The sequence below is a fragment of the Rana temporaria genome, chromosome 13 (assembly GCF_905171775.1).
Source record: "Rana temporaria chromosome 13, aRanTem1.1, whole genome shotgun sequence".
Classification (NCBI taxonomy): domain Eukaryota; kingdom Metazoa; phylum Chordata; class Amphibia; order Anura; family Ranidae; genus Rana; species Rana temporaria.
The window spans coordinates 118,470,105-118,582,604 of NC_053501.1; the positions used below are offsets into that span (position 1 = coordinate 118,470,105).

At 45.7% G+C, this 112,500-nt stretch overlaps 6 protein-coding genes and 1 long non-coding RNA gene across 10 annotated transcripts in view; 5 read left to right on the top strand and 2 right to left on the bottom strand.

Annotated features, from left to right (window-relative positions):
- Positions 1-12,315, top strand: part of LOC120920142 (nuclear receptor ROR-gamma-like) — a 13,500-nt gene extending 1,185 nt beyond the window's left edge. Inside the window, exons 2-9 of the mRNA XM_040332056.1 lie at positions 587-728; positions 2,675-3,115; positions 5,132-5,253; positions 6,721-6,853; positions 7,882-7,989; positions 9,325-9,435; positions 9,549-9,658; positions 12,131-12,315. Of these exons, the coding sequence (XP_040187990.1) occupies positions 587-728; positions 2,675-3,115; positions 5,132-5,253; positions 6,721-6,853; positions 7,882-7,989; positions 9,325-9,435; positions 9,549-9,658; positions 12,131-12,277 (1,314 nt within the window). The 3' untranslated portion in view covers positions 12,278-12,315. The remainder of the gene's footprint in view (positions 1-586; positions 729-2,674; positions 3,116-5,131; positions 5,254-6,720; positions 6,854-7,881; positions 7,990-9,324; positions 9,436-9,548; positions 9,659-12,130) is intronic.
- A 19,848-nt stretch (positions 12,316-32,163) lies between these two features.
- Positions 32,164-39,817, top strand: LOC120920392 (leucine-rich repeat and immunoglobulin-like domain containing-NOGO receptor-interacting protein 4). The gene is made up of 2 exons (XM_040332451.1): positions 32,164-32,398; positions 37,221-39,817. The coding sequence occupies exon 2, from the start codon at positions 37,295-37,297 to the stop codon at positions 39,197-39,199; it is 1,905 nt and encodes a 634-aa protein (XP_040188385.1). The 5' UTR covers positions 32,164-32,398; positions 37,221-37,294; the 3' UTR covers positions 39,200-39,817.
- A 14,134-nt stretch (positions 39,818-53,951) lies between these two features.
- On the top strand, positions 53,952-69,216 carry LOC120920390 (cyclic AMP-responsive element-binding protein 3-like protein 4). 4 transcript variants are annotated; one of them, XM_040332443.1, is made up of 10 exons: positions 53,952-54,857; positions 57,672-57,873; positions 62,257-62,521; positions 64,014-64,147; positions 64,225-65,580; positions 65,643-65,749; positions 65,833-65,901; positions 65,976-66,060; positions 66,147-66,246; positions 68,415-69,216. In XM_040332443.1, the coding sequence occupies exons 2-10, from the start codon at positions 57,703-57,705 to the stop codon at positions 68,711-68,713; spliced, it is 2,586 nt and encodes an 861-aa protein (XP_040188377.1). In that variant the 5' UTR covers positions 53,952-54,857; positions 57,672-57,702; the 3' UTR covers positions 68,714-69,216. The 4 variants fall into 4 exon arrangements, with proteins under 4 accessions (XP_040188377.1, XP_040188379.1, XP_040188380.1 ...); XM_040332445.1 differs by having other exon boundaries at positions 64,225-65,202; XM_040332446.1 differs by having other exon boundaries at positions 64,225-64,311.
- A 1,913-nt stretch (positions 69,217-71,129) lies between these two features.
- On the top strand, positions 71,130-73,795 carry LOC120920413 (cocaine- and amphetamine-regulated transcript protein-like). Its single transcript, XM_040332500.1, has 3 exons — positions 71,130-71,330; positions 71,735-71,815; positions 73,579-73,795. The coding sequence occupies exons 1-3, from the start codon at positions 71,169-71,171 to the stop codon at positions 73,684-73,686; spliced, it is 351 nt and encodes a 116-aa protein (XP_040188434.1). The 5' UTR covers positions 71,130-71,168; the 3' UTR covers positions 73,687-73,795.
- A 9,770-nt stretch (positions 73,796-83,565) lies between these two features.
- Positions 83,566-85,442, top strand: LOC120920416. Its single transcript, XR_005744713.1, has 2 exons — positions 83,566-83,701; positions 84,975-85,442. It is a non-coding gene; the product is annotated as an uncharacterized LOC120920416 (long non-coding RNA).
- A 2,023-nt stretch (positions 85,443-87,465) lies between these two features.
- On the bottom strand, positions 87,466-90,772 carry LOC120920411 (protein JTB-like). Its single transcript, XM_040332498.1, has 5 exons — positions 90,607-90,772; positions 89,043-89,092; positions 88,877-88,959; positions 88,600-88,679; positions 87,466-88,042 (listed from the first exon to the last, which is right to left on the bottom strand). Exons 1-5 carry the CDS (start codon positions 90,657-90,659, stop codon positions 87,886-87,888), a joined length of 423 nt encoding a protein of 140 aa, XP_040188432.1. The 5' UTR covers positions 90,660-90,772; the 3' UTR covers positions 87,466-87,885.
- Positions 90,773-94,100: 3,328 nt separating this feature from the next.
- Positions 94,101-109,005, bottom strand: RAB13 (RAB13, member RAS oncogene family). The gene is made up of 8 exons (XM_040332487.1): positions 108,834-109,005; positions 101,863-101,923; positions 98,824-98,884; positions 96,777-96,854; positions 96,397-96,486; positions 95,735-95,800; positions 95,516-95,566; positions 94,101-95,425 (listed from the first exon to the last, which is right to left on the bottom strand). The coding sequence occupies exons 1-8, from the start codon at positions 108,955-108,957 to the stop codon at positions 95,351-95,353; spliced, it is 606 nt and encodes a 201-aa protein (XP_040188421.1). The 5' UTR covers positions 108,958-109,005; the 3' UTR covers positions 94,101-95,350.
- Between the last annotated feature and the right edge of the window lie 3,495 nt (positions 109,006-112,500).

Below are 112,500 nucleotides of genomic sequence, written 5' to 3' on the forward strand. Positions count from 1 at the left end.
GAAAGAGAGAATATTTAGAGGGGAGAGAGAATAGAGAGATGGAGAGAGAATATAGAGAGGGGAGTGAGATAGAGAGAGATAGACAGAAGAGAGAGAGAGAGAGAGAGAGAGAGAGAGAGAGAGAGAGAGAGAGAGAGAGAGAGAGACACACACAGAGAATAGAGAGAGGGGAGAGAAAGAGGGGAGAGGAGAGAAAGAGAGGAAAGAGAGAGGGGGAGAGAAAGGGGAGAGGAGAGAAAGGGAGAGGGAGGGGAGAGAGAAAGGGGGAGATGAGTGAATTCCGCTTGAGCTACTGAACTATGTAGATCAAAGCTGGTAAGGAGAGGAGAACTTCCCTTGCTGGTTAGATGGAGAAGACTATAATGTCCATAGACAGCATTTCATATTTATGTGACTTGAATATTTTTTATTTTGTAGTCCCGACCATAAAAAATATAAATAAAAAAGATATAAAATGATAAATAGAAACGATGGTTGATGGTCTTCAGACGGACAGTTGATGGGGAAGTTGGGGGTTGGGTAGAACACAAATGTCGGTGACGAAGTTTCGGCTTCTTCTCACATCTCTCCCGTAATGTCCCGGCAGGGGTTCTTCCGGAGGAGCCAGCAGGGGAAGCCGATCTATTCCTGCAGTCAGCAACAGAGCTGCCAGATCGATCGATCCAACAGGAACCGGTGCCAGCACTGCCGCCTGCAGAAGTGCCTGTCCCTGGGCATGTCACGGGATGGTAAGACGGAGACAAATAACATTTTCACTGGATCTCCACTTTAAAGCCCAACTGCAGCCTAAAGAGTTCATTTTTCTTTGGATAGACCCAGGAATGGTCAAAGTTTTTTTTTTTTTTTGTCACCTGTCTCCACATTTGGAAAAGTTTCTGCTCACTTCCTGTTGGGACAGGAAGTGATGGTAAAATATCTTCAATGGGGACACAGACAAAAATAATGGCCCTTTCTTTACTAGAATGGGGAAGGGTTAGAACTTCTGACTATTGTCACAGAGGTCCACTAGGGGTCACTAGATGGCACAGCATAGCCTGGGGCGCTCTTGAAGTCACAAGGCTTACAGGAGTGCACTGGGGTCACTAGGTGACACAGGATGAGGGGTGTGCTTGGAATCCCGGGTGCATGCCGCATTGGGGTGCATTGAAGTAACTAGAAGACACAGGATGCTCTAGGGTGCACTAAAATCGCAGAGCACACAGGGGTGCATTGGGGTCACAGTATACCCTGGGGTGCACTTCAGCCACAGATCTCAAAGGGGTGCAATGGGGTCACAGAGCACACAGGGGGGGGCACTGGGGTCCCTAGGTGACACAGGATGCTACTGTATGGGGTGCACTGGAGTCACAGAGCACACAGGGGAGCACTGGGGTCACAGAGCACACAGGGGAGCACTGGGGTCACTAGGTGACACAGGATGCTGTGGGGTGCACTAGGGTCACGGTGCACACAGGGGAGCACTGGAGTCACAGAGCACACAAGAGAGCACTGGGGTCACTAGGTGACAGGATGCTACTGTATGGGGTGCACTGGAGTCACAGAGCACACAGGGGAGTACTGGGGTCACAGAGCACACAGGGGAGCACTGGGGTCACTAGGTGACACAGGATGCTGTGGGGTACACTGGAGTCACAGAGCACACAGGGGAGCACTGGGGTCACAGAGCACACAGGGGAGCACTGGGGTCACTAGGTGACACAGGATGCTGTGGGGTACACTGGAGTCACAGAGCACACAGGGGAGCACTGGGGTCACAGAGCACACAAGGGAGCACTGGGGTCACTAGGTGACACAGGATGCTAAGGGGTACACTGGGGTCACAGAGCACACAAGGGAGCACTGGGGTCACAGATCTTACAGGGGTGCACTGGGGTCACTAGGTGACACAGGATGCTGTGGGGTACACTGGAGTCACAGAGCACACAGGGGAGCACTGGGGTCACAGAGCACACAGGGGAGCACTGGGGTCACTAGGTGACACAGGATGCTGTGGGTTACACCGGAGTCACAGAGCGCGCAGAATCCCATTGGGGTCACCTGGTGACACATGTTGCTCAGGGAAGCACTGGAATCACAGAGCACACATCGGCACACTGGGGTCACTGGCTGACACTGGGTGCTTCGTGGGTACACCAAGAGTCATTGGTTACCCAGAGGCTGGCACAGAGGACAGAACGGACATGAGGGTAGAGGTCAGGTGACTTGGTTTAAAGCGTAGGGACGCGTTGCCCAAACGCCAAGCCATGAGTAACTTCACAATTTAAGGCGGGGCAGCGATTAAGAGAGCTGGCCCCTCATTGGTTGTGGTGTCGGCTCTCTGGGTAAAATCCAGAAGTTCTGGTGAATGGAAAAAAGCCTTCAATGATTGGACATCTACCTCACACACTTTAGGCTTGTTGTTTGCTTTTTTCTGTATATGTCTAAGGTGGAGAGTCCGGCAAATTGGGGTCACCGGAGTGTCCTAAGAATAACTGTTCCATCCCATAATAGACTTCTGACCACAAGGAGTATATCATGGAAGGTCTTGTCTGGTGGGCAGAGAGGAGGAACCTCTTGATATAGATTGAAGCGAATTATGATCATGGATGACCCTAGACAAAGATGATGGAGTACTAGGGTTGGGGTTTTAGTATTGGATGCATGGGTAAATAAATGTTCTCAATCTCCATTATAGCCGTAAAATTTGGCCGAATGTCCAAGAAGCAGCACGATATCATCCAGGCCGAGGTAGAGAAACTTCGACTGAGAGAGCAAAGAATGGACGGGTCTACAAATCTACAGAGGACGGAACCTCAGGTGTACCAACCAACGTCAACATCTCCGCAACCCGGTCACACCATCCCGCATTCCCTATGGACCGGCCGGTGGGATACCTCCTGCTCCGCGCGCTCCTGTTCAGCACCCAGAATGCAGTTGCAGAAGGACACCCTTGTCCACCATTCCAACACTCCAGAAAAGACCCATTCAGAAGCCTTCCTTCGAAAAAGCTACCTCCGAGAGCAACAACTTCACCAGGAGCACCCTAGACCAACCGCGTTCCAGGGCGCGGAGACCTATGGCAACGTCATCAGCAGCTGTTTAATTCCAGAGTGCGTCATTTCGGCGACGGAGCTTGGTGAGTCCATCGGAACTGGTTGGAGGTACAATTCAGGCTTCTAAAATGCCATACTTCCTTAAGATTCAGAGATGTTATCCGGGCTAGGGTGACCACATTTCCAAACTGCCATTCAGGGACACCCCCCCCTCCTTCACTAAAGTGGAAACGGAAAAATTCCTCTAAATATCGTGCCTGGGAGGTCCCCTTAGTCTGCCTGTAAAGTGGTGCATGTGTACCATGTATGGAACCTGCTGCAGCAAAAATTTCGAAAGGTAAAAAAAAGTCAAATCACATTTAAATTGCATGCATCCGGCTATTGAAAAAAAAAAGCACAGAAAACATAGTGCCCCCTCGCCCTAGTCCATACCAGACTAGGGTGACCACATCTCCAAATTTCCTTTCAGGGACACACCCCTCCTTCACAAAAATGTGCCAATTTTAAAGGCTTATATGCAAGTAATTGTCAATAATAGGGGTGTGGGGGGTCCGGGTACTGCCTTGGGGGACATGTATCAATGCAAAAAAAAATTCAGGAGCAGTGATTCTAATCATGCTTAAAGTGGAAACAGTAAAAATGAAAAATTCCTCTAAATATCGTGCCTGGGAGGTCCCCTTAGTCTGCCTGTAAAGTGGTGCATGTGTACCATGTATGGAACCTGCTGCAGCAAAAATGAAATTTTGAAAGGGAAAAAAAAGTCAAATCACATTTAAATTGCATGCATCCGGCTATTGAAAAAAAAGACCAAAAAACATAGTGCCCCCTCCCCCTAGTCCATACCAGACTAGGGTGACCACATCTCCAAACTGCCATTCAGGGACACACCCCTCCTTCACAAAAATGTGCCAATTTTAAAGGCTTATATGCAAGTAATTGGCCATAATAGGGGTCTGGGGGGGTCCGGGTACTGCCTTGGGGGACATGTATCAATGCAAAAAAATTTCAGGAGCAGTCTAATTATGCCTAAAGTGCAACAATAAAAAATGAACAATTCCTCTAAATATAGTGCCTGGGGGGTCCCCTTAGTCTGCCTGTAAAGTGGTGCATTTGTACCATGTATGGAGCCTGCTGCAGCAAAAATGAAATTTTTCGAAAAACACAAGTTAAATCACATTTAAATTGCATGCATTCAGCTATTGAAAAAAAAAAGCACAAAAAAACATAGTGACCCCTCCCCCTAGTCCATACCAGACTAGGGTGACCACATCTCCAAACTGCCATTCAGGGACACACCCCTCCTTCACAAAAATGTGCCAATTTTAAAGGCTTATATGCAAGTAATTGGCCATAATAGTGATTCTAATTATGCCTAAAGTGCAACAATAAAAAATGAAAAATTCCTCTAAATATAGTGCCTGGGGGGTCCCCTTAGTCTGCCTGTAAAGTGGTGCATGTGTACCATGTATAGAACCTGCTGCAGCAAAAATGATATTTCGAAAAACACAAGTCAAATCACATGCATCCAGCTATTGAAAAAAAAAAGCACAAAAAACATAGTGACCCCTCCCACTAGCCCATACCAGACCCCTCTGGCTCTGCCCCCTCCCACCCCAAAGCACCTTGTCCCCATTTTACCCTGGCTGGTGGTTGTGGTGGCATGCAGGCAGGGGGATTATCAGAATCTGGAAGCCCCCAAAGAACCCAAAGTCTGGAATGGACTAAGGGAGGGGGACCCCACAGCGTTTATTTTTATTTTTTATTGACAGCTTTTTTTTTTATTATTTAGCTGTTAACGGGGAAGCCCATTGACAGCTGACGACTCATCAGTTGTTAAGGATGTCGGCTTCCCAGCCCCGCTCCTTAACAACCAGCTTTTACGGCGCCCGTCGGCTCATCGGTTGGCTGTGTCAGTTTCATTCCGGGATACTGTATGGTCCTGGATTGAAGGTGCCCGGGACCTGCAAAATGCGGGACTGTCCCGGGCAATCCGGGACACGTGGTCACCCTAGTCATCCCCTTGCTGATCATTTGTATCCTTCACAACCTCTTTGTGGATCATTCATTTTGAAATTTTTGCTTGGTCTTCCGATCCCCAGAGCTTTTGACGCAGAACGTAGTGCTTGCCCACCAGGAAACATGCCAGTTCAGGCAAGAGAACCTCCATATCCTGCGATGGGAAACCTTCTCTACGGCAGAGTTGCAAAGCTTCCATCACAAGGCAAGTAAAAAAATTGAACCTCTTCGTGTGTTTCCTGTCTCCAGAAATGGTAACTGTGACACAACCCACTGTCACTGTGTGTTTTGGGAGGGGGATGTGGGCTGGCCTCCTACCCACAGGCCCAGCCGAGAACGGGAGATTTGGAGGGCTATTTGCCGTCTCCCACCTCCTGGAGAAGATGCCACCTCCAGACATTTTGTGTCCGCGGTCGCCGGGACTGGGTGAACGCGGTATCTGTGGCCAGGCTCGTGGAGTCGTTTCTGGCTACCTAAACCTACTGGCCCTAGGGTGACCACATTTCTGAACTGCTGATCCAGGCTGGGGCCCCCCCCCATCTCAGGCAGTCGGGCGGCTCGGGCCAAGGGCGGGAGGAGGTGACGGGCAGCCGAGCCGTAGATCTAAGCCAGCCAGCACTGCAGAATGCCGCCCTCGCCTTGGAGCGCAGGCAGGGCCGTTTGAAGGAATTTGGGGGCCTCAAGCAAAATGGGGGCCCCCAATCACCCCGCCCCCCCCCTCGCACGCAAAGCCTACGGTAGCGCTTCACAATTTTTTTATGGCCATGTTCTTACTCAGCTCCCCCCAGTCCCTATGTTTTTCTATTCTCACTTCCCCTTCTTCCATGTAGGCTGCCGCTGTAGTGTGGCCGAGCTCCTCTTCCTCCTGTCAGTCCAGTGTTCTATCATTATGGGTCCCCAGTCCCCTATCAGATAGTGCCCGGGCCGGGTACCGTGCGCTACAGGAGATTCAGTTTCATGGGTTCCCGGCCGGACTGAAAGGAAGTGCGCACTCAGTGTGCACTTCCTGTCAGTCCGGCCGGGAACAGGAAACTGAATCTCCTGTACCGTGCGCGATACCTGGTCGGACTGACAGGACTCCGGGAGGCAGGAAGAGGAGCCCGGCCACGCTACAGCCTGGGAAGGGTGATGTTGGGGGCCCCAGGCCAGCTCGGGGCCCCAAGCAATTGTTTGTTTTGCCTGTCCTGTAGCGACAGGCCTGAGCGCCGGGCAGCCTTGCTCCTCTCACCTCGCTCTGAGACTCTGCGAATGTGACGTCACTGGTTGCTGAACGCCAGACTGAGCGGCCCTAGCAATCAGTTTGGCAATTGTCTATTGGGGTGGCTGTGTCCTCATTTCATTCTGGGACACTGTATTGTCCCGGAATGAAGGTGCCCGGGACGCGGGACACAAATGCGAATTGAGGAACAAACCTGGCCAATCCGGGGCACGTGGGCACCCTAATGACAAGGCTAAGGGGAGTGTCACTAACTGTGTTTAAAAGTGTATGTTTTGTCTCGTGATTGAGGGGTTAGGGCTGGTTATGGCGAGTCTGCGGGTGCGTTTGGAGGACGGGAGACACAGGTCTGGTGGAGGTTCCCATAGGGGATATCCCCTATGTGGAGAAATACAAATCTTCAAATTCCTAGATTGTTAACGTGTCCATGTCCTGTGTTTCTCTGTCTTTGTGCAGCCCATGGACCAGATGTGGGAACGCTGTGTGTGCCACGTCACCGATGCCATCCAGTATATTGTGGAGTTTGCCAAACGGCTCAGTGGCTTCATGGACCTGAATCCGAACGACCAGATTGTTCTCCTAAAAGCAGGTAATGGAACTTTCACCATCGTCTTCCAAGTGGCCCTTAAATGCGGTCTCCAAACTGCGGCCCAGGGGCTGGATGTGGCCCTTTGCGTGCCTTTATCCGGCCCGTGGTGTACTATTCCACCTACTGACACCAACAGTGGGGCGTAATTCCTCCCACTAAGACCAGTAACGACGCACTATTCCTCCCACTGACACTGAAGCTCATATTGGGTGTGATCAGGGCAGCCATCACAAATTTTGTGGCCCCTTACACAGCTTTAGGCAGGGCCCCCCTCACTTCTCCTGCCGCAAGATCATAAGCGCGGGGGGGGGGGGTGTTAACGAAAATGTCATCTCTTCTGGGGGGGGGTTGGTGCTGACGAACAAAGTCAAGTCTTCTCTCGTCTCCCCTGCCGCCAGTTTCTAAAGGTGGGGGGTCAGACGAGAAAAAAAAAACGGGGGCGGGCCCCTGCTACGAGTTTCTAAAGGTGGGGGGCCAGACGAGGAAAAAAAATGGTGGGCGGGCCCCTGCCGCCGAGTTGCTAAAGGTGGGGGGGGTCAGATGAAAATAGATAAATAAAAAAAAACGGGGGGATGGGGGCAGGCCCCTGCAGCAAGTTTCTAAAGGTGGGGGGCTAGACGAGGGAAAAAAACGGGGTGGTCCCCTGCCATGAGTTGCTAAAGGTGGGGGGGGGCAGACAAGAAAAAAAATGGGGTGGGGGGTGGGCCCCTGCCGTGAGTTTCTAAAGGTGGGGGGGGGTCAGACACCCCTGACGCTGGGGGGCGGCTAAAGGTGGGGGGCCAGACGAGAAAAAGAAATGGGGGGGCCTGCGGGTTTCTAAAAAAAATGGGGGAGCGGCCGGACCCCTGGGGACCATCGGGCCCCTTACAGGTGTAATGCCTGTACCCCCCTGATGGCGGCCCTGGGTGCGATGGTCAGTTGCCCTTTTGGTACGTCATTTTCTAAACATTCATTGTAGGTCTTGTGACTCTTGTCTCCTATGTGGACCTCACAGAACCTAAGCGGTGTCTCCTTTTGTGGTCTTCTAGGTGCCATGGAGCTTCTCCTTATAAGAATGAGCCGAGCATTTAACTGTTACAACAACACGGTCTACTTCGAAGGCAAATACGCTCAACTGGAACTCTTCCATTCTTTGGGTAAGAGAAAAAAAATAAAATGCCAAAATGCTTTGACATATCTCCGTAGATCTTGATCTGTCTACATAGTATGGCCACCTGCTGATTCAGCAGAATCCACAGACAGCTTAACGCTCCATCAAGACACAGAAGTTAAATCCAACGTTGAATCCATCTCCCTGTTCTGCCTAGTGACAGGACACTGATCCTCTCATCGGGAGCAGCGATCAGTGAGGTTTTGCACGTAGCCACACCCCCTAACAGTTAGGCTTGCTCCCTAGGACACACTTAAACCCTTCCTCGCCCCCTAGTGGTTAACCCCTGGAGTGGTTAAAACTGGAAGCTGGATTGGTTTCTATGCAAAGCTGCACCAGATTTCGCACTCTTTAGTAATGACTTCCTCAGGTAGTTCCAGTTTTAGAAACACAGGAAATGCAAGGAGGGTCAAACCATAAAAAAACTGCACTAACTAGCACAAACTAGAGGAGGGAGGGGGGGGGGGGTGACAATGTAATAGAAAAAGAGTATAAATAAACAAGTAGCTGTGGTTGTGCATCACCACTAGATGGCAGCAGATACACAATATTAACAGTAAAATGCAATACAATGACAATAGCGTAAGCATATACAGTGGAAACTCGGATTACGAGGATAATCTGTTCCAGGAGAACGCTCGTAATCCAAAGTACTTGCATATCAAAGCGAGTTTCCCCATTGAAGTCAATAGAAACGAAAAATATTTAGTTTCCGCATTGACTTCAATGGCATGCAATACCGCATGTGGCCAGAGGCGGGGGGGCGCCGTAGAGCCTTGGGAACGGCCTGAAAGGCCAGAGGACAGTCAGCGAGTCTCTATTCATGAGCTGAACTGTCCTCTGGCCTTTCCGTGCATTTCCGAACGGCCTTGCGACCTTTCTAAACCCTTTTTATACTCCAGGGGAACCCCTTTAATAATTGTATTAAGTTCATTTTCAGGTCTTGGGGAACCCCACTATACTCAATTTATTGGTGGTCAGAACCACCATCCTAAAAAAGGTCATTGCAGTTGGCTGGGCCAAGTGGCCAAGTAGCGTTGACCCAGGAACTGTGCAAGTACCTCGAAATAGAAGGTCAACTTCAGGAGAAACCCAGAAGGTTCCATGGAACCCTGGCTGAGAATGGTTGGTCTACGTCAGGGATCCTCAGACTACGGCCCTCCAGCTGTTGTAGAACTGCACATCCCATGAGGCATTGTAACACACCGACGTGACTAAGCATTATGGGAATTGTAATTCCTGAACAACTGGAGGGCCGTAGTTTGAAGGCCCAACTCTACGGATATAGAACCAAGGTCACACCCCTATGTTCTTCTTGCAGGGTGCATCGATCTCATCAGCACCATGTTTGATTTCTGCCACATCCTAGGAGCTCTCAATCTCTCCGAACATGAAATGGCCTTCTACAGTGCCGTGACGCTGCTGGATCCCAGTAAGTCCAAGTCTTCTTGACCATTAATGAAAACCACTGCCTAGATGTTATATAGATGAGATGAAAATCCTTTTCATTGTCCTTGGAATAAACGAAATGTAATCTTTCCTCAGGCCGGCCCTGGCTACAAGACAAGCAGAAGGTGGAGACCCTTCACAGAAAGCTACAGTTGGCCTTCAGACATCTACTGCGGAGGACCCATCGGGAGGGGATTATGAGCAAGGTGAGGACATTGGAGATCTCTAGGAATCTTAACTCAGGTCTAGAGCTCTGTGAAGGCTTCAGCGGTGTCTATGTAACCTCACAATTAGGTAATTTTTGTTTTCATAACGTTGTTCCGGTGATGTGATTAAGATGGGATGTCCTCTCACCTTCCCCGACTTGGCCATTTCCCCAACTTGGCCATTTCCCCAACTTGGCCATTTCCCCAACTTGGCCATTTCCCCAACTTAGTTGGGGTAGACGGTACACTTTGGTGGGGGTGGGTCAGCCACGCCTCGTGAGCTTTAACCTCTGGGAACCCGCCTTCTGACCTTTGACCTCTGGGGGAGGTCCCTGTTCCAATTCCTGAGGCCTAGCCTTATTCTTCAAGGGTAAACCTGAACCCCTAACCCTTTCTATCTCCAGGATAGGAAGTGAAGAGAATCTCTTCAATAGGGCACACATGGCAGAATAAAAAAAAGTTATGGCTTTAGATATATTTTATTCTAGGCTCAACCCCGTGGTATGTGGTGGTTTACTGGCCTTACATTTTTTTATTTCTTCTATTTACCGTATATAGCGCTGACCTATTCCATAGTGCTGTACAGAGTACCATTTGCAATGATGGAGTGCGGCACATGTGATGTAAATGGGTAGAATCGGTGTCTGTGTTGGCCGTCCAGAGTCGGGACAAGGGGTGGGCAGGAGGGTGAGTGAAGTAAGCTAACAAAGAATAGACTCAGGGTGGTATTGCCAGTGGGGGAGGGGGGCACAGTTTTGGGGAACAATGGTGAAAACGCCCCTTAAATTGGTGGTCAGTAGGAAGAATGCTACCCTTACAGACAGCTAAAAAGATAATTGTTGTCACTTTGACTTTGCTAAGTGGTGATGACCTTCTTAACCTCGGCAGACCCTCTAAAATAATTACAGACAGTTCAAAAGATAATTGGTGTCACGATGTTGACTTTGCCAAGTGGTGATGACCTTCGTAAACCTCAGCAGAACCTCGAAAAATGTTCTATCCTTGGGGAACCCTTACTAAAGCAAGTTTATTGGGGGACAATGGTGACAACGCCCATTGGTGGACAGATAAAAAGATAATTGGTGTCACGATGTTGACTTTGCCAAATGGTGACGACCTTCTTAACCTCAGTAGAAGCTCTAAAACGATTTTCTAGCCTTGGGGAACCCTTACTAAAGCCATTTCATTGGGAGACAATTGTGACAACGCCCATTGGTGGTTAGTAGGAATAATGCAACCCTGATGTTCACTTTGCCAAGTGGTGATGACCTTCTCAACCTCAGAGGAACCCCTAAAAAGACCTAGCCTTGAAGAACCCTTACTAAAGTCAGTTCATTGTCAGTTCAGTGACAACGCCCATTGGTGGTCAGTAGGAATAATGCAACCCTGATGTTCACTTTGCCAAGTGGTGATGACCTTCTCAACCTCAGATGAACCCCTAAAAAAGGTCTATCCTTGAAGAACCCTTACTAAAACCAGTTCATTGGGGAACAATGGTGAAAATGCCCCTTAAATTGGTTGTCAATAGGAAGAATGCTACCCTTACAGACAGCTAAATAGATAATTGGTGTCACAATGTTGACATTGCCAAGTGGTGATGACCTTCGTAACCTCAGCAGAACCTCGAAAATAACTTTCTAGCCTTGGGGAACCCTTACTAAAGCCAGTTCATTGGGGGACAATGGCGACAACGCCCATTGGTGGACAGCTAAAAAGATAATTGGTGTCACAATGTTGACTTTGCCAAGTGGCGATGACCTTCTCAACCTCAGAGGAACCCCTAAAAAAGATCTAGCCTTGAAGAACCCTTACTAAAACCAGTTCATTGGGGAACAATGGTGAAAAAGACCCTTAAATTGGTGGTCAGTAAGAAGAATTCTACCCTTACAGACAGCTAAAAAGATAATTGGTGTCCCAATGTTGACTTTGTCAAGTGGTGATGACCTTCTCAACCTCAGGAGGAACCCCTAAAAAGGTCTAGCTTTGAAAAAACAGTTCATTGGGGGACAATGGTGACAACGCCCATTGGTGGTCAGTAGGAAGAATGCAACCCTGATGTTGGACTTTGCCAAGTGGTGGTGACCCCGAAACTATGGTGGCGCCATCAGATGGAAGGTCAATCAGCCACAGCTCAAGTAACCCCCAGCAACCTAATGGAGGAACCCAAGGGCTCCTTGGAACCCGGTTGAGAAATGCTATATTTGACCATTTATGGGAATTATTCAAGTGATGAGTGCTTGAGACTAGATCCAGGTATATAGTTACATGAACATCTCCACTTCTCTGCCTTGGGCGCTGGATGACCCTGTTCCAGTACTACAGCCGTCGATACCATCTTTTTACAATTTGCACAGACATCTTCTTTATCACGCTGAACTTCTTGCTTTGTCTCCGTATTTACAAACTTTTTCTGGTTTTGGTTGTAGATTTTTCATGTTTTTGCTAATTGTTTGCCGATTGGCCTATTTTCAGCTCCCGCACAAGGAAGGGCTGTCTGGGATTTGCCAGCTTCACCTAGAAAAACTGAACGTCTTCCGACAGATGTACCCGGGCATAGCGTGGGAGAGGTTCCCTCCGCTCTACAAGGAGCTGTTCATCTCCGAACCAGAAAGTTCCTGAGAGGACAATGGACATCTCCTCCTATTCGCCTGTCACCACCATCCCCCCCCCCTCCCGCCATCACCATGTCCCTGGAGGACAGCGTGTCCTGGAGAGGCACCAACGTCGTCCAGGAATCCTCAGAGTGATGTGAAGGCCTTTTCAACTGTCCTCAGGCCACTTCAACCCTACTCAGTAGACATTTGATGTTATAAGAACTTGTAATTGCTAGCATTAAACATTAGAGTTGGAAAGACAAGGCTTTATAGCCTCGTGGACCTTACATGACCTTCTGGTAGGGATTTGGGCAGCAACCCAGAGCATATTCAATGTGTTTATTTTTTAGAACTGTTCACTAATTATCAGTATAAGCCCATTTGCTGTTCATTGCTCTAAATTTCAATCAATTATAAGCCGGTGGAATTTACACTGAAAATACTAAAAATGTGGATGCCCTAGGGGGCTAGTTACCAAAAAAAAAAAAAAAATATGTCCCAAGCATTTGCAACACCCTTTTCGAATAACCCCTGTAATTTGTCTAATATGTTTATTTTCTATGATTGTCAGCTCCATCTAGTGGTCATCATGCAGTATTTTCCTGATTGAGGTTTTCTTAGGATACTACAGCATTATGGCCACTAGATGGAGCTGAAGATCCTAGAGAATTCTTTTTATATTAGACCAGCCTTTCTCAACCGTTTTAACACGAAGGAACACTTGAAATGACTTTCTGGGCTCAGGGAACCCCCTGCAAACAATAACTATATCAAAACTTCACAGTACATTAATGCAAGGACCACAGAGAAGAATACCCCTCTTACAGATGGTTAAAACGATCATTGTTGATACATGTGAGGCAGAAGATGCTCAAGGAACTCCTGGCAACCTTTTGAGAAACCTTAGAGTTCCACGAAATCCTGATGGAGAAAGGTTGTATTAGACCAGTCTTTCTCAACCTTCTCAACCTCAGAGGAACACCTAAAATAATTTCCTATCCTTAGGGAACCCTTACTAAAACCATTTCATTGGGGGACAGTTGTAAAAAACGCACCCTTAAATTGGTGGTCAGTAGGAAGAATGCTACCCCTACAGACAGCTAAAAAGATAATTGGTGTCATGATGTTGACTTTGCCAAGTGGTGATGACCTTCTGAACCTCAAAGGAACCCCTAAAAAGGTCTAGCCTTGAAGAACCCTTACTAAAACCCGTTCATTGGGGACAATGGTGAAAACCCTAAAATTGGTGGTCAATTGTAAGGTACCTGTGATTGGTAGTGTCCGAAGTGGAACTTGTATGCCGAGGATTCAGGCAAAACGTAGTCAGGCAGATTAGGTTGGCAACAAATCAGGCAAAGCGGTACACGATTGAAATCCAGAGAGTGGTCAGGCAGGCAAAGGTCATACACGAGCTGGCGGTGAAGTACAAAATCAGTAGGCTAAAGAGTAGTCAGGGATTCAGGCAGAAGTTCAAGACGATGAACAAGATCACAAGCAGTCAGAACACCCAGGAAGCTAATCCACATAAACGGGCGCTCAGTGATAGCATCACTTCCTATTTATGGGCTGCATTGTTTGAAAATTGTCCACAGCTGGCAGCAGGTGGAGCTAGTGAGTCCAAGGTAATGCTTAACACTGCAAGGACATTCCCAAAAGTCCAGATCTCCTCTGTAGCACAACAGGTAAGGCTGCAGCTGTGGGACCAGGAAGATCCCGGTTCAAATAAGCCCTGGTACATGACATCAATAGGAAGAATGCTACCCTTACAGACAGCTAAAAAGATAATTGGTGTCACGATGTTGACTTTGCCAAGTGGTGATGACCTTCGTAACCTCAGCAGAACCTCAAAAATAATTTTCTAGCCTTGGGGAACCCTTACTAAAGCCAGTTCATCGGGGGACAATGGTGACAACGCCCATTGGTGGACAGCTAAAAAGATAATTGGTGTCACGATGTTGACTTTGCCAAGTGGTGATGACCTTCTCAACCTCAGAGGAACCCCTAAAAAGGTCTAGCCTTGAAGATCCCATACTAAAACCAGTTCATTGGGGGACAATGGTGACAACGCCCATTGGTAGTCAGTAGGAAGAATGCAACCCTGATGTTGACTTTGCCAAGTGGTGATGACCTTCGTAACCTCAGCAGAACCTCAAAATAATTTTCTAGCCTTGGGGAACCCTTACTAAAGCGAGTTCATTGGGGGACAATGGTGACAACGCCCATTGGTGGACAGCTAAAAAGATAATTGGTGTCACAATGTTGACTTTGCCAAGTGGTCACGACCTTCTTAACCTCAGAGGAAGCCCTAAAAAGATCTAGCCTTGAAGAACCCTTACTAAAGTCAGTTCATTGTCAGTTCAGTGACAACGCCCATTGGTGGTCAGTAGGAATAATGCAACCCTGATGTTCACTTTGCCAAGTGGTGATGACCTTCTCAACCTCAGAGGAACCCCTAAAAAGGTCTATCCTTGAAGAACCTTTAATAAAACCAGTTTATTGGGGAACAATGGTGAAAACCCCCCTTAAATTGGTGGTCAGTAGGAAGAATTCTACCCTTACAGACAGCTAAAAAAGATAATGATGATGACTTTGCCAAGTAGTGATGACCTTCTTAACCTCAGCAGAACCTCTGAAATAATTCTAGCCTTGAGGAACCGTTATTAAAGCCAGTTTATTGGGGGACAATGGTGACAATGCCCATTGGTTGTCAGTAGGAAGAATGCAACCCTGATGTTGACTTTGCCAAGTGGTGATGACCTCCGAAATTATGGTGGCACCATCAGATGGAAGGTCAATCAGCCACAGCTCAAGTAACCCCCAACAACCTCTGGAGGAACCCAAGGGCTTCCTGGAACATGGTTGAGAAATGCTGTATTTGACCATTTATGGGAATTATTTAAGGGATGAATGCTTGAGACTAGATCCAGGTATATAAAGTTACATGAACATCTCCACTTCTCTGGTATAAGTTGAGCTTAGCCTTGCCCTCCGCAACTCCCTTAGCCCACTTCTGGTCAAGAAAGGCTGACCAATAGGGGCACTTGGAAAGTAGAAGAGGGTGGGGCCATGTTGTGTATTTTAACTAAAGGTATGTCTATTCTTTATTACAAGCTTTATTTTTATAGTTTTTAAAATATTTATTCAACTCTTTTTGGTATATGAGACAATTGTGAAGCACCTGTAAAGGAGCAAACCAGGTCTCAAAATTGTAGCAAAAAAATGTAAAAAATAATAAAAAAAACACAATAAAAAATTCAAGCTAAAAAGATAATATGAGCTTCAGTAATCACTTTGTGGAACATGTCCCACTCTCCACCTGGTGGGAAAGATCTCTCGATTTTAAACCCTCCAAGTTTACCGTTGTGTTTGTGTTGGTTACCAATCTGGTCATTTGCCCAAAAACCTTCACCCTGATGTTTCTTCGCCCAACATGTGGATGAATAGTAACCATACTTAGATTTAAATTGAACCTTTGCGAAGCCACCACGAATAGTAGATGCCCTTAGAAGGCGATATTGGCAAATCTTTGGATGACCACCATAGTGGAAAACACCTTCAGCAACCTTCCACCCAAACTGGCGGCCCAAGAAGAGATGCAAAACATGATTGGCAATATATTTATATCTAAGTTATCTGATTTTATGAAGCTGTAGGCTCAGCTTTAGAATAAGGATAGCCATCGGCCTCAAACCCTTGGGGCAGCCCATATACGTACAACAGACCCATTACTATCGAAAATAGTCTTGGGATTTGTTTGCCTCAACTAGTAGAGTCCTACAAAGGGGAAAAGCCAGTGGCACTCTGTTAAAAGTCAACGCTTGTGAACCTTTAATGCTTTGGACAAGCAGACCCACAACTGGGCTTAAAATAAAAACTTAAGGGCAGAGCCACGTAGCGCGGCGCATTCTTCCGTCCGGCGTAGCGTATCTCTGATACGCTACGCCGCTGTAACTTACAGTTTTTTTTTGTATCCTGAAAGAATTTCCGCCGTAAGTTACGGCGGCGTAGTGTAACTTAGGCGGCGTGAGGGCGCGCAATTCAAATGTATGTGATGGGAGCGTGTTTTATGTCAATACGTCTTGACCCGACATAAATGACGTTTTTTTTTTAACTGCGCATGCGCCGTCAGTGGGGGTATCCCAGTGCGCATGCTCGAAATTAACCTGCAACTAGCCAATGCTTACGACGTTGACGTCATTCTACGCAAAGCCCTATTCGCGAACGACTTACGCAAACGACGTAACATTTTCAAAATTCGACACGGGAACGACGGCCATACTTAACATAGGATACGCCTCATAGAGCAGGGGTAACTATACGCCGAAAAAAGCCTTACGGAAACTACGTAAAAAAATGCGCCGGACGTACGTTCGTGGATCGCCGTATCTAGCTAATTTGCATACTCAACGCAGAATTCGACGGAAACGCCACCTAGCGGCCAGCGTAAATATGCACCTACGATCCGACGGCGTACTAAGACGTACACCAGTCGGATCTAGCCCAGCTTCAGGCGTATCTTGTTTTGTGGATACAAAATACAGATACGACGGGGCATTTTAAAAATTACGCGGCATATCCATAGATACGCCGGCGTAATTCGTTTGTGGATCTGGCCCTTAATTGTGATCTTTGACTATAAAGCCCAGTTTTTGGGCGAAACGTGTCAGTGGAGAGATCCAAGATGGGGATTCTGTATCTGTTTGGCCAAAAAAAGAAAGTTACACCTGTGGCTTTTTTTTTCTATTTGGATAGTTGGTTGGATGGTACTGGTGGTTAGGGCACAGGTAGGGTGACCACGTGTCTCGGATTTCCAATCCAGGACAACACAGTGTCCCGGAATGAAACTGACACAGCCACCCGATGAGCTTCAGGTGGAAACTGTCTGTTTCCCAGCCCAGGGTGTTCACCCCGCCAAATGCCCTGCATTGCACTGTGCCCAACCAGGGCGCAGTAAAAGCTGGTTGTTAAGGAGCGGGGATGGGAAGCTGACATCCTTAACAACTGAGTGGGCTTCCCCGCTGACAGCTGAATAAAAAAAAAGATGCCCTAGTCCATTCCAGACCCTTTTAGGTCCTTTGGGGGCTTCCAGATTCTGATAATCCCCCTGCCTGCATGCCACCACAACCACCAGCCAGGGTAAGATGGGGACAAGGTGCTTTTGGGTGATGGGGGGGCAGAGCCCGAGACATCTGGTGGTATGGACTAGGAGGAGGGGGCACTATGTTTTTTGTTTTGTGCTTTTTTTTCCAATAGCTGGATGTACGCAAATGCAACCGTGAGTCAACTTAAATGTGATTTGACTTTTTTTCTTTAGAAATTTCATTTTTGCTGCAGCAGGTTCCATACATGGTACACATGAACCACTTTACAGGCAGACTAAGGGGACCCCCCAGGCACTATATTTAGAGGAACTGTTCATTTTTATTGTTGCACTTTAACCACTTCCCGACCGCCGCATGTATATGTACGTCCACAGAATGGCACGTACAGGCAAATGGGCGTACATGTGGGTCCTTGCCTTCTAGCGGGTGGGGCGGTCGGATTCCCTCGGGGAGCGATCCGGGACGACGGCGCGGCTATTCGTTTATAGCCGCTCCGTCGCGATCGCTCCTCGGAGCTGAAGAACGGGGAGAGCCGTATGTAAACACGGCTTCCCCGTGCTTCACTGTGGCGGCTGCATCGATCCAGTCATCCCTTATATAGGGAGACTCGATTGATGACGTCAGTCCTACAGCCACACCCCCCTACAGTTGTAAACACACACTAGGTGAACCCTAACTCCTACAGCGCCCCCTGTGGTTAACTCCCAAACTGAAACTGTCATTTTCACAATAAACAATGCAATTTAAATGCATTTTTTGCTGTGAAAATGACAATGGTCCCAAAAATGTGTCAAAATTGTCCGAAGTGTCCGCCATAATGTCGCAGTCACGAAAAAAATCGCTGATCGCCGCCATTAGTAGTAAAAAAAAAAAAAATTTATAAAAATGCAATAAAACTATAACCTATTTTGTAAACGCTATAAATTTTGCGCAAACCAATCGATAAACGCCTATTGCGATTTTTTTTACCAAAAATATGTAGAAGAATACGTACCGGCCTAAACTGAGGAAAAAAAAAAATTTTATATATGTTTTTGGGGGATATTTATTATAGCAAAAAGTAAAAAATATTGAATTTTTTTCAAAATTGTCGCTCTATTTTAGTTTATAGCGCAAAAAATAAAAACCGCAGAGGTTATCAAATACCACCAAAAGAAAGCTCTATTTGTGGGGAAAAAAGGACGCCAATTTTGTTTGGGAGCCACGTTGCACGACTGCGCAATTGTCTGTTAAAGCGACGCAGTGCCGAATCGCAAAACCTGGCCTGGGCATTTAGCTGCCTAAAGGTCCGGGGCTTAAGTGGTTAAGCATAATTAGAATCACTGCTCCTGAAAATTAAAAAAAAATGTTTTTGCATTGATCCATGTCCCCCAAGGCAGTACCAGGGACCCCCCCATACCCCTATTATGGCCAATTACTTGCCTGTAAGCCTTTAAAATTGGCAATTTTTTGTGAAGGAGGGGGGTGTCCCTGAATAGCAGTTTGGAAATGTGGTCACCCTAGGCACAGGACGAACCCTTGGTTAGCCATGAGAGTGACCCGGTGTACTGGCTTTTAGGTGAAAACATATTTCTTTTGGCAGAGGTCCACCTTTGGAAGCGAGTTAAACGCATTATTTTATTTTTACGAACAAGTTGTACCTGGCTCCTTGACAATAAGCTATATGTACGTATCCTGTTGTGTCTTTTGTATAATAAAACCTATGGCGTGTACATTCTAAAGCACGCAGCATTGACTTCACGCCGGCGCGGAGCTCCGCTCGGTGTCATGTTCCCATAGGACATTGTAAACGTATTGGTGGGAAGTGAGATTGGACTCCTGTTACACTATAAAAGACCGCTGTAACGTTGTAATGTTGACAGTAACGTGACCCTTTTGTAGGCTTGTACCTATGACGGCAAGGCACTTACAACGTACACAAAGCGTTTATCCCGTAATGCTAAATGGGACTCCGGAGCAGTGAAGGTACGAGAGAACGACGTGTTTAGTTGGTACATTAAGCAACTGCAAAAAGTGTCCATTACCCAGCATGCCTTGCTGTTAGGGCCGTTTCCTACACAGAGCTCTTCAAGGAACAACCTTCTATTTTGCCCATTCCCTACTCTACCCTAAACTAAAAAAAAAAACACAAATCATTCCTGTAGAACAGTGGTCCTCAACCTTCTAGTGCCGTGACCCCTTGATAAAATTTCCCAAGTTGTGTGGACCCCTAACAGTAAAATTATTTTCGTAGCGTGGGTTGTCAGCACCCAAGGCAAAACAAGTCATTTACACCCCTAACCCACTTTGTGGTGTCTCGTAGCAGTGACACCTATGCCAACATCAGAAAATAGGGTCTCCTCCAGCCCCTCCACTTCACATTCCTCACCAGTCAGCTGACCTCTAGTCTTTTCCCCCCAGCCTTGCCGTGAACTGAAATTCGAAGAGGCTGAGTGGGCAGCTGTGGGCTCCAGGAACAGCCCAGCTGGGCGTCTACAGGCTCCAGGGATAGCCCTGCTGGGTGGCCGCAAAACGCCTGGCAGAGTGATGCAGGCTTCAGGAACAGCCCAGGATTCGGTGACCCCTGGCAAATCATCATTCGACCCCCGGAGGGATCCCGACCCCCAGGTTGAGAACCACTGCTGTAGAAGTTTTATTGACGTGTTGATACTTAATTCTCACCATAATGGTACCTCCCCTTCACTTCCCATGAGAAGATCCAGACTGAAAACCATTAAAGGCCATTCATGGTTGGTAGTCCTTCATTTGGGTCTTGTGGTTGGTTTAAAGACCCATCTTCATATATTGCCACTACTAAGACCTGTGTTGGTTTAAAGACCCATCTGTAGACAATGCCACTACCAAGACCTGTGCCAGTTTCATGACCCATCTGTAGGCAATGCCACCACCAAAACCTGAGCTGGTTTAAAGACCCATCTGTAGACAATGCCACCACCAAAACCTGATCTGGTTTAAAGACCCAGCAGTAGACAATGCCATCACCAAGACTGGTACTGATTTAAAGAGCCATCTGTGGACAATGTCTCTACCAAGACCTGTGCCAGTTAAAAGACCCAGCAGCAGGCAATGCCATTACCAAGACCTGTGCCAGTTTCAAGACCCATTTGTAGAACACACCACTACCAAGACCAGTGCTGCTTTAAAGACCCATCTGTAGACAATGCCACTACCAAGACATGTGCCAGTTTAAAAAATCATCTGTAAAACATGCCACTGCAAAGATTGCGTCGGATTAAAAACCCATCTGTAGAACATGCCAATACCAAGACCTGTGCCAGTTTTAAAACCTATCTATAGAACACTACGAAGACTTGTGCCGGTTTAAAGACTCAGCAGTAGACAATGCCATTACCAAGACTGGTAGCGGTTTAAAGAGCCATCTGTAGACAATGCCATTACCAAGACTGATAGCGGTTTAAAGAGTCATCTGTAGACAATGCCATTACCAAGACCTGTTTTGGTGTAAAGACCCAGCAGTGGACAATGCCAATACCAAGACCTGTGCCAGTTTCAAGACCCATGTAGACAATGCCACCATGACCTGTGCTGGTTTAAAGACCCATCTGTAGACCACACCACTACCAAGACCTGTGCTAGTTTAAAGACTCAGCAGTAGACAATGCCATTACCAAGACTGGTAGCGGTTTAAAGAGCCATCTGTAGACAATGCCATTACCAAGACCTGTTCTGGTTTAAAGACCCATCTGTAGACAATGCCAATACCAAGACCTGTGCCAGTTTAAAGACCCATCTGTAAAACATGACACTACCAAGACCTGTGCCGGTTTTAAGACCTACCCATAGAACACGTGATGCCACTACCAAGACTTGTGCCGGTTTAAAGACCCAGCAGTAGACAATGCCATTACCAAGACTGGTACAGATTTAAAGAGTCATTGGTGGACAATGTCTCTACCAAGAACTGTGTTGGTTTAAAGACCCAGCAGTAGACAATGCCACTACCAAGACTGGTACCGGTTTAAAGAGCCATCTGTGGACAATGCCTCTATGCCAGTTAAAATACACATCTGTAGAACATGCCACTACCAAGACCTGTGCCGGATTAAAGACCCATCTGTAGACATTGCCACTACAAAGACCAGTGCTGGTTTAAAGACCCAGCAGTGGACAATGCCATTACCAAGACCTGTGCCAGTTTCAAGACCCATGTAGACAATGCCACCATGACCTGTGCTGGTTTAAAGAACCATCTGTAGACCACACCACTACCAAGACCTGTGCTAGTTTAAAGACCCAGTAGTAGACAATGCCATTACCAAGGCTGGTACCGGTTTAAAGAGCCATCTGTGGACAATGCCATCACCAAGACCTTTGGCAGTTTAAAGACCCATCTGTAGACAATGCCACTACCAAGAACTGTTCCGGGTTAAAGACCTATCTATAGAACACGCCACTACCAAGACCTGTGCCGGTTTTACGACCTATCTATAGAACACGCCACTACCAAGACCTGTGCCGGTTTTACGACCTATCCATAGAACACGCCACTACCAAGACCTGTGCCGGCTTAAACACCCATCTGTAGAACACGCCACTACCAAGACCTGTGCCGGTTTTACGACCTATCTATAGAGACTTGTGCCGGATTGAAAACCCATCTGTAGAACACGCCACTACTAAGACTTGTGCCAGTATAAAGACCCATAAGAGGACGATGCCACCACCAAGACCTGTGCCAAACCTTCAACACACTTCCATATTCTAGCAATACAATGACAACACCAGTAAGATACTATAACGCAAAGTATAATAACCAATAAGGAAGCAGAAGATGCCGTTAATGACCAGTCAGAACCAGCGATCGGCAGTAAATGGTCCATACAGGACCACAATGAGTGCCGCATTCACACGGCTTCCTAACATTTGCATAGGCAACACCCATATGTGATGCTGAGCCGCCATGAAAAGGGGTGGACCGGGGACGTCCTCCAGCCAGGAAATGAGGCGGGGCTCTATCTGACTTGCTGCAGCTTCTAACGCACATTGTGAGAAGCTCGCAGTGTGCGGTGAAATCAGAGTAGTACAACTTCAGTCCAGGAGAGGAGCCGGTACAACGGTGCAAGACTGAAGGCAAGGCTGGAGTTCTGCTTTAAATCCCACCTGTGCCAGGTGAGGTACGGGGCAGAGGTGAAGCACACGGGGGGAGGGGGGGGGAGTCGGTCTGCCCCCAGCTGGTCTCCAGGCCTCGGAGAAGCGGTCTCACATGAGTGGATCTCAGCGTGGTCCTCTGCGTTTTCTTCCCCTTTCAGTCAGGGCAGAGGGAATGAAATATTGATGATTTTTTAGGTGTAGCATGTCTGTCTCAGCATGAAGCAGGCTCTCCAGATGTCCGTCACACGCTCCTCCTGGCAGTAGTCACCTTCCTCTAAGGACATAAAACCGCGGCGCCAGGACCGCCGCCGGGGACAGAGCGACCGACGCACAACAAAGTCACATCGAAGAATGGACCCCTCATCCCCCGACGACCTTCCATCCGGAATCCCCAGTACAGGTACCGATACTTTATATTCATATCACACAGAAGGTAACAAAAAGATACAAAAATATATCAAATATACAATGTATAGACTGAAAACGAAAACATATACAAATAATATAAGATAACATATAACATCACCTATAAAATAAAACATATTGTTTATTTATTAAAAATTAAACATATACATTAATATAAAAAAACATGAAATAAAATATAGAATTTAAAACTAAAGCAAATAAAATAATTATATAAGATATCTTAAAATAAACATATAACAACATAATAAACACATACAACTATATATATATAATGAAACCTATAAAAATAATATATAATGAAATATAAAATATACAATGCATATATTGAAAATGAAAACATATATAAATAATATAAGATAACGTAGAATAAACGTATAACATCATATATATATATATATATATATATATATATATATTTTTTTTTATATATATATATATATATATATAAAAAATGAAACCTATAAAACAAATATATAAAATATATAATGGGCTAGATTCAGATAGCCCGCCGTAAGTTTGTGCGGGCGTAGCGTATCTCAGATACGCTACGCCGCCGTAACTTATTGAGGCTGGGGCTGGATTCACAAATAACCTGCACCCTAAGTCTGCCGGCGTAATCGCGCCGAATTCAAATTGTGGAGAGGTGGGCGTGTTTTATGTAAATAAAACATGACCCCACGTAAATGACGTCTCTAACGAACGGCGCATGCGCCGTCCGTGAACGTATCCCAGTGCGCATGCTCGTAATCACGTCGCAAATAGTCAATGCTTTCGACGTGAACGTAATTTACGCTAATCCCTATTCGCGAACGACTTACGCAAACGACGTAAAATTTTACGCAGTCCCGACGTCCATACTTAACATTGGCTATGCCTCATATAGCAGGCATAACCTTACGCCGGAAAAAGCCTTACGTAAACGACGTAAAAAAATCCGCCGGGCGGACGTACGTTTCTGAATCGGCGTATCTACCTCATTTGCATATTCTATGTGGAAATCAGCGGAAGCGCCACCAAGCGGCCATCGTAAATATGCACCCTAAGATACGACGGCGTAGGAGACTTACGCCGCTCATATCTTAGCCTAATTTAAGAGTATCTGGTTTCCAGAATACGCTTAAATTTACGACGGCGTCGATTCAGAGTTACGCCGGCGTATCTACTGATACGCCGGCGTAACTCTCTATGAATCTAGCCCAATGTATATATTAAAAACTAAAACATATACAAATAATATAAGATACCCTATAACAGGGGTGTCAAGCTCAATTTCATGGTGGGCCACATCAGCATTATGATGGCCCTCAAAAGGGCCGGTTGTATCTGTAAGATTAGGTGTCCAGCGCATCCCTTCCCCTTACATTAGATGCCAAGAGCCCCCCCACCATCAGAAGTTGAGTTCCCCACTCTCCCATACATCACAGTGCACCCCCCTTTCCTTATGCTGCTGCTGGGAAGAAGCTGGATGCATTGCTTAAAAGCAGAAAGTAAGGATCTTGAGGAAGACCAGAGGAGGGATGCAGCTGCAGGAGAGGTGCGAGGGCCACATGAAATGGTCTGGAGGGCCGCATTCGGCCTGCGGGCCTTGTGTTTGCCACCTATGCCCTAAAACATCACCTATAAAATAAAACATATAATGTATTTATTTAAAATAAAACATATAAAATAACATGAAATAAAATTTAGAATTTAAAAAATAAAATATATAAGAAAATGATAAAATGTAACAAAGTTTCTGGATGGAGATCCTCTCCTCTACGGACCTTACTTGGCTATTCTTCTCCATAAGAAACATGAAAGAAGCATTTTTTTTCACTGCATGAAGTTCTTTTTACTGTCACTTGACCGATTTATATATTAGAATGTTACACGTATAAAAATAATATATAATAACAAATAATTTATATACTAAAAATTAAACCCATTAAAAAATCATATATAATGACATATAAAATATACAATGCATATATTAAAAAACGAAAACATATACAAATAATATAAGATAACATAAAATAAACATATATCATCACACACAAAAAAGCAACAAAAAAAAAACATATAATTTCTATATTAAAAATTAAACCCATCAAATAAATATATAAAATATACAATGCATATATTAAAAACGAAAACATATACAAATGATATAAGATAACATAACATAATATAAATATATATAAATACATATATATATATATATATATATATATATATATATATATATATATATATATATATATATATATATATATATATATATATATATATATTAAAAAATAAACATATAAATTAATATAAAATGACATATAACATAACATAAAATAACATGAAATAAAATCTAGAATTTAAAACTAAGACATATAAAACAACGATATAAAATATCTTAAAATAAACATATAACACATACAATAACACATTAAATAATACAAATTAAACATATAAAATAACATACAATAAATATACTCTAGTCTATAGCATAACATACATTAAAATATAAAATAAAATATAACATGTATTAAAAATGAAAACCTATAAAAATAATATAATGTAACATATAACATAAGATATAATAACCATATGAAATAAAATATATCATTTATATATAAAAAATAAAAATAAAAGTCAGACACCTAAAGTATCATAACATGAACTTCTCTGTATAAAAAATCTGTAATTATGTGGACGGTTCTAATGGCCGTCCTGTAGAATTACACAATTTCTACACATGCGTTGCAATCTGGAATCTGGAAATGACGACGTATCGGTGGTGTCCCCTTCCCTAATGGTAGTTTAAAGCTACAGTTTAATCTGCTTATACTTTCCCTTCCCTGGTCCCCCCCCCTCCCCCCAAGAAATGTTTAAATAAAGCCTTTCCGTTTTTATTGCACACCTTATTTTAGACCCAATGATGTCATCACTGGGTCTCTGTGCTTCTCTATGCACTGCAGGCAGATCCTGGCTGGTGGGAGGAGCTGGCAGGGGGGGCTGTACATATCTTTCTATAAACATCACAGCACCCCAAATGCCTTGGTGGATGCGTGTGCCTAGGCAGGCTACATTTGCATAGGTAACGCCCACGTGATGCTGAAATCCAGTGCATTAAAGGGGTGGGGGTCAGGGACAGTCAGGCTGGGGGTCAGGGACAGTCAGGCTGGGGGTCAGGGACAGTCAGGCTGGGGAGGAAAGAGCTAGATGATGCTGGACATGCCTTGATAATTTGGAGGAGAGGGCTCTACATTTGCATAGGTAACACCCACATTTGGTGCTGAGCCTCCATGATTGGAGGAACTCAAATCCAATGAAAGGGTCAGGCTGGGGAAGAAAGGGCTAGATGATGCTGGACGTACTCCAGCCAGGAAAAGAGGCAGAGCTCTATCTGACTGGCTGCAGCTTCTAATGCACATTGTGAGAAGCTCACAGTGTGCAGTGAAATCAGAGGAGGCCGTTTCAGTCCAGGGGGAGAAGCCTTTATAGGGGGAAGGAGGAAAGCCGGAGGTCAGATATAACGTAGATCTGAAATCAAAACCCTTTTTTTAGATTTCCCCCTGCAGTAATTCTTTCTGCCACTAGATGTCCTCAGGCCAGCAGTATTCAACCTGAGCTCGGGCCATCCCGGACGAGCCCCCATCCTGTGACTGGACAGTGAAAGGAGAAGCAGCACAGTGATGAGATCATCTCTCTGTCACTCTGCTCTCCTCTCCTATCAGCATGCCTCTTATCAGCACATGATCCGATTTGGCTGCTTGTGCTGCTTTTCGCTGCCTCAATCTGATGGCCAGCATTATTCAACCCACTTCATCCTATCATTATGCCTCACCGTGTGCGGTGAAATCAGAGGAGGCCACCAAGCAGGAAGATGGAGAAAGTCTGGGAGGAGTTTGGGAGGAGTCTGAAATCCTTCTTTGCGTCAGCGAATGACAGAAGTGAAGCCAGAGGATGAACATGACAGCCAGGCAAGAATGAGAACCCATCCATTGGGAACTCTCCGCCTCTCGGGGGGGGGAAGATCTGGTGGGGAATGTCTACATTGGACGAAGGTTCTCCGTTTGCCGATCTCTGCGGATTAATCGGTAAAAGGGGCGGGACCCTGCGTAGTCCATCAGACGGGGAAGTCAGGATCTTACTTCTGGGAAGCCGTGGCTCTCCAGATAAAGATTGTGTTACTCCCTTGTCACTGAACTGGTGATAATCTCCTTTCATTTCAATCCGCTCGCTACACTCGCTGCGCGTGTCGTCCGCCGAATCCTCTGTGTAATCAGATACGTGACACATCAGTAGCATGACATCTGCTCCATGTATATACAGTCTGTGCTGCAAGACAACTGCCACTGACTCACATTAAATTACAATGTCAATGTCATTGCCGAATTTTTACGTGGTGACGTCACTGGTTGCTAAGGATATGGCGGGTGCTGGCAGCCACTGCTTTCTTTGCAAACTGACAGTTAAGAGAAGGTAGTGACGTCACTTGTTGCTAAGGATAGGGCGAGTGCTGGCAGCCACTGCTTTCTTTGCAAACTGACAGATAAGGGAAGGTAGTGACGTCACTGGTTGCTAAGGATAGGGCGAGTGCTGGCAGCCACTGCTTCCTTTGCAACCACCGACAGATAGCAATCAGTGACATCACCACGTATTTCTATCTGTCAGATCTGAGTGCTGGCAGCCACCACTTCTTTAGCAAACACAGGCAGATAGGAATAGGTGGTGACGGCACTGGTTTCTAAGGATTTGGCAGGTGGCGGCAGGCGCTGCTTCCTTAGCAACCACTGACAGATAGGAATACATTTTGATGTCAGTGGTTGCTAAGGATATGGCGAGTGCTGGCAGCCACTGCTTTCTTTGGAACCACTGACAGACAGCAACCAGTGACATCACCACATATTTCTATCTGTCGGTGGTTGCCAAGGAAGCAGCGGCTGCCAGCACCTGCCATATCCTAAGAAATATGTAGAGATGTCAATGGTTGCTAAGGATATTGCAAGCGCTGGCAGCTGCTGCTTCCTTGGCAACCACTGACAGATAGGAATATGTGGTGACGTCACTGGTTGCTAAGCATATGGTGGGTGCCAGCAACTGCCCCTTCCTTAGCAACCCCTGGCAGATAGGAATACACTTGTGATGTCAATGGTTGCTAAGGATACAGCGAGTGCTGGCAGCCACTGCTTCCTTTGCAACCACTGACAGATAGAAATACGTGGTGATGTCACTGGTTGCTATCTGTCAGTGGTTGCAAAGGAAGCAGTGGCTGCCAGCACTCGCCGCATCCTTAGCAACCAGTGAGATCACCACATATTCCTATCTGTCAGTGGTTGCCAAGGAAGCATCGGCTGCCATCACCTGCCATATCCTTAGCAATCAGTGGCATTGCCATGTATTTCTAAGGATATGGCAGGCTGGCAACCGCTGCTTCCTTGGCAACCACGGACAGATAAGAATATGTGGTGACATCACTGGTTGCTATCTATCAGTGGTTGCCAAGGTAGCAGAGACTGCCAGCAGCTGTCATATCCTTAGAAATACGTGGTGATGTCACTGGTTGCTAAGGATATGGCAGGTGCTGGCAGACAATGCTTCCATGGCAACCACGGACAGATAGGAATATGTGGTGACATCGCTGGTTGCTATCTGTCTGTGGTTGCCAGGGAAGCAGTGGCTGCCAGCACCTGCCATATCCTTAGAAATACTGGTGGCTAAGGATATGGCAGGTGCTGGCAGACAATGCTTCTGTGGCAACCACGGACAGATAGGAATATGTGGTGACGTCGCTGGTTGCTATCTGTCGGTGATTGCCAGGGAAGCAGTGGCTGCCATATCCTTAGAAATACTTGTGGCTAAGGATATGGCAGGTGCTGGCAGCCGCTGCTCCCCTAGCAACCACTGACAGATAGCAACCAGGGAAGTCACCACGTATTCCTAAGGATATGGTGAGTGCCAGCAGCTGCAGCTTTCTTAGCAACCACTGACAAAGAGGAATACGTGGTGATGTTACTAGTTGCTAAGGATATGGCGGGTGCTGGCAGCAAGTTAAAAGGTGACATGTAACTATACCCCCCCGGACACTCAAAACTTGGTCTGAACTTGTGTTTGGACCAGACCATGAGCTCATAGGAGAACACAGAGTCTTGCTAGGTTCACATCATTGTGCTGCAGTAATACGTGTGCGTTGATGTGCGTTTTTCCATTACGTTAAGGAAGCCTATTTCGCTTAAATTATGAAATTGCATCACATATTGTAGTAACCCGCGCACAACACGTGTCGTCACATCACATGTTGTAGTAACGCATGCACTAATGCGTGTCGTCACATCACATGTTGTAGTAACGCGCGCACTAACACGTGTCGTCACATCACATGTTGTAGTGACGCACACACTAACGCGTGTCGTAACATCACATGTTGTAGTAACACGCGCACTAACGCGTGTCGTCACATCACATGTTGTAGTAACACACGCACTAACGCGTGTCGTCACATCACATGTTGTAGTAACACGCGCACTAACGCGTGTCGTCACATCACATGTTGTAGTAACACACGCACTAACGCGTGTCGTCACATCACATGTTGTAGTAACGCACGCACTAACGCGTGTCGTCACATCGCAGGCGTGTTAATTTTGAGGTTTTCCCTCGAGAAATCTCACTCATCAGGTCCCAGGAAACCCGACAATGGTGCGTCATTCAGTATTGCTGCGACTCAGGAAACGCTCTCCGGCTGGCATTGTGTGGGATGTAATGCACACCGCTCGGATCTCCGTGTGCTGAGCGCTGCAATGATAATAGGTCAGACCTTCCGCCCCGACTCGCCTTCTCCTTTCCAGGGACAGACCTGCTTTCTAGGCTCACAGCCGTCTCACTCTACAGTCGCTGTGCGAAGCTGTCGCAGCAAATTTAAAAAAAAAAGAGGACCTGTCAGCAAATGTAAAAGTCGGCATGAATAGATTCCTGATGTCACAGTAGACGGCAGCAGGATCATTGTTCAGAGAAGCTCCGCCTTTTATCATTAAAGAGCTCCGGTCCAAGTGGCTTTGCTGAGATGAGGTCTGCTGCAGGCAGGAGAAAGCATTTTCTCAGTCCCCCCCCCCCCAGTGACCAATTATGCTGTATATTATCATTTTTTTGTAGCAAGTTAAGGCCTGGTTCACACCTGTGCAGGTCGCGGTTTTCATACTCCAGGTGCATTTTGCGTTTTTCAATACACGTTTTTTTTTTACCTCATTGTAGTCTATGGAACCCCACAAGAGTGAAAAATATGTGAACGCGACCAAAAGGAAAACATGTTAAATGGACTGTAGTGTGTTTTCTGCAAAACCGAAAATGCACTCAAAAATGCCTAGGTGTGAACCAGGCCTGAAAGGTGAGATTTAACTGAACAGCATCTGATAAGATGGAGGTCGGGGCAGGCAAAGGCAAAAAACAAGGTAGTTGTCACTAGTTGCTAAGGATATGGCGGGTGCCGGCAGACACTTCTTCCTTAGCAACCACTGACAGATAGGAATAAGTGGTGTGGTTGCAAAGAAGGCCCTATCGTTAGCAACTAGTGACATCACCATGTATTCCTATCTGTCAGTGGTTGCTAAGGAAGCGGTGGCTGCTGGCACCCACCATATCCTTAGCAACCAGTGATGTCACCACATATTCCTATCTGTCAGTGGTTGCCAAGGAAGCAGCGACTGCCAGCACCTGCCATATCCTTAGCAACCAGTGACAACACTATGTATTTCTAAGTTTATGGCAGGTGCTGGCAGCCGCTGCTTCCTTGGCAAGTTGGCAACCACTGACAGATAGCAACCAGTGACGTCACCACATATTTCTAAGGTTATGGTGAGTTCCAGCAGCCGCCGCTTCCTTAGCAACCACTGACAGATAGGAATATGTGGTGATGTCACTAGTTGCTAAGGATTTGGCGTATGCTGGAAGCCATTGCTTCTTTAGCAACCACTGACAGATAGGAATATGTGGTGATGTCACTAGTTTCTAAGGATATGGCGGGTGCCGGCAGTCACTGCTTCCTTGGCAACCACTGACAGAGATAGGAAACTGTCATATATAGTAGCAGAACACTGAATAAGATGACCCCTCCCAGATGTTGGCCATAGCCCAGGGCCCAGAAGAAGAAGACCCCCTCCCAGGTGTTGACCATAGCTCAGGGCTCAGAAGAAGATGACCCCTACCATGTGTTGACCATAGCTCAGGGCTCAGAAGAAGATGACCCCTCCCAGGTGTTGACCATAGCCCAGGGCCCAGAAGAAGATGACCCCTCTCAGGTGTTGATCATAGCCCAGGGCCCAGAAGAAGGTGACTCCTCCCAGGTGTTGGTCATAGCCTGGGGCACAGAAGAAGATGACCCCTCCCAGGTGTTAGTCATAGCCCGGGACACAGAAGAAGACCCCTCCCAGGTGTTGGCTATAGACTGGGGCCCAGAAAAAGATGACCGCTCCCAGGTGTTGACCATAGCCCAGGCCCAGAAGAAGATGACCCCCTCCCAGGTGTTGGCCATAGCCCAGGGCCCAGAAGAAGGTGACCCCTCCCAGGTGTTGGTCATAGTCTGGGACACAGAAGATGACCCCTCCCAGATGTTGACCATAGCCCAGGCCCAGAAGAAGATGACCCCTCTCAGGTTATGTCCGTAGCCCGGGGCCCAGTAGAAGATGACCCCCTCCCAGGTGTTGGCCATAGCCCAGGGCCCAGAAGAAGGTGACCCCTCCCAGGTTTTGGCCATAGCCTGGGGCCCAGAAGATGATGACCCCTCCCAGATGTGGACTATAGCCTGGGGGCCAAAAGAATATGATCCCTCCCAGGTGTTGACCATAGCTTGAGGCTGAGAAGAAGATGACCCCTCCCAGATGTTGACCATAGCCCAGGGCCCAGAAGAAGATGACCCCTTTCCAGGTGTTGTCCATAGCCCAGGGCCCAGAGGAAGATGACCCCTCCCAGGTGTTGGACATAGCCCGGGACACAGAAAAAGATGACCCCTCCCAGGTGTTGACCATAGCCTGGGGCCCAGAAAAAGATGACCCCTCCCACGTGTTGACCATAGCCCGGGGCCCAGAAGAAGATGACCCCTCCCAGGTGTTGGTCATACCCCAGGGCACAGAAGATGATGACCCCCCATGATAAATGAGCCCCTTTGTATTGTAGTCTTCTAAACTATTCCTGGTGTCTAGTTCCAGCTATAAATAGCCTCCAAACGACCCCTCTGTCCCGCCCCAAGGTCGCCCTCCGGAGTATTTATTTCTGCGGCTCAGAGATGCGGCTCGGCTGATCTTTGATCACAACTCAGTCCAGCGTGCCGGAAACCTCATCTCGCCCTTTTCATAATTTTTTTCCCTCTGGTGTCACGGACCCGCGCCCGCCCGTCAGCCAGGATCCAACCAAATTAGCAGATGAAATATTCAGCAGGAGGAACGCTAAGATTTCACTCCGGTGGCAACAGAAAACCCAGCTAAGGAGAGGATGACGGCGACTTTCTCCACTCCGCTTCTGTGAGACGAAAAAAAGAAAAGGTGAGCGCTCGCCAAGAGGGGCCGTGGTCGCCCTATGTAGGCCTACATCGGGCAGATTTGAGTGATTTTGGCACTTTTTTATTCCCATAAAATGGAAACACGCTTTCGGGTGTTTTATCACGCGTTTTTACATGATTTTCTGCTTATATGAAAAATTTCTAAACTAAAATAGTAATTAGATATAAATAAAAAAATGGAAAATAAATACACAAATAACTACAAATCATCATAAATAAATAATCAAAATAAATTAATAATGTAATAATACATCAAGAAAAAAAAATTAACCAGTAACCTAAAAAAATAATTAATATTATTATTTTTATTATTATTATTATTGTTAATAATATTAATAATAATAAAATAATAATAATAATAATAATATTTAAACATTCAAACTTGAACAAAAATAATACATTACTATTAATAATAAAAATAATAATCATAATAATAATGTATTTATTTATTTTGTGTTAGGGTATTAAGTTATTTATTATTATTATTATTATTATTATTATTAATATTAATAATAATAATAATAATTTAAAACACCCAGACTCAAACAAAAATAATAAATTACCATTAATAATAAATAATAATCATCATAATAATAATGTATTTATTTATTTTGTGTTAGGGTAAGGGTATTTAGTTATTTTTTATTATTATTATTATTATTATTATTATTATTATTTTATTATTAATAATAATGTATTTATTTATTTAGGGTATTTAGTTATTTATTATTATTATTATTATTATTATAGTAATTTATTATTTTTGTTGGAGTTTGGGTGTTTTAAATTATTATTATTATATAATATTAATAATATCAATAATAATAATAATAATAATAATAATTTAAAACACCCAAACTCAAACAAAAATAATAAATTACTATTAATAATAATCATAATAATAATAATGTATTTATTTATTTTGTGTTAGGGTAAGGGTATTTAGTTATTTATTATTATTATTATTATTTTATTATTAATAATAATGTATTTATTTATTTAGGGTTAGGGTATTTAGTTATGTATTATTATTATTATTATTATTATTATTATTATTATTATTATTATTATTTTTATTATAGTAATTTATTATTTTTGTTGGAGTTTGGGTGTTTTAAATTATTATTAGTATTATTATTATTATTATTATTATTATTATTATATAATATTAATAATATCATAATAATAATAATTTAAAACACCCAAACTCCAACAAAAATAATAAATTACTATTAATAATAAAAATTAATAATTATCCCCCATCAAATCATTCTCTGCAGCTATTACCTTTTGTACCACCACCCCCTCCCTTTAAAATGTAAGCTCTACAAGTCGGGCCCTCCTGTACCTTTTGTATTGAACTGTACTGTAATTTTGTTGTCCTATACATTGCATGAACTGTTGGCACTATAAAACGTGTAGAATATTAATAATACTAATAATAATCATGATAATAATATTTTTTATTTATTTTGTGTTAAAGTTAGGGGTTAATTATTTATTTATTATTACTTAGTATTTACTGTATATATGGAATTTATTATTTATTTATGATTATTTTTATTTATTGTGTATTTATTTTATATTTATGTATTAATTTATTATAATTATTTATTTTATTATTATTATTATTATTATTATTATTATTATTATTATTATTATTATTATAACTTGTAATAGTAGTAGTATTATTTACACCCTAAAAAAAAAACATGAAACCCCAACCCCTAATCCTAACCTTAACTCTAACCTCTTACACCAAAAAAATAAAAATAACAAATTAATAAAAAAAAAGTAAAAAAGAAATAAAAGCTAGTGGAAAAACGAAAAAAGCTGAAATACCTAGCAACAGATAATAGTTTTCTCTATTGGCTAATAAAAAAAAACCTAAACACAAAAACGCTGTATAAAAAAGCCAGAAAAAGGCTCATAGATGCCAAGCTCAGGTGTGAATGCAGCCTAAGGCTGGGTTCACACCGTCACCTCATGCGGCTCACGGCAGGGGTCCGGTGCGTGCTGGTTCACCGGTTCAGGTCCAATTTCAGCCCGAATTTTGGGCTGAAATCGATCCTGAAACGCACCAAAAAAAGCAGGCGTCTTTCGGGCACACCGCACCGGACCCGCTGCGGAGAATTGTGAACCGGCTCAATGGAGAGCCAGTCACATTCTCCTGCTATGCGAATTGAATGTGGGGAAACCGGTATTCAATTCGCATTGGTGTGAACCCGGCCTTAGAGAGGGGGGCAAGCAATGCTAGAACATAAGGGCGAAGAGGCCAAAGTGCGCCCCCTACAGGAGCTTCTCACACTACTGCAGGCAGCATATTTGCAGGACCTGCCCTTTTGCTACCGCCCCCCCCCCCCCCCCTTGCTGAAGCGCCTAAGGTGGCCACCTTTTCTGCCCACCCGTCGGCTCCTCCCATGGCTAGACATTTTCAATCCCTGGTGATCCCGCCATGAAGGTCCTTCTTGTTAGTGGGTGACAACGCTCTGTCCCTATGTCCCAATTGTGCTCCTGAGTTGTCACCCTGTCACATGGGCTACAGGTGGCCAACTGAGCACACATTACACAGGCATGGTTCATTGCAATGGTCACCGTCCGGAAACCAGCCCCAGAGGTGCCAACTGTCCCGGGACATCCGCACCGTCTCAGACCTCTATCCGGATTTGTGTTGGTCTATCACATAGAACCCCAATAAAATACATTTACGTTTTTTTTTGGTTGTAACATGACAACATTTTAGAAATTTCAAGGGGTGTGAATACTTTTTCCAAGGCAATGTATGTAACAAACAATGAAAAAAAAATAAAGAAAAAGTGGCAGTTGTTTATGATACATGGAGCACCAATGATACAACAGGTCATACAATACAATAGGTAAATACTGTATATATATACAGTATATATATATATATAGAAGAACAGGTTCTGGAAGTCATTAGCATAGTACAAGCTGTAACTCTCACATACGTGTTCCTGAACATGAAAACCGGTGTAACCGGTACCAAAATAAAAATAAATGATCATAAAAAATGATTAAAGTAAAGGAGGCGATAATACTAAAGATATAAAGCTCTTGGAAAATTCAATCTTTAATTATCAAAAATTACAAAACTGCTCCCTGGCTATTAATAGTAATGGGGACCTGTAAAGCCTTCCTCACCAGCCCGGGACCAAACAAATTGCACGATACCCAAACAAGTTGGATGCTCCTATTATGGGGGTGGTAATGGGGGCATCAAGCTTCCCTTTTGGAAAAGGGACAGGACACTGCATAGGCCGCAGGACAAGCGGGGAAACCAGAGAGAGGAGGACAGGCTAGCTATGAATGGCCATGGGGACAGGCTAGCCATGAATGGCCATTGGGTCAATCTGGCCACTATTCACCCTGGGCCTCAGGCTGGCCATTAAAGGGCATGGGGCACCTACTGGCCATGAATGGCTAGTGGACACCAGCCTGGTCAGTAATAATCATGGAGGTCAGGCTGGCCATGAATTGCCATAGGGGACAGGCTAGTCATGAATGCTCATAGGAGGTTGCCTTAGGGTTCAAACTAGCCATGAGGGTCAGTCTGGTCATTAACTGTCACAGGGCCTAGGTTGGCCATGGGGTTCCAACTAGCCTCGAATAGTCATGAGGGTTAATCTGGTTGTTAAGTGCCATGGAGCTCAGGCTGGCCAATAATGATCATGGGAGTCAAGCTGGCTTAGAATGGCCATGGGGAAACTAGCCTGGCCATGAATAGCTAAGGGGTCAGGCTCACCAAGAATGGCTATGGGGGTCAATCTGGCCATTAATCATTATGGGGCTCAGACTGGTCAAGAATAGTCATGGGGGCAAGCTAGCCATGAATGGCCATGATGGTCAGGCTAGGCATGAATGGCCATCATGGTCAGGCTAGGCATGAATTGCCATAGGGTTCAAACAAGCCATGAATGGCCACAAGAGGCAGGCTGGACAAGAATGGCCATGGGCTCAATCTGGCCATTATTCACCCTGGGGCTCAGGCTGGTCATTAAAGCCCATTGGGCACAGACCGCCATGAATAGCTGGGGGGGCAGGCTAGCCATTAATGCCCATGGGGCTTGCCATTGGGTTCTAACTAGCCATGAATAGCCATGAGGGTCAATCTGGTTGTTAGCTGTCGTAGGGCTCAGGCTGGCCATTAATGATCATGGGAGTCAAGCTGGCTAAGAATGGCCATGGGGAAACAGCTAGACAAGAATGGCCATGAGGGTTAATCTGGCCAATAATTGTCTTAGGGCTCAGGCTGGCCATGAATGACCAGGGGACACTTGCCTGGCCATGAATAGCCAAGGGGTCAGGCTCACCAAGAATGGCTATCGGGGTCAATCTGGCCATTAATCATCATGGGGCTCAGGATGGCCATGAATGGATATGGGGGACAGGCTAGGCATTAATTGCCATAGGGTTCAAACTAGCCATGAATGGCCATGAGAGGCAGGCTGGACAAGAATGGCCAAAGGGGTCAACCTGGCCATTATTCATCATGGGGCTCAGACTGGCTACGAATGGCTATGGGGGACAGGCTGACCATGAATTGTTACAACTAATGATTTGGCCATAAACAGACATTAATGACACATAGGTTAAAGATCTCTAACCCCCTGCTGACCTGATGGGGCATGTGCATGGTATGGGAGTGCTGCCTGTACCCCCCTATCAGCAGCCCTGCTGCCCAGTGCTGGACCATCATCATGATTACCCAATAAAGGTCAGTTTAAGATAAGACAAGGTATGTGCATCTATATGATGTCTAAATCTCTCTGTTATTGAACCCCCAGGTCTGTGTCGTCATCGATAGAGCGCAGCTACACATAATGAGTGCTCCGGCCTGCGGGCCCTCCATGTGCTCTGTATGAAGATGGGGACAAGCAACTTTATCCAGAGACTGAACGTGACACTACAGCCGGTGGTCCTCTTGGTGACTATTGGGGTCTTGCTCAGAGAGTCATGCATCTGCTGTCCTCCTACATGCGACTGCCCGTCTCACGACAACGCCACCCTGTGCAAACACCGTCTTCTCAGTTTGATTCCAGTGGAGATCCCCCCCTCTTCCCATTTCTTGGATCTAAGTTATAACCGGATCAGATCAGTTCAGCACGGGACCTTTTCCCACCTGCAGGATCTCCAGGAACTAGACTTGAGCCACAACCAGCTCTCCCGCATAGAACCCGGAGCCTTCAGCGGCCTGCCAAAAATGCGCATCCTGTTGATGCACCACAATCAGCTCAAGCTTCTGTCTCCGGGAGTCTTTTTGGGAATGCCGGGACTTAATTGGTTAGACGTCAGGGAAAACCAGTTGGTCATCCTGCTGGATCAGACTTTCCGTGGCCTGCAGGAGCTTCGACACCTGGAGGTTGGCGACAACCCTCTGTTGTTCGTATCTCCCGCAGCCTTCCTGGGGATGCCTCTTCTGCAGAGAATGGGGTTGGAGAAAACTAAACTGGGCAGGGTACCTTCTCTGGCTCTGGCTTCTCTGCCCCAACTTTCTGAACTAAGACTGGGTGGAGTGACCAGCACGGTTCTACGGGACCTCTCGTTTTCAAACATGCCATCATTGAGAGTACTAGATATAGACCATTGGCCTTCTCTTGCAAATCTTGGAGCACACAGCCTGACTAGTCTCAATCTTACCTCCCTATCGCTAACCAACTGCAACCTAAGGTCTGTCCCGGAGGAAGCACTGAGGTCTCAGCTCCACCTACGTAGGTTGGACCTCTCTCAAAACCCCATTTCTTTCCTTACTGAAGGGTGTTTTTGTGATCTGAAAAGGTTGGAGGAGTTACGGTTGTCTGGTGGAAGACTAAGCTCTATACCTTCCAATGCTTTTCATGGCCTGGACCACCTCCGTATGTTAGACCTTTCAGACAATCCGATTCAATGGGTAGAAGAAAATGCCCTCCCTCCCCCTGGTGTCCTGGAGACTGTGTTACTTTCTGGGACCACTTTGTCGTGCGACTGCCGTCTTTGTTGGCTCCTGCATCACAAAATCCATTTTGGAGGAAGGCCGCCAGTGTGCTCGGCCCCTGACTCGTTGAAGGGGATGGTTATCCCAGACCACTCAGAGCTGCTATGCCCAGAGTTTTTTACCTGCCAACCAGCCAAGATAATAGGACACGGTCCACGTGAGTTCAGGGTGCAGGAGGGCGACAGGCTGACTATCAGCTGTCAGAGTCAGGGTGTACCTGAACCCTCTACGCTGTGGGTGCTACCAAAAGTTCCATGGCCCGTGGACACGAAATCCACACACCCTGATGGCCCAGACACAGAACTCCCTCAACATGCACTAGGTTCTTCAGAGGAGGTAACAGAGTCAGTGCAGTTAGTAAAAGACTCTAAAAAATGGAGAACAACCAATACATCACAACCATCAAAACCGGTGGAGGGCCGAATCACCATTCTACCAGAAGGTTCCCTCCAGTTTCTACCGGTGCAAACCTTGGACACGGGGGATTACCTCTGCATGGCTACCAACCTGGCAGGGAATGACTCTGCCTGGATTCACCTGGAGGTCACACCATTCAACAGCAGCACAGTCTATTCTCCCCTCCCCATGGTCCACAGTCATCTTCTGGCCGTTATCACGGCCGGGGGAATCCTTCCCTTCATCAGTTCCGTGACGCTTTGCTTCATCTTCATCTTCCTCTGGAGCCGCGGACGCGGGAATATCAAACACACGGCCAATATAGATTATATTCCCAGGACTTCAAGGGCAAGTTCATCACCAGAGGACAATAAATTCACCATGAAACTCATCTGACGGAGTAAAATATAGACTGGGGTAGAAATGTACTATAAGAAGGACAATCTGTGCAGAAGATATGATTTGTTCTATTAAGGCCCAAATATTCGAAGGAAATATGTTTGGAGTTAGGGGCTTAGAGTATAAAATTATAAGAGAACTAGGGATGCACTTGGGTTGGTCTGAACCCAAGTCTGGCAGAACCCAGAAATAAGCTGTCAGTGCCAGCCCAATCAAATGTGACCAGGCCATTCTCTACCCCTCAGCTGCACATACGCAAAGGGGGGTGGGAACGCTTGTGACATCATTTACCTAATATAACCACATGACCATATTAGTGTCTATGCCACTGACCTATTATGGCCATGGGGCCTTGTAACGTCAATGAAATTGACCTATTATGGTCATGAGGCCATGTTACGTAAGTGACATTGACCTATTATGGCCATGGGGCCATGCTACGTCAATGACAGTGACCTATTATGGCCATGGGGCCATGCTATGTCAATGACAGTGACCTATTATGGCCATGGGGCCATGTTACATCTATGACATTGACTTATTATGGTCCTGAGGCCAAGTTACATCAATGACATTGACCTATTATGGTCATGGGGCCATGTTACGTCAATGACATTGACCAATTGTGGCTATGGGGCCCTGTTACGTCAATGACATTGACCAATTGTGGCTATGGGGCCCTGTTACGTCAATGACATTGACCAATTGTAGCAATGGGACCATGTTGATCAATTATGCTCATGGGGCCAAGTTTTACGTCAATGACATTGACCTATTATGGCCATGGGGCCATGGGGCCATGTTGATAAATTATGGTCATGGGGCCATGTTACGTCAATGACGTTGACCTATTATGGTCATGGGGCCATGTTACTTCAATGATATTGGCCTATTATGGCCATAGGGCCACATTGATAAATGATGGTCTTGGGCCATGTTTAAGCCAATTATATTGACCTATTATGGCCATGGGGCCATGCTACGTCAACGACATTGCGGCATTATGGCCATGGGGCCATGTTGATAAATGATGGTCAATGGGCCATGTTAAGTCAATTACTTTGACCTGATTTATAAGGAAACCTCTCAGTAAAGAAAGAAAAACATAACATAAAAGTACCATCATTCTAACATAATTTGAGTAGAGGTAAGGTTTATTTGGGACCCCAGAGACCCAGAAAAAAACCGAGGGAAGTGGGCAAGGGCTAATGGACTATGTCGGTACTTAGGTAAGTCAGTTATCAAAAGAGTATCTTTTGATAACTGACATACCTAAGTACCGACATAGTCCATTAGCCCTTGCCCACTTCCCTAGTTTTTTTTCTGGGTCTCTGGGGTCCCAAATAAACCTTACCTCTACTCAAATTACTTTGACCTATAATGTCCATGTTACGTCAATGACTTTGACCTATTGTGGTCACCAGGCCATGTTACGTCAGTGACATTGACCTATTATGACCATGGTGCCATGTTACGTCAATGACATTGACCTATTATGGTCATGGGGCCATGTTATATCAATGACATTGACCTATTGTGGCCATGGGGCCATGTTGATCAATTATGGTCATGGGGCCAAGTTTACGTCCATGACATTGACCTATTATGGTCATGGGGCCATGTTACGTCAATGACATTGGGGCCATGTTGATAAATTATAATCATGGGGCCATGTTGATAAATTATAGTCATGGGGCCATGTTACAATTACATTGACCTATTATGGCCATGGGGTCAGGTTGATAAATGATGGTCATGGGGCCACGTTATGTCAATGACATTGACCTATCATGGCCATGGGGCCATAGGTCAATGATTTCACGAGCATCCCCGTCTCTTTTTGTACGCACAGCTGCAGGGAGGGAAATTCCTGGCTCAAAGTTGATTGGCTAGGCTCTGACGGCATCCTTCTGAGTTTGGCTGAACATAGTTTCAGACTGAACCCAAGCTCTTCCCCAATGAGAACCTCTTCTTACTATGAATTGCATGAGGCTCTACCTATCCATTCCTTCACCCAAGATTCTCCCAAGAAAAATGTGTAAATCTTGGGTGAAAACATTGTTACAGTAAAGTATTGTGACTGGGAATGACCAGAATGATTGCACAAAAATTGATTTAATTTCACAATTACTAAAATTTTCTCCAAATCGATCTCAAAGTCCCCTATGCAAGATTGCTGTCACCCTATCCATAATCCTAAGGCAAATTTACTTAAAAAAATAGATAAAAATTACATTGTTTTATTTATGGAGACAGACATGTGATACATTTTTTAAAGCTTTGAAAAAAAAAATTTTCATAAAAGAAAAAAAAAATCTTATAATAAAACACTGTTGATGGCGCCACTAGCAGGAAAATCACCTGCCATTTAATGTCATTTTTTTTTTCATGCCCGAGGCATAGGATGTTTATTTTAAAATGTAATGTATATTTAAAAATGTATTTAATAAAAAAATAAAAATAAAATAAACCCAAGAAAAAAAATTATTTTCATGCCCGAGGCATAGGATTTTTAATTATGAATAAAAATAAAACTGGATGACTGATTTTTTTATATTTGGAACGATTGTTATATTTAAAAATGTATTTAATAAAAAAATAAACCCAAGATTTTTTTTTTTTACAAATTGGAGCTAATCAGTTCGAAGATGTGGTGTCAAAAACAATTGATCAAATTTACAAAAAAAAAAAAAAAAAATCACCTGGTTTTATTTATGGAGACAGCCACATGATCATTATTTCAGTGCTAATTCGTTTTTCTATAGCTTTGAAAAAAAAATTGTTTAAAAAAAAAAAATCTTATTATAACACAGATTATGGCGCCACTAGCAGGAAAATCGCTGTCACATAATAGCAGTAGGCGGTCCTGCCATTTAATGTCATTTATTTTCATGCCCAAGGCGTTTTATATTTGGAACGATTGTTATATTTAAAAATGTATTTAATAAAAAAACAACAATAAACCCAAGAAAAAAAATAATCATAAATTGAAGCTAAAAGTTTTTTTTTCAAAAAATCACCTGGTTTTATTTTATGGAGACAGCCGTGTGATCATTATTTTAGTGCTAATTCGTTTTTTATAGCTTTGCAAAAATAAATTTCATTAAAAGAAAAAAAAATTATTATAATAACACTGATTATGGCGCCACTAGCAGGAAAATCACCGTCACATAATAGCAGTAGGCGGTCCTGCCATTTAATGTCCTTTATTTTCATACCTGAGGCGTAGGATGTTTATTTATGAATAAAAACAAAACTGGACGACTGATTTTTTATATTTGGAACGATTGTTGGGCCAGATTCTCAAAGACTTACGGCGGGGTATCTCCAGATACGCCGTCGTAAGTCCGAATGGCCGCCGTCGTATCTATGCGCCTGATTCATAGATTCAGCTACGCATAGATTGGGCCAAGATACGAGCGGCGTAAGTCTCCTACGCCGTCGTATCTTGGGGTGCATATTTACGCTGGCCGCTAGGTGGCGCTTCCGTTGATTTCCGCGTTGAATATGTAAATGAGCAAGATACGCCGATTCACGAACGTACGTACGCTCGTCGCAATTAGTTACGCCGTTTACGTAAGACATACGCCGGCGTAAAGATAAAGCTGGTCTCTAGGTGGCGCAGCCCATGCAAGGTATGGATGTCGGAACAGGCGTATCTTTTTACATCGTTTACGTAAGTCGTACGCGAATAGGGCTGTGTGTAAGTTACGTTCACGTCGTAGGCAGTGTTCGACGTATCTTAGGCTTTCTATCCGACGCATGCGCACTGGGATACGTCCACGGACGGCGCATGCGCCGTTCGTTCGAAGCGTCATTTAAGTGGGGTCATGCTTAATTTACATAAAACACACCCACCTCTTCCACATTTGAATTAGGCGCGCTTACGCTGGCCGATTTGCGCTACGCCGTCGTAACTTAGGACGCAAGTGCTTTGTGAATACAGCACTTGCCTCTCTAAGTAGCGGCGGCGTAGCGTAAATAAGATACGCTACGCCCGCACAACGTAATGCCGCCCTACGTGAATCTAGGCCGTTATATTTAAAAATGTATTTAATAAAAAATAAAACAATAAATCTAAGAAAAAAAAACATAAATTGGGGCTAAATAGTTTGAAGATGTGATGTCCTTGTAACTTCCTCTGTGCTAAAAAGAAAGCAGATTGGTATCTTCCTTCAGTAAACTACTACTGGGGGGGGGGGGGTCCCCTTAGTCTGCCTGTAAAGTGGAGCATCTGTACCATGTATAGAACCTGATGCAGCAAAACTGACATTAATAAATAAGAAAATGGCATTAAAATTTATGGAAATTCAATATTATTGCCGGCAATACAAAAATGTTTAAAAAAACAGACCCTTCTGATCTGGAATGGATTTTATGGGGAACGTTGGGTTCCCCTTAAAATAGTTTAAAAAAAAATGGCATGGTGTCCTCAAATTTATAAAAAAAAATAAAAATCACCTGGTTTTATTTATGGAGACAGACATGTGATCATTATTTCAGTGCTAATTTGTTTTTTATAGCTTTGAAAAAATACATTTCATTAAAAGAAAAAAATAAATCTTATAATAACACTAATTATGATGCCACTAGCAGGAAAATCATTGTCACATAATAGCAGTAGGAGGTCCTGCCATTTAATGTCATTTATTTTCATGCCCGAGGCGTAAGATGTTTATTTATGAATAAAAATAAAACTGGACGACTGATTTTTTATATTTGGAACGATTGTTAGATTTAAAAATGTATTTAATAAAAAAACAACAATAAACCCAAAAAGAAAAAAAAAACATAAATTGGAGCTAATCAGTTCGAAGATGTGGTATCTGCATTTGCTTTCTGCAAAAAATACCTGTTGATCCTGCCAAAAATCCAGCGTCCTTGTAACTTTTTCTGTGCTGAAAAGAAAGCTAATTTTTTATTTTCCTTCAGTAAATTACTACTGGGGGGGGGGGTCCCCTTAGTCTGCCTGTAAAGTGGAGCATCTGTACCATGTATGGAACCTGATGCAGCAAAATTGACATTTATAAATAAGAAAATGGCATTTAAATTGTCAGCAACACAAAAATGTTAATAAAACAGCGTGGGGGTCCCGCCCAATCCATATCAGGCCCTGCTGGTCTGGAACTCAATGCCATAATTTTTTTTAAAAACGGCCTGGAGTCCCCCCCAAAATCCATACCAGACCCTTACCTGAGCACGCAGCCCGGCAGGTCAAGAAAGGGGGGACAAGCGAGTGCCCCACCTACTGAACTATACCAGGCCACATGCCCTCAACGTAGTGGGGGGTTCTTTAGGGTGGGGGGGGCAGAGACATTGCCCCCATGTTGATGGGGACAAGAGCCTCTTCCCGACAACCCTGGCCTGTGGATGTGGGGGGGTTAATCAGAATCTGGAAGCCCCTTTTAACAACTAGAAACTAGATCCCAGCCCCCCTTGTATGTGAATGAGTATGGGGTATGTTGTACCCCTACACATTCACCAAAAAAAACCAAGAGGCAGTTTTTGACAATTACGAAAAAAATAAAAAACAAGGCCCCCCCCCATGTAGATCCATCGTCAATTACGATGCCCACCGCCAGGGCCATCTTTTCCATTGGGCACGCTGGGCAGTTGCCCGGGGGCCCCGCTTGCCTGGGGGGCCCCACCGGCTGCCCAGCAACCCCAGTAAAGAAATTGTGGAGAGTGACGGGTTAGAACTGCCCATGCCCAGTTTGCGGAAATCACAGAGAAGATCCGGTCCTCCACGAGTGCGGGGGGGGGGGGGTTGCTGATGTAAGGGGGGAGTGAATGCAAAAATGTAAGGGGGCACTGATATAAAGTTTCCCCCTCCTATATTAGTGACCCCCCTTACCTTAGTGTATTTACTCTACGGAAGGTGGTCTCTGGTCACCAGAGTGCCCCCCACATCAGAGTTCCCCTTTACATCAGAGTCTGCAGGATTCCCCCTTACAATGCAAGGGGGAACACAGTCCGCAGACCCTGATGTAAGTGGGAAAGAGAAAGCAGTGGACTCTGATATTAGGTGGTCTCTGGTCACCAGAGCCCCCCTCCACATCAGAGTTCCCACCTTAGATCATGATCTGCAGCATTCCCCTTTACATAAGAGTTCCCTTTTACTGTAAGGGGGAATCCTGCAGACTCTGATGTAAGAGGAAACTCTGTGCTGGCTGGGTTATAGTAACCTGACCTTCATGTCAATGAAGACATTTTTTTTTTTTTTACTTTTGTATAACTTAAACACATTGCTAATAGCACTAGCTATATGTTTATAGTTTAAATACTGACATTTGCATTGTTCGGCACTGAAAACTGTAATTGTAGGTACTTTTTTTGCAGTGGCAGTAAAACATGTGGTTCTGCCAGTAAATTGTATGATTTTTGTCAGTAAATTCTCGTGCGTGATTGTGTAGACAGGGCCCCAGTGCACTGTATTGCCCGGGGGCCTATAATGCTCTTAAGATGACACTGCCCACCGCCACCGCTGAACCCGAAAAAAAAAAAAACGCTCCACCCACAACGGAGGCTAATCGCCAAATGCCTGCTAGGTAAGGGGCGGGGCCGGCTAGAGACGTCACCCGGTGGCCTCGCCCCATTGCGACGTCATGACCGAACATCCTCCGGAGCGCCCGGCAAATTTGGGTGTTCGCCGAATGCCTGCTAGGTAAGGGGCGGGGCCGGCTGGAGACGTCACCCGGTGGCCTCGCCCCATTGCGAAGTCATGACCGAAACATCCTGCCGAGCGCCCGGCATAGTTCGGGTGTTCGCCGAATGCCTGCTCTGTCGTTTGACGGTTGATAAATAGGTAAGGGGCGGGCCGCCTGGTGACGTCAGCCAGTGGCCTCGCAACCCCTTGTGACGTCACCAACAGAACATTCTGCCCGGCAAATTCGGGTGTTCGCGGAATGGGGGCGAATGGGGGCGAACAGGCGATGTTCGGGTTCGAAACTTTTGCTCGGCTCGAAAATTTTGGACTCTACTCGGGAGCGAGCAAGAGAGGGGCGGCTACATTCCTACGTACAGTGAGACGATGGAGAACGATCGTAGCCGCCCCTCTAAACAGGAAGTCACGTCACAGCAGCCAAAAAATAAGGAATCTGGAGGAGGCTGAGAGGAATAGAAGGGAAATTTCTGAGAATATAGAATGAAACGAAGCATCAAATTCAGGGCTTTGTCTCCATCTAGTGGTCATTTTCGGAATTGCGGAATTACCTTTCGGCTCGTGTTTTGGCGTTCTTCTATCAGGAAAAGTATCTCAGGAACAAATCTTTATCTCTGATAACTTTACTGCTCATCATCAACTGTGACGTCACTGCGTGGGGGGGGGGGGTAGGGACGTGGGCGGGGCCTAGATCACCTAAATTCCTAATCGCGGCATCTCTGCCCAAGACAGGCGGGACCCAGTTCCCCAAATAGCAGCGAATCCACTTATGTAATGATGATGAGGAGGGATTAGAGGCGATTAGTTCCTACATATAATAGAGGCATCTCCATCCATTACCATCTCATTACATTCGATCTTCGGGTTCCAGAAAGGCGGGGCCAAATAAATAAAGAGGACCCGTCACGCCCATGCATGCGCAGTCCTGGCCACCAACCTCGTGTTGTCACCATAAGCCGAGTTACCCCCCTTCAGCTCGAGGTGGGCACGGGTGGGCACAGTAAGGATGGGCACAGTGATGATGGGCACAGTGAGGATGGGCACAGTGAGGATGGGCACAGTGAGGATGGGCACAGTGATGGTGGGCACAGTGAGGATGGGCACAGTGAGGATGGGCACAGTGAGGGTGGGCACAGTGAGGGTGGGCACAGTGAGGATGGGCACAGTGAGGATGGGCATGAGGGTGGGCACAGTGAGGATGGGCACAGTGAGGATGGGCACAGTGAGGATGGGCACAGTGAGGATGGGCACAGTGAGGGTGGGCACAGTGAGGATGGGCACAGTGAGGGTGGGCACAGTGAGGGTGGGCACAGTGAGGTTGTAATGGGCACAGTGAGGGTGGGCACAGTGAGGTTGTAATGGGCACAGTGACTTAATACAGATGAAAGGAATATCAGCACACAGAATACAATGTAACAATAATTATAATATTAAACCTGACCTCCAACCTCCGGGTGTATAGGCTCCTCCCCCTGGACTGAAATCCTCCCTCCAACCTCCGGGTGTACAGGCTCCTCCCCCTGGACTGGAACAGTTGGGGGGCTCGTCCGGGATGACCTGGGCTCAGGTGAAGTGGGCTGAATAATGCTGGTCATCAGATTTAAGGACGTCTAGTGGCAGTAAAAAGTACTGCAGGGGAAATCGAAAAAGGTTTTGGACTTTAGATCTACATTAAACCCTCCCCCCATCCTCCGGGTGTACAGGCTCCTCCCCCCCGGACTTAAACGGCTTCCTCTGATTTCACCGCACACTGTGAGCTTCTCACCATGTGCATTAGAAGCTGCAGCCAGTCATATAGAGCCCCGCCTCCTTTCCTGGCCGGAGGAGTTCCAGCATCATCTAGCACTTTCCTCCCCCAGCCTGGCTGGCCACACCCCTTTAATTGGATTTCACTTCCTTCAATCATGGAGGCTCAGCATCACCTGTGGGCGTTACCTACACAACCGAGAAACACCCACTCCTCCAGACTGACACCTGCTCATCATTTGATATTTGCATATCTCCTCCCACTATTTACATCAGGACTGAGGGCCTCCTTTAGAGGAGTACTGAGGCTGGGGGGGGGGATGGGATGTTTTCAGGAAGCCCCTCCCACCAGCCATGATCTGCCTGCATTGCCTAGAGAACCCCAGAGACCCAGTGATGATATCACTGGCCCCTCCCACCGGCCCCATTTGATATTTGCATAACTCCTCCCACTGTCTACATCAGGACTGAGGGCCTCCTTTAGAAGAGTACTGAGGCTGGGGAGGTTGGAAAGTTATTTTAGGAAGCCCCTCCCACCAGCCACGAATTGCCTGCATTGCATAGAGACCCAGTGATGACATCACCGGCCCCTCCCTGGCTGGCCCTGCCCCTTTAATCGAATATTACTTCCCTCAATCGTGGCGGCTCAGCATCACCTGTGGGCGTTACCTATACAATCTGTCTAGAAACACCCACTCCTCCAGACTGACACCCGCCCATCAGAGACCCGGTGATGACATCACCGGCCCCTCCCACCAGCCACGATCTGCCTGCATTGCCTAGAGAAGCACAGAGACCCGGCGATGACATCACCGGCCCCTCCCACCAGCCACGATCTGCCTGCATTGCATAGAGAAGCACAGAGACCCGGCGATGACATCACTGATCCTATAATAAGATATGGAATGAAAGGGGAAAGACTTGGAATTACAGCCGGGCCCCGCCACACACAGGACAATAGAATATGAAGTGCAAAGTACAATAACAACTGAACCTGCTGAGCTGCACGTTGCACGCCCCTCCCCCCCTCGCCTGGCCCCGCCCGAGGCTCAGGTGTCTCAGTCCGTCCCATGGGGGGCCTCCATACCCCCCAGGCTTGTGGCCTCCCCCGGGGACATTGATTGCTGGCTGTGCACCTCCTGAAATACACAACCCAACCGACCAGATCCCTACATTTCCCCCCCCCCCCCCCCTCCGGGGGACCCGGCCAGAGGCTCAGCCTCACAGCTCCTATTGGCTGCCTACCTCTAGAGCTCCGCCCACATGCCGGGGCCCTTTACAACGTCCATATAAATATATAAATCCGCTCTGTGAGCACCAAACGTCTTTACAAACCCAGATATTACCTTGTCAATGTAGCAGTGACATCATTAGTGTGCTGTACAGGGAGCGGAGCTGTGGGAGGGGCCCAGCAGGCTCCACCCACTACAAAAACAACTACAGGAGGAGGTGGAGACAAGACTAGAGTTGAGCGGACACCTGGATGTTCGGGTTCGGACCTGAACTTTAAAAAAAACAGTTCGGGTTCGGGAACCCGAACCCGAACTTCGATCCCCATTTAAGTCAATGGGACACGGACTTTTAGTAAAAAAAAACAAAAATGCGCGGAGGTCCCCGCAAATTCAATAACCAGACCCTTTAGGTCTGGTATGGATATTAAGGGGAACTCCGCCGTCAATTAAAAAAAAAAAATGACGTGGGGTTCCCCCCAAATATCCGTAACCAGACCCTTCATGTTGATGGGGACAAAGGTCTCATCCCCACAACCCTTGCCCGGTGGTGGGGGTCTGCGGGCGGGAGGCTTATCAGAATCTGGAAGACCCCTTTAACAAAGGGGACCCCCAGATCCTGCCCCCCCCTATGTGAAATGGTAGTGGGGTACACTGTACCTCTACCATTTCACGAAGGAAGTGTAAAAAGTTACCATTACCATTTCACATAGGGGGGGGGCAGGATCTGGGGGTCCCCTTTGTTAAAGGGGTCTTCCAGATTCTGATAAGCCTCCCGCCCGCAGACCCCCACAACCACCGGGCAAGGGCTGTGGGGATGAGACCCTTGTCCCCATCAACATGGGGACAATGTGCTTAGGGGGGCACCCCAAAGCACCCTCCCAATGTTGAGGGCATGTGGCCTGGTGCGGTTCAGAATAGGGGGGGGCGCACTCTGTCCCCCCCTCTTTTCTGCGGCCGGTCAGGTCAACGTGCTCGGATAAGGGGTCTGGTGTGGATTTTTGGGGGAACTCTACGCCATTTTTTTTTTAAATTTGGGGTGGAGTTCCCCTTAAAATCCACACCAGACCTGAAAAAAAAAAATGACGTGGGGTTCCCCCTAAATATCCATAACCAGACCTTCAGGTCTGGTTATGGATATTTAGGGGGAACCCCACGTCATTTTTTTTTAAATTGACGGCGGGGGTTCCCGTTAATATCCATACCAGACCTAAAGGGTCTGGTTATTGAATTTGCGGGGACCTCCGCGCATTTTTTTTCCCGAACTCCGAACTTTCAGCAATTATTCGGGTTCGGGAAAAACCCAAAGTCCGTACCGAACCCGGACTTTACAGTTCGGGTTCGCTCAACTCTAGACAAGACCAGTCACCCTGCAGAATGAGAGAGAGAGAGCAGAGCTGTGGGAGGGGCCTCACAGGCTCCACCCACTACATGCAGAAAACTATAAGAGGGGCGGAGACAAAATCAGTCACCCTGCAGAATAAGAGAGAGCAGAGCTGTGGGAGGGGCCTGGCAGGCTCCACCCACTACAGAAGACTACCGGAGGAGGCGGAGACAAGACCAGTCACCCTGCAGAAAGAGAGGGAGCAGAGCTGTGGGAGGGGCCTCACAGACTCCACCCACTACATGCAGAAAACTATAAGAGGGGCGGAGACAAAATCAGTCACCCTGCAGAATAAGAGAGAGCAGAGCTGTGGGAGGGGCCTGGCAGGCTCCACCCACTACATGCAGAAAATTATAATAGTGGGCGGAGACAAGACCAGTCACCCTGCAGAATAAGAGAGAGCAGAGCTGTGGGAGGGGCCTGACAGGCTCCACCCACTACATACAATTACAGGAGGAGGCGGAGACAAGATCAGTCACCCTGCACAAGGAGCGAGAGCATTGGGAGGGGCCTGACAGGCTCCACCCACTACATAAAATTACAGGAGGAGGCGGAGACAAGATCAGTCACCCTGCACAAGGAGCGAGAGCTTTGGGAGGGGTCTGACAGGCTCCACCCACTACAAAAAAACTACAGGAGAGGGCAGAGACAAGACCAGTCACTCTACACAAGGAGCGAGAGCAGAGCTGTGGGAGGGGCCTGACAGACTCCACCTACTACAGAAAAATACAGGAGGGGCGGAGACAAGATCAGTCACCCTGCACAAGGAGCAAGAGAAGAGCTGTGGGAGGGGCCTGACAGACTCCACCTACTACAGAAAAATACAGGAGGGGCGGAGACAAGACCAGTCACCCTGCACAAGGAGCGAGAGCTGTGGGAGGGGCCTGACAGGCTCCACCCACTACAGAAAACTACAGGAGGGGGCGGAGACAAGACCAGTCACTCTGCACAAGGAAAGAGAGCAGAGAACAAGTAAATGACCTCTTATGGCCACTAGATGGAGCTGAGTAGCAATAAGCATGCTCATCAGCCCCATCTAGTGGCCATAATGTGGTTTTCTCCCCATTCCCGCTTTCATTTTTTTTCAATGAACAACATTCGACCTGCAGAGAATAGAGACTGAGAACTTTCGATTTTGCCCGATTCACACAGAATTAATTTTACATGCAGTTGTGAGGGACGAACGGCACGTTTTTGATAAATACGCCCCTTTTTCCAGGATATAGGGCTCTTAAGACCTCAGACCACAGACCACAGACCAAGGGGATTTTACCCCCCCACCCCCACCTGGAATTCCACTTCAATCAGAGCAGGAAGATTCTTGTGAATACGATTGCATCTCTTCCTCTTACATTGTCCATAAAACGTTATCAGAGGAGGAAATCTCTGCTGGCCACACCCCTCCCCCCCCCTCAGCCCCCAATCACACGTCTTATCTCAGATCAGCCACGTTTCCTCATTACTTATGGAGGAAGACAAATAGATTTTATACTTCCTTCTTGACTCATGCAAAAATCTCGCCTCTTACGTTCGCTCGCTCGCATTTAAGGCGCAGCCCAGAGGTTTTTATACAATTTCTAATGCACATGGTGAGAAGCTCACAGTGTGCGGTGAAATCAGAGGAAGCCATTAAAGTCTGGGGGGAGGAGCCTGTACACCCGGAGGATTGAGGGAGGGTTTAATGTATTTCTGTAGTCAACACCCTTTTTTAGATTTCCCCTGCAGTACCTCTTTCTGCCACTAGATGACCAGCATTATTCAACCCACTTCATCTGAGCCCAGGTCATCCCGGACGAGCCCCCAACCTGTAACTGGACAGTCAAGGGAGAAGCTCATCCCGGAGGAGCCCCCAAACCTGTAACTGGACAGTGAAAGGAGAAGCTCATCCCGGACGAGCCCCCAACCTGTAACTGGACAGTGAAAGGAGAAGGTCATCCCGGACGAGCCCCCCAACCTGTAACTGGACAGTGAAAGGAGAAGGTCATCCCGGGCGAGCCCCCGACCTGTAACTGGACAGTGAAGGGAGAAGCTCACCCCGGACGAGCCCCAACCCGTAACTGGACAGTCAAGGGAGAAGCTCATCCCGGACGAGCCCCCAACCTGTAACTGGACAGTGAAGGGAGAAGCTCACCCCGGACGAGCCCCCAACCTGTAACTGGACAGTGAAGGGAGAAGCTCACCCCGGAAGAGCCCCCAACCTGTGACTGGACAGTGAAGGGAGAAGCTCACCCCGGACGAGCCCCCAACCTGTGACTGGACAGTGAAAGGAGAAGGTCATCCCGGATGAGCCCCCAACCCGTAACTGGACAGTCAAGGGAGAAGCTCATCCCGGACGAGCCCCCAACCTGTAACTGGACAGTGAAGGGAGAAGCTCATCCCGGACGAGACCCCAACCCGTAACTGGACAGTCAAGGGAGAAGCTCATCCCGGACGAGCCCCCAACCTGTAACTGGACAGTGAAGGGAGAAGCTCATCCCGGACGAGCCCCCAACCTGTAACTGGACAGTGAAAGGAGAAGCTCACCCCGGACCAGCCCCCAACCTGTAACTTGACAGTGAAAGGAGAAGGTCATCCCGGACGAGCCCCCAACCTGAAACTGGACAGTGAAAGGAGAAGCTCATCCCGGACGAGCCCCCAACCCGTAACTGGACAGTGAAAGGAGAAGCTCATCCCGGACGAGCCCCCAACCCGTAACTGGACAGTGAAAGGAGAAGGTCTTTCCGGACGAGCCCCCAACCCATAACTGGACAGTGAAGGGAGAAGCCCATCCCGGACGAGCCCCCGACCTGCAACTGGACAGTGAAAGGAGAAGCAGCACAGGGATGAGCTCATCTTTCTGGCACTCTGCCTTCTCCTATCAGCGTGCCTCTTATCAGCCCATGATCTGACTGGCTCCTTGTATTGCTTCTCGCTCCCTCAGTCTGATGGTCAGCATTATTCAACCCACTTCATCTGAGCCCAGGTCATCCCGGACGATCCCCCAACTCGTGACTGGACAGTGAAAGGAGAAGCAGCACAGGGTTAAGTTCATCTCTCTGGCATCCAGCTCTCTCCTCCTATCAGCATGCTTCTTATTAGCACATGATCTGATTGGCTCCTTGTGCTGCTTCCCGCTCTCTCAGTCTGATGGCCAGCATTATTCAACCCACTTCCACTGAGCCCAGGTCATCCCCGGACCAGCCTCCAACCCGTAACTGGACAGTGAAAGGAGAAGCAGCACAGTTATGAGCTCATCTTTCTGTCACTCTGCTCTCTCCTCCTATCAGCACATGATCTGATTGGCTCCTTGTGCTGCTTCCCGCTATCTCAGTCTGATGGCCAGCATTATTCAACCCACTTCCACTGAGCCCAGGTCATCCCGGACCAGCCGCAAACCCGTGACTGGACAGTGAAAGTAGAAGCAGCACAGTTATGAGCTCATCTTTCTAGCTCTCTGCTCTCTCCTCCTATCAGCACATGATCTGATTGGCTCCTTGTGCTGCTTCTCGCTCCCCCAGTCTGAGCTCTGCTGTACAGGGACTTGCACTGCTCGTATATAATGATATATGAATGATTGCAGAGTGTGTGTGTTCTGTCCCCTCGGCGGTCAGAGGATGGCGCTCTTTATCTGAATATCATTGGCTGTTATCTGGATCTCTCCCCGGCGCGGTGTCACCTGTCCCCTCCCGCGGTGACACACCTTTGTAATCTCAGGTCTCCAGTCCCAGCTCAGAGTTACCTGTGTGACAGGTGTGATCGGAGAAAGGGGAACACCCACCAAACCTGCCGAACAGGAGAAGACGGCGGAGGAGGGGAGGTCCCTGGCTGCCTCCTCCAGGATGTCCAGATCCTGGAAGCCTGCGCTCTAATCCATCGCTTGCAAGGAATCTGACGTCTCTCTGCCGAGGTTCCCTACATTCCCCCTGGGCTCCCCCTGGAGAGGAATCCGACGTCTTTCTGCAGAGGTTCCCTACATTCCCCCTGGGCTCCCCCTGGAGAGGAATCCGACGTCTCTCTGCCGAGGTTCCCTACGTTCCCCCTGGAGAGGAATCTGACGTCTCTCTGCTGAGGATACCTACGTTCCCCCTGGAGAGGAATCTGACGTCTCTCTGCCGAGGTTCCCTACGTTCCCCCTGAAGAGGAATCCGACGTCTCTCTGCTGAGGTTCCCTACGTTCCCCCTGGAGAGGAATCCGACGTCTCTCTGCGGAGGTTCCCTATATTCCCCCTGGAGAGGAATCTGACGTCTCTCTGCCGAGGATCCCTACGTTCCCCCTGGAGAGGAATCTGACGTCTCTCTGCCGAGGTTCCCTACGTTCCCCCTGGAGAGGAATCTGACGTCTCTCTGCTGAGGATCCCTACGTTCCCCCTGAAGAGGAATCTGACGTCTCTCTGCCGAGGTTCCCTACATTGCCCCTGAAGAGGAATCCGACGTCTCTCTGCCGAGGATCCCTACGTTCCCCCCTGGGCTCCCCCTGGAGAGGAATCCGACGTCTCTCTGCCGAGGTTCCCTACGTTCCCCCTGGAGAGGAATCTGACGTCTCTCTGCCGAGGTTCCCTACGTTCCCCCTGGAGAGGAATCTGACGTCTCTCTGCCGAGGTTCCCTGGGCTCCCCCTGGAGAGGAATGCTCCTCGGGACCCACAGCTACAGATAAGGTCAGTGTCACAAGAGACTGTCAGCTCTGCTGCCTAGAAATAGAGCCGGGAGTGAAAAAATGGGGACAAGGCTGGTGAGAAGGGACATTGACCTGTCCAACCCGGAGATGGGTGGGTGGGGGGTATGGGGGGCATTAGGGGGGCGAGCGGGGATGGCGTTATCAATCGACTTAATAATCCTCAAACTTGTGCACCCCAAATGTGACGCTGAGAACCGGGAACGCGGGAACGTTACTTCCAAGACCCCCACAGACCACCACGGGGGGGGTCACAAGTTCTCGAAATCCCACTGAGGGATTTACTAGGTTACCAGAGACTGCTAGAGACTGTGGTCAGATTACAGGGGACAGTTAGAGACTGCTAGAGACTGTGGTCAAGCTACAAGGTTATGCTAGAGACTGCGGTCAAGGTAAAGGGGTCCACTATAGACTGCTCAAGCTACAAGGGACTGCTAGAGACTGTGTTCAAGCTACAAGAGACTGCTAGAGACTGTGGTCAAGGTAGAGGGGTCTACTATAGACTGTTAAATCTACAAGAGACTGCTAGAGACTGTGGTCAAGCTACAAGGCTTGTTAGAGACTGTGGTCAAGCTACAAGAGACTGCTAGAGACTGTGGTCAAGCTACAAGGCTTGCTAGAGACTGTTAAAGCTACAAGAGACTGCTAGAGACTGTGGTCAATCTACAGGAGACGACTAGAGACTGTGGTCAAGGTAGAGGGGTCTACTATAGACTGTTAAATCTACAAGAGACTGCTAGAGACTGTGGTCAAGCTACAAGGCTTGCTAGAGACTGTGGTCAAGCTACAAGAGACTGCTAGAGACTGTGGTCAAGCTACAAGAGACTGCTAGAGACTGTAGTCAAGGTATAGTGGTCTGCTATAGACTGTGGTCAAGATACAAGGGTCTGCTAGAGACTGTGGTCAAGCTGTGGGAGTCGGGGGGTTCTGGATTCTGGGGTGGTGGCGTCTACACTGCTCATTTGTTCAGCCTCCCCCCAATGATCAAGCTATACATTGTAACTTTGTAGCCAGTCATGGGATGAGAGGCTGCAGCAGGGGGCTGATCTGTGTCAGACACTTGTGAACACAGCCAAGATCTGCACAGACACCGGGGCTTTACAGGATTGGGTCATCTCAGAGCCGACACCTTGGTCCAGGAAGGAGATGGTGACCCCTGGATGGCGCCTGAACAAATATATAGATATTGGTGCCTCCTGAGGAAGAGAGTATGTCTATGAAATGCGTTGAGCGTATAGATATTGGTGCCTCCTGAGGAAGAGACTATGTCTATGAAACGTGTCGAGCGTATAGATATTGGTGCCCACTGAGGAAGAGACTATGTCTACAAAACGCGTCCAGCGGATAGATATGGGTGTCTCCTGAGGAAGAGACTATGTCTACGAAATGCGTTGAGCGTATAGATATCAGTGCCTCCTGAGGAAGAGCCTATGTCTATGAAACGCGCTGAGCATATAGATATCGGTGCCTCCTGAGGAAGAGCCTATGTCTATGAAACTCGTTGAGCGTATAGATATCAGTGCCTCCTGAGGAAGAGCCTATGTCTATGAAACTCGTTGAGCGTATAGATATCGGTGCCTCCTGAGGAAGAGACTATGTCTATGAAACGCGTTAAGCTTATAGATATTGGTGCCTCCTGAGGAAGAGCCTATGTCTATGAAACGCGTCGAGGTATAGATATCGGTGCCTCCTGAGGAAGAGCCTATGTCAACGAAACACGTCGAGCGTGTAGATATTGGTGCCTCCTGAGGAAGAGACTATGTCTATGAAACGCATCGAGCGTGTAGATATTGGTGCCTCCTGAGGAAGAGACTATGTCTATGAAACACGTCGAGCGTATAGATATTGGTGCCTCCTGAGGAAGAGACTATGTCTACGAAACACGTCGAGCGTATAGATATTGGTACCTCCTGAGGAAAAGACTATGTCTACGAAACATGTCGAGCGTGTAGATATTGGTGCCTCCTGAGGAAGAGACTATGTCTACAAAAAGCGTCGAGCATGTAGATAGTGGTGCCCCCTGTGGAAGAGACTATGTCTACGAAACGCGTTCAGAGAATAGATATGGGTGCCTCCTGAGGAAGAGACTATGTCTATGAAACGCGTTAAGCGTATAGATATCGGTGCCCCCTGAGGAAGAGCCTATGTCTATGAAACTCGTTGAGCGTATAGATATCAGTGCCTCCTGAGGAAGAGCCTATGTCTATGAAACTCGTTGAGCGTATAGATATCAGTGCCTCCTGAGGAAGAGCCTATGTCTATGAAACTCGTTGAGCGTATAGATATCGGTGCCTCCTGAGGAAGAGCCTATGTCTATGAAACGCGTTAAGAGTATAGATATCGGTGCCTCCTGAGGAAGAGCCTATGTCTATGAAATGCGTTAAGCGTATAGATATCGGTGCCTCCTGAGGAAGAGCCTATGTCTATGAAACTTGTTGAGCGTATAGATATCAGTGCCTCCTGAGGAAGAGCCTATGTCTATGAAACTCGTTGAGCGTATAGATATCGGTGCCTCCTGAGGAAGAGCCTAAGTCTATGAAACTCGTTGAGCGTGTAGATAGTGGTGCCCCCTGAGGAAGAGACTATGTCTACGAAACGTGTCGAGCGTGTAGATATTGGTGCCTCCTGAGGAAGAGACTATGTCTATGAAACACGTCGATTTTAGGGCTACTCAGTCATTTGTAATTTTGAAGCCTGGCTAAAGGGACTTTCTGTCATTCTGATTGGTTTATGAGGGTTGCAGTGATTGGGTGATGTTCTGGAGGCAATCATTAACCCCTCCCCTTCTTCCTTACAGAGCGGATCTCTTCCCCCCCTCCTGAGGGAACATGGACTCTTCCAGAGCCGAGCTTCTCCTGGGGCCTCTGTTTGACCCGCAGGACGATCTATTCCACCCGCAGGGGTTTCCGGGGGCGGACCCCGCCGCCTTCCCTCTGTCCGAAGGTCACGGATTTCCGGCCGAGAAACTGTACGACGAATGGCAGCTCAGCGGGAGGACGGTAAGTGTCCCGGGCATTGCATTGTGGGAGGTAGGTGGCCACGCCCCCCAAATATAGAATAAACCCAATCAGCGGCAGTCCCTGATAATGTCCGACACCCACCCACAATACCCCCCCCCCCCCCCCGGAGGCCCCCTGGAGGCCCAATGGGCCTTCCCTTCGATAGGGGAGAAAACAAACGTCTTGTAGGCCAAATTCTGTTCTGATCGAATGTTCTTCAGGCTGTGGTCTCGTTCTTTTATTATGGGGAGTAGTAACATACCCCAATATGGCCACTGGGTGGAGCCGAGGAGCAGTGGAAACACACAGGTCTTTGTAACAAAGGATACAATGTAACAATTGTAGAGAACGCTAGAGGGAATTACGAAATAAATGGAACCAACTGGGTAAAAACGAATGTTCCTTCGGCTGTGTTCTCTTATGGGCAGTAGTAAAATACCGCATTATGGCCACTAGATGGAGCTGGGGAACACAGGAAATACATAGCTCTTTGTAACAAGGCATACAATGTAACAATTGTAGAGAACGCTAGAGGGAATTACCAAAATGATTGAACTAACTGGATAAAAACAAATGTTCTCTGGGCCCTTTAATAAAATATATATATATGTAAAAATGAAAAAAAAAAAAGAAATTACAAAAAAAGGGGGGTTGCCATCCGGGACCTCTAGGCCCTTTAATAAAAAGAAAAAAGAAAAAAAAACAGAAACCTCTGGGCCCTTTAACAAAAATTAAATAAAAAAAAAATATATAAAAAAATTAACATTTATAACAAAAAAAAAAAAAAAAAAGGGGGGGGTTGCCACATGGGGCCCTGGGGACCTCTGAGCCCTTTAATAATAATAATAATAATAATATATATATATATATATATAAATAAAAAAATAAAAATAAAATAATATATATAAAAATATATATATATTTTATATAAAAAAAGGGGGGGGGGGTTGCCATCCGGGGCCCTCTGAGCCCATATATATATATATATATATATATATATATATATATATATATATTATTAAAGGGCTCAGAGGTCCCCAGGGCCCCGGATGGCAACCCCCCCTTTTTTTTATATAAAATATATATATTTTTTTATATATATTATTTTATTTTTATTTTTTTATTTATATATATATATATATATATATATATATATATATATATATATATATATATATATATATATATATATATTTTTTTTTTTATTATTATTATTAAAGGGCTCAGAGGTCCCCAGGGCCCCATGTGGCAACCCCCCCCCTTTTTTAATTTTTTTTTATAAATGTTTATTTTTTTATATATTTTTTTTTATATATTTTTTTTTATATATATTATTTTATTTTTTTTTTTTTTCTTTATTTATATATATATATATATATATATATATATATATATATATATATATATATATATATATATATATATATATATATATATATAAATAAAGAAAAAAATAAAATAAAATAATATATATAAAAAAAATTATATAAAAAAAGGGGGGGGGGTTGCCACTCGGGGCCCTGGGGACCTCTGGGCCCTTTAATAATAATAATAAAAAAAATACATATATATATATATATATATATATATATATATATATATATATATATATACCTCTGGGCCCTTTAATAAAAAATAAAATAAAAATATATATTAAAAAAAAAAAGGGGGTTGCCATCCGGGCCCCTGTGGACCTCCGGGCCCCTTACAGGTGTACTGCCTGTACCCCCCTGATGGCGGCCCTAAGAAAACAAAACAAAGTCCCAAACCTAGAAATGAGGGAATTGTTAGCAGTAGGACACTTCTAATCCAATAATCACTGCAGTATTCAATGGAAGGTTTAGAAGGAGCCAGAGAGTGTGAAATGACTGCCGCTTACCGGCCTGAGGAGATCTCAGATTATAGAGATCTATGGAGCGTGTGCATCAGCCTGCCGGCCGCGATCACAGACCACCTCGATCAGGTAGGGAATGCTTCCGTCTGGTTAGATGAGGAAAACACCTTCAAGCTGTTCTTCAGAGCGGATCCCACAGGAAGAATCCACTCGGGTTTACCAGGCACTGGATCTGAGAATGGTAACTCAGCAGAGTCTTCATAGTGTAGCGCAGTGGTCTCCAAACGGTGGCCCGGGGGCCAGATGTGGCCCTTTGCTTGATTTTATCCGGCCCTCGGGGTGCTTTTTTATTCATTGGCACCAGTGATGGGGCAGAATTTCTCCCAATGACACCAATGATGGGGCAGAATTCCTCCCAGTGATGGGGCAGAATTCCTCCCAGTGATGGGGCAGAATTCCTCCCAGTGATGGGGCAGAATTCCTCCCAATGACACCAATGATGGGGCAGAATTCCTCCCAGTGATGGGGCAGAATTCCTCCCAATGACACCAATGATGGGGCAGAATTCCTCCCAGTGATGGGGCAGAATTCCTCCCAATGACACCAATGATGGGGCAGAATTCCTCCCAATGATGGGGCAGCATTCCTCCCAGTGATGGGGCAGCATTCCTCCCAGTGATGGGGCAGAATTCCTCTCAATGATGGGGCAGAATTCCTCCCAGTGATGGGGCAGAATTCCTCCCAGTGATGGGGCAGAATTCCTCCCAGTGATACCAATGATGGGGCAGAATTCCTCTCAATGATGGGGCAGAATTCCTCCCAGTGATGGGGCAGAATTCCTCTCAATGATGGGGCAGAATTCCTCCCAGTGATGGGGCAGAATTCCTCCCAGTGATGGGGCAGAATTCCTCCCAGTGATACCAATGATGGGGCAGAATTCCTCTCAATGATGGGGCAGAATTCCTCCCAGTGATGGGGCAGAATTCCTCTCAATGATGGGGCAGAATTCCTCCCAGTGATGGGGCAGAATTCCTCTCAATGATGGGGCAGAATTCCTCCCAGTGATGGGGCAGAATTCCTCTCAATGATGGGGCAGAATTCCTCCCAGTGATGGGGTAGAATTTAACCCAGTGATGGGGTAGAATTTAACCCAGTGATGGGGCAGAATTCCTCCCAATGACACCAATGATGGGGCAGAATTCCTCCCAATGATGGGGCAGAAGTCCTCCCAATGATGGGGCAGAATTCCTCCCAATGATGGGGCAGAATTCCTCTCAATGATGGGGTAGAATTCCTCCCAGTGATGGGGCAGAATTCCTCTCAATGATGGGGTAGAATTCCTCCCAGTGATGGGGCAGAATTCCTCCCAATGATGGGGCAGAATTCCTCCCAGTAATGGGGTAGAATTCCTCCCAGTGATGGGGTAGAATTCCTCCCAGTGATGGGGTAGAATTCCTCCCAATGATGGGGCTGAGGAAGACAGGAAATACAGTAGGTAACAAGTGAAACAATGTAACAATTCTAGAGCTGAGGAGCACAGGAAACACATAGGTCCCTCTAGAGAACGCTAGAGGGAATTAGCCAATAAATGTAATCAATTTGGTAAAAAAAACAAATGTTCTCTTCTGAACCAACTTTCTTATATTATGGGCAGTAGTAAAGTAGGACCACTAGATGGTGCTGAGGAGCACAGAAAATACACAGGTCTTTGTAACAATTGTAGAGAACGCGAGGGAATTACCCCAAAAATGTAACCAACTGGATAAAAATGAATGTTCTCTTATGGGCAGTAGTACAATACCGCATTATGGCCACTAGATGGTGCTGAGGAACACAGGAAACACATATGTCTTTGTAACAAGGATACAATGTAACAATTCTAGAGAACGCTAGAGGGAATTAGCAAATAAATGGAACCAATTGCACAGAACGAATGTAAACGCAGATTAATAATCGGAGCCCTGACGTTGCTGCTGCGGGCCGCGTGCTCTTCTCCTAGCCTTTCGGTCACATGACTAGGTTTGGCGCGGCGTTTCTGGATCCGTGGCAGGAAAGGCGGATTTTTTTTGCGACGGCGTGAATTTGAACGTCAGGCCCTCTTTTTTTTTTGTTGTTTGGCATCTGATAGCGTTCCCTTTGCCAAGACAACATCCTGGACGCTGTGGATGCCCGCCCGCCTGCCGCGACGGCTTATCACCGCCGATCGCTGTAAGCCTTTTTTAAAGCTCGTTAGCGTTTGGCGAACACAAGCGTTATCAGCCACGCATGGCCGCCTAGGCAAACACCCCCCAGACGAGGGCGTGTACACGCGACACGGATCCGGGTTCCGACCCGCGCAGCCGCCGCCGAAACCAGGATCTCCCAACACGACCGAGCGCGTGATAAAAAGGAGACACCGCCGCCAGGGGGCGCCGCTCCGCCCCGGCGTCTCTCCGCCGCACCTTCGTTTGTTTTATATAATTAAATGTTCCGTCTTTAATAAACTTGTCCGGCGCTCTGTTGTTTTGGCGCCAGAGTAACGGCCGCCGTGCTCTCTCTCTCTATTGCAGGGCCTGAGCGAGCGCGAGGACGCCGACGACTACCTGCAGATGATGATCAACCCCAACGATGTCTACAGCGCCGAGGCGGCCGCCAGCGAGTCGCCGGAGAGCGACAGCGGCTTCTCGGACGACCCCCGGCCGGAGACCCCCATGAGCCACGAGAACGCCGCCCCGCTGTCTGCGCCCCCCGTGTACGAGCTGGTGTACGACATCGGCGCCATGGAGGAGCGCAAAGTGCACGGCGAGATGAGCAGCGTCATATCCATCCAACTAGGTAACGTAAGGGGGGCGGGGCAAGGGGAATCCACCAATGGGAACTTATTTTGGTTTGGAGTGGCAAAGGGTTAGACCCCCCCCCATCAGCATTTAATCGCTGTGTCCCCAATGGCGGGATTAAGCCTTTCTATTTACGGTTGTCACCAAAGCCAAAGAGCGCCCCCTCCCTAATGAGATGGGAACTGCTTCAGCAGACCCCCCCTCCCCCGCTCCTGCTAAAGCACCCAAGGCAGGCGCCCTCTTCTGACCATTCCCAGCCCTTGTTGTCACCAAGACAGGAATAGAGGTGAAAGCTTCCAGTGGGGACACCTGGTGACAAATTAAAGGGGATTACTTCAACCACCGCTCCTCCCCCATTCAGTACTTCCTTCAACTTCCTGTGGTGTCACTGGGACAGGAAGTGAAGGAAAATCTCCCCAAGGGGACACAGAAAAAAAAATACCATACAGGGGTTCTAGAGCCCAACATTATCCATTATACAAGGTTTGGATTGAGGTCTTTTTTTAGGGCAATTTGTCCCCTGGGTCCAGGGATAGCCCCCCCCCCAGTTGTCCCTTCTCTGCCCCCCCCCAGTTGTCCTTTCTCTGGCCCCCCAGTTGTCCCTTCTCTGCCCCCCCCAGTTGTCCCTTCTCTGCCCCCCCCCCCCAGTTGTCCCTTCTCTGCCCCCCCCCAGTTGTCCCTTCTCTGCCCCCCCCCCAGTTGTCCCTTCTCTGCCCCCACAGTTGTCCCTTCTCTGCCCCCCCCCCAGTTTTCCCTTCTCTGGCCCCCCCCCAGTTTTCCCTTCTCTGGCCCCCCAGTTGTCCCTTCTCTGCCCCCCCAGTTGTCCCTTCTCTGGCCCCCCCAGTTGTCCCTTCTCTGCCCCCCCCCCCAGTTGTCCCTTCTCTGCCCCCCCCCCAGTTGTCCCTTCTCTGCCCCCCTCAGTTGTCCCTTCTTTGCCCCCCCTGTTGTCCCTTCTCTGCCCCCCCCAGTTGTCCCTTCTCTGCCCCCCCAGTTGTCCCTTCTCTGCCCCCCCAGTTGTCTCTCCTCTGGCCCCCCCAGTTGTCTCTCCTCTGGCCCCCCCTCATCAACGATTGAAATAAAATCCTCCCATTTTTATTCCATTCTTTATTTTAGTCCCGGTGACGGCATGACCCGGCCTCCGTAGTTCTCTATGCAATGCAGGCAGATCATGGCTGGTGGGAGGGGCTTCCTAAAAACATCACAGCAGCGGCCTCAGTGGCTCTCTCAATAGCCCCCAGTGGGAGGAGTTATGCAAATCTCAAAATGCCCTGATGGCTGGGTTGCAGTCTGGACGACGGGGGGGGGTGGTCATTTCTTACATAAGCTGTATTGGCACAGGAAACGCCCACATGTGACGCTGAGCCCCCGCGATTGGAAGTCCAGTAAATGAAAAGGGGCGGGGCTAGGGAGGGTCAGGCTGGGGAGGAAAGGGCTAGATGATGCTGGGCGTCCTCCAGTGTCTGATCTGATTGGTTGTGTTTTTGCACCAGCAGAGGATTGGCCGTCCCCCGTGCTGATTCCGGAGAGCTGCATCGTGAACGATCTGCCGTCACTCCACGCCGGGCTCTGCAAGCCGCTGCTGATGAGGGGCTCCTCCCCCGACCTGCTCTCCATGGACTCCCTGGTAAGTGTCGGCGTCCGTCTGTCCGGTGTGTCTCCTCGGTGATCGGCGTCTCATTCGTCATCTCCCCTCCCCCGCAGTACCCGGAACTCCACCTGACCGACGAGGAGAAGAGGCTGCTGTCACAGGAAGGGGTGGCCCTGCCCAACAACCTACCACTGACCAAGGTACGGCACAACCTACCACTGACCAAGGTACGGCGCAACCTACCACTGACCAAGGTACGGCGCAACCTACCACTGACCAAGGTACGGCGCAACCTACCACTGACCAAGGTACGGCGCAACCTACCACTGACCAAGGTACGGCGCAACCTACCACTGACCAAGGTACGGCGCAACCTACCACTGACCAAGGTACGGCGCAACCTACCACTGACCAAGGTACGGCGCAACCTACCACTGACCAAGGTACGGCGCAACCTACCACTGACCAAGGTACGGCGCAACCTACCACTGACCAAGGTACGGCGCAACCTACCACTGACCAAGGTACGGCGCAACCTACCACTGACCAAGGTACGGCGCAACCTACCACTGACCAAGGTACGGCGCAACCTACCACTGACCAAGGTACGGCGCAACCTACCACTGACCAAGGTACGGCGCAACCTACCACTGACCAAGGTACGGCGCAACCTACCACTGACCAAGGTACGGCGCAACCTACCACTGACCAAGGTACGGCGCAACCTACCACTGACCAAGGTACCTCGCAACCTACCACTGACCAAGGTACGGCACAACCTACCACTGACCAAGGTACGGCACAACCTACCACTGACCAAGGTACGGCGCAACCTACCACTGACCAAGGTACGGTACAACCTACCACTGACCGAGGTACGGCGCAACCTACCACTGACCGAGGTACGGTACAACCTACCACTGACCGAGGTACGGCGCAACCTACCACTGACCAAGGTACGGCGCAACCTACCACTGACCAAGGTACGGCGCAACCTACCACTGACCAAGGTACGGCGCAACCTACCACTGACCAAGGTACGGCACAACCTACCACTGACCAAGGTACCTCACAACCTACCACTGACCAAGGTACGGCGCAACCTACCACTGACCAAGGTACGGCGCAACCTACCACTGACCAAGGTACGGCGCAACCTACCACTGACCAAGGTACGGCGCAACCTACCACTGACCAGGGTACGGCGCAACCTACCACTGACCAAGGTACGGCGCAGCCTACCACTGACCAAGGTACGGCGCAACCTACCACTGACCAAGGTACGGCGCAACCTACCACTGACCAAGGTACGGCGCAACCTACCACTGACCAAGGTACGGCGCAACCTACCACTGACCAAGGTACGGCACAGCCTACCACTGACCAAGGTACGGCGCAACCTACCACTGACCAAGGTACGGCGCAACCTACCACTGACCAAGGTACGGCGCAACCTACCACTGACCAAGGTACGGCGCAACCTACCACTGAAGGAGAACTTCTGACGTAAATTGTTTCCCCGACCCTGCAGGCCGAAGAGCGGATCCTGAAGAAGGTGCGGAGGAAGATCAGGAACAAGCAGTCGGCTCAGGATAGTCGGAGACGCAAGAAGGAATATATTGATGGGCTGGAGAGCCGGTGAGCAGCATGTAGACGGGCCGGTAGGGACGGCGGTGTGACGGCCACAGAGAGGGAATAATTAACGTCTTGTCTTTTTCCAGGGTGGCCGCGTGTTCTGCGCAGAATCAAGAACTTCACAAGAAGGTTCTGGAACTGGAGAAGCACAACATGTGAGTAGAGACAACGTCTTGTGGAGGAGGAAGCTGAGGATCGGTATGATGACAATGTTCTATCTCCATTGCAGATCCCTGATCACCCAACTCCGCAAACTCCAGACCCTCATCAAGCAGACGTCCAACAAAGCCGCGCAGACCGGCACCTGCGTCCTGGTACGTCCCATCTAATCCCCCCGTGCCCCTCCCCCACCTCGCCTTACCGTGTGTGTGCTGCTCACAGAGCTGACACTCTATTCCAGATTCTCTTCTTCTCCTTGGCGCTGCTGATCTACCCCAACTACTACCCACTGCGCTCCGGGGCCGCGGCCAGCGACAAGGCCACCTACACACCCACTGGAGGTAAGTACACCACTCTCATTGTGAGTACTTACCTGGGAGAACTTCCTCTGGGATCTGCAGTCCTTCTTTAGAGTCGGTCCTCAACATTCCCTGCACACCAGCTGAATTTTCACATCAGGCCAACAGGGAAACTTGTTAAACATTCAAACCGTATTCTATCTTTCAATGTGGGAGGGGCTCAGCAATGCGCTTAATTAAAAAAAAGTCAAGATGCTTAAAATATAATTACAGGTCCAGAAATTGGGAGACTTGCCCCTCAGAGTAAGGCAGCCATGTGACTACAAACACAAATTATATTTCATGGACATGCTAATGGACCTTCTCCTTCTTCTGCTCCACTTCTTCCTCTTTCTCCTCCATCCTCTCCTTCTGCTTCCGCTTCTCCTTCTTCCACTTCCTCCCCTTCTCCATCCTCTTCTTCTCCTCCTTCCTCTCATTCTTCTCCTTTCTCTCCTTCTTCTTTCTCCATCCTCTTCTTCTCCTTCTGCTTCCCCTTATTCTCCTCTTTCTCCTTCCTCCCCTTCCTCTCGTTCTTTTCTTTTCTCTCCTTCTTCTCCTCCTTCCTCTCATTCTTCTCCTTTCTCTCCTTCTTTCTCCATCCTCTTCTTCTCCTTCTGCTTCCCCTTATTCTCCTCTTTCTCCTTCCTCTTGTTCTTTTCTTTTCTCTCCTTCTTCTCCATCCTCTTCTTTTTCTTCTCCTGCTTCTCCTCCTTTCTCACCTTCTTCCTCTCCTCCTTCTTTTCCTCCTTCACTTTCTTCTCCTCCTCCATTTTCTCCATCCTTCTGCTTTTTCTTCTTCTCCTCCTCCTCCATCCTCTCCTTCTTCTCCTCTTTCTTCTCCTTCTTCTCCTACTCTCTCTATATTTTATGGGCATACTAATGGACCTTCTCCTTCTGCTCCTCATTCTACTTCTACTCCTCTTCCCCCTTCTCCTTGATCCTCTCCTCCTGCTTCTCCTTCTTCCACTTCCTCCTCTTCCTCTCCTCCTCATTCTCCATCCTTTTCTTCTTTTCCTGCTTCCCCTTCTTCTCCTTCCTTCCCTTTCTATCGTTCTTCTCTTTTCTCTCCTTCTTCTCCTCCTCCCTTTTCTCCTTCTTCTTCTCCTTATTCCTCTCCTTCTTCCACTTCCTCCTCTTCCTCTCCTTCTCCATCCTTTTCTTATTTTCCTGCTTCCCCTTCTTCTTCTCCTCCTCCTACTTCCTTCCCTTTCTATCGTTCTTCTCTTTTCTCTCCTTCTTCTCCTCCTCCTTTTTCTCCTTATTCCTCTCCGCCTTCTTCTCCTTCTTCCACTTCCTCCCCTTCCCCTCCTTTGCCTTCTCCTTCCTTCCTTCCTCTCGTTTTTCTCCTTTCTCTCCTTCTTCCTCTCCTCCTTCTTTTCCTCCTTCACTTTCTTCTCCTCCGCCTCCATTTTCTCTTTCTCATGCTTTTTCTCCATCTCCTCCTCTTCCATCCTCTCCTTCTCCTCCTGCTTTTTCTTCTTCTTCTCCTCCTCCATCCTCTCCTCCTTCCACTTCATCCCCTTCCTCTCCATCCTCTTCTCCTTCTCCATCCTCTTCTCCTTCCTCCCCTTCCTCTTCTTTGCTTCCTCCTTCTTCTCCAGCATTTTCTTCTCCTTCTCCTGCTTCCCCTTCTTCTCCTACCTCTCATTTTTCTTCTTCCTCTCCTCCTTCACTTTCTTCTCCTTCTCCTCCATTCTCTCCTTCTTCTCCTCCTCCATCCTCTACTTCTTCTCTGCCTTCTTCTTCTTCTCCTCCTCTTCCATCCTCTCCTTCTTCTCCTCCCTCTTCTTCTTCTCCTTTTCATGCTTCCCTTTCTCCTCCTCCTCCCCTTCCTCTCGTTCTCCTTTCTCTCCTTCTCCTCCATCACTTTCTTCTCCTTCTTCACTTTCTTCTCCTCCTTCACTTTTTTCTCCTCCATTCTCTTCTCCTTCTCCCCTGCCTCTTGTTCTTCTCCTTTCTCTCCTTTTTCTCCTCCGTCACTTTCCTCTCCTCCACTTTCTCTTCTTCTTCTCCTCCTCCTTCTGTCTTCTTCTTCCTCTGCAGAAGAAGATGAAGAAGGAGTAGGAGGCTTATTCTCCTCCTTTTTCTCCTTTTCCTCTTTCTTCCTACAAACACAGAAAATATCTCATGGACACAGATGATGGATTTTTTTCTTGCAATATTTGCAGTGATATCCCGGAACATTCTGAACACAGGAGGCTTCTCCGAGGTCACGGAGGCCCCCCTGCTATCGGACCGCCCAACACCTGAGCTCCAGTTGGAAGAGAAGGTTCGGGATGCCTCCAGTGGCACTCCACGCCCCCCTGAGCAGGAAGAGGCGGGCTCAGAAAACAGAGGCCCAGCCCCCGAGGAGCTGGTCCCCTTGGAATCTCCTCCCCCTGGACAGAAAGACATATTACAGTTCCACAGAAGAGGGGGCTCTGCGGGGAAAGACCCTTCTAAGACGGTCCGGTCCGATGAGATATGACCACGTAGAAAGGCAGAGACGTACCTGGCGACACTCAATGCAAGCTGTGATTGGAGACGTTACAATTAGACGACAAAAGAGGGGGAGGAGGAGGAAGCGGACACGGGTCACGGGGGGCTTGTGGCGCACCCTCCAACAAAGAAACAACCGGCTGTGATATGTGCACCCCAAAAAATGCACAAGGCCCCCGAAAAAATACACATCGCCTTACTCTTTAGTTTTCGGGAAAAAACTTACTGTGAATATTTTCCACCCCGCCCCTTTTCTGCCGAAGACGTTTCGTCCAAAGGAGCGTCACGCCTGTTTACATTGACGGAGCCGCCGCCTCCCGCTTTCTCTCACTTCTTAACCCCTGATGGACCGGATCTTCCCGATATTCAGAGAATTATTTTATATTTTATTTATATGACTAATCATTATATATTTTCGTGGGAGGGTCAGATGAGATCTCCTGGGATGTTGAATATGTAAAATGTTTTAATAAAAAGGTAGTTTTTATGTTTCCAGCTGTCTCGTTTCTTTAAAAAATAAAAAAATTATTTGCTTTTACATTTTCTTATATGTTTAAATAGACCCAGCCTACCTTTACAGTAAAGAATCCTCAGACTGGCTACGATTAAATACAATCTACTTTTACAGTGAAGAATCCAAAGCCTGATGACTTCTACATACAGTCTACACAGAGGCGGCTCTTTAATTAGGCAAATTAGGCGGTCACCTGAGGCCTCACACTCGAAAGGGGCCTCACGGGCCGCCTAATTTGCCCTACCGGAGGAAAGAGAGCACTGGAGTAGCGATGCCCCAGCCAACCGCCGGAGCCGCAACTGACAGCACTTTTGTGTGAATCTTACACTTTGCTACAATGTAAAATAGTGATGAGTGTACAGCTTGTATAACAAATAACTCAACACACAGACATTAATGTACAGTAAGAATCTGCTTGGGTTGGCTCCGGTCATCTCCCCACACCCTCTATTGTTGTCAGCAGAGCGGAGCTCCATTCAGGAACTTACCTCCCGGACTTTACACTTCCCGCACACATGTACTTATCACCTCCACCTTAACCCTTCACCACCCCACCCTCCACCTTAACCCTTCACCACCCCATAAACTTCCCGAACACCTGTACCTATCACCTCCACCTTAACCCTTCACCACCCCACCCTCCACCTTAACCCTTCACCACCCCACCCTCCACCTTAACCCTTCACCACCCCACACACTTCCCGAACACCTGTACCTATCACCTCCACCTTAACCCTTCACCACCCCACCCTCCACCTTAACCCTTCACCACCCCACACACTTCCCGCACACCTGTAGCTATCACCTCCACCTTAACCCTTCACCACCCCACACACCTGTACTTATCACCTCCACCTTAACCCTTCACCACCCCACACACCTGTACCTATCACCTCCACCTTAACCCTTCACCACCCCACACACTTCCCACACACCTGTACCTATCACCTCCACCTTAACCCTTCACCACCCCCACACACGTCCCGCACACCTGTACCTATCACCTCCACCTTAACCCTTTACCGCCCCACACACTTCCGAGAGAACATCAGATTCTACTACAGGAGTCCAATCCCAGCGAAGGAACATTCCACATAGAAATACAGGAATACTGTATATTCTGTACTATAGACCGAGATAATGGATGCCGGAGACAATAATATAGGGGGGGGGGGTAAGATGGCACAGGAGGAGAAAGTAGCATAGAGGAGGGGGGGCGGGAAGCAGGGGGAAAGAAAGAAAGAGAATTAAAAAGGAAAGGAAAGGGGTAGGAAAGAGAAGGAAAGAATGTAAAAAAGAAAGAAGGAAAGAAAGAAAAGGGAAAAAAAGAGAAACAAAGTAAAAAAGAATAAGAGAAAGGAAGAAAAAAAGAAAAGGAAGGGGAAAAAGAAAAAAAAAAGAAAAAAGAAGAAGGGAGAAAGAAAGGAAAGAGAAGAAAGAAAGAAAAGAAAAAGGGAGAAAGAAAAGAAAAAAATAACAAACAAAAGAGAAGAAGAAAGATAGAAAATGAAAGGGAAGGAAAAGGAAATGAAAAAAAAAACAAAGAAAAAAGAAAAGAGAAGAGAAAGAAAGAAAGAAAAGGAAAGGTAAAAGGAAAAGGAAAGGAAAAAGAAAACAAAGAAAAAAGAAAAGAGAACAAGAAAGAAAGAAATAAATGGGAAAAAAAATAAATAAGAAAAGAAGAAAGAAAGAAAGAAAAGTAAAGGAAAAAACTGAAATAAAGAAAGAACGAATGTAGATATAAGATGAGGGAGAGATGGATGAAGTGAGGGGGGGGGGATAGGAGAGGGACACTGATGGAGATGTAATGGGGGGGGGGGGCAGTTTGGGGGTCTGGGGGGAGGGGCACACAGGGGAACCTCTATATAAGTCGGGTTCTGGTCACTAGTTCTAGGAGAAGAAATCTCACCCTGACACTGCACACCCCACTATGGACACCAGGAGACCACCCCCCTCCCCCACCTACCTGACACCCCGAACACCCACCTTACTACTCGCCCTGTGCCTGTCCTCCCTCATCCTTCCAGGGAAATCAGAAGACTTCCAACTGCCAGGATCTCCGAATGACATCCCCCTCCAACCCAACAGCCTGGTGAGTATATATATGTATACTGTGTGTTCCATAATCCCCTCCCCCTCCTCACAGATCTATATTGATATATCCTGCAGATTATCTCATCACTGACCTCTCTAGAGATCTGCAGAACATCGCTCCCTCCCCTCCCCCTCCTGATATATTCTGCAGATTATCTCATCACTGACCCCTTTAGAGATCTGCAGAACATCGCTCCCTCCCATCCCCCTCCTGATATATTTTGCAGATTATCTCATCACTGACCCCTCTAGAGATCTGCAGAACATCGCTCTTACTACATCTCACCCATCAGTTGCCACTTACAATTTTGCACACTAGATGGCGCCCCAGCTCCTCTGGGGGACACACAGTGTTCGGTGGTCCTCAGGCTGTCAGTGGTGTGCTCTGTCCCCTCTTTCCAGGCGGTGGCCCTCGGGGAGTTGCTGGACTACAACCAGGACAGGAGTCTGAGTCTGGAGAAGAAAGCAAGTCAGCTGCCCCGGGTGAGAGACATTTCTATCCACAGCATTTCATTTTATTGCTACAATCACACCCTGCGCACCTCTTGTCACCATAATATATTTATTTATTATTATTATTATAATTATTATTATAAAGGATATATATACATTTTTTATAAATATAATTATTATTTTTATAGAGGATATATCTTTAAATTTATAATTATCATACAGGGTGTGTATATATATATATATATATATATATATATATATTTTTTTTTTAATTAATAGTATTATTATTATTATTATTATTATTATGATACAGGGTATATACATAATAATAATAATAATAATAATAATAAATATTATTATTATTATTATTAATATTAAACAAGGTAAATATACATTAATCATATCATTATTATTATACAGGGTATATTTTGTATTTATAATTATTATGCATGGTATATATATATATTTTTTAATTAATAGTATTATTATTATACATGGTATATACATATTTATCATTATTATTATTACTATTATTCAGGCTATATGTATATATATATTTATTATTGACATTTTATTATTGTTTTTAATATTATACTGGGTATATATATATATATATATATATATATATATATATATATATATATATATATTTTAATTAATAGTATTATTATTATTATTATTATTATACAGGGTATATACATATATATTATTATTACTATTATTCCATTATATATATATATATATATATATATATATATATATTACATATATATATATATATATATATATATACCCTGTATAATAATATATATTATATATATATATATATATATTTTTTATTAATAGTATTATTATTATTATACAGGGTATATACATATTTATTATTATTACTAATATTCAGGCTATATATATACATATTAATAATAATAATAATAATAATAATAATTCCTAATGATAATAATAATACTAATAATAATACTACTACTAATATATTATGGTGTTGATAATAATAATACTAATAATACATAATAATAATAAATCATAATACATGATGATAATAAAAATAATAATAATGATAATGCATTATGATAATAATAAAAACATTATTGATATTATTGACAGAGATATAACAATAAATAAAATAATAAAACTCAAAATATTCTTTAAAAGATACCTAAAACTGCAATATAAAACATACAACAATGTGTCTGTAACTCATTTGCTCTTATGAGCTACTTTTTGTGAAATTTGATGTACATTATATCCTTTTATATGGGCTAACTTTGAAAAAAAAAAATATATATATATATAATGAATTTGTACACATGCAGGTAAAATAACTTTGTGACGTCACTTGCTTATTGCTGTGTATTTCCCCCAATTGGAGGATTCCTCCTCTATATTTGTTCCGCTGATCGTTGTCACCGGGACGCAATATGAAGGCAAAGTCAAGATTCTGGGTTGTCACCGGGACAGGAATAGAGAGGAAATCTATCAATGGGGACACCTGTTCTGGTGACAACTAGGAGGGGATTTCTTCTCATTTCCTGTTGTGACTCCAGAAAGTGAAGGGAAATCTCCCTGATGGGACACCGATAATATTGGGGAAAAAATAAATAAAAGGATAATAAAAGTAATATATAACATTATTTATTATGTAAAGTGTGTGGATGGAGGGATAATGGCAGACAGGAGGTTTGTCGTTCTCTGGGATTTCTGTCCAATCAGATCTCTGTATGACGACGGACATGGCGCCCCCTCATTCTGTATATTTTTTTCTCTCTCTCTCGCAGTGTGACGTCGGGGAACGTTGCGCCATGAAGCACGGCCCGCGGATCGGGAAGTTGTGCGACTGCCTGCGAGGAGCCTCCTGCAGCTCATTCATGCTGCGATGTTACTAGCCCCTCCCACCCATGGGCGGGGTCACCGGTCGCCCTTGTGATGACACCGTCTTGTACTCCGCCGCCGTTTCCCGCCATCCCTGCGACTTACTGTCCCACTTAAACCCCATCAGGTCCTCCCCCAATCATGTGCGTTTCCAGAGGCTCCACCCCCTAATGATCAGTCTTCTCTCCCCACAACAAAGGCCCCACCCCCTGATGTTAAGTCCCTCCCCCTTGTTTCCCCACCTGTGCGCAAGCGTCCCCCCAATTGTTTTAGCGTCCCCCACAATTGTTTTTTATGATGATTTGTATAATTAGAACCCAATAAAGATGAAAAGTCTCTTCTGTCTGAATGTTGTGACTCTCATTACATTATATACACATTCCTGTGATGTCATTTCCGTAGCTGAGCCTATCACAGATTTTATATTTTGTGAATACGGTTACCATGGTTGCAAGAAAGAGAAAATTAAATGAATAAGATTAAATTATTACAATGTGTCTTGTGTATATATTTTCCTTTTTTTTACTTTCTTTAATTATTAATTCTATTTATTTTTAATTTTGTAATATAAAATAATATATTTTCACTTATTTATTATATAATCTTGTGAATACTGTTGCAATGGTTGCAGGGCAGATCTATCTATCTATATATCTATCTAGATATATCTATATTTGTATTTTTTTTCTTTTATTATTCATTATTTTTATTAATCATTTTTAAAGGTAAATTTGTTATGGTGTAATAATTTTATCTTATTTCATTTATTTTCTCTTCCCTGCAGCCATTTCAACAGTTTTCAGAAGATATAAAATAGATAATAAATAAATATGATAATATTATTCTATAATATAAAACGAATAATAAAATTAATAAATAAGACACGTCGGTGATTAATCACAGGTGTGTAAACGCGTTTTGCAGACTTTTCCATGAGCGCGTCGTAATGGATTTATAATGAAGCGAGAATCTTTTACGATGGAAGTGCCGCCATGTCTCCTTTTGTGTCTTATTTATATATTTGTTTTTTTTTTATTATAAATTTTATAAGATAAAACAATATTATTGTATTTATTTCATATATATTTTTATTATACGGGATAATGCGAATTTACAATCTAATATAGTTTGTGAATAATGGTGCCATGGTTGCAAAGAAAAGAATAATAGATTTAATAAAATGTAATTAGATTTACCGGTAATAAAATAAAATGATTACAATGTGTCATATAAATAAAGTGCGAGACACCAACAGGTCATAAAGTGCGAGGCACCAACAGGTCAGGGGCTCACCTAGCGCCCTCTGATGTTGTTCTTATTTTAGTTTTCACATTCAGTAAAAACATTTATAAAAAAAAAAAAAGAATATATATCAGAAAGACATTGTATTCATTTTATCTTATTAAATCCTAATATTCTCCTCTCTGCAACCATGGCAACTGTATTCACAAGATAGAAAAGTATAAAAAAAAATATTATTTTTCTATTTTATAATAATGAATAGAATTTATAAATAAAAATAAAAAAATATATATGAAAAAAAAAGATATATATTTTTTTTTTACTTCTTTTATTTATAAATACTATTCATTTTAATTTTTTTATAAAATAGAATAATATATATATATATATATATATATATATATATATATATATATATATATATATATATATATATATAATTCTATTTTATAAAATTAATAATAAATATAAATATCTATATATATGTCTATATAGCTATATATATATATATATATTTTATTTTATTTGTTTACTTCTTTTATTTATAACTCTATTCATTATTAATTTTATAAAATAGAATTATATATATATATATATATATATATATATATATATATATATATACATATATACACATACATATATATATATATATACACTATTCTGTTTTATAAAAATTAAAAATGAATTGTATTTATAAATAAAATAAGTAAAAAATATATATATTTCTTTATTTTTATTTATAAATTCTATTCATTATTATAAAATAGAAAAATAATATTTTTTTTTATACTTTTCTATCTTGTGAATACAGTTGCCATGGTTGCAATATATTTTATATATTATTATATTTTATAAAATTAATAGTGAATATAATTATTAATAAAAGAAGTAAAAAAATAAAATCTATCTATATTTCTATTTATTATTAATTTTATAAAATATAATAATATATATATATATATATATATATATATATATATAATTCTATTTTATAAAAATTAAAAATGAATAGTATTTATAAATAAAAGATATATAATAAAAGATATATTATTATTATATATTATTATATATATTTTTTTTCATATATATTTTTTTATTTTTATTTATAAATTCTATTCATTATTATACAATAGAAAAATAATATCTATTTTTTTATAGTTTCCATGGTTGCAGAGAGGAGAATATTAGGATTTAATTTTTTTATTTATAATTCCATTTATTATTAATTTTATAAAATAGAATAATATTTTTTATATACTTTTCTATCTTGTGAATACTGTTGCCATGGTTGCAGAGAGGAGAATAATATATTTAATAAAATAAAATGATTACAATGTGTCTTTCTGATATATTATTTATTTCATTTATTATTTATTTATTACAATCTGAACCCCACCAGAGGGCGCCAGGTGATCCCCCTGACCCGTCCGTTCCTCGCGCCCCGTCTGCCGGTAGGTGGGCCGGCCTGTAATCTGTTTACATAATCTGCGGCTTATCTGCGGTGGAAGTGATAAGCTGAGCGCGGCGAGGTGAGCCACTCGCAGTTAGCCTTCTTACGTAACCGTCACCTTGGAACGCTCCGAGCAATGACGCCAAACGGACGCCAATTCGCAGCCGGTGAAGCGGCCTCGCCGTCTTTTGTGATTAGGTTTAAAAAAAAATCCACGTGTAGTCGCAGCCGCCGAGTAGAATTAGAACTCCCGAGTGCGTCACGTAAAAAGAAAATGTAGGAACCGATCGCGTTACGCCAGCAGGGCGCGGCTCAGGTAGGTGATGAGAGACGGTGGGTCTGCCCGGGACCTGCTGACTTCTGCCACCAGTAGCGGGTTTTATTAGTCGCAGGCGGTTGTGGCCGTACGAACGGACAAAAGGTCGCCGCTGAGAGGATTTAGAAATAACCGATGGTGATCGGAGGACGTTTCCCCCGCGATTATCCGCCGCCGCATGCGGCGTTATGATAGGATGTCGTTATCTCTAAGTGATGTACGGCGCGGGCGCCTCGGAGACGGCGGGCAGCATAATACGGCGATATCCAAGACGCTCCTTAATCTCATTGATCCGGCGCGCCATCAAATAATGCCTTTATTTGCATGGAAGGCGGGTGGCGGCGGCAGAGACGATTTGGCGGCGGCGGCGTCTCACCACCGTCTGGGCGCACTTGCGGCTGCGGGAACTTAATGAAAATTATAATAAAATTTATAACCCCCAATTCAGGGGATTTATTTCAGGATGAATGAAGACGGCGCCACCAATTAGATTTCACCCTCTGCCTCCGGCTGGCGCTGGATAAAAGTGCGCAAATCCCGACTTGCGCCGTCCAGCCCTAAAAAAGGACGCGGCTGGGGCCGCATTGCATTGTGGGGAGGAGAGGGCGGGGTCACAATGTATATACAAGCCCTGACTCGGGAATCAGGAGATTCCATCAAAAACTGGAGATAAAAACGTTTCCGAAGAAAGAGATACAAAGTAACAGTGTTTATAAACATTGATCAGACGGGAGATAGAGAGATACAAAGTAACATTGTTTATAAACATTGATCAGACAGGAGATAGAGAGATACAAAGTAACATTGGCCCGGATTCAGGTAGATTTGCCCCTTAGTTACGGAGGCGCAGGGCAGCGTTTTTGCCCTGCGCCCCCACAAATTTCCTGCCCTACCCGCGATTCACGGAGCAGTAGCTCCGTAAATTGCGTGTGCGCTGTGTAAACTTGCCCTGCGTAAGGGCGCCTAATGTAAATGATCCCGTAGGGGGCAGGAATCATTTAAATTAGGCGCGCTCCCGCGCCGAGCGTAGAGCGCATGCTCCGTCGGGAAACTTTCCCGACGTGCATTGCGGCAAATGACGTCGCAAGGACGTCATTTGCTTCAAAGTGAACGTGAATGGCGTCCAGCGCCATTCACGAATCACTTACGCAAATTACGTAAAATTCGAACGTCGCGACGCGGGAACGACGGGTATACTTTAGCATTGGCTGCCCCTGCTATTAGAAGGGGCAGCCTTACGCTAAACACGCCATATGGAAACGACGTAACTTGCGTACGCAGGGCTCGCGCAACATTGTGAATCGGTGTTAGTATGCAATTTGCATACTATACACTGAGCATAATGGGAGCGCCCCCCTAGCGGTCATCGCAAGAATGCAGCCTAAGATATGCGTGGCATAAGAGCCTTATGCCACGCAGATTTTAGGCTGCAGTCGGCGTTACGATGTTCCTGAATCAGGAGCATTCGTAACGCCGGGGGAAGTAAGCAATTGCGCTGCGTAACCTATGGTTACACAGGCGCAATTGCTTCTTGAATCCGGGCCATTGTTTATAAACATTGATCAGACAGGAGATAGAGAGATACAAAGTAACATTGTTTATAAACATTGATCAGACAAGAGATACAAAGTAACAATGTTTATAAACATTATTAATGCACTTTTTAGGAACCTGTGGGTGGGAGGAGCTAATATGCAAATGAGCTGATCTCCTAAACCACACCCCCAACATATTATTATGGTAGGAAGTGGAAAATCTCCATGACAGGACAGGAAAAAAAAAAGCTTGATGGAGTTCTTCCCATTGGCTGGAGTTTGGTGTAGAGGGCCCTGAAGTGGCCGATCACATCGAACGATAATTGGCGATCACATCGAACGATAATCGGCGATCACATCGAACGATAATCGGCGATCGCATCCTCGGATCTCTCGCAGATACTATTTGGAAAGTTTTAAAAAATAAAATGCAACATTGTTTCATTATCTGCCAATGACATCAGAGCCGGGATTTTCTTCAGAGATCAGCTGAAGTCATTTAGGTTTTCTTTCTTTCCCGGCTTAGTGACCCGACGTGCCGCCCCCTGTGCCGAGCGTTTATCACCGGCCGAGCCCCACCTAATCCCCGTCACTGACTGGACGAGCCACCGAAGCCGCGGACCGTCGCCAGCCATGAGCCCCACACACCGGACCCCAGCCTTGTCCTTGTGCCTTATCGCCTCTCTGCTCGCCTTCCTGGAGATCGGGAAAACGTGCGCCAATCCCAGGGGCAGCGAGAAAGAGCTGGTGAGTCTCCGCAATTTTATAGATTTGTCGTTTTTGTAAATGTTATTTATTATTATTATTATAACTTATTATTAAAGGTTATATATACACCTAATATATATATATTATTTATTATGATTTTTATTATTATTTATTATATATACACCTAATAAATTATATATATATATATTATTTATATTATTATTATTATTATATTATTATTTATTATTATTAAAGGTTATATATACCTAATAAAATCTAGGCACAGCAGAAATATGGGACAGCTCTAGAGGTACAACCCCTTACAGCAAAACATTATGGGCCAGATCCACGTACATCCGCGCATATATAGGCGGGCGTAGCGCATCTCATTTACGCTACACCGCCGCAACTTAAAGAGGCAAGTGCTGTATTCTCAAAGCACTTGCGTCCTAAGTTACGGCGGCGTAGCGTAAATGGGCCGGCGTAAGCGCGCCTAATTCAAATTGTGAAGAGGTGGGCGTGTTTTATGCTAATAAATCGTGACCCGATGTGATTGACGTTTTGAACGAACGGTGCATGCGCCATTCGTGGGGTATCCCAGTGCGCATTCGCGAAATCACGTCGCAAATAGTCAATGCTTTCAACATGAACATAATTTACGCAAAGCCCTATTCGTGAACGTTTTACGCAAACGACGGAAAATTCGATGCTGTCCCGACGTCCATACTTAACATTGCGTACGCCTCATAGACCAAGGGGTAACGTTACGCCGAAAAAAGCCTTACGTAAACGACGTAAAAAAATGCGCCGGGCGGACGTACGTTTGTGGATCGGCGTATCTACCTAATTTGCATATTCCTCGCGTAAATCTACGGAAGCGCCACTTAGCGGCCAGCGTAAATATGCACCTAAGATCCAACGGCGTACTAAGACGTACGTCAGTCGGATCTAGCCCACATTCAGTTGTATCTTGTTTTGTGGATACAAAACAAATATATGACGGCGCATCGTAGAACTTACGCGGCGTATCAATAGATTCGCCGGCGTAAGTTCTTTGTGGATCTGGCCCTAAAAGTCCATCCATCTATCGATCTATAATCTATAAATTTGTCTTTCTATTTTCACTTTTTCAATCTTTTTTATTCTATTTTCAAACTATTGTCAAAATATCTATTATGTTTATTAGAAATCTATTATCAATCAATCTAGAATCAATATATTCCTTATAAGCCTGTTACCGATCAGTCTATTTTTAAAATCAATCCATCTGGATTATTATCAATCTATCCTATGATCGATCTAATATCTCTCAGCTTGTCTTTAATCAATTTATCAATCTAATATTGTTTATCGATTATCAGTTAATTGTTTCAAAATATTATCAACTTTACTATTAAAACGATTTCCGTCTATCTTTAATCAATCAATTATCAATCTAATATTGTCTATCTGTTGTCAATGTATTGGATCAATCTATTACCAACCTCTCTATTATAAATCTATCAGTCTATCTATAATCAATAAGCATAATATATATTACTATCAATCTAGTATCTCTCAATCTATCTTTAATTAATCAATTATTTAATTAATCAATTATAAATGTATCAGTCTATCTTTAATGAATCAGCATATCTATCAATCAATATTATTATTAATCTATTAGCTCTCAATCTAATTTTAATCAATCAATTATCACTCTAATATGGTTTATCTATTATTTATTGATTGCATTATCAATCTATTATCAACCTCTCTATTATAAATATATCAGTCCATGTTTACACTATACTCCACGACTTTAATAATCAATAAGCATAATTTATCTTACTATCAATCTATCTTTAATCAATCAATTATTAATCTTATATTGTTTATCATCAATTTATTGTTTTGTCAATCTATTATCTACTCAAATCTATCAGTCTTATTTTTAATCAATTAATTATCAATCTGATATTGTTTATCTATTATCAGTTTATGTATCAATCAATTACCAACTTCACTACTAAAAATCTATCAGTCTATCTTTCATTTTCAATCAGCGTAATTTATCTTATTATTAATCTATTATCTTTAATCAATTATCAAATCTAATATTTTTTTATCTTTTATCAATATATTGGATCAATCTATTATCAACTTCACTATTAAAAATGATGCTAATTTTCAATCGGCGTCATTTATCTTATTATTGATCGATTATCTCTCAATCTATCTTTTAACAATCATCAACCTAATATTGATTATTATCAAGTTATTGTATTGTTAATCTATTACCAACCTCTCTAATATAAATATTTGAGTCTATCTTTAATCAATCAGCATAATTTATCTTATTATAAATATATTTGCTCTCAATCTATCTATAATCAATCAATTCATTTAATCTATTATCAATGTATTGTATTGTCAATCTCTCTATTATAAATCTATCAGTTTATCTTTAATCAATCAATTATCAATCTAATATTGTTTATCTATTAACAATTTATTGGATCAGTCTAATATCAACTTCACAATTTAAAATATATCAGTATATCTTTAATCAATTAGAATAATTGATCTTATTATTAATCTTTTATCTCTCAGTCTATCTTTAATCAATTAATTATCAATTTAATATTGTTTAGCTATTATTGATTTATTGTATTGTTAGTCTATTCCCAACCTCTCTAATATAAATGTCAACTTTATTATTAAAACGATTTCAATCTATCTTTAATCAATCTAATATTGTTTATCTGTTGTCAATGTATTGGATCAATCTATTACCAACCTCTCTATTATAAATCTATTAGTCTATCTATAATCAATAAGCATAATTTATCTTACTATCAATCTAGTATCTCTCAATCTATCTTTAATTAATCAATTATCAATCTCTCTAATATAAATGTATCAGTCTATCTTTAATGAATCAGCATATCTATCAATCAATATTATTATCAATCTATTATCTCTCAATCTAATTGTAATCAATTATCACTCTAATATTGTATATCTATTAACAATTTATTGGATCAGTCTAATATCAACTTCACTATTTAAAAGATATCAGTCTATCTTTAATCAATTAGAATAATTGATCTTATTATTAATCTTTTATCTCTCAGTCTATCTTTAATCAATTAATTATCAATTTAATATTGATTATTGATTTATTGTATTGTTAGTCTCATCCCAACCTCTCTAATATAAATGTATCAGTCTATCTATAATCAATAAGCATAATTTATCGTACTATCAATCCAATATCTCTCAATCTATCTTTAATTAATCAATTATCAATCTCTCTAATATAAATGTATCAGTCTATCTTTAATGAATCAGCATATCTATCAATCAATATTATTATCATCAATCTATTATCTCTCAATCTCATTTTAATCAATCAATTATCACTCTAATATCGTTTATCTATTATTGATTTATTGAATTGTTAATCTATTACCAATCTCTCTACAGTATTCTAAATCTATTAGTCTATCTATAAGCAAAATGTATCTTCTTACCAATCTATCTTTAATTAATCAATGATCAATCTAATATTGTTTATCTGTTATCAATCAATTATCAACCGCTCTACTATAAATGTATCTATTTTTAATTAATCAGCCTATCAATTAATATTATCAAATAAACATTATTAGATTGATAATTAATTAATTGATTAAAAACGGACTGAGAGATAATAGATTGATAATAAGATCAATTTTGCTGATTGATTAAAGATAAACTAATATATTTGTAATAGTAAAATTGATAATATATTGATAATAGATAAACAATATGAGATTGATAATTGATTACAATTATCTATTATTAATTGATTTTATTGTCAATCTAATGCCATCCTCTCTATTATAAATGTTATCAGGCTATCTTTAATCAATCAATTATCAATCTCATATTTCTTATCTATTATCAATATATTATCAATTTTACTATTAAAAATATATCAGTTTATCTTTAATCAATCAGCAAAAATTGATCTTATTATCAATCAATTATCTCTCAATCCGTTATTAGTCAATCAATTAATTATCAATCTAATATTGTTTATTATTAATTTATTGCATTGTTAATCTTTTTAAAAAGACTCTCTAATGTAAATCTATCAGTCTAATCAATCAGCAAAATTGATCTTATTATAAATCTATTACCTCTCAGTCTATCTTTAATCAATGAATTAATTGTCAATCTAATATTGATTATCTAGTTTATTGTATCAATCTACTGCCAACTTCACTATTGAAAATATATCAGTTGATCAATCAGCACGATTTCTCTTATTATCAATCGATTATCTCTCAATTCATCTTTAATCAATAATCAATCTAATACTGTTTATCAATTTAGTGGACCAACCGCTCTGTTATCACTCAGACGATCTTTAATCAATCCAAGTATCTATAAATCTATATTACTGTAAATCTATTATCAATTGCTCCGCCTATCATCAATAATTTTTCTGTCATCAATAATCAATAATCTATCTCTACAAAAACCTCATACCTGACCCCCCTCGCCAAGTGTCTGACCCCGCCTCTAACAAGAGAACCAATCAGAACGTCCGCATTGTATTTCATTTGATTCTTGGTGGTTTATTATTATAATATTGGGATGTATTGATCGGATTGCGGGATATTCTGTACGAGATCAATAAATGTCCCTCCGTCTGTCCGCAGCTTCTGGAGCTTCAGGATGTCCTGGAAAAACTCCAATCCAAGAGAGGAACCCTGTGGGAGTCCAAACTCAGCCAAATGCCCAAGGTGAGCCCTGCCACATATTATACATGTATATATCTCCGACATATACCGCAGTGCTGTACAGAGATCACTGAGCCAATCACATCAGTCTCTGTACAGAGGAGCTTACACTCTAATGTCCCCTCCCCCACACAGTCACATCAGTCTCTGTACAGAGGAGCTTACACTCTAATGTCCCCTCCCCCCACAGTCACATCAGTCTCTGTACAGAGGAGCTTACACTCTAATGTCCCCTCCCCCCACAGTCACATCAGTCTCTGTACAGAGGAGCTTACACTCTAATGTCCCCTCCCCCCCCACAGTCACATCAGTCTCTGTACAGAGGAGCTTACACTCTAATGTCCCCTCCCCCCCCACAGTCACATCAGTCTCTGTACAGAGGAGCTTACACTCTAATGTCCCCCTCCCCCACAGTCACATCAGTCTCTGTACAGAGGAGCTTACACTCTAATGTCCCCTCCCCCCCACAGTCACATCAGTTTCTGTACAGAGGAGCTTACACTCTAATGTCCCCTCCCCCACACATCACATCAGTCTCTGTACAGAGGAGCTTACACTCTAATGTCCCCTCCCCCCCACAGTCACATCAGTCTCTGTACAGAGGAGCTTACACTCTAATGTCCCCTCCCCCCACAGTCTCTGTACAGAGGAGCTTACACTCTAATGTCCCCTCCCCCCACAGTCACATCAGTCTCTGTACAGAGGATCTTACACTCTAATGTCCCCTCCCCCCCCCACAGTCTCTGTACAGAGGAGCTTACACTCTAATGTCCCCTCCCCCCACATCACATCAGTCTCTGTACAGAGGAGCTTACACTCTAATGTCCCCTCCCCCCACAGTCACATCAGTCTCTGTACAGAGGAGCTTACACTCTAATGTCCCCCCCCCACACAGTCACATCAGTCTCTGTACAGAGGAGCTTACACTCTAATGTCCCCTCCCCCACAGTCACATCAGTCTCTGTACAGAGGAGCTTACACTCTAATGTCGTCCCCCCAGTCACATCAGTCTCTGTACAGAGGAGCTTACACTCTAATGTCCCCTCCCCCCACAGTCACATCAGTCTCTGTACAGAGGAGCTTACACTCTAATGTCCCCTCCCCCACAGTCACATCAGTCTCTGTACAGAGGAGCTTACACTCTAATGTCGTCCCCCCAGTCACATCAGTCTCTGTACAGAGGAGCTTACACTCTAATGTCCCCTCCCCCCACAGTCACATCAGTCTCTATGAGTCTCTATCAGACTATGACGTTCTCCCGCCTTCTCTTTCTCAGTGCATCATGGGAGACGCGTGCGCGGTAAAACGCGGACTCCGGATCGGCAAGCTCTGTGACTGCCCCAGACGGAGCGTCTGCAACCAATTCTTCCTGAGGTGCCTCTGAGAGACGGTCGGGAGGGGCGCCCCCCACACTTCCTTTTCTTCTGCGACTTGTGCGAAGTTTGAGAAAACTGTCCGCCATATTGGAGAGACGAGACGAGCGAGCAGACTTAGAGACGCTCCGCTTATCTCCCGATCGGAAGACAGCGTCCCGAGAGAGCCGCCAATCTCCGGAGACCTGGCCCCCCCCGAGGGACGACCATGATTGAGAAGAAGACAATCCCGCCGGATGAGCTGATCCTCGGAGCGCTAATCTGATGATGATGGCGGATGAGGCTTGGGATGGGAGCGATGGCGCCCGAGCGCTCTCGCCCTGCGGGGCGGATTATTGTAAAGGAGGAAATAAATACTTTGTATCATTTGACGTCTGAGATGAGGAAGATAAATCTGTACAACTTGTGATAAGAGGGGGATGAGTCATCAATGGAGGGAGAAACAATCCGAGAGATAAGAGAATTACGGGAGGGGGGAGGGGGAGAGGAGACACATGGACCGGCCAATGGGATTGTCCGCCATACACGGGAAGGTTCTCTCCATCTACAGTGAGGGGAAAATAAGTATTTGACCCCCTTAGTAGTTGGTGATCCGGTCTCCACACATCTCCTCTCTTCTTTACAGATCTTCTCTAAGTCCTGAAGGATTCTTGGATGTCACTTCGAAACTCCAACGTTTCACCTCCCCTCCATACATTTCCTATGGGATTAAGGTCTGGAGATTGGCTAGGCTACTCCATGACATTAATGTGCTTCTTCTTGAGAGTCTCCTCGGTTTCCTTGGCCGGGTGTTTTGGGTCATTGTCATGCTGGAAGACCCATTATTAATGTCCTGGTGTCAGTTGGATGGAGGCCCCCCAAATCATTGGAGTCACAGGATAGTGGCCCCCCCAGGGAGAGAATAGCCCCTCAAATCATTGGTGTCAGTTGGATGGAGGCCCTCACTACATGGTTTGGGAGCGATCACATGACCTCACACTGGGAGGAGCTTTCACTACATTGGCTGGGAGCGATCACATGACCCCACACTGGGAGGAGCTTTCACTACATTGGTTGGGAGCGATCACATGACCCCACACTGGGAGGAGCTTTCACTACATTGGTTGGGAGCGATCACATGACCCCACACTGAGAGGAGCTTTCACTACATTGGTTGAGAGTGATCACAGGACTTCCCACTGGGAGGAGCTTTCACCACATTGGCTGGGAGCGATCACATGACTCCACACTGGGAGGAGCTTTCACTACATTGGTTGGGAGCGATCACATGACCTCAGACTGGGAGGAGCTTTCACTACATTGGCTGGGAGCGATCACATGACCTCACACTGGGGGGGGGGGGGCTTTCACTGCATTGGTTGGGAGCGATCACATGACCCCACACTGGGAGGAGCTTTCACTACATTGGCTGGGAGCGATCACATGACCTCACACTGGGAGGAGCTTTCACTACATTGGTTGGGAGCGATCACTTGACCCCCTACTGGGAGGAGCTTTCACTACATTGGTTGGGAGCGATCCCATGACCTCACACTGGGAGGAGCTTTCACTACATTGGTTGGGAGCGATCCCATGACCTCACACTGGGAGGAGCTTTCACTACATTGGTTTGGAGAGATCACATGACCCTACATTGGTTGGGAGCGATCACATGACCCCACACTGGGCGGAGCTTTCACTACATTGGTTTGGAGAGATCACATGACCCTACATTGGTTGGGAGCGATCACATGACCCCACACTGGGCGGAGCTTTCACTACATTGGTTTGGAGCGATCACATGACCCCACACTGGGAGGAGCTTTCACTACATTGGTTTGGAGAGATCACATGACCCTACATTGGTTGGGAGCGATCACATGACCCCACACTGGGAAGAGCTTTCACTACATTAGCTGGGAGTGATCACATGACCCCACACTGGGAGGAGCTTTCACTACATTGGTTTGGAGCGATCACATGACCTCGGACTGGGAGGAGCTTTCACTACATTGGTTGGGAGCGATCACATGACCTCACACTGGGAGGAGCTTTCACTACATTGGTTGGGAGCGATCACACGACCTCACACTGGGAAGAGCTTTCACTACATTAGCTGGGAGTGATCACATGACCCCACACTGGGAGGAGCTTTCACTACATTGGTTTGGAGCGATCACATGACCCCACACTGGGAGGAGCTTTCACTACATTGGTTTGGAGCCATCACATGACCTCGGACTGGGAGGAGCTTTCACTACATTGGTTGGGAGCGATCACATGACCTCACACTGGGAGGAGCTTTCACTACATTGGTTTGGAGCCATCACATGACCTCGGACTGGGAGGAGCTTTCACAATGGTTTTGTTTAGCAATGTAAAGAAATGTATTTAATAAATAAATAAATAAATAAATAAAATGAAAAGTATTTTTTTTATTTTGCTAAAAATATAAAACTTTAACACTGTATCAGTTTCTATAATAAATACATCGAAAGTCCAAATATCGCAGAATGAGCGTCCAATTTACCCCCCCCCCCCCCTCAGAGTGCTGAGGGACAAGTGTGGCCCCCCCCCCAGGATCAGACAACAGTGTAAAAGGTCGCTCCACCCATAACAAGTCATTTTAATGGATGGGGATGAAGGTGGGAGGGGTCACCGCTGGAGTCCCCCCCCCCCCCCCCCCGAGACATCGAGGAAGCCAGCAGGGGGCTCCACTCATAACTGAACTATCGCTGCTGCAGCTCCAGGAATGGGATTGGTCAGAAGGTGGGCGTGTCCCTCCTCTATCATGGCGAGGGAAAGTCCACAGCCCGAGTGTCCGGCCCCCGAGGATCAGATGGACTCGATCTGCTTGCGCACTTTCTCCAGGGCCCTCCGGTCCAGCATCCTCTGCCGGAACACCACCACAAACGCCAAGACCACGGCGGCCGCCATCGTGATCCCCACGAACTCCCAGAAGACCTTCTTCTCCATGGTGACCGAGCGGCAGCTAAAAGGGGGCGGAGACAATCTCAGAGTGAGCAAGAATTATACCCCGCCCCTCTCCCAGGCAGACAACCCCTCTAATCTGACCCAGACGGGGGGAAGGCTTCATCACTTCCAAGAGTAAAAGTTGTGTCATCAGGACTAAATTTACATATGACCCGCCCCCGCTCTCACAGTGCCCCACCCCTGCGCAGAGTGCCCCGCCCAGAGTCAGCATGGGCTCCTCCTACACAGGTACTCTTCAAGGTCAAAAGTAGGAAATCCCGCCCCCAAGGCCGGCGGCTCAGCCGCGAGTACATTCTGTTTCTGGAAGCACCGCTTGGCCAATAAGCTGACAGTCTAAAATAGCCGCCCCACTGAATACAGCTTTGGTACTGCACAAGGCGGAGCCAAAGACAGCTCCACCCACATTCCACTGCCACCAGCTTGGTGCCATCACCTGGTGACCCCACCCCCTCCAACACTCCTTCACAGTGGATTGGTACACAGCACTGCCGCCGTTTGCTGATCACAGGGGGCCATGGCGGCTCCTAAGCCCCGCCCCCTCCCCCACTCTCTTACCTCTTGTACTCCACTTTCTTGGAGGGGCTGCAGCTGACTTGCTCGATGAATCCGGTGACTCCGCACTGGCTGACCAATTTCTGGAAGGGAAAGAGAAACCGTCATTGCGTGCGGGGGATGGGGGAGCGCTGTGGGTGGGGCCTACCGAGCGCTGAACAAATCTTCCACAACAGGTCAGTGATCATACCCAGCCCCGCCCATCGACCTGCAGACACTCCCCATACGGGATCTACAGTGCAGATGGGAGGGAGCACCAAGGGGGCGGAGCCACACTTACCGAATCAAACTGGTTACAGTTGTAGCAATCTTTGGAGACGGTGAATTCCTCGGTCCTCCAACACGGGGTCACCGCCGGGCTCTCTGCAACACACAACATGGAGGAGGTGAGAGGGCTGCCGCCGCCGCCAGAGACCGCCCAACACCCCACACGGCGCAACACTTACCGGACTTCACCGGAGGGGTCTCCTCCTGAACCTGAGATGACTCCGCCCACCTGAGAGGAAAGGAATAATAATTACCCAAAACTGAGGGGACAGTAATACGTGGGACACACTGGGGGGATCACTAATGAATGTCACACACAGGGGGGATGGGGGGACACCAATAAATGTGACACACAGGGGGGGATGGGGGAACACATATAAATGTGACACACAGGGGAGGGATGGGGGGACACCAATAAATGTGACACACAGGGGAGGGATGGGGGGACACCAATAAATGTGACACACAGGGGAGGGATGGGGGGACACCAATAAATGTGACACACAGGGGGGGGATGAAGGGACACCAATAAATGTGACACACAGGGGGGGGGGGGATGGGGGGGACACACCAATAAATGTGACACACAGGGGAGGGGATGGGGGGACACCAATAAATGTGACACACAGGGGGGGGATGAAGGGACACCAATAAATGTGACACACAGGGGGGGGGGGATGGGGGGGACACACCAATAAATGTGACACACAGGGGGGGGGATGGGGGGGACACACCAATAAATGTGACACACGGGGGGGTAACAATAAATGTGACACACAGGGGGGGATGGCGGGACACCAATAAATGTGACACACAGGGGGGGGATGAAGGGACACCAATAAATGTGACACACAGGGGGGGGGGGGGGATGGGGGGGACACACCAATAAATGTGACACACGGGTGGGTAACAATAAATGTGACACACAGGGGGGGATGGCGGGACACCAATAAATGTGACACATTGGGGGGGATACTAATGAATGCGACACACTGGGGGAGATGAGGGGACAATAATAAATGTGAAACAGGGGGAGGGGGGACACTAATAAAGGTGACACACAGGAGGGATGGGGGGGACACTAATAACTGTGACACACAGGAGGGATGGGGGGGGACACTAATAAAGGTGACACACAGGGGGGATGAGGGGGACACTAATAACTGTGACACACAGGAGGGATGGGGGGGACACTAATAAAGGTGACACACTGGAGGGATGGGGGGACACTAATAACTGTGACACACTGTAGGGATGGGGGACACTAATAAATGTGACACTGGGGGGGCACTAAAAAATGTGACACACTGGAGGGATGTGGGGGGGCAATATTAAATGTGACACACTGGAGGGATGGGGGGGCAATAATAAATGTGACACACTGGAGGGATGGGGGGGGGGACACTAATAACTGTGACACACTGGGGGGACACTAATAACTGTGACACACTGGGGGGACACTAATAACTGTGACACACTGGGGGGGATGGGGGAACACTAATAAATGTGACACACTCCCTCCCCAGTCTGGACATCGTATCTCGGCGCCCCCCGGTGGTAGTATTAGGGAAGGACAGCCCTCTATATGGTGTATATATAATATACAATGCGGGGAACGGGCGCCACCTGCCGGTCACTGCGGGAATTGCACTCCCTCTATAGAATAGAGAAGCGCCACCTGGAGGTGAGAGCGGAGAATTACACCGCCCGGGCCCGGGGAGTGGAGAAGCGGCTCGGACTGACCTGTGTACGAACAGAACGATGACGGCTCTCAGCAACCACCCCGCCGCCTCCATCTCCGGCTTCTCCCGACTTCTCCTTCCCGGAACGACAACTCAGCGCCTTCCGCCCGGTGACACGGAGCGACTACTTCCGGTATGAGGAGTCAGAAGAGCGCCACCGTGTGGCCGGAGAAGGAGCCGCGCCCGCCGAGTCACTGCGCTGTAATGTGTGAGGATTGTGGGCGGAGCGCCATCGTGTGGCCACAAGAGGAACGGCAGCTGCTGGAGCGCTGAGCTGTACAATGGACGGCCTGAGATCGGAGCGCCCTCGTGTGGGCACAGGTGAGACTACAGCGGCTGTCATTATGAGTGCAGAGCTCCTTTATTATCAGAAACAAAAATAAATAGAAGAGTGACGTCATCCAGTCTGTGATATTTTTTGTGTGTGTTTTATATATTTATTATGTTTATTATTTTTTTAATTTGTACCTTCTTGTTTTACATGTATTTATATATATAGAGCAGGGGCAACTCACAAAGTGGTCATTTAGACGCCTCCATTTTTTAAAATCTATAATACTGTGTATATATATATATATATATATATATATATATATATATATATATATATATATATATATATACTGTGTGTATAGTAAATAATATTAAAATGCCTTAAAAATATATATATTTTTATGAATGGTATACAAAAGGGTGGCCTTCTAATAGTAAATAATAATAATAAATATTTATGATTAATAATCGGCCCTCGGATTCCTCCTTTATTGAATTCTAACCCTGCTGTCTGCCCTCATGTTGTAAAGCGCTGTGCAAACTGTTGGCGCCATATTTATCCTGTATAATAATAATATTAATATTTTATCAACCTAAAAAATGTCACCGTTATATTTTTATACCATTATAAAAATGATAAACGAAAAATAATTATTAGAATAAATACACACTATGGTGATAATTCATAATGTATGTTTGGAGCCCTCGTGTGGCCCATAGCTGGAACTGCAAGCCGTCGAGTCACCGAGCTTGTTGTTAGAAGATAATGCAGGGCGCCCTCGTGTGGACACGACAGGAACTGCTGCTCGCCACATTTCGACGATGTCGCAGTTACAAGGCCTCTCAGCTGACCTATGACTTCATCATTATTACCCAACACTGTAAATTTATAAATCCTGGGGAATCAAATATTTTTCTCAAGTTGTTATAAAACGAACTCCGAGGTTTGCTTTTCTAAGTGTGAAATCTCCTCCCTGGACCGTCATTGGTTGCCACATAAGGGGAGCTAAAAATCACCAAAAGGCCACTTTATCATGCCTTAGGTGCCAAGTTATTTGGGGCCGGTGATCTGCCGATATGGTTCCGGCTAACGAGAAAGTTCCTTTAAGGACTGCGCAGGCGCAATCCCTAATGACGGAATTCTCCGAACCTCGGCCGGCATCCAGGGCGACGTGGATTTTGAGGAAAGTGGCCAGTCGGCCTCACGTCCTCGCTTCGCCTCCTGGCTCTTTTTTAACATCCTCCAATCCACGGGGATGTTAAAGAATGAGCCTGGATGCCGGCCGAGGTTCGGAGATTTCCGTCGGCAAGGATTGCGCCTGCGCAGTCCTTAAAGAAACTTTCTCGTTAGGGGAACCTTAACGACAAGTCACCCGGCCTGACTGTCCCTAGCCCCCCGCCCTGCCCCCTTTCATTAATTGGACTTCAGTTCTTTCAATCATGGAGGTTCGGCATCCTTGTGTGGGGGCGGTCTGCCTGCAAAGGCAACGCCCACGTCTCGAGACTGAAACCCACCTTTCAAGACATTTAGATATTTGCATAACCCCTCCCACTTGCTGAGAGCTCTTGAGAGGGATACTGAAGCCAGGGGGGGGGGGGTGGTGTAATCAGGAAGCCATGTACAGGCCCCTCCCATCAGCCATGATCTCCCTGCATTGCATAGAGGAGCACAGAGACCCGTTGATGACATCACTGAGACTATAATAAGGTATGTGATGAAAAGGGAAGGGAAGAGACAAAGGAAGAGGAAATATAAACAGATTAAACTTCAGCTTTAAGGAATAAGTAAGACTGAGTCACGTGAGCCAACAAAGAGGACCTGTCACCAATTTAAAGTATATAATAAAAAAAGAAGGAGCTCCGTCCACAGAAGGCAGCCGCACTCCTCAGCCTCAGTTCAGACTTGTTGGACTCAGAGGTCCTTGATGCGGATTCCTCTAATAGATACAAATCTATGGAGCAGGAGAAATCAGTTTGCAAAATGATGAATTAGTCATGGGTTGGACAGGTCCTCTTTATTGTTCTAAGTGTCTGCTAGTCCTATAAGGTGGATCTGTTATATACTTAGACCTATAAGGGAGGACTTATTCCACCTAACAGGTCCACTTTATAGGTCTAGCAGACACTTAGAACTCTAACTAGGGCCTGTTAGACCTATAAAGTGGACCTGTTAGATACTTAGACCTATAAAGAGGACCTATTCCACCTAACAGGTCCTCTTTATAGGTCTAACAGGCGCTAGTTAGAGTTCTAAGTGTCTGCTAGACCTATTAAGAGGGCCTGTTATATACTGAGGCCTCGTACACACGACAGAGTTTCTCGGCAGAATTCACCGAGAAACTCGGTCAAAACCCGGATTCTGCCGAGAATCTCTGTCGTCTGTACAGTTTTGGCTCGATGGAGCCGCCGAGGAACTCGACGAGAAAATAGAGAACATGTTCTCTATTTTCTCGTTGTCCTCGTTGTTCTATAGGAGAAGGCGGCCCGCCGAGCTCCTCGGCGGCTTCATCCCAAAACTCGACGAGGAACTCGACGTGCCAAGCACGTCGAGTTCCTCTGTCGTGTGTACGGGGCCTCAGACCTATAATGAGGACAGAGGACTTGTTAGATATAGCGGATCTAAACAGGTCCTCTTTCTAGGTCTATGGGGCCAACAGGTCCACTTTATAGGTCTATGGGGCCAACGGGTCCACTTTAGACCTATAAAGTGGACCCGTTGGACCCATAGACCTAGAAAGTGGACCTGTTGGACCCATAGACCTATACAGTGGGCCTGTTGGACCCATAGACCTAGAAAGAGGACCTGTTGGGACCACAGACCTAGAAAGTGGACCTGTTGGACCACTTTATAGGCCTATGGGTCCAACAGGCCGACTGTATAGGTCTATGGGTCTAGCGGGTCCTCTTTCTAGGTCTGTGGGTCCAACAGGTCCACTTTATAGGCCTATGGGTCCAACAGGCCGACTGTATAGGTCTATGGGTCTAGCGGGTCCTCTTTCTAGGTCTGTGGGTCCAACAGGTCCACTTTCTAGGTCTATGGGTCCAACAGGTCCACTTTCTAGGTCTATGGGACCAACAGGTCCACTTTCTGGGTCTATGGGTCCAACAGGTCCACTTTCTAGGTCTATGGGTCCAACAGGTCCACTTTCTAGGTCTATGGGTCCAATTGGTTGTATTTGGGGCCCCCGGACTTCCACATGAAGGAAATGAAGAGACACAGAGTAACAAAATGTTAGAAAATTGTATTTTCCTCATACAAAGACATAAAACATGTTAACAAGACGCATTGTACAGTAACCAAAACTAGCGATCCGACCAATGGGACGTCAGCTCCGCCTCCAGTTCTAGAGAAAAAAAATAAAAGTTTTCCACCAATCAGAGCCTTCCGCCCATATAAGGTAAGATTTATAAAGTTTGCTGCCAGACGATCACTTCTAGGAGAAAAAAAAAAGAAGAGGAGGCGGCCCCTGATTGGCCGTGTAGAAGAAAAGCTGTCCTTAGTGGGCGGAGACTCTCCTTGGTGGCCCGGTTTCCCTTTTTTCGCTTCGTCTCATTGGCCCGAAGAAAAGCAAAAATCCAATCAGTTTATCCGAAAAACCTGCACAATCCTCCAAATCTTGGCACTACAACTCCCAGCATGCACCGGACACTTCCCTGGACCCTCCTGTAACAGCTGCCCCCCTCCCCCTCTGATCCTCCAGCTTCTCCAATAGAAAGCCGTCATTTCTGGGGACAGGCTCACAGTCTTGGAAGCGGGGGGGGCCACTTAATGATTCCCCCCCCAAAAAATAATAATACTGCAATCACGGATTTGGGGCGGAGCACTTCCTGGCTAGTTTCGTCCTCCATTTTCAGGGAGCTTCCTGACGAGTTTCGTCCTCCGTTTTCAGGGAGCTTCCTGACGAGTTTCGTCCTCCGCCAACGTTTTCAGGGAGCCGCCTCCGTACGTAATAGTAGTCATGGCGATCATTCTTCCTCTCCAGGCTCTTGAAGTATCCATCTGGAATGTTCAGAAGGTTTTTCCTTTAAAAAGGGGGGGGGAGGAATGTTTACCCATTGGGTGCGGCGAATACTTCAAGAACTGGCACAAAAGAGGGATTGGGCGTCGGAGGGGGATCCGCCACAATGTATCAAACTTCTTACAGAAGGGGGAATGTTCCGGGAATCCGGATCCCCGGCTGTCATGGTCATCCTTCGACTTGGGAGTCCCGACTACCCCAGAAGCCAAGGACGGTGGCGGCCATGTTTCTCTCAGGGGAGCCCCCCCTTTAAATCTGTAACAACATGGCGGACATTAGCGGAGGCGGAGCTCTGAGGCGCAAGGTGGCAGCTCCTCCCCCGCCCATTTAATCTAAACTAAACAATGTGGGGGGGGGGTGTGACACCCCTTGGAGGGCGGGGCCCACCAAATTGTCTCTTATTGGATCCTAAAGTCTCTGATACGACGCCGGGACGGCGGCCCCGCCAGGCCTTTACACCAGCGAGCACTTGCTGCTTCCCTTCTTGGTGTGGCTCTTTAAATCCACCGGGTCCCTCATGCCGTGACCCTGCGGGATAAGGAGAGAGAAAAAGAGGGGGGGTCAGCCGGGGGACTCAGAGGGGAGGGGCCATGTGACCGGCGTCCAATCAGCACTTACCGCCCTCCGCGTCATGTTCATCAGGATGTCTGTGGCCAGGAAGTTGAATGACTGTTGAGGAAAACGGAAAGAGAGGGTCAGCGGCGGCATTATCACGGGCACACATCAGGGGAACCCCACCCCCCCCCAAATCCACCCTCTAAACTCCACCCTCTAAACATTGTTCCTGCAGCCCCGCCCCTTCCATGGCACAACGGTGAGGTTTGCGGCTTCTCTTACCTCGTCCACGTTCTGGCTGGACTTGGCGCTGGTCTCGAAGAAGCGGATCCCGTGTTCCTTGGCGAGCTGCGGAACAGAACAAGAAATGTTACAGAGCAGCTCCCCCTTCCCCCCCTTCACCGAAAGCCTGATGTTGGGTTTCGGCAGGTGTGCCCTCCCCCCTTTTACTGAAAGCCTGATGGTGGGTTTCAGCAGGTGTGCCCTCCCCCCTTTTACTGAAAGCCTGATGTCAGGTTTCAGCAGGTGTGCCCTCCCCCCTTTTACTGAAAGCTTGATGTCGGGTTTCAGCAGGTGTGCCCTCCCCCCCTTTACTCAAAACCCAAAGTCGGGTTACAGCAGGTGTGCTCTCCCCCCTTTTACTGAAAGCTTGATGTCTAGTTTCAGCAGGTGTGCCCTCCCCCCTTTTACTGAAAGCCTGATGTCTAGTTTCAGCAGGTGTGCCCTCCCCCCTTTTACTGAAAGCCTGATGTTGGGTTTCGACAGGTGTGCCCTCCCCCCTTTTACTGAAAGCCTGATTTTAACAGGTGTGCCCTCCCCCCTTTTACTGAAAGCCTGATGTCTGGTTTCGGCAGGTGTGCCCTCCCCCCTTTTACTGAAAGCCTGATGTCGGGTTTCAGCATCTTCAGTCCCCTCCCCCCCCCCCCTCGGCCGCTGTGCGTTACCTTTTCGCCGCGCTCCTTCTGGACTTTCCTCCGGCTCTCCATGTCGCATTTGTTCCCCAGAAGCATCCTCTCCACCCCCGCAGCCGCATTCTGCCAGGAGACAAAAAAAAAAAAAATATGATGGCGTGACGTCACCGCCTGTCATGTGACACCGACTGACCGCCCTTCAGGGGAAGCTCCGCCCACAACCGATACGTTTCCTTCCCTACAATTGGGGCTAAAAACTCAGGCTGGCGGAAGAGGAGGCGGCTCTATGTTGATGGGTGGAGGCGGGGCGGGGAAATTAGCTTGGGGTGAATTCTCATTGGCCGCATCGGGATGAGTATTTGACATCACAGTGGTGCTAACCACACCCCCCTCTGATAGGCCAATCATCTCACCTCTTTAATGCTCTTCATCCAGTTCTGAATGTTCTCGAAGGATCGCTCGTCTGTGATGTCATAGACCAGGATGATCCCCTGAAAGACACGGAAAAACCGAATCACCGGCGCGGCAAAGAAACGCTCTAAATGTGGCCCCTCCCCTAAATATCGACAACCATCTGACACAGCGTTTATAAACAATGTTACTTTGTATCTCTCTATCTCCCGTCTGATCAATGTTTATAAACAATGTTCCTTTGTATCTCTATCCCCCGTCTGATCAATGTTTATAAACAATGTTACTTTGTATCTCTCTATCTCCCGTCTGATCAATGTTTATAAACAATGTTACTTTGTATCTCTCTATCTCCCGTCTGATCAATGTTTATAAACAATGTTACTTTGTATCTCTCTATCTCCCGTCTGATCAATGTTTATAAACAATGTTACCTTGTATCTCTCTATCTCCCGTCTGATCAATGTTTATAAACAATGTTACTTTGTATCTCTCTATCTCCTGTGATCAATGTTTATAAACAATGTTCCTTTGTATGTCTATTTCCTGTCTGAGCATTGTTTATAAACATTGATCAGACGGGAGAGAGAGAGATACAAAGTAACATTGTTTATAAACATTGATCAGACAGGAGAGAGAGATACAAAGTAACATTGTTTATAAACATTGATCAGACGGGAGATAGAGAGATACAAAGTAACATTGTTTATAAACATTGATCAGACGGGAGAGAGAGATACAAAGTAACATTGTTTATAAACATTGATCAGACAGGAGATAGAGAGATACAAAGTAACATTGTTTATAAACATTGATCAGACGGGAGAGAGAGAGATACAAAGTAACATTGTTTATAAACATTGATCAGACAGGAGATAGAGAGATACAAAGTAACATTGTTTATAAACATTGATCAGGCAGGAGAGAGAGAGATACAAAGTAACATTGTTTATAAACATTGATCAGACGGGAGATAGAGAGATACAAAGTAACATTGTTTATAAACATTGATCAGACAGGAGAGAGAGAGATACAAAGTAACATTGTTTATAAACATTGATCAGACGGGAGATAGAGAGATACAAAGTAACATTGTTTATAAACATTGATCAGACGGGAGATAGAGAGATACAAAGTAACATTGTTTATAAACATTGATCAGACGGGAGATAGAGAGATACAAAGTAACATTGTTTATAAACATTGATCAGACGGGAGATAGAGAGATACAAAGTAACATTGTTTATAAACATTGATCAGACGGGAGATAGAGAGATACAAAGTAACATTGTTTATAAACATTGATCAGACGGGAGAGAGAGAGATACAAAGTAACATTGTTTATAAACATTGATCAGACGGGAGATAGAGAGATACAAAGTAACATTGTTTATAAACATTGATCAGACGGGAGAGAGAGAGATACAAAGTAACATTGTTTATAAACATTGATCAGACAGGAGATAGAGAGATACAAAGTAACATTGTTTATAAACATTGATCAGACGGGAGATAGAGAGATACAAAGTAACATTGTTTATAAACATTGATCAGACAGGAGATAGAGAGATACAAAGTAACATTGTTTATAAACATTGATCAGACGGGAGATAGAGAGATACAAAGTAACATTGTTTATAAACATTGATCAGACGGGAGATAGAGAGATACAAAGTAACATTGTTTATAAACATTGATCAGACGGGAGATAGAGATACAAAGTAACATTGTTTATAAACATTGATCAGACGGGAGAGAGAGAGATACAAAGTAACATTGTTTATAAACATTGATCAGACGGGAGATAGAGAGATACAAAGTAACATTGTTTATAAACATTGATCAGACGGGAGATAGAGAGATACAAAGTAACATTGTTTATAAACATTGATCAGACAGCTGATGTATAATTTATAATCCTGGTAATGAAAAGCTTATTACTGAATAAGGAAGCGCCCATAACAGGAATGTAAACATTGCTCGGTTCCATAGGGGTGTAGGGGGGGAGGGTAATGTTCGGAGTCCGGTGGGGGGTGGGGCGGTACTCACCATGGCGCCCCGGTAATACGCTGTAGTGATGGTCTTGAATCTCTCCTGGCCGGCCGTGTCCCTGGAGGAGGAGGAAAGGAAATGCTGTATAAATATCGATCGTCACTCATTCTCCCCCCCATACAACCGGCCAATGTCGTTCTCTTTTACCCCCGGGGGGCGGGTAGATCCTGGCTGGTGGGAGGGGCCAGTACATAGCTTCCCGATTACATCACAGTGCTCCTCAGTCCTGATGCAAGCAGTGGGAGGAGTTATGCAAATATATTAAAATGCCTCGATGGGCGGGTGTCAATCTGGAGGAGTGGGCGTTACCCAAGCGCGCTTCTACTTGCATAGACAACGCCCACATGTGATGCTGAGCCTCCATGATTGACAGAACCGAAATCCAAAATATTGAAAGGGGGCGGGGCCATGGACAGTCAGGTTGTAGAACTGAGTCTGGGGCACACGCCCCCCCCTTCTGCCCCTTTTGTCCCAGCTTTAATGAAAGGAGGCGTTGCCAGGGAAAGGAAATGAGGCGGGGCTCTATCTGCAGCTTCTAATGCACATGGTGAGAAGCTCGCAGTGTGCGGTGACATCAGAGAAATCGGTTTCAGTCCAGGGGGGAGGAGCCTGTACACCCAGGAGGATGGGGGGAGGGATTAAAGCAGACATGATGACACGGGGACACATTGGTGACATTTCCTGTAGGCAGTATTTATTATTTGCTCTGCAACTCGCCCCGATAGCCCATCTGTCATTAAACAGATACCCCTCCCCTCCCCCACCCCCCTCAGGGGGGGAATTGAGGTTAATTATTTGTCTTTATTTTAGAAACACGCCCCCCACCGGGAGGGGCAATTCCACACATTGTGTTCAGACAATAGAGAGAGACGGACACCTCGTCATGTCTGGAAGTACACAGGGGCACTGCCGAAAAATTTCTTTGTTTTCCTTTCATTTGTTTTTTGCTTTTTTCGTAAATTCGGAAACTTGAAAAAATCAGAAATTCGGAGATTCAGAAATTTAGAGATTCATAAATTTGGAAATTCATAAATTTGGAAATTCTGAGATTCGTAAATTCTAAAAATCGTAAGTTCAGAAATTATGAGATTCGTAAATTCAGAAATTCAAAAAATCGTAAATTCGAGAATTCTGAAATTCTGAGATTCGTAAATTCAGAAGATTCGGAGATTCAGAAATTTAGAGATTCGTAAATTCAGAAATTCGGAAATTTTAATTTTCAGATTTTAGAAGTTTTAGAATTTTCGAATTTCCGAAATTCTAAATTTGAAAAATTCCTAATTTCGGAAATTGAAAAATTCAGAAATTTCGGAATTAACGAATTCATCAAAATTCGTTAAAAAAACTGATTCTAAACGAAACGAATTGCAGGTGTCTATCTGAAAGCCCAACCAATGAAATGTTCCCGTTATCGGGTGACAACGCTGTGTCCTGCCCCCCCACACTGTGCTCCGGGGTTGTCACCCCATCACAGGGGCTCCCCATGGTGACTACAAGCGTCCACATCAAATCACACGACACAGACATTGCCCCCTGGTGTCACCATCAGGGAACTCGCCCTGAGAAATTCCATCACTGGAGGGTATGGAGACAGGAAGTGGCTGCAAAGAGGCTGCAGGAGATCAGCAGAACAACAAAAAGAAGGGCGAAAAGGAAAGCTGCGTAGACTTCCACACTGGGGGGGGGGGGGGTTTGTTATTGCCACCCGAAGCCTTGGATTCCCCTGTAGCCCGGTAGGACACATTTCCTCCATCTGGGGAGGATTGGCGTTCACCCAAATGATATAAAACAGGAGGAAGTGACCGACAGGAACGGGGCAAAGTCCTCAACAAAACGCCAACATCTGTAAATAAAGTTTTTTTTTTTTTTTTAGCTATTAACCACTTAAGGACCGGACCAATATGCTGCTAAATGACCCAAGGGGTTTTTACAATCCGGCACTGCATCGCTTTAACAGACAATTGCGCGGTCGTGCGACGTGGCTCCCAAACAAAATTGGCGTCCTTTTTTCCCCACAAATAGAGCTTTCTTTTGGTGGTATTTGATCACCTCTGCGGTTTTTATTTTTTTGCGCTATAAACAAAAATAGAGCGACAATTTTGAAAAAAATGCAATATTTTTTACTTTTTGCTGTAATAAATATCCCCAAAAACATTTAAAAAAAAAAATTTTCTTCAGTTTAGGCCGATACGTATTATTCTACCTATTTTTGGTAAAAAAAAATAGCAATAAGCGTTTATCGGTTGGTTTGCGCAAAATTTATAGCGTTTACAAAATAGGGGATAGTTTTATTGCATTTTTATTAATTATTTTTTTTTTACTACTAATGGCGGCGATCAGCGATTTTTTTCGTGACTGCGACATTATGGCGGACACTTCGGACAATTTTGACACATTTTTGGGACCATTGTCATTTTCACAGCAAAGTGTGACCTCATGTGTGTTTACAACTGTAGGGGGGTGTGGCTGTAGGTCTGACGTCATCGATCGAGTCCCCCTATAAAAGGGATCACTCGATCGATACGCCGCCACAGTGAAGCACGGGGAAGCCGCGTTTACATACGGCTCTCCCCGTTCTTCAGCTCCGGGGAGCGATCGCGACGGAGCGTCTATAAACGAATACACACGCCGTCGTCCTGGATCGCTCCCCGCGGAAATCCGACCGCCGCATGTAGCGGGGGGGGGGTTCCCGATCAGACCCCCGACTCACGTCTAGGCAGGGACGTACAGGTACGCCAATGTGCCTGTCCATGCCATTCTGCTGACGTATATCTACATGCGGCGGGCGGGAAGTGGTTAAGCAGCTGTCCGAGTTCCAGGAAAGCCAAACTAAAATTCAGGTTTTCATGCCCTCACCCGCCCAGAATGAGGCCGGACCCGCCCATTGGCATTCGCGACCTCCCTGCCAACTGGATGGAGTCCGGCCTCATTCTGGGTGGGTGACGGCATGAAAACCTGAATCCTAAAGGCAGCCCATTGGAGGATGTGAGAGGGGGAGGGGTAGGGGGAGGAGGAGGGGGCGGGGAATTCTCTCACCAAACTTGCAGCTTGATCTTCTTCCCCTGGATCTCCGTGGTTCGGATTTTAAAGTCGATTCCTGCAGAGAAATTAAAAGCAAAAAAAAAAAAAATATATAGAAAAAAAGGTAACGAGGGGTCAATTCACGAACGTTTCACGCGTGCGATAAACACAGTCATGTGACTCATTTGCATAAATTATTGCATGCAGTAAATTAAGTTCAATTCATAAAGAATAGTAATAATCAAAATATATATATATTTTATTAATAATAAATAATAATATATAATAAATATTTTATATTTATATTAATAAAAATATTATTTATTACATTTTATTAATAATAATAATAATCATAAATATATAATATTTATATTATTATAATTATTAATATAAATTATTTATTACATATTAATATAAATATATTAATAATAATATAAATATTATTTATTATTAATATAAATATCACATATTTATTATTATTAATAAATATATAATATTTATATTATTATTATTATTAATATAAATATAAAATATGATATAATTATTAATATAAATATTAAAATAATAATATAAATATTATTAATATATATACACACACATATATATATATACAGAAGGAATCAGAGGGCCCTGCTTGTTAGAGCATACAATCTAGAAATATATATATATTTATTATTAATATTAATAATATAATAAATATATATATATATATATATATATATATATATATATATATATATATATATATATATATTTATTATTATTATATTATCTAGAAATATATATCACATATATATATATATTAATAATAAATATATATATTTCTAGTTTGTAAGCTCTAACGAGCAGGGCCCTCTGATTCCTTCTGTATTTAATTGTACGGTCTTCCCCGATGTTGTAAAGCACTGTGCAAATTGTTGGCGCTATATAAATCCTGTATAATAATAAATATAATATTTATATTAATAATAATAATAATAAAAAAAATATATATATATATATATATATATATATATATATATATATATAATATGTATTAATATAATTATATATTTTATTATTAATATAAATATTATATGTTATTATTATTAATATTTATTGTATCATATATATATATATATATATATATATATATATATATATATATATATATATATATAAAAATTTGGCAGTATGAATGTAAATTGTATGTATTCCTGACCTGCTATGCTGCATGCTCGGATAAGGGTCTGGTATAGATTTTGGGGAAGACCCCACGCCATTTTTTATTTTTTTTTATTTTGGCATGGCGTTCCTCTAAGAATCCATACCAGAGCCGAAGGCAGCTGATGAGTCATCCGTTGTTAAGTGCGTGGCGGCCGGCCTTCCAGCCTGCTCCATAGCAACCAGCTCAATGCGGTAAATCGCAGCTAAATCGAACAAATCACTGCATTCCGTATTTAATGCGAAATTCTTCGTGAATTGCGCTTTCACAACTGATTTACCTCAAGCGTTATTTTTCTGCATTTTTAATTTTTTTTTGCTGTTATTCAACTGTTAGTGAATTGACCCCTTTGTATAAAAAAAAATTATATATAGAAAAAGAAAAAAAGAAATGTATATATATATATATATATATATATATATATATATATATATATATATATATATATATATATATATATATATATATATATATATATATATATATATATAAAAATTTCTTTTTTTCTTTTTCTATATATAATATATTATTTATTTTTTCATTATTATATATTTTTTATATATATATATATATATATATATATATATATATATATTTCTCTCGATATAGATATATATATATATATATATATATATATATATTATCTATATCTATATATATATATATCTATATAGATATATCTATATCTATATAGATATAGATAGATTATATATATATATATATATATATATATCTATATCGAGATATATATATATATATATATATATATATATATATATATATATATAAAATATATAATAATGAAAAAATAAATAATATATTTTTTTTAAATAATGAAAGTAAAATAAAAAAATAAATAAATAAGAAAACTAATAAAAAAAATGTAAACCATCGTGAGCTGCACTGTGCGCCCAGCTGTGACCACCAGAAATGCGTTAGAAAGGGGGGGGGCGGAAAAGCGAGGCGGTGAAAAAAAAAAATGGGGTCATTCAGTACATCCTGAACTCTGTAGACGGTGACATTCCGCACGGCGGTGATAGGTGACGGGGGCCGGGGAGGTCTGACTAATGGTTAACCGTCGGGCCATTTGGGGAATGTAGAGCTATGGTATCAAAATTCAGCCGACCAATCGGTAAAAAGATAAGAATTTTTCATTCAGCAGCAAAAATTAAAAATTCCTCTTCGTTGTCTTAGGATAATTGAATGGTCCTCCTGCTCCATTAAAAATGTTTTGTACTTAAAATCACCCGGGTATTTATCTATTGGTCAATCCTGTACTGTTTGTTGTATTTTGTTATTTTATGTCTTTTTTTTTTTTTTAACAGGGTAAAAGAGGAAAAATAAATTTAAAAAAAAGCAACAGCGCACAAAAATATATTTGCAGGGTTTTACCTATTGCAAAAAAATACATAAATAAAATACAAAGCAAAATATGAAAAACAAATATATATATTTTTTTTAAATTAAAGTGTGTATGTGTATTGTAAGAATATTTTTCTCATGTTGCTTTACAAAGCGCTTTTCTTTTCTTTTTTTTTGTGTGTGTTTTATTATTGCATTTTGCCAAAATAAAAAAAATAAAAAAGTTAAAACCCACAAATGTTTGTTTGGGTTTTTTCATATTTTTTTTTTTTACAGGGAAAATGTAAATAAAATAAATAAATAAAAAAACAGCAAGAGTGAACAACAATCCTCACGAGCCATTTACATAAAATTTCCCTATAAAAAAAAAAAAATAAATAAAATTTCTCCCCGGCATTCTGACAAAATTTTTCAAAATTTAGGAATTTTAGTGAAATTCTGGTGAAGTGATTTAGCTCATGGGGGGGAGGGGGGAAGGGGAGGAAGGAAGAGCTCTGATTGGAGCGGTGAAGTGATGAGGAGCTTGTGTTCCTGCCATTGTTGTGCGATGACATCACCCCGCGTCCCGGCGGTGACAACGAGAAAGCGCCTGATGTGTGCGCTCTGCGCTCCGGCAAAGTGACCGGCCGCGCTGTCACCAGAACAGACAAACAACCTTTCATTGGGGACAACCAGGGATTTCCTCTCACTTCCTGTTGTGTTTACGGGACAGGAAGTGAAGGGAAATCTCCCCTATGGGACACCAATGACCCAACAAAAATAAAAATAATAATAATAAAAACAAAAAAATAAATAAAACAGAAAAAAAAAAAAAACACCACACAACATTTTGGCTTTGGATACTCTGGAGGAAAACGCTGATCAGCAGTAAGGACTTTAATCCCAAAACAATCGGCGAAGCTCTAAATAGTCAGACGGTGAACAACAATCCATCAGCGGCCGAGAAATCCACAAAACAGAAGCTGAAGAATGACAATGACAGCCGACGGTGCGGAGAATCATCTGATAACAAAAGATGGAAACAAAGTAACCGGATGACGTCACATCAGAGAGAAGATAAAGAGATTCACTGAGAGACACAACAACCAGGAACCCAACTCACATCACAAGGAGATCTCCGACAACAAACCGACTCCGGAGATTCCACCAAATCGACCCCCAGAAAGAGAGAGAGTCCATCAAACCGACCCCAGAGAGTCCGACCAACGAGAGGTTCCACCAAACCGACCCCAGAGAGAGAGAGTCCATCAAACCGACCCCAGAGGGTCCGACCAACGAGAGGTTCCACCAAACCGACATCAGAGAGTCCGACCAACGAGAGGTTCCACCAAACCGACCCCAGAGATAGAGAGAGAGAGTCCATCAAACCAACCCCAGAGAGTCCGACCAACGAGAGGTTCCACCAAACCGACCCCAGAGAGTCCAACCAACGAGAGGTTCCACCAAACCGACCCCAGAGAGTCCAACCAACGAGAGGTTCCACCAAACCGACCCCAGAGAGTCCAACCAACGAGAGGTTCCACCAAACCGACCCCAGAGAGTCCAACCAACGAGAGGTTCCACCAAACCGACCCCAGAGAGTCCAACCAACGAGAGGTTCCACCAAACCGACCCCAGAGATAGAGAGAGAGAGTCCATCAAACCAACCCCAGAGAGTGCGACCAACGAGAGGTTCCACCAAACCGACCCGAGAGTCCAACCAACGAGAGGTTCCACCAAACCGACCCCAGAGATAGAGAGAGAGAGTCCATCAAACCAACCCCAGAGAGTCCGACCAACGAGAGGTTCCACCAAACCGACCCCAGAGAGTCCAACCAACGAGAGGTTCCACCAAACCGACCCCAGAGAGTCCAACCAACGAGAGGTTCCACCAAACCGACCCCAGAGAGTCCAACCAACGAGAGGTTCCACCAAACCGACCCCAGAGATAGAGAGAGAGAGTCCATCAAACCAACCCCAGAGAGTCCGACCAACGAGAGGTTCCACCAAACCGACCCCAGAGAGTCCAACCAACGAGAGGTTCCACCAAAACCGACCCTAGAGAGAGAGAGAGAGAGAGAGAGAGTCCATGACAACCGACCCCAGAGAGTCCAACCAACGAGAGGTTCCACCAAACCGACCCCAGAGATAGAGAGTCCATCAAACCGACCCCAGAGGGTCCGACCAACGAGAGGTTCGACCAAACCGACCTCAGAGAGTCCGACCAACGAGAGGTTCCATCAAACCGACCTCAGAGAGTCCGACCAACGAGAGGTTCCACCAAACCGACCCCAGAGGGTCCGACCAACAAGAGGTTTCACCAAACTGACCCCAGAGTGTCTGACCAACGAGAGGTTCCACCAAACCGACCCCAGAGAGAGGTAGTCCATCAAACAGCCGACGGTGCGGAGAATCATCTGATAACAAAAGATGGAAACAAAGTAACCGGATGACGTCGCATCAGAGAGAAGATAAAGAGATTCACTGAGAGACACAACAACCAGGAACCCAACTCACATCACAAGGAGATCTCCGACAACAAACCGACTCCGGAGATTCCACCAAATCGACCCCCAGAAAGAGAGAGAGTCCATCAAACCGACCCCAGAGAGTCCGACCAACGAGAGGTTCCACCAAACCGACCCCAGAGAGAGAGAGTCCATCAAACCGACCCCAGAGGGTCCGACCAACGAGAGGTTCCACCAAACCGACATCAGAGAGTCCGACCAACGAGAGGTTCCACCAAACCGACCCCAGAGATAGAGAGAGAGAGTCCATCAAACCAACCCCAGAGAGTCCGACCAACGAGAGGTTCCACCAAACCGACCCCAGAGAGTCCAACCAACGAGAGGTTCCACCAAACCGACCCCAGAGAGTCCAACCAACGAGAGGTTCCACCAAACCGACCCCAGAGAGTCCAACCAACGAGAGGTTCCACCAAACCGACCCCAGAGATAGAGAGAGAGAGTCCATCAAACCAACCCCAGAGAGTGCGACCAACGAGAGGTTCCACCAAACCGACCCGAGAGTCCAACCAACGAGAGGTTCCACCAAACCGACCCCAGAGATAGAGAGAGAGAGTCCATCAAACCAACCCCAGAGAGTCCGACCAACGAGAGGTTCCACCAAACCGACCCCAGAGAGTCCAACCAACGAGAGGTTCCACCAAACCGACCCCAGAGAGTCCAACCAACGAGAGGTTCCACCAAACCGACCCCAGAGAGTCCAACCAACGAGAGGTTCCACCAAACCGACCCCAGAGATAGAGAGAGAGAGTCCATCAAACCAACCCCAGAGAGTCCGACCAACGAGAGGTTCCACCAAACCGACCCCAGAGAGTCCAACCAACGAGAGGTTCCACCAAAACCGACCCTAGAGAGAGAGAGAGAGAGAGAGAGTCCATGACAACCGACCCCAGAGAGTCCAACCAACGAGAGGTTCCACCAAACCGACCCCAGAGATAGAGAGTCCATCAAACCGACCCCAGAGGGTCCGACCAACGAGAGGTTCGACCAAACCGACCTCAGAGAGTCCGACCAACGAGAGGTTCCATCAAACCGACCTCAGAGAGTCCGACCAACGAGAGGTTCCACCAAACCGACCCCAGAGGGTCCGACCAACAAGAGGTTTCACCAAACTGACCCCAGAGTGTCTGACCAACGAGAGGTTCCACCAAACCGACCCCAGAGAGAGGTAGTCCATCAAACCGACCCCAGAGGGTCTGACCGAGAGGTTCCACCAAACCGACCTCAGAGAGTCTGACCAACGAGAGGTTCCACCAAACCGACCTCAGAGAGTCCGACCAACGAGAGGTTCCACCAAACCGACCCCAGAGAGAGAGAGTCCATCAAACCGACCCCAGAGAGTCCGACCAACGAGAGGTTCCACCAAACCGACCCCAGAGGGTCCGACCAACGAGAGGTTCCACCAAACCGACCCCAGAGAGAGTTTCCATCAAAACCGACCAGATAGAGTCTGAAAAACTGACCCGAGAGAATCTGACCAATCCATTATAGAGAGATTCCGACAAAAAGAGTAAAATTCTAAATCTTAAAAATAAAAAACGAGAGTGCGGACAGGATTCTGAAATCCAGCGCGGTGATTGTACGGAGGTCGTTGACCCGCGGAGGGGTTTCCCTAAACTCAGCCCAAACTGGGCACAACGTTCAAATGTTTTTGTTTTGCCGGCAAGTGACCAATCGGGGGGATTGTTTTTTAAGGACGAATAATTATCGTCCAAAAAAATAAAAAAAGGGTCGGCGATCTTTTTGAAAGAACCTTTGCGGGGACAGGCGGAGATCGACGGAGGACGAAGTCTGACCCGCAGAGCTTACAGTCGCAGCAGCGTCCTGGGAAGTCAGACAGGACGGGACAGGACTTATTATTATTTTTTGGGAATGCGGAGAGAAGTTGTGGTGGTGGTGGGGGAGGGGAGGCTCACCTATGGTGGAGATGTAGGTACTGTTGAAGCTGTCCTCGGAGAAGCGGACGATCAAACACGTCTTCCCGACCCCGCTGTCCCCGATCAGAAGAAGTTTGAAGAGATGATCGTAGGACTTCGCCATGTTTGAGGGAAGAGAGGAGAGGGAGGAAGGAGGGTGGAGATGGGGGAGGAGGAGGAGGGGGGAGGGGGAGGAGGGGGGGGGGAGAGCCCGCATAGCACACAACTCAGCATTGGCTGCCTGAGAGACGGGAAAACATAGGAAGAGGAGTCAGGACACACCCCCGGGAATTCTACTAAAGCGGCACTCCGCCCACAACGGACACTTTGTGTGTTTGGCCCATTGATTAAAGTGAACTCACCATACACAATACAATCTGATTGTACAATCTCCAACGATTAGGTACTGCAAGAGCCTGTCTGGCTGGAGATAAACTCTTTGGATAGATAACTTAATTCCCTGAAATCGCAACATTTTATCAAATGAGTTCCCGGGTCTGTACACCCGCTGTGCCCATTATGAGGGGTTCCCACCATCCCTGTGCTGAGTTCCCGGGTCTGTACACCCGCTGTGCCCATTATGAGGGGTTCCCACCATCCCTGTGCTGAGTTCCCGGGTCTGTACACCCGCTGTGCCCATTATGAGGGGTTCCCACCATCCCTGTGCTGAGTTCCCAAGTCTCTACACCCGCTGTGCCCATTATGAGGGGTTCCCACCATCCCTGTGCTGAGTTCCCAAGTCTGTACACCCGCTGTGCCCATTATGAGGGGTTCCCACCATCCCTGTGCCCATTATGAGGGGTTCCCACCATCCCTGTGCTGAGTTCCCGGGTCTGTACACCCGCTGTGCCCATTATGAGGGGTTCCCACCATCCCTGTGCCCATTATGAGGGGTTCCCACCATCCCTGTGCTGAGTTCCCGGGTCTGTACACCCGCTGTGCCCATTATGAGGGGTTCCCACCATCCCTGTGCTGAGTTCCCGGGTCTGTACACCCGCTGTGCCCATTATGAGGGGTTCCCACCATCCCTGTGCTGAGTTCCCGGGTCTGTACACCCGCTGTGCCCATTATGAGGGGTTCCCACCATCCCTGTGCCGAGTTCCCGGGTCTGTACACCCGCTGTGCCCCATTATGAGGGGTTCCCACCATCCATGTGCTGAGTTCCCGGGTCTGTACACCCGCTGTGCCCATTATGAGGGGTTCCCACCATCCCTGTGCTGAGTTCCCGGGTCTGTACACCCGCTGTGCCCATTATAAGGAGTTCCCACCATCCCTGTGCTGAGTTCCCGGGTCTGTACCCCCCGCTGTGCCCCATTATGAGGGGTTCCCACCATCCCTGTGCTGAGTTCCCGGGTCTGTACCCCCCGCTGTGCCCCATTATGAGGGGTTCCCACCATCCCTGTGCTGAGTTGCCGGGTCTGTACACCCGCTGTGCCCCATTATGAGGGGTACCCACCATCCCTGTGCTGAGTTCCCGGGTCTGTACACCCGCTGTGCCCATTATGAGGGGTTCCCACCATCCCTGTGCTGAGTTCCCGGGTCTGTACACCCGCTGTGCCCATTATCAGGGGTTCCCACCATCCCTGTGCTGAGTTCCCGGGTCTGTACACCCGCTGTGCCCATTATGAGGGGTTCCCACCATCCCTGTGCTGAGTTCCCGGGTCTGTACACCCGCTGTGCCCATTATGAGGGGTTCCCACCATCCCTGTGCTGAGTTCCCGGGTCTGTACCCCCCGCTGTGCCCATTATGAGGGGTTCCCACCATCCCTGTGCTGAGTTCCCGGGTCTGTACACCCGCTGTGCCCATTATGAGGGGTTCCCACCATCCCTGTGCTGAGTTCCCGGGTCTGTACCCCCGCTGTGCCCATTATGAGGGGTTCCCACCATCCCTGTGCCGAGTTCCCGGGTCTGTACACCCGCTGTGCCCATTATGAGGGGTTCCCACCATCCCTGTGCTGAGTTCCCGGGTCTGTACACCCGCTGTGCCCATTATGAGGAGTTCCCACCATCCCTGTGCTGAGTTCCCGGGTCTGTACCCACGCTGTGCCCATTATGAGGAGTTACCACCATCCCTGTGCTGAGTTCCCGGGTCTGTACCCCCCGCTGTGCCCATTATGAGGGGTTCCCACCATCCCTGCGCTGAGTTCCTGGGTCTGTACACCCGCTGTGCCCATTATGAGGGGTTCCCACCATCCCTGTGCTGAGTTTCCGGGTCTGTACACCCGCTGTGCCCATTATGAGGAGTTACCACCGTCCATGACCGACTCCAGAAAAAGGGACATTGGTCCCGCACACAGACAGCCACTGACACTAAGCAGTGCCCACTAGTGCCACCTATCAGTGCCCATCAGTACTTCCAATCAGTCCCTCATTATCAGTAGCACCTCCCATTCCCCCACCTAAAAGGTTAAACAGCGGGCGCCATGCTGGGCGCTCGCAGTTCACTCAGCGTTGTGTTAGGAAAGCGAATCAATCGCTTTCCTAACACTGACCCGCCTCTCAGCCAATCAGGTGCTCGGGTCTGTTACCTGTCATCCGATTGGCTGAAATAACAGGTGCTGTGATTGGACGCCGCCTATCAGGCGTTCAATCATAACAGAGGATGGGAAGAGAGGACTGTGATGTCACAAGTCATGGAAATCCTGTAAAGTAAAGTGCGGGAAAATATGCATTCTGTGTGCGGACATTCCTTTATTCCTTAATGATATGACCTACTGCCGGGGGTGTGGTGAGCGGGCCGATGGGCAGGAGACCGGACTATGGCCAGGAGACCGGACTATGGCCAGGAGACCGGACTATGGCCAGGAGACCGGACTATGGCCAGGAGACAGGACTATGGCCAGGAGACCGGACTATGGCCAGGAGACAGGACTATGGCCAGGAGACCGGACTATGGTCGACTATGGCCAGGAGACCGGACTATGGCCAGGAGACCGGACTATGGCCAGGAGACCGGACTATGGCCAGGAGACCGGACTATGGCCAGGAGACCGGACTATGGCCAGGACACCGGACTATGGTCGACTAAGGCCAGGAGACCGGACTATGGCCAGGAGACAGGACTATGGCGAGGAGACCGGACTATGGTCAGGAGACCGGACTATGGCCAGGAGACCGGACTATGGCAGGAGACCGGACTATGGCCAGGAGACCGGACTATGGTCAGGAGACCGGACTATGGTCAGAAGACCGGACTATGGCCAGGAGACCGGACTATGGCCAGGAGACCGGACTATGGCAGGAGACCGGACTATGGTCAGGAGACCAGACAATGGCCAGGAGACCGGACTATGGCCAGGAGACAGGACTATGGTCAGGAGACCGGACTATGGTCAGAAGACCGGACTATGGCCAGGAGACCAGACAATGGCCAGGAGACCGGACTATGGTCAGGAGACCGGACTATGGTCAGAAGACCGGACTATGGCCAGGAGACCAGACAATGGCCAGGAGACCGGACTATGGTCAGGAGACCGGACTATGGCCAGGAGACCAGACAATGGCCAGGAGACCGGACTATGGCCAGGAGACCGGACTATGGTCAGAAGACCGGACTATGGCCAGGAGACCGGACTATGGCCAGGAGACCAGACAATGGCCAGGAGACCGGACTATGGCCAGGAGACCGGACTATGGCCAGGAGACCGGACTATGGTCAGGAGACCGG

What these genes read in the sequence shown, in the direction of transcription:
- LOC120920392 (XM_040332451.1), top strand. Translation starts at nt 37,295, where the DNA reads ATGAAGATGGGGACAAGCAACTTTATCCAGAGACTGAACGTGACACTA.
- LOC120920390 (XM_040332443.1), top strand. Translation starts at nt 57,703, where the DNA reads ATGGACTCTTCCAGAGCCGAGCTTCTCCTGGGGCCTCTGTTTGACCCG. An exon ending in GCAACCTACCACTGACCAAG is followed by an intron (nt 65,581 to 65,642) that starts GTACGGCGCAAC and finishes CCGACCCTGCAG; the next exon opens with GCCGAAGAGCGGATCCTGAA. An exon ending in CACCTACACACCCACTGGAG is followed by an intron (nt 66,247 to 68,414) that starts GTAAGTACACCA and finishes CAATATTTGCAG; the next exon opens with TGATATCCCGGAACATTCTG.
- LOC120920413 (XM_040332500.1), top strand. Translation starts at nt 71,169, where the DNA reads ATGGACACCAGGAGACCACCCCCCTCCCCCACCTACCTGACACCCCGA. An exon ending in CCCTCCAACCCAACAGCCTG is followed by an intron (nt 71,331 to 71,734) that starts GTGAGTATATAT and finishes CCCTCTTTCCAG; the next exon opens with GCGGTGGCCCTCGGGGAGTT. An exon ending in AAGCAAGTCAGCTGCCCCGG is followed by an intron (nt 71,816 to 73,578) that starts GTGAGAGACATT and finishes TCTCTCTCGCAG; the next exon opens with TGTGACGTCGGGGAACGTTG.
- LOC120920411 (XM_040332498.1), bottom strand. Translation starts at nt 90,659, where the DNA reads ATGGAGGCGGCGGGGTGGTTGCTGAGAGCCGTCATCGTTCTGTTCGTA. An exon ending in ACTGTAACCAGTTTGATTCG is followed by an intron (nt 88,680 to 88,876) that starts GTAAGTGTGGCT and finishes TTTCCCTTCCAG; the next exon opens with AAATTGGTCAGCCAGTGCGG. An exon ending in AAGAAAGTGGAGTACAAGAG is followed by an intron (nt 88,043 to 88,599) that starts GTAAGAGAGTGG and finishes GCCCCCTTTTAG; the next exon opens with CTGCCGCTCGGTCACCATGG.
- RAB13 (XM_040332487.1), bottom strand. Translation starts at nt 108,957, where the DNA reads ATGGCGAAGTCCTACGATCATCTCTTCAAACTTCTTCTGATCGGGGAC. An exon ending in CGTATTACCGGGGCGCCATG is followed by an intron (nt 96,855 to 98,823) that starts GTGAGTACCGCC and finishes CGTGTCTTTCAG; the next exon opens with GGGATCATCCTGGTCTATGA. An exon ending in CCAGCCAGAACGTGGACGAG is followed by an intron (nt 95,567 to 95,734) that starts GTAAGAGAAGCC and finishes TTTCCTCAACAG; the next exon opens with TCATTCAACTTCCTGGCCAC.